This window comes from Oncorhynchus tshawytscha, linkage group LG16 (genome assembly GCF_018296145.1).
Source record: "Oncorhynchus tshawytscha isolate Ot180627B linkage group LG16, Otsh_v2.0, whole genome shotgun sequence".
NCBI lineage: Eukaryota > Metazoa > Chordata > Actinopteri > Salmoniformes > Salmonidae > Oncorhynchus > Oncorhynchus tshawytscha.
Window position 1 is genome coordinate 52,073,918 of NC_056444.1, and position 130,565 is coordinate 52,204,482.

General features: G+C 42.5%; 5 protein-coding genes across 11 annotated transcripts in view; 4 read left to right on the forward strand and 1 right to left on the reverse strand.

The window, feature by feature from the left end:
- Nucleotides 1-16,893: 16,893 nt before the first annotated feature.
- On the forward strand, nucleotides 16,894-22,666 carry LOC112216589 (putative beta-lactamase-like 1). The gene is made up of 7 exons (XM_024376573.2): nucleotides 16,894-17,254; nucleotides 17,633-17,775; nucleotides 19,678-19,784; nucleotides 20,012-20,169; nucleotides 20,361-20,590; nucleotides 20,895-21,000; nucleotides 21,300-22,666. Exons 2-7 carry the CDS (start codon nucleotides 17,670-17,672, stop codon nucleotides 22,282-22,284), a joined length of 1,692 nt encoding a protein of 563 aa, XP_024232341.1. The 5' UTR covers nucleotides 16,894-17,254; nucleotides 17,633-17,669; the 3' UTR covers nucleotides 22,285-22,666.
- A 6,539-nt stretch (nucleotides 22,667-29,205) lies between these two features.
- On the reverse strand, nucleotides 29,206-75,723 carry LOC112233068 (polyhomeotic-like protein 2). Of its 5 annotated transcripts, none has more exons than XM_042299338.1 (14): nucleotides 75,640-75,723; nucleotides 54,690-54,911; nucleotides 52,524-52,691; nucleotides 45,698-45,775; nucleotides 45,191-45,352; nucleotides 41,314-41,403; nucleotides 40,425-40,611; nucleotides 36,196-36,774; nucleotides 33,182-33,390; nucleotides 32,595-32,727; nucleotides 31,626-31,737; nucleotides 31,105-31,231; nucleotides 30,670-30,961; nucleotides 29,206-30,280 (listed from the first exon to the last, which is right to left on the reverse strand). In XM_042299338.1, exons 2-14 carry the CDS (start codon nucleotides 54,846-54,848, stop codon nucleotides 30,126-30,128), a joined length of 2,451 nt encoding a protein of 816 aa, XP_042155272.1. In that variant the 5' UTR covers nucleotides 54,849-54,911; nucleotides 75,640-75,723; the 3' UTR covers nucleotides 29,206-30,125. The 5 variants fall into 5 exon arrangements, with proteins under 5 accessions (XP_042155272.1, XP_024256223.1, XP_024256226.1 ...); XM_024400455.2 differs by having other exon boundaries at nucleotides 40,356-40,611; XM_024400458.2 differs by lacking the exons at nucleotides 36,196-36,774; nucleotides 40,425-40,611; nucleotides 41,314-41,403; ... (3 more) ...; nucleotides 54,690-54,911; nucleotides 75,640-75,723 and adding an exon at nucleotides 34,071-34,246 and having other exon boundaries at nucleotides 33,182-33,393.
- Nucleotides 75,724-86,916: 11,193 nt separating this feature from the next.
- LOC112233008 (solute carrier family 2, facilitated glucose transporter member 1-like) lies at nucleotides 86,917-113,844 on the forward strand. The gene is made up of 10 exons (XM_024400361.1): nucleotides 86,917-87,251; nucleotides 100,339-100,434; nucleotides 110,049-110,209; nucleotides 110,388-110,628; nucleotides 110,950-111,112; nucleotides 111,424-111,611; nucleotides 111,765-111,869; nucleotides 112,950-113,051; nucleotides 113,167-113,370; nucleotides 113,549-113,844. Exons 1-10 carry the CDS (start codon nucleotides 87,234-87,236, stop codon nucleotides 113,750-113,752), a joined length of 1,482 nt encoding a protein of 493 aa, XP_024256129.1. The 5' UTR covers nucleotides 86,917-87,233; the 3' UTR covers nucleotides 113,753-113,844.
- A 10,659-nt stretch (nucleotides 113,845-124,503) lies between these two features.
- trappc6b (trafficking protein particle complex subunit 6B) lies at nucleotides 124,504-128,661 on the forward strand. Of its 2 annotated transcripts, none has more exons than XM_042299340.1 (6): nucleotides 124,504-124,939; nucleotides 125,029-125,096; nucleotides 127,511-127,628; nucleotides 127,765-127,830; nucleotides 127,930-128,023; nucleotides 128,348-128,661. In XM_042299340.1, the coding sequence occupies exons 1-6, from the start codon at nucleotides 124,859-124,861 to the stop codon at nucleotides 128,377-128,379; spliced, it is 459 nt and encodes a 152-aa protein (XP_042155274.1). In that variant the 5' UTR covers nucleotides 124,504-124,858; the 3' UTR covers nucleotides 128,380-128,661. The 2 variants fall into 2 exon arrangements, with proteins under 2 accessions (XP_042155274.1, XP_024256222.1); XM_024400454.2 differs by having other exon boundaries at nucleotides 124,510-124,939; nucleotides 127,747-127,830.
- Nucleotides 128,662-129,315: 654 nt separating this feature from the next.
- The window catches only part of tpx2 (TPX2 microtubule nucleation factor), a 9,280-nt gene continuing 8,030 nt past the window's right edge, over nucleotides 129,316-130,565 (forward strand). The window contains exons 1-4 of one of the 2 annotated variants that reach the window (XM_024400452.2): nucleotides 129,316-129,467; nucleotides 129,833-129,973; nucleotides 130,239-130,379; nucleotides 130,506-130,565. The exon at nucleotides 130,506-130,565 is cut by the window's right edge and continues 94 nt beyond it. In XM_024400452.2, coding sequence (XP_024256220.1) covers nucleotides 129,859-129,973; nucleotides 130,239-130,379; nucleotides 130,506-130,565 — 316 coding nt within the window. In that variant the 5' untranslated portion in view covers nucleotides 129,316-129,467; nucleotides 129,833-129,858. The remainder of the gene's footprint in view (nucleotides 129,468-129,832; nucleotides 129,974-130,238; nucleotides 130,380-130,505) is intronic. The other variant, XM_024400453.2, reaches the window with a different exon arrangement.

Consider the following 130,565-nt stretch of genomic DNA (forward strand, 5'->3'; position numbering starts at 1 on the left):
TCAACAAGTGAAACACATGCGGTTGAGAGGAGATAGAAGTTGCGCGGAGCTTATTTCACTTTATGGTCAGTCAAGTCACTGGTTCTTTGAAGCAGCTGCGTGAACATGTATTATTTCACTTCGCTGCTGGGATATTATGGGTTTTCAAACGCATAAGCAGCAAATGTAATTTAGTGTATATATTTAGCTATACTAATGAAACTCTGCAGGCGAATAAATAAACAAAACAATCTCAGGCATGTCAACAACTTTCAAATGAAAAGATTAGGCATATTTGGTGCTTCTGCTGGACGTTCACTATGTCGTTCAAGAACAATGGCGCCACCCTGAGTAGGAAACAGAGACTACATGATATGAGTAGTGTTTTAGGCAAAGGGTCTCTGGAGAGGATTAGAGTCAGATTGTCTGCTGGAAACAGAAATTACAGATTGAAGCTTTAAAATCATAGAGAGGGTAGGCTATCAGGCAAAATCTGCCTAGTGTGATGGATCATCCCATTGTAATGCTAGGATGTTGTATGATCAGTAAGAAACAAGTGGCCCATTGTCAAATGTACACTTGATCTTTGGCCCTAACCTGAGAACATCAACAAAGCAATTTATCCTGGAATTAACCCCAATTTAGTAATGGATTAACACCCTCCATTACTCCAATCAACAGTACTTAAAGCAATGCTACCCCCCCCCCGCCCCTCCCCCCCCACCCCTTCCTACTCTTAGGACAGTAGGTTATTAATATCTCAACAACCCCTTAATTAAGGTCTGCCCATCAAAAAATTATGAGAAAATAAATGTTACTATATCTGTTTCTGCATTGCATTAAGACAGAATAACACACAATCAAGAAAAACCTATTAAAAATGTTAACAATTAATCCAACCACTGGCCACTGCATTGATATGTACATTATCCTACATGTGAATATATATTTGGGCCTTGAACACTGGCATTGGAAAACACTGAGTAAAGTTGTATTAGCATCATTTAGTGACTAGGTGGATCTAGCCCATCACATTTGTTGGAATGACACATTTGATGCACATCAAACACATTGGTGTGTTGTTCAAAACCATATGCATTTCTGGCGTCACATTACACTCGGAGCAGGGGCACAGCTTTCACTGGGGACAGGGGGGACATGTCCCCCCCCAATTTTATCATTGGAATGTGATGAGGGAACAGTGTGCTTTAGGACTATGTGGACGCCTTCGAGTGGTCGGGTATGCTGTTTGGAGTGTATCCGACTAGATAAACAAAAAAATATATATATATTATCTCCCACCGACTTCTAAAACCAAAGTTGCGCTCCTGAATCAGAGAGTATGCAGCAGGCTGGCCCTGCATCTGTGTGCCTGTGCTGCATGTCAAGACCCCTTAAAGGGAATGACAAAATGAGGACATAGCATCCCAGTCTAGTTGACGTGTGTTCAATATTTACATCTAGAATATTTATATAAATTAATCATACCATGTGTGTTGTGGAAAAATGTATATCAAAGATTATGCCATCAATTGTTTGTTTCAATTTATTTATTTTCTGATCCCATTGCAAATGAATGTGAAACATGCCACTTGGATTTCAGTGGGAAAACCAGGCCGATTCACTGTAAATGCTGGTAGTAGACAAACATGTAAGGAGGAAGAAAACAGAGCAGAGTGCTTGCCGACAGGAGAGGGAGAGAGGGAGGGAGTGAGAGGGAGGTGGGGGCACGGGGAGGCAAATAGGGAGTGGGTCTAGGGTGAGGAAATAGAGCAGAAGGATATGGGACTGACATAAAGGAATCCAACATAACTCAGCCTCAAGATGAGCGAGGGCTGCAAAATAGCAGATTAGAGGATCCAGGGGTCGTTCCCATGGAAACCTTTGCCCAGGGAGATCAGCGACCCTCTAGTCTGCAAATACGAGCTGAGCACATTGTAGGTCACACATGGCACCAACGACCCGATCAAGTCTAATCTGTCTTGACTTGTGGGTCATAAATTGAACAGGAAAGCTGGTTTGTTTCACTGACAACACTCATCTCTTTATTAATGTAGATTCAGTCACACAGGCAAATTTATCTACGCAACCAGGCTAGATAGGGAAGTAACTACGTCGGCCACACATTTTTTAATGAATGTTATGTAGATATACACAGTACCAGTCAAAAGTTTGGACACACATACTCATTCAAGGGTTTTTCTTTATTTTGACTATTTTCTACATTGTAGAATAGTAGTGAAGACATCAAAACTATGAAATAACACACGTGGAATGATGTAGTAACCCAAAAAGTGTTAAACAAATCAAAATAGTACAAATTAAGAAAAACCCTTGAATGAGTAGGTGTGTCAAAGTGGCGTCCGTCTGGCCATTCTACCATAAAGGCCTGATTGGTGGAGTGCTGCAGAGATAGTTGTCCTTCTGGAAGGTTCTCACATCTCTACAGAGGAACTTTGGAGCTCTGACCATCGCGTTCTTGGTCACCTTCCTGACCAAGGCCCTTCTCCCGGATTGCGCAGTTTGGCTGGGCGGTCAGCGCTAGGAAGAGTCTTGGTGGTTCCAAACTTCTTCCATTTAAGGATGATGGAGGCCTCTGTGTTCTTGGGGACCTTCAACACATTTTTTGGTACCCTATCTGTGCCTTGACACAATCCTTTCGCTGAGCTCTACAGACAATTCCTTCGACCTCATGGTTTGGTTTTTGCTCTGACATGCACTGTCAACTGTGGAACCTTATATGGATAGGTGTGTGCCTTTCCAAATCATGTCCAATCAATTGAATTTACCACGGGTGGACTCCAATCAATTTGTAGAAACATCTCAAGGATGATCAATGGAAACAGGATGCACCTGAGCTCAATTTTGAGTCTCATAGCAAAGTGTCTGAATACTTATGCAAATAAGGTATTTAAGTTTTTTATAAATGTGAAGGGAAAAAACTATTTTTGCTTTGTCATTTTGGTGTAGTGTGTGTAGACTGATGATTTTATTTTTTTAATGAATTTTCGAATAAGAGCTGTAACGTAAAAAAATTTTTTGAAAAAGTAAAGGGGTCTGAATTCTTTCCCGAATGCACTGTATATATATATATATATATATATATATATATATATATATATATATATATATATATATATATATATATATATATATATATATATATTGTAACGATCGTTGTCCTCCTATAGGAAGGATCAGACCAAAATGCAGCGTGGTTAGTGTCCATGTTAATTTTAATAAATAAACTGAACACTGCAATAACCAAAAAACAACAAAGAGAGAGCGTGAACGAAACAAAACAGTTCTGTAAGGTGAAGAACCACAAAACAGAAAACAAATACCCACAAACACAGGTGGGTACAGGCTACCTAAGTATGGTTCTCAATCAGAGACAACGATAGATTGGGAACCATACCAGGCCAAACACAGAAATACAAAACATAGAACAAAATCATAGAATGCCCACCCCAACTCACACCCTGACCAAACCAAAAATAGAGACATAAAAACGGAACTAAGGTCAGGACCTGATATATATATATCTATATATTCTATCTATATATATATTCTATATATATATGATGGGAAGATGGATGGAGCCAAATACAGGACCATTCTGGAAGAAAACCTGATGGAGTCTGCAAAAGACCTGAGACTGGGACGGAGATTTGTCTTCCAACAAGACAATGATCCAAAACATAAAGCAAAATCTACAATGGAATGGTTCAAAAATAAACATATCCAGGTGTTAGAATGGCCAAGTCAAAGTCCAGACCTGAATCCAATCGAGAATCTGTGGAAAGAACTGAAAACTGCTGTTCACAAATGCTCTCCATCCAACCTCACTGAGCTCGAGCTGTTTTGCAAGGAGGAATGGGAAAAATTTCAGTCTCTCGATGTGCAAAACTGATAGAGACATACCCCAAGCGACTTACAGCTGTAATCGCAGCAAAAGGTGGCGCTACAAAGTATTAACTTAAGGGGGCTGAATAATTTTGCACGCCCAATTTTTCAGTTTTTGATTTGTTAAAAAAGTTTGAAATATCCAATAAATGTCGTTCCACTTCATGATTGTGTCCCACTTGTTGTTGATTCTTCACAAAAAAAAACAGTTTTATATCTTTATGTTTGAAGCCTGAAATGTGGCAAAAGGTCGCAAAGTTCAAGGGGGCCGAATACTTTCGCAAGGCACTGTATATATATCATCTCATACTCTAAAATACAAAGGGATAAAGCACACACATACACACACACACACACACACACACACAGATAAGCACAGCCATGGAAACAATGTAAAACATTTTTACAGTGTACAAAAGAGCTATACAACTAACGTGGTCTTGGATAAAGGTATTCTTTATAGAAGTCCATATTCTATGGGCTTACATCATGCGTTAGGAAAAGACGCCCACCTACTCGCTTCCCTGATTTGGTCAATTCTGCAGACTCAGACTATGATCAAACAGAACCCCTGACAGTTTCCTGTCTGTAACAACACAACAAAACCATCAGGTGTTATTTTGAAAATTATGTTGAAAATGTGACCTCCAGGCAAATACCAGTGCTAGGGATATAAGACTTTACTAGAAAAGCGTTATTGAGGCCATAGAAATCTAATTCATTGCAAAGAATAGGGGAAAATGGTCAGTGTGGCCTAGGCGGGGGTGTCTCCTGAATAGTGCAAGGCTGAGGGAGATTACTCAGGGTGTGGTGTGAGGTGATGAGGTCCAAGGTGGATGTCTGAAGATGTCCTAATATGGATGCCGTACTATATAAAAAAAATATTTCACCACCACAAATCATAACTATTTCCTGAAATTACTATTCCCAGTCCCACGCTCCCAGTGAACTTGTCTTTGATAATGATGCTTACTGAAGTGCGGGTGCACAACATTTTTTTTGACATTGCTGGCGGAGGTTACACAAGCCTGCTCTGGAAGACATTTCTGGGGACACACTGAGTGAACAACAAAGACTGCCACGCATCTGCAGGTAAAAGCAAATAGTTAATGAGTCATTTAATATCTGGAGCATATGCCAGATATTGTTCTTCTGTGAATTCACCAGCTCTTTATTTTAGACTTTTCATAAATGCTTGGGATTGTATCTGTCTCTCAGGATTGTAATTAGCATCTCACTTTGACTCCTGTGTGATGCCAGTATGAAGAGAAGACCATTCATGCTGGATGGGGTTAATGTCTGTCTGTCTGTCTGTCTGTGAGTCCACTGCTCAGTGACCTCCCACTCTCTCCTGCCTGGCTGCAGTAATGAGGTCACAGATGGGAGGGGTCAGATATGGACAGCAAATAGAAGCTTCCTCTATTCACTTGTGTGAGCAAAGGTGGAAAGGTGTCTTGAAAAAGCTTTTGTTTTCACTCTCCCTCACTCTTGCATTTTGGTACAGTCCATAATCAGACACATAAGCACATCTAACACACATTTTGAATATAAGACAGGCTCTGAAACGTAGGAGCAACAAGGATTTCCTCCTCCACCCACATGCAGTAGTCCATTCTGAGGATGGTTTCCGCTTTCACTTTGTGTTTTGTCTGTACTGTATGGCCCGACTGCCTGGGATACAAACGGATACTAATGAAGTCAAGTCAGGAAGTTGGAGGACCTTTGCTCCGGTGAGCAGCACTTCCCGCGCAGGGTGACGTTTTTAAACAAAGACACTGGGTAAACATTGCTATGTGGTGTTGATTAAATCCCAGCCTGTAAAGCGGTTCTAGGATAGGACAGTAAATACCTGAACTGGGTACTGGTATGGAAGGCATGTAAAAGTCATCCCGAAAAACAGAGATTAAATATCAAAGGGTCTTAAAGACTAAAGTGCTTCATGCACATAAATAAGTCAATCCCTTAAATGTACTGATCAACACAATGTAAAAAAACACAAGAAATACATTCGCTGGCTGTTTCCATGTCCACAAGATACCAAACAAGTTGTAATTCAGAATACCTACAATTAACCTTACAAAAAACACACAGACAGAAATAGGATTGTCAACTGCAACCGGAATGTTCACAGACTATAGATGGAGTGGGGCCTTGGAGACAACAGGACGGTCCCTGGGTTTCCCTCTCCTGTGGAAAATGTCCTTGCGTTCTCTCTTCCGTCCCTTCCTCGCCTGCCTTTGAAAAAGGTCAAAGGTAATCAACGACATGTGACAAGGAGAGGAAACGTGGAAACAAATGCCCTTGTATTAAATGACACTCTCCTTCTCTACACGCACATCATCAGGCTAATGAGGATCATACAGAGGAGGAATCCCAATATATATGTTTAAGTGGTAAAAATAAATTGTATAGATAAAAGATAAGTAGCTTTGGTTTTTAAACGTGTCCATGCTTTTCTCCTCCAAGAAAACAAGAGCTGATTTCTATAACATATGAAGTGGTTAGCTGATACATATGAAGTGGTTAGCTGATACATATGAAATGGTTAGCTGATACATATGAAGTGGTTAGCTGATACATATGAAGTGGTTAGCTGATACATATGAAGTGGTTAGCTGATACATATGAAGTGGTTAGCTGGTACATATGAAGTGCTTAGCTGATACATATGAAGTGGTTAGCCTCCTCTAAAAGCTTAAATTTGTTTGGATTCTGTAAGAGCAGTCATGGTATATCTAGAACCTACTCTGTGTAAACTAATAGAGGAATTTTTTTTTTTTTTTTAAACAGAATCAATTAAAAATATATATATATCAGTGCATTCACAACTCCAAATTGTAATGCTAATACTGTTGCTGAGTTTACTCGGATCCTGGAGAAATCCAATCAATCCTTAGTGGTGCTTAGTTTTGCTATCATTGTTGCTATTATCAAATCGTGTATGATGTGATGAGTGTGTCACGGCTGGCTAAAGCAACAGCATCTACTGCCCCCTTGTGGTCTGATTGGAAAGCATCACGGTAAAAACCACATAACTCTTGAATGGCTTTTTTGGGTCATAGTCATAAGGTGAGACTTCATATAACAGAGGATAATGATGATATGGGCAGACATTTAGAATTTCTGATAAAGTGTATGAGGGCATATGGTGGACCTGACTTCCCACGTCCGTAACACAGTCACAGCTCATACTGTATGTCAGTACTGTTATATCAAGCATCATAACTGAAATAACTGTGCAGCTACTGTATCTGTCTCTCTTAGGTATTTTAGCTTCCTACCCATCAAAAGAAGACCATCGCACTCTCCCCAAGAAAATGTAGTGGGTAAAACCCTGGAATTCAGGTAAAGTAAAATATTTGAGATTGGTCCACACTAAAAAAAGACATCAAGCTTACTTCTTCATTTTTCTCCTGCATCAGGTTGTTAACATACACAGACGTTGCAGCTTTCGCCTTCTTCAGTGGGCAGCTTCCTACTCATCTGCTTGCTACAGATGTAGGATCTTAATTTGACCAGTTTCTCACATCAGGAAAATGATCCTGCAGCACATGTAATGAATTAACATTTTTGTAGGGGTTGATTTAAAAAATTGTTAGCGCAAAATAAAAAACTTAAGAAGCCTTTTTAAACCTTGAATACATTACAAGTTTGCATTTCGAGAGCTTGGGACTACAAGGTTCTATCTGCAAAAATATGATTCTGAGATAATTGCCTTTAAAGTCCCGAACCCTCATTGGTTTGAATGGAGTCAGCAATTTTTATCTTGTATTCTTTTGAACTTCACAACATGAATTGGGGTATTTAGAGTACTATATAGGTAGAGAACATTGAACAGAACAGGACTATGTCAATAACTTAATTTTGACAAAAATTCAGATAGATCCTTATAGTCCCAAGTTCTCGATTTCCTGCTGTGTAGGAAATTTCCTGCAAAAACAGGGTGATCAAATTAAGATTTGATATCTGTACTATCTGTTCTTATAAAACTCAAACTTTTCCTCATACATATGTACTTACCTTATGACATCTATAGCGTTCATAAACCTTCTGCAGACAGCATATGAAGTGCCATGGAATAAAAACTAAGTAAATTGTGTAAATCATCATCAATAAATCTCATCAGTAAATCTCATTCATTTCTGCTGCAGTGACTTGAACCAATTTAAGTTTGACGTGTGATGTGTTTGGTCTACAGTGTGTATAGTGTGTTTGAATCTGTAGTGTTTGATGGTGGAAGATTACTGAAAATTATAGTGGTGCATTACTAGGCTTTATACCTTCATCTTGAGGATAAATCATAATCAGTTCCTAATGAAAGTTACACTTGAGTTGGAGTGAAACTAGTATTTGCAGACACACACACATTATCCACTTCACTGTGAGAAGGTAAAGCAAGCTAAGATATATGTAACTGAGTGCATAAAACATATGTCATACCCATGTAATCCTTGTCTATTTGGCAGAAGCAGAATCCGAAGCAACATACAGGTTGTGGTAATCTCGGCACCTAGAACCAACTCTCAGCTACTCGGGCTGTCACAAGAGACTAAGGCAGTGGTGAACTATAATTTGGCCCTGACTCGTGTAATATTGCTGATCTTCAATGCCGTAAGCACATTTTTTTACATTTACATTTGAGTCATTTAGCAGACACTCTTACCCAGAGCAATTTACAGTTAGTGCATTCATCTTAAAATAGCTATGTGGGACAACCACATATCACAGTCATAGTAAGTATATCAGCAAAGTCAGAGCTAGTAAGGGTGAAAAGAGTCAAGTTGGGGGGGTTTAAGATACTCTTTGAGATAGTCTTTGAAGAGGTAGGGTTTCAGATGTTTTCAGTAGATGGGCAGGGACTCTGCTTTCCTAGCTTCAGGGGGAAGCTGGTTCCACCATTGAGCAGCCACGACAGAGAAGAGCTTGGACTGGGCTGAGCCGGGAGCTGCCCTCCCGTACAGGGCGCTTCCTGTGTGAGGAAGGGTCGTACTCTACGGATGTTGTAGAGCATGAACCTGCAGAAGTGAGTAACTGCTTTGATGTTTACAGAGAACGACAGGGTGTTGTCCAGTGTCACGCCAAGGTTCTTTGCACATTGGGAAGGGGACACCATGGAGTTGTCAACAGTGATGGAGAGGTCTTGGAGTGAGGAAGAGCAGCTCCGTCTTGTTGAGGTTGAACTTGAGGTGGTGGGCCGACATTCAAGATGAGTTATCTGCCAGACACGCAGAGATGCGTGTCTCCACCTGGGTGTCAGAAGGGGGGAAGGAGAAAAGTAGTTGAGTGTCATCCTCATAGCATTGATAGGAGAGACCATGTGAGGATATGATAGAGCCAAGGGATTTGATGTATAGAGAGAAGAGGAGAGGGCCTAGAACCTAGCCCTGGGGGACACCAGTAGTGAGAGTATATGGTGCAGACACAGATGCTCTCTATGTCACCTGGTAGGAGAGACCTGCCAGGTAGGATGCAACCAAAGAGTGTGCAAAGCCTGAGACACCCAGCCCTGAGAGGGTGGAGATGAGGATCTGATGGTTCACAGCGTCAAGGCAGCGGATAGATCTAGGAGGATGAGAACAGAGGAGAGAGAGTCAGCATTAGAAGAGCAGCGAGCCTCTGTGGCACAGAGAAGAGCAGTCTCGGTTGAGTGACCCGTCTTGAAGCCGGACTGATTAGGGTCAAGAAGATCCAGTCCAACTAGCAGCAAACCTAATGACTTGGTGGAGGTAGAAAGTGTTATAGATTAGTGTTACAGAGCCAGTATTACATGTCAAATGTGCATGGCCAGTTTTAGACCACATCTACAATCATCAAAAAATATTTTATCACAGATCTCTAATGGTCATGCCAGCCATGTCTCTATTCTTAAATCAAAAGTGTAATTAACAGAATGGTGTAAAGCTAGGATTATCAACTAGATTCAACCGAGGGCTGTTTTGTTTCTTAAGCAGATGGTCAGGGGGCTGGAACAAATTACAAATCATTTGTAGACTGCAAACTGACAGCAAGAAGCCCAACCAGATATAATATTTGACTTAAACATAATAATTCCAAACCTTGCTTGCATTATACGATCACATGTTTTTGTATATTATCCGTGGGAATACTTGATAACACTTTTCCAAAATTAAATTCACTTGGAGGTGTTTTTACAGTCTTTTCTGTCCAACAATGAATACATATATATGTGTATGTGTGTTTTCTGTTCAGAAAACTTGGGCCCAGAAATTCAAAATTGGACAAAGGCTATCCTCGAAGCAAGACAACTGTTCGCCTGTAACAAGGTGCAAAAAATGCAAAGGAAGATTATACAAAGGCTTCATAGGACTCTTATTATACAGTACCAGTCAAAAGTTTGGACACACCTACTCATTCCAGGATTTTTCTTTTTTTCCCCTATTTTCTACATTGTAGCAACCAAAAAAAACACATTTTTGGTTACTACATGATTCCATATGTTATTTCAGAGTTTTTGATATCTTCACTATTATTCTACAATGTAGAAAATTGTTTTAAAAAATTAAGAAAAACCCTTGACTGAGTAGATGTTGTGAGGACAGACACTGGGAGATAAGAAGCAAGTTATCAAGGCACAAGGCTGTAGATGTAGACACAGGAGGCAGAGGGTTGGTGTCTTACAATGTTTATTCATCCAAAGGGGTAGGCAAGAGAACGGTCGTGTACAGGCAAAAGGTCAAAACCAGTTCAGAGTCCAATAGGTACCAAAGGGCAGGCAGATTCAAGGTCAGGGCAGGCAGGATGATTAGGCAGGCGGGAAAGTAGTCCAGAGTCAGGCAGTGGTCAAAACCGGGAAGACGATCAAAAGAGAATAGAAAAGGAGTATGGGGAAAACCACACTGGTTGACTTGACCAAACATACAAGATGAACTGGCACAGAGAGACAGGAAACACAGGGATAAATACACTGGGGAAAATAAGGGACACCTGGAGGGGGTGGAGACAATCACAGGGACAGGTGAAACAGATCAGGGCGTGACACAAGTACAGGGAGTGAAGATTTGTACCTTGTCAGCTTGGGGATTTGAACTTGCAACCTTCCGGTTACTAGTCCAACGCTCTAACCACTAAGCTACCCTGCCGCCCAAAAGTTTGGACACACCTTCTCATTGTCAGATCTCCCCAAGGAGACGTGGGTGCAGAGTCAGGCGCAGAAGAAACAAGTTCCGAAGGAAAAGGGCGTATATTTAAACAAGTTCAAAATAACAGGACACCGGACGTACAACAGTAGCCACAAAACCCCACTCAGACACAGTCCAGGGAAAAACCACCTGTTAAAAATGAACAAAAGAAAACGCAACCCAAAACTCACTGACAGTGAAGCAAAAACAATCCCGCACAAAAACCCAAAGAAAATGGCGAGATTAAATACGCCCCCTAATTAACCAAAATGAAACCAGGTGAAACACAAAACAGACATAACCAAAAGAAAAGGAAAAGGGATCGTGGCAGCTAGTAGACCGGCGACAACTACCTCTGAGCACCGCCCGAACAGGGAGAGGAGCCACCTTCGGTGGAAGTCGTGACAGGACCCCCGCCTGATGCGCGGCTCCCACAGCGCGCCGATGCCGGCCTCGAGGACGTCCCGGAGGGCGAGGCGCAGGGCGATCAGGATGAGGCGGTGGAACTCACCCAGCAGAGATGGGTCCAAGATGTCCCCCACCGGCACCCAGCACCTCTCCTCCGGACTGTACCCCTCCCAATCCACGAGGTACTGCAGGCCCCCCACCCGAGTCCAGAATGGACCGTACAGTGTACGCCGAACCCCCCTCAATGTCCAGGGGGGGCGGAGGGATCTCCCGCACCTCAACGTCCTGTAGTGGACCAGCTACCACCGGCCTGAGGAGAGACACATGAAACGAGGGGTTAATATGATAGTAAGAGGGGAGCTGTAACCTACAACACACCTCGTTTATTCTCCTCAGGACTTTAAATGGCCCCACAAACCGCGGACCCAGCTTTCGGCAGGGCAGGCGGAGAGGCAGTTTTTGGGTCGAGGGACAGACCCTGTCCCCCGGTGTGAACACGGGGGCCTCACTACGGTGGTGGTCAGCGCTCACCTTCTGTCGCCCACCGTCCTGTTTCAGGGATTCCTGGACGGCTCTCCAGGTCTCCTTTGAGCGCTGCACCCAATCCTCCACTGCAGGAGCCTCGGTCTGACTCTGATGCCACGGTACCAGGACTGGCTGATACCACAACATGCACTGAAACGGCGACAGGTCCGTGGAGGAGTGGCGAAGTGAATTCTAGGCCATCTCGGCCCATGGGACGAACCTCGCCCACTCTCCAGGCTGGTCCTGGCAATACGATCACAGAAACCTGCCCACATCCTTGTTCACTCTCTCAACCCTGCCCATTACTCTTGGGGTGAAAACCAGAGGTCAGGCTGATCGAAACCCCCAGATGCTCCATGAACGCCTTCCAAACCCGGGAAGTGAACTGGGGACCCCGAACAGAAACTATATCCTCAGGCACCCCGTAGTGCCGGAAGACGTGTGTAAACAGGGCCTCCGCAGTCTGTAGGGCCATAGGGAGACCGGGCAAAGTGAGGAGACGGCAGGACTTAGAGAACTGATCCACAACAACCAGGACCGTAGTGTTCCCTTGTGACGGAGGAAGATCGGTAAGAAAGTCCACAGACAGGTGTGACCAAGGCCGCTGTGGAACGGGGAGGGGCTGTAACTTCCCTCTATGCAGGTGTCAAGGAGCCTTACACTGAGCGCACACCGAACAGGAGTAAACATAAAACCTCACATCCTTAGCCAAGGTGGGCCACCAGTACTTCCCCCTAAGAGCCCACACTGTCCTCTCGACAGAGGAGGGTAGCGTGTGGGCCCACCTGATCGATCTGTCACGAACACCAAGCAGGACGTACCTCCGACCCACTGGACACTGTGGTGGAGGAGGTTCTAACCGAGACGCCCGCTCGATGTCCGCGTCCAACTCCCATAACACCGGTGCCACCAGACAAGAAGCCGGAAGTATGGGGGTGGGATCGATGGGCCACTCCTCGGTATCGTAGAGACGGGACAGTGCGCCGGCCTTCGCGTTACGGGAACCTGGTCTGTAAGAGATAGTGAAGCGAAATCTGGTGAAAAACCTTGCCCACCTTGCCTGACGAGGATTCAGTCTCCTCGCCACACGGATATACTCCAGATTACGGTGTTCAGTCCAGATGAGAAAAGAGTGTTTCGCCCCCTCAAGCCAATGTCTCCACACTTTCAGAGCTTTTACCAAAGCCAGCAACTCTCAATCCCCCACATCATAGTTTTGCTCCACCGGACTGAGCTTCAGCAGGGGCGAAGCTTCAGGGGCGTGCCCAAGCGCTGCGATAGCACGGCTCCAACACCAGCCTCGGACGCGTCCACCTCCACTATGAATGCCAGAGAGGGGTCTGGGTGCGCCAATACGGGAGCATCGGTAAACAACGCCTTCAGAAGCCCCCCAGCAGTGAGGTGATGGGAGCAGCCACCTGCCCAAAACCCTGGATAACCCCCCGGTAGTAATGGACGAACCCTAAAAACCGCTGCACCTCCTTTACTGTGGTCGGAGTTTGCCAATTACGCACGGCCGCAATGCGGTCACACTCCATCACCACCCCAGATGTGGAAATGCGATACCCCAGGAAAGAGACGGCTTGTTTGGAGAACACACATTTCTCGGCCTTGACGTACAGGTCATGCTCCAACAGTCGCCCAAGTACCTTGCGCACCAGAGACACATGCGCCGTGCGTGTGGCGGAATAGACCAGTATGTCATCGATGTAAACCCCTCCACCCTGCCCGTGCAGGTCCCTGAGAATCTCGTCAACAAAAGATTGGAAAACGGCTGGAGCATTTTTCAACCCATAAGGCATGACGAGGTAATTATATTGGCCAGATGTGGTACTAAACATGGTTTTCCACTCATCTCCCTCCCGAATTCCCACCAAGTTATATGCGCTCCTAAGATCCAGTTTTGTGAAGAAGCATGCTCCGTGGAATGACTCCACCGCCGTGGCGATGAGAGGTAGCGGGTAACTGAACCCAACTGTGATGGAATTTAGACCTCTATAGTCAATGCACGGACACAGACCTCCCTCCTTCTTCTTCACAAAAAATAAGCTTGAGGAGGCAGGTGAGATGAAGGGCCGAATGTACCCCTGTCCCGGAGATTTGGTGACATATGTCTCCATAGCCACCGTCTCCTCCTGTGACAGGGGATACACGTCACTCCTGGGAAGTGTATATTTGAGATTCATCAAAGTAGCCACCCTTTGCCTTGATGACAGATGTGCACACGCTTGGCATTCTCTCAACCAGCTTCATGAGGTAGTCACCTGGAATGCATTTCAATTAACAGGTGTGCCTTGTTAAAAGCTATTTGTGGAATTTCTTTCCTTCTTTTGGAACTCTGGGGGCGGTATTTCATTTTTGGATAAAAAACGTTCCCGCTTTAAACGGGATATTTTGTCACGACAAGATACTCGACTATGCATATAATTGACAGCTTTGGATAGAAAACACTCTAACGTTTCCAAAACTGCAAAGATATTGTCTGTGAGTGCAACAGAACTGATGTTACAGGCGAAACCCAGATAAAAATCCAATCAGGAAGTGCCCCATATTTTGAAAGCGCTGCATGCCAATGACTCCTTATATGGCTGTGAATGGGCTACGAATGAGCTTACGCTTTCTACGTATTCCCCAAGGTGTCTACAGCATTGTGACGTCTTTTTACGCATTTATGTTGAAGAATAGCCGTAAGGGACCACATTGAGCAAGTGGTCACATGATGGCTCCCGCAGAAAATCTTGCGTAAAGTACAGAAGTAGCCATTATTCCAAGCCATTATTCCAATCGCTTCTAATGAGAAACCAATTGTCCCGGTGGATATATTATCGAATAGATATGTGAAAAACACCTTGAGGATTGATTCTAAACAACGTTTGCCATGTTTCTCTCGATATTATGGAGCTAATTTGGAAAAAAGTTTGGCGTTGTAGTGACCGCATTTTCCGGTCGATTTCTCAGCCGAACGTGAAGAACAAACGGAGCTATTTCGCCTACAAAAATCATATTTTTGGAAAAAAGGAACATTTGCTATCTAACTGCGAGTCTCCTGAGTGAAAACATCCGAAGTTCTTCAAAGGTAAATTATTTAATTTGATTGCTTTTCATATTTTCGTAAAAATGTTGCCTGCTGCTAGCAGGGCATAATGCTATGCTAGGCTATGATAAACTTACACAAATGCTTGTCTAGCATTGGCTGTAAAGCATATTTTGAAAATCTGAGATGACAGTGTGATTAACAAAAGGCTAAGCTGTGTCTCAATATATTTCATTTGTGATTTTCATGAATAGGAAGATTTTCTAGGGATATTTATGTCCGCTGCGTTATGCTAATTAGTTTGAGGCGATGATTACGCTCCCGGATCCGGGTTTGAGAGTTCCAAGAAACAATGCGTTTGAGTCAATCAGTTGTGTGTAACAAGGTAGGGTTGGTATACAGAAGATAGCCCTATTTGGTAAAAGACAAGTCCATATTATCGCAAGAACAGCTCAAATAAGCAAAGGGAAATGACAGTCCATCACTACTTTAATAAGATATGAAGGTCAGTAAATGCGGAAAATTTAAAAACCTTAAAAGTTTCTTCAAGTGCAGTCGCAAAAACCATCAAGCGCTATGATGAAACTGGCTCTTATGAGGACCGCCACAGGAAAGGAAGAACCAGAGTCACTTCTGCTGCAGAGGATACGTTCATTAGAGTTACCAGCCTCAGAAATTGCAGCCCAAATAAATACTTCATAGAGTTGAAGTTACAGACACATCTCAACATCAACTGTTCAGAGGAGACTGTGTGAATTAGGCCTTCATGGTCGGATTTCTGCAAAGAAACCACTACTAAAGGACACCAATAAGAAGAAGAGACTTGGTTGGGCCAAGAAACACGAGCAACGGACATTAGACCGATGGAAATCTGTCCTTTGGTCTGATTAGTCCAAATTTGAGATTTTTGGTTCCAACCACCGTGTCTTTGTGAGACACAGAGTAGGTGAACAGATGATCTCCGCATGTGTGGATCCCACAGTAAAGCATGGAGGAGGAGGTGTGATGGTGTGGGGTGCTTTTCTAGTGACACTGTCAGGGATGTATTTAGAATTCAAGGCACACTTAACCAGCATGGCTACCACAGCGTTCTGCAGTGATATGCCAGCTCTTAGTGGGACTATCATTTGTTTTTCAACAGGACAATGACCCAAAACACACCTCCAGGCTGTGTAAGGGCTACTTGACCAAGGAACATGATGGACTGCTGCATCAGATGACATGGCCTCCTCAATCATCTGTCCTCAACCCAATTGAGATGGTTTGAGATGAGTTGGATCTCAGAGTGAAGGAAAAGCAGCCAACATTTGCTCAGCATATGTCGGAACTCCTTCGAGACTGTTGGGAAACATTCCTCATGAAGCTGGTTGAGAGAATGCCAAGAGTGTGCAAAGCTGTCATCAAGGGAAAGGGTGGCTACTTTGAAGATCTAAAATATAAATATATGTTTAAAACTTTTTTGGGTTACTACATGATTCCATATGTGTTATTTCATAGTTTTGATGTCTTCACTATTATTTTACAATGTAGAAAATAGTAAAAATAAAGAAAAACCTTTGATTGAGTAGGTGTGTCCAAACGTTTGACTGGTACTGTATGTACAATTTGTTTATGATGTTGACCTGAAACAAGGAAAATTATATAATAATTCAAAATATATATATTTAAAAGAGAACTTGAGGCTGCAAATAAAACCACCAGCCAGCCAATTTGTTTATGATGCTGAGTTGAAACAAGGAAAATTATATTATAATAAAAAATATTTATTTCGAAAAGAAAACTTCAGGTTGCAAATAAAATCACCAGTGGGTTTTATTTGCTAGGGGAACCCTAGTATAGAGTGTGATTTGTGAAGTGAATCAATTCGCCCTCCCCCCGTTCAGCTTGAACTGATTTTATTGCTGAGGATGAGAGCTTAAGGGTTCCCTCCTCTCCTAGGCCTTCTCCAGCATGGCTTTACAGCAGAATCTCTGGAGATTATGACGTCGCGGCCCCTAGTTTGCGGACAGGGAATTGAATCACCCATTCAGGAATCACCGACTAGGATTAAGTGTGGGTAGGTAGTAGCAGGTAGCAAGTGAATGATTGGGAGCCATTGGTTACTGTACATGTACTTTATGTCTCTGTGAAAGAGTACTGAAGTAACTGGAGAGGTTGGATGGTGGGGTTTTGCTAGCATCCTACTGAAGATGAAACATCAGTGATATGAGAAGTTTGGGTTTTGTGGAACTTCTCTCAGCTGGAAAAGTGAGCATACTGAGTGGTAAGTCGGCTGCACTGTATTTATACAGTCAACAGGATTCTATCTATGAAAGTACATATTATTGCATTAGCACTTGGCATTGACAGTTTTCTGGCTTGTATTGCTATAGGCTACTGTAGACTTGTATTGCTATAGGCTACTATAGGCTTGTATTGCTATAGGCTTTATTGCTATGGGCTACTTCTGTTTTAATGTCATGTTTTCTTTTGGAAAGACATTAACTACTGTTGTGTTAATCAGACTTTTTTTAAATCCACTAACCAATGTATCCTCACATGCTAAAGAATACTTAATTCGGAAATCTATTTGATTGAGGACAATTAGGATTCCATTGATAAAGACTGTAAGAGGTGCAACTAACTTTCATGTCATTTCCAGCCTGTCCAACCTTGGGCAAGACCACCAGACCAGCAAGATGAAGGTGAAATGGACCAAGTTAGGCATGGTGGTCTTTTTGCTGATATCCTTGGTCATGACGGGATGCTTTATTTGGCAGTACAGGATGCCAAAATTAAAAATAGGTAAGAGTCAAAAGAGAATTTCCCATCCCATGTGTGGTTCCATACATCCACTGATTCAAGAGTCATTCTTGAATTGTGATTGTGTTCTAATGGGGGACCGTTGAGGTGTAGGCATTTCGCCCAAGCAGACAAAAATACTTAGATGTGGGTTTTAACATGGAAACACTTTTGTACATGTGGCTTCCTTATCCTCTTTGGCTTAATTGCTCGTTTGCAGGGGCTGCTGGGGATTACACAAAGCTGCTGGATTACCGGGCCCTTTAATGCAGGCTTTAACACCAGGGGCGGGAGGGAGGAAGAGTATGAAGTGGTACGAAAGTGGGTGTTCATGTACAGGACACATACTGTAGATCAGGCATGTGCACAGATAGGGGTCTACCTGTGCCCTGAGCACCTGCCCCTTTGTCCTTTCACTCACCAAGTGTACTTTTGGGTGGTTGTATAGTTATTATTTGTATTATAATTATACCACCACCCCCAGCACCCCTGCAGCATAGGATTTGAGGAACACTTGATTTATATAATTATCAATATTTGGTCTGGTTGGCTGACAGCCTATGCGCAGCAGAGCGAAGCAGAAAGACATAGAGAGGAGCAGCTGCATCTGCGACCCTCTGACATCCAAACCTTCTTCAGTCAGGGTTTGCACTGTGTCAGGGCAGCAGAGCAGAGCAGCAGCAACACAGGTATACACTCTAGCTACCCACCGTACAGTGCCTTCAGAAAGTATTCATACCCCTTGACTTATTCCACATTTTGTGGTGTCACACACAATACCCCATAATGACAAAGTGAAATCTTGTTTTTAGAAATGTATCTAATTCACATAAGTATTCCCACCCCTGAGTCAATACTTTGTAGAAGTCTCTAAAATATGAAGAGTGGTACTCAGTAATGTGTTGTGTCGGATTTGCCCCTAACATAACGCTTTGTCTTTAGGACAAAAAGTAAAACATTTGCCACAATTTATGCAGTATTTGTGTCTTGTTGCAAACAGGATGCATGCTTTGGAATATTTGTATTCTGTACAGGCTTCCTTCTTTTCAATCTGTCATTTAGGTTAGTATCTTGGAGTAACTACAATGTTGTTGATCCATCCTCAATTTTTTCCTATCACAGCCAGTAAACTCTGTAACTGATTTAAAATCACCATTGGTCTCATGGTGAAATCCCTAAGCAGTTTCCTTCCTCTCCGGCAACTGAGATAGGAAGGACATGTGTCTTTGTAGTGACTGGGTGTATTGATATACCATCCAAAGCCTAATTAACAACTTCCCATGCTCAAAGGTATATTCAGCGTCTGCTTTTTTTTTTTTTTTTTTTTTTTTTTTTTTTACACGTCTACCAATTGGTGCCCTTCTTTGTGAGGCATTGAAAAACCTCCCTGGTCTTTGTGGTTGAATCTGTGCTTAAATTTCACTACACTAGTTGCTATCTAGAACCTTAAGGGGTTCTTCGTCTGTCGCCATATGCTCAGGTGGGTGCCCTTTTTTCATTTTGAGCACCTGCCACGTGAAAGGTCTGAGCATGGCCCTGCTGTACATAGCCTGGTACAGAATGACAGAAACATAAACTGGCAACAGAATGAGCATTGTCTACCATTTGTAACACAGACAAATCCTCACATCAGATAGTAAATTACACAACTAATATGTGAGATAAGGTGACATAAAACAACCACAATGGTTAAATGTCACCACTTTAACATAATGGGACCATGTTGCCAAAGAGAATTAGATGAACCTCCCTCACTCAAACAGTCTTTTTAAGCAGTCTTTTTCTGTTGCAACTGAAAATGATTGGCGTTAGTAGACGTGAACTGGCTTAACGGCCCAGTTTGGTACCACGTGAAGTGTGATTCACCACCTGCACTTGTTACACCCCCTTTCTTTCTGTCCACAGGCAATGTTGTGAACATTGAGGTGAAGGAGGAAAAGATGTGCCCTCGTTTCCCTGAGCCAGTACTCCTGGAACATCCCATCCCTGCACTCAAGGAAGCATTAGAAAAGGTCAACAATAACATTTCAAATCGTGAGACCATGAATGGAATTTGTTTGATAACAAACGTGAATTAGACAAGCACTAGACTATATATACAGACATGTGTAGCTGCCTATTTGGCATTGACTTTACTTTACTTTGTCAAACATGACAGATTTGCCCTGTGTTGTTTTTGAGGCAGAAAGCACAACAAGCACATTTTTCTTCACAAGATGCCATTTTTTCCCCCATACAGATAGATGTTGTCCTAAGGTTAAGTATTCATGACACTACACTACCAGCTCTGTCTGCCATCGTTGTCTTCAACGACTCTGTGTTGTGGAACGGAAACTTTGGCAGAAGGAACGGGAGTGATCCCTCCTCGCCTCCACCCAACGAATACACAGTGTACAGGTGAGCTCTGCTCTCCTCTGTTGTTAAAACATTTGTTAGAAGCGTGTTAGATGAGATTTACATGATTTCTGTGACAGATTTGTGGCTATTTCCAGAGACTTGGTCAGGTTGACAATGAGAATATTCTGAGATTTGCCACAAAGGTGAATGGTTGCAGGAGTAATAACACTCAACAACTGTTTCCCCAACAGAATTGCAAGTCTCTCAAAGATCTTCCCGACACTGATGCTGTACAAGCTATGGGAGGAGGGGAAGGTGGCCTCCTTGGATGACCCTTTGGAGAAGTATGCAGCAAACTTCACCATCAAGAACCCGCTGGGAAAGCGGCGGGGAGTAGTGGATGTCAAGGCTGGTTCTGACAGAGACACCCAGCCACGCTCTCCCTCTGTCACCCTGCGCAGGATGGCTGGTCAGCTCTCTGGTGAAGGCACTCTTCCTCTTCATGACTGTACATTAACCTTAGCTTACCTTGGCCATTGCGTGAGTGGAGAGAGAGGCTATACTTAGATCGAGACTTGTCCCTAATGATGGCGGTAATAAGCTCCTGGCCTATTAGCCTTTTGTCCTGACCAGATCCCTCGGACTGTGCTGTAATGTAATGTACTGTACTCTCACGGGATTAAACCTGAGGAAAGCACTACGTGATAAAGGGAGTTCCCTTGTACATTCCTTTGACTCCAGAACGTTTGACATTCTTTTGACTCCAGAATTTGTTTCGTCTTCAGGGTTACCCAGACGGCTTCGGTCAACAAATCTACTCTGGGGTGGAGACACAGACGCTGCTATAGATCTATTACATGATGATGTCCTGGTGGCAGACCCAGGCACCAAGTAAGATGCACCTCATTCCCCTTCCTGTTAAGAGCTTATTCAGTCAATTTTGGTAAAGGGTGGTGGTGATTTAATGTGACTGTGACATGGGGTTGCAGGCTACCCTAGTGGTTAAGAGCGTTGGGCCAATAACCAAAAGGTTGCTGGTATGAATCCCGAAGCCGACTAGGGGAAAATTCTGTTGACGTGTCCTTGAGCAAGGCACTTAACCCTAATTGCTCCTGTTTCACTCTGGATAAACGTGTCTGCTAAAATGACTTAAATGTAAAAATCACCAATACTTCCTCTCGCTTCCTTAGATGTCACTACAGCAACGTGGCCTTCTCTTTATTGGCTAATGTCTTGGCCGAGAACTTTGCAAAATCCGACTACGAGAGCTGGGTGTCCGACAACATCCTGGAGCAGCTGGGGATGGAGGACACAGGCTTTGATATAACCCCAGCCATTCAGAGCCAGATGGCAATGGGCGTGTACAGCAGCGGCCAATCGGCACCCCTCTACGACCTGGGCTGGTATCGGCCCGCTGGCCAGATGTACTCCACGGCGGCCGACATGGCCAAACTAGCTATGGTGCTTTTGGGGGCTTACAGCCGGCCCCTCCTCCAACATGACACCCTGAAGACCCTGCTGACCCCTCTGTTTCGCTGCCACCAGGGCTACTTCGCCAACTACACCGGCACGCCCTGGGAGGTCAACGAGCAGCTGGGCTACGAGGTGGTTCGTAAGGACGGAGACCTGGACGGCTACGCCACCACCTTCTCCCTGGTTCCCCGACTGAAGCTGGGCCTGGTGGTGCTGATGGCCGGGGTGAGGCCGCCAATAATGGACGGGGATCTGGTCACTCAGGCCTACAGCCATCTCATCCCAGCCATGGAGAGTGCTTTCAGGAATGCACAGCGCAAGCTCTCGCCGCCGCCCGACCCCACGCCCTATGTGGGCCTCTTCACCTACCAGAACATGACCTTCTATGAGATAAAGGCGAGTTTGGGCGGGGTGCTGGTCATGCAGCAGTTTGGGCCCCAGGTGGACACCATGATGCTGGCCAAGTACAGGACTATCAGGCTGGACTTCCTGCAGGAGAGGGTGTTCAGGGTGGTGTTCGAGGGGGAGTACCCCTGCAAGCTGAAGGTCAACAGCATCTCAGTGTCTCTGGAGACCCAGGACAGGCAACTCTTTAACTTCTATTATTTCAACGAGAAGGGCGTGTCGCCTGGATTCGACTCTCCTGGGCTCAACACTTACAAAGTGCTCCGGATAGCTCAACGGCCAATCTTCAACAGTTAAACCCTGAACTGTTTTTATTGTATGGAATCACAGATGGAATTCTGGATTTTAAGTGGATCATTTCAGAGCCTGAACAGTGTGCAGAGACTTTGGAATTTACATTTTTCTACCCTTTCAAATGCTTATTGTTTTTAATGTGTATGACGTGAATGAGTGAATGAGTAAATTGTTGTTTTTCCTACAGTGAATGTCAGAGGGCCTTGTTATTGTGTTCTGTAAAGTAGTGCAATTGTAAGTCGTTTTATAATTATCTTATCTTCAATGTCAATTGTCTTCCATGCAAATATCATGCCGTCTCTTGCGTGAAGTTATTCTTATTGAATGATGCATCATTAAGGTTACATGAAGGTTAAATTAAATGGGTGCGTTATATTGTTTGTTATACTGTGGTGACACATTCTTTCTGTTACCTTGTTACTTCAATGAAAGAAGCTGTCGTCACTATGATAGTTATTTGTCTCACGACAAAATATGACTGTGGTGAAAATTCTGTAAGCTAATGTCCACTTTTCTCACTTTTAATTCATTTAAGTGCCTCAAATGACCTTGGGAAAGAAAATCCTGTTGTCTAAATGTTTTGTCTCCACATTTTAGATGGCAAGTGCAGAGCTCCCTGGCCTAAAGGAAAACTCCATCCAAAAACGATATTTGTGGATTTGTTTTGTTAGTCCATTGTTGATATAGTCCCAAAATGTTTTGCATGTCAGGAAAACAAGTTTCAAGATATGTAACTTTCAAAATACAATAATACTGCATTCATACAATGCAATTATACAAAATTGAGTAGAGTCCATATGCTGTCAACACAAATAAACTAAAAGAATAAAAGAAACGTCCTCTCACTGTCAACAGCGGTTATTTTCAGCAAACTTAACATACAAATATTTGTATGAACATAAGATTCAACAGCTGAGACATAAACTGAACAAGTTCCACAGACATGTGGAACAGAAATGGAATAATGTGTCCCTGAACAAAGGGGGGGGGGGGTTAAAATCAAAAGTAACAGTCGGTATCTGGTGTGGCCACCAGCTGCATTAAGCACTGCAGTGCATCTCCTCCTCATGGACTGCACCAGAATTTCCAGTTCTTGCTGTGAGATGTTACCCAAGGCACCTGCAAGTTCCCGGACATTTCTGGAGGGAATGGCCCTCGCTCTCACCCTCCGATCCAACAGGTCCCAGTCGTACTCAATGGGATTGAGATCCAGGCTCTTCGCTGGCCATGGCAGAACACTGACATTCCTGTCTTACAGGAAATCACGCACAGAACGAGCAGTATGGCTGGTGGCATTGTCATGCTGGAGGGTCACGTCAGGATGAGCCTGCAGGAAGGGTACCACATGAGGGAGGAGGATGTCTTCCTTGTAATGCACAGCATTGAGATTGCCTGCAATGACAACAAGCTCAGTCCAATGATCCTGTGACACACCGCCCCAGACCATGACGGACACTCCACCTCCAAATTGATTCCGCTCCAGAGTACAGGCCTCGGTGTAACGCTCATTCCTTTGACGATAAACGCGAATCCGACCATCACCCCTGGAGAGACAAAACCATAACACGTCAGTGAAGAGCACTTTTTGCCAGTCCTGTCTGGTCCAGCGACGGTGGATTTGTGCCCATAGGCGACGTTGTTGCCGGTGATGTCTGGTGGGACCTGCCTTACAACCGGCCTACAAGCCCTCAGTCCAACTTCTCTCAGCCTATTGTAGACAGTCTGAGCATTGATGGAGGGATTGTGCGTTCCTGGTGTAACTCGGGCAGTTATTGTTGCCATCCTGTACCTGTCCCGCAGGTGTGACGTTCGGATGTACCGATCCTGTGCAGGTGTTGTTACACGTGGTCTGCCACTGCGAAGACGATCAGCTGTCCGTCCTGTCTCCCTGTAGTGCTGTCTTAGGCGTCTCACAGCACGGGCATTGCAATTTATTGCCCTGGCCACATCTGCAGTCCTCATGCCTCCTTGCAGCATGCCTAAGGCACATTCACGCAGAGGTGCAGGGACCCTGGGCATCTTTCTTTTGGTGTTTTTTTGAGTCCGTAGAAAGGCCTCTTTAGTGTCCTAAGTTTTCATAACCGTGACCTTAATTGCCTACCGTCTGTAAGCTGTTAGTGTCTTAACGACCGTTCCACAAGTGCATGTTCATTAATTGTTTATGGGTCATTGAACAAGCATGGGAAACAGTGTTAAAACCCTTTACAATGAAGATCTGTGAAGGTATTTGGATTTTTACTAATTATTTTTGAAAGACAGGGTCCTGAAAAAGGGACGTTTCTTTTTTTGCTGAGTTTATGACTGAATCACTGTAAAAAGAACAAAACCCTATTGAGTTTGTGGTTTACTAATGGAACCGATTAAAAATGTCATAATAAAGTCAAAGTTTAAAACACGCTTTATTGTTTGTAAGAAATTGTGGAATAGTGTCCACCTAAGTCTCAATTTTTGATAGTGACTCTAAACAGGAACAGAAAGTTAAGGCTCTATTCAATCCGTATTGCGTAATTTCAGCATTACAGCGTGATTGAAATTTAAAGGCAATGTTCCCACGTTAGTGAAAACTGCATTCACGGTAAACACTGCATATGTCAGCTCAATGGAAAATGACCTTTCAATGTCTATCACGCAATATGTAATGCTTGAGCGATACAGATTGAACAGAGCCCCCCCATCTTTCTGAAATGGACACTATTTATCAACACAGCGTACAGTAAAGGATGTATCATATAGAGACAAGAAAAATATCAGAGGGTTTATTAACCCAATAAAACATATCTGATACCCCTCTTGGCTTCTCTTACTGTTTTCTGACCATATGAAGTGTCAGGTTATTTATGCCACCATATAGACCTAATAACCAGCTATTTTTTAACTAGAGATAACATGCTGTAATTATTACCAATCATATCCTTTTTGAGCCCGGATGGAGTGCAGTCAAAAAAATGGCTTTTTAAAATGTTTATATCAAGATAGAAACCCATAAACGGAACATACTGTATCACAGAGAAACAGAAAAGAGGAAGACTGCTCTCTATTGTCCTGCTCCTCAAGGCTTTTTGCCAGATGTCTAATGCTGTTCTTGTCAAGGTAAGTGTCAATCAGCACTTTGGGAAAAACTGAGCTTTTATGAATATGTACTTGAATGAGATTTGATGCATCCACCCCGATATGTTTATCTAACTTTGTAAATCAGTACGTTTGTTTTTTTTGTTTTGCTTTCGAACATCACTCTTAGAGAGTGAGCTGGACACTATTATACCCATTGTGCCTAGCTGCTGCAATGATCCATTTTTGTGTTCTATTCTCTCGCGAGGAAGGAGATGTCCTATTCTCTCTGGAATCAGTGAGGAAACGTTGCTGGACAGTGAAGGGACGTTTAAGCAAGACCACAGTGGCCACAGTGGCTGTGTGTGCATACCTGAAGAATTCATGCCTTTGTGCCAAAGCAAGGATGCCGGGGTATCCTTCGCAAGGTTAGGTGAGTTAAAGCTGCACTCCATAACATTTTCCAGTAGGGGGCACTCGTGAGTAAAACTGCATTCAGAGCCTAGGTGAGGACCGGTTTGGGAAAACAAACTCTAATTAGCAACTGAGCTTCCAAACTGTAATTTTGAAAAGGAAGGAGTGACCCGTTGATTGGTTGGGTGAAAAACATTGGCATTTTACCATTTATTTTCAAATATGGATAATAAAGTGTTGAAAGTCCATTGGCTAATTAGTGGATTCTTTCTGTAATATTGTGAAAAACTATAAATACCGTGTGTATGCATGCACACGCTTCTAAATGTACAGTATTTAGATGTGTCGGTATGCATTTGTATAAATACTTAAGGGAAGATTATCTGTGGTAATTGCAGTGGTTGTGAATAGCAGGTGTGGCTGACCATCCTCATGCCTGTGAGATCTGCACATTTGCTACATGTACTGGCTGTTAAAAGGGACACCTGCCAACCTTTCTAAAAGACGACATCCCATTTCATTTTTTTTGGTCAGTTTCAAGCAAAATATGTTTGGAGTAAGATTCATATTTGTCAATTGCTGTAGTTGCTGGTTTCTCACCATTTCAGATTCTAATAAGCTTTATACTCATACTGTTAGTGGTCATGGCATCTCAGTCTATGCACTAGAGAAGCAGATATGAAAGACATTTTTGTATCAGCCAGTCGAATAGTTCTAATTAATTATTTTTTCACTTCCCCTGTTATTGACTGATTAGGTGTATAGGAAACTCCACTCAAAATGTATTTCAATTAAATGAATTCACTAAGTAAAATATTCATAATAAATGATGGTACGGTATTATCACTGCAGAAAAGTGTACACAGATACCATTAAGGTTTTATTTTTGGAGTACAAAATGTGGTATACAAGAACTAGTTCCATAAATACAAATACTCAACAAGTTTAGAACTTGAAGAATGAAAAGTGAGTTTCTAATCCTAAACATCAGATACAAACATGATGCCGATGACACTTTGGTTTGAGGGTTACAGCAGGTTTCAAAGTCTATAAAAAAAAGGCCTGCAGGACATGATGCAGTGATGACCAAAAAAAAAACATTGAGTGATTATCTATTAAAATCTGCATTTCATTGTGCAAACGATCCCTTCAATATGATACCGAGCACAAAATGGAATTGGGAATGCTGCTTTTCCCAAAAATTTGTTAATTTAGATCATCACTAAAATCTATTCAAATGTCACAGGTTTTTCAACCAAAATAGGTGGGGGAACCTGACCGTCCCTCCGTGTTCCTGTCCAATTAAAACCCTAGTAGTATATCACACAAAATAATACAAACTTGGAATGACAGTTGATTTTTCTTAGTTTCGCACTAGAGTTTGTAAGAGTAATCATTTGCCATTTCCCCAGACTTCTGGAGGCCAGGGACCCTACCTGGTGGCTAGTTTGACAGACAACTACATATGGTTAAGGCTTGTCCCTTTGAAAATGTCATTGACACAGGACAATAAATTAAGAAAGCAAACTAAATTATTCAAATTTAGAATCCTTAAAAACACCCGTTTTCTAAAAACACAAGAAGCAAGAAATAAAAAGGATGCAATGATTTTAGGCTATTTTGTTGAATTTAAATACAAAAATACTTCAGAAAGTATCACAACCCACCTATTCAAGGCGTGAACTGTAACATTTTGTGTACTGTCCTGTGCAGTGGATGGTGTTTATAACCTAAACTCAAAATACAGTCCTAGGCAGGTTAACCACTTTCCCGCCAAGACTGAAATACCCAAAACGCCAACTTCTAGTCAAGAATCAAATATACACCAAGTGTACAAAACATTAAGAACACTTTCCTAATATCGAGTTGCACCCCCCTCCTTTTGCCCTCAGAACAGCCTCAATTTGTCGGGGCATAGCTTTCACCTGGATTCACCAGTCTATGTCATGGAAAGAGCAGGTGTGGTGTTTTGTAAACTCAGTGTATATTATCAATGGAGAAGTAATCCAGACGCAACTACCTCACAATTAAAATTTAAAAAAGACTTACAGAAAGCTCCACAACTTGTGACTTTTAAGTATATAAACTCAGCAAAAAAAAAGAAATGTCCCTTTTCAAGACCCTGTTTTTCAAAGATTATTTGGATTTTTACAAATTACTTCACAGATCTTCATTGTAAAGGGTTTAAACACTGTTTCCCATGCATGTTCAATGACCCAAACAATTAATGAACAAGCACCTGTGGAACGGTCTTTAAGACACTAACAGCTTACAGACGGTAGACAATTAAGGTCACAGTTATGAAAACTTAGGACACTAGGCCTTTCTATGGTCTCAGAAACACCAAAAGAAAGATGCCCAGGGTCCCTGATCATCTGCGTAAAAGTGCCATAGGCATGCTGCAAGGAGGCATGAGGACTGCAGATGTGGCCAGGGCAATAAATTGCAATGTCCGTACTGTGAGATGCCTAAGACAGCATTACAGGGAGACAGAACGGACAGCTGATCGTCTTTGCAGTGGCAGACCATGTGTAACACCTGCATAGGATCGGTACATCCGAACATCACACCTGCGGGACAGGTACAGGATGGCAACAACAACTGCCCGAGTTACACCAGGAACGCACAATCCCTCCATCAGTGCTCAGACTGTCCACAATAGGCTGAGAGAGGCTGGACTGAGGGCTTGTAGGCCTGTTGTAAAGGCAGGTCCTCACCAGACATCACCGGCAACAACGTCGCCTATGGGCACAAACCCATGTCGCTGGACCAGACAGGACTGGCAAAAAGTGCTCTTCACTGATGAGTCGCGGTTTTGTCTCACCAGGGGTGATGGTCGGATCCGCGTTTATTGTCAAAGGAATGAGCGTTACACCGAGGCCTGTACTCTGGAGCGGGATCGATTTGGAGGTGGACGGTCACAGCGTCATCGGACTGAGCTTGTTGTCATTGCAGGTAATCTCAATGCTGTGCGTTAAAGGGAAGACATCCTCCTCCCTCATGTGGTACCCTTCCTGCAGGCTCATCCTGACATTACCCTCCAGCATGACTATGCCACCAGCCATACTGCTCATTCTGTGCGTGATTTCCTGCAAGACAGGAATGTCAGTGTTCTGCCATGGCCAGCAAAGAGCCCGGATCTCAATCCCATTGAGTACGTCTGGGACCTTTTGGATCGGAGGGTGAGGGCCAGGGCCATTCCCCCCAGAAATGTCCAGATACTTGCAGGTGCCTTGGTGGAAGAGTGGGGTAACATCTCACAGCAAGAACTTGCAAATCTGGTGCAGTCCATGAGGAGGAGATGCACTGCAGTACTTAATGCAGCTGGTGGCCACACCAGATACTGACTGTTACGTTTGTTCAGGGACACATTATTCAATTCAATTTTTGTTTGTAACATGTCTGTGAAACTTGTTCAGTTTGTATCAGTTGTTGAATCTTATGTTCATACAAATATGTACATGTTAAGTTTGTTGAAAATAAAAGCAGTTGACAGTGAGAAGACATTTTTTTTATGCTGAGTTCATATATTTTTAAACCTCCCACTTCAGGCTGGATGTGCATTTCCTTTTAATTTAGCAAATATATGCCTCATATTTTAACTCTGCATTGTTGGAAATGGGCTCCTAAGTAAGAATTTCACTGTAAAGTCTACACCTGTTGTATTTGGTGCATGTGACATGTTTAGTTCATACATGCATAATCTATGAGCAGAATTACTTTATCTCAATTAGCCACAAAATCCTAGTTTGAAAGAGGCTGTTTACTGGAAGCTGTGCGGTGCCATTTTCCCTACATTTTCCCCCATGTGGGCCATCCCCCTAACAATTCGAGTTCCAACCAATGTGCTTCAGCCCCTCACTATTTGAGTGACAGCTAGCAAGACGCACACAGCAGAGCGAGAGAGCAATGACGTGATGCACATATCTGCACATATGTTACGTAGTACGCAATTTTCAGGGACCACTTTTGGCTCGTGAGCGCTACTTTCAGAATTACTGGCTAAAAAAGTATACAGATGTACCAGAGAATCTCTAACTACTAGTAACGGCATTTATGAACTTAAGTACCACCTTGTCCATTTGAGTCTAGCTGGATAAGTTCCTTGTGCACAGTACAACATCCACAGTACAACTCATTCAGTAGCTAACAGTTCCTGCATTGCATAGGAGAGTCCAAAGAGGCAAAGCTCTAAACTCAGATAGCGTTGTCAATATGCTATGGACCATCAGCTTCTATGAAACAGAGACGCCCTTCGTCCATCCTCCACCCCCGTGGGACCAACCTGCCACAGCGGTAGGCTTGAGCCTGGTCAGAGTGCCGTATAAATACGGTGTTCTGGACACTTTCCGGCAGTGTGGAGTGGCTCCAGAGAGGAGGGGTTACGAGTCTCTCAGCATACTGATCTCGGCAAAGAGCTTGAGCGCAGGCCCCAGTTTGATGTTCATGGTGCCCATGAGGTGGTCCTCTTTCAGCAGCAGCAAGGACTGGCCGTCGATCTCCTGCGAGCGGAACTCCTCGGCTATCGCCAGGCAACCTGGGAACATAAACAAACAGCCTGATGAGTTAGCTTTATAAGAAATATATATATTAAAAGAATAACATTACACATAACCACCAGGTTCCAGGCAAGTCTTTTCTAAAAATCACTCCGGCTTGATTTATGACAGGGGTCAGGTCAGCAATTTTGTTCATGGAACCGATATTTATGTTTTAGTGTTGAAACAAACTTTGATTTAATTTGTATTTCAACTAATCAAAAGACTAAGTTTGTTGACTGAAGTAGGTGTGTTAATACTGGGCTAAAACAAAAGCCTGCACACCCTGCATTTCTCCAAAAGCAAGGTTGGTGACCACTGTTGTATTGGGCTGCTACGCTGCCATTTAGAAACTGTTGGAGTAAATGGAAAATGTCGCAGTGCCCACCTGGCAGGGAGCAGATGAACTCGTAGACCTCCTCCACGTTCCACTTGGCCGGGTCTCTGGGCTGGAAGTGCTGGGAGAGGAGGGGCAGCTCTTGTCCACAGCCCTCCATGTGTTCTGCCCCTCTGCCCGCCTGGGACCTGGGAGCACTAGAGCTGGCAGCAGACAGTGGGGGTGAAGGGGGACCCTCGTAGCTGGACATGTCTAAACACTGGCTGAACTCCCTGTGACCAGGGTGAGAGGGGTGGCTGGACGTCACCGATCCACCCCCAGGTTGTTGCCCAGTAATGGGAGTCTGGAAACACAAAGGAAAGATTTAGCTTTGAAGTGATATGGGATTATTGCCATTCTAGCCAGAAAGAGGGTCTCAATGGAAATATGTTTATAAAGTCATATAGTGCTTTTATTCTTGATATTTTGTGAACAGTGCCATTTCACCTGTTTTTTGGTCTCGGAGCCGGAGTTCTGGTGGTTCCCATTGGATGTTCTCTGCTTCTTCAGTTTCTCCATCGTGGTTTGTCGATTTGGAAAGAGGCCCATTCGCTTTGTACAACCCACATTGTACCTGCACAAACATTTTATGGGGGCAATGTATCAACAAGTAGCTTGGGTAACTAAGTGTTTCAAAGGCTGAGCAAGCCATTTTTTTTAAATGGTCAATTAATTGAAAAAAAAATCTAACAAATTAAAAGCTCAAGTAACGAATAAGCCAATTAATGTATTTGTTATTCCTGCACTTGTGTACTACTGCTGTAATTACTGCAGCAACAACTGCTGGCGAAAATGTCATTCAGGATGCCTGTGGTATATTCATTAGACCACACCTTTGCTAAATGCTTTTCCAATGGCAAATAGAAGTTCAGATAGTCTCTCCCTGTTGCAGTCCGTTTCCTTCCGTTTGGTGCCTAATGAGTACAACCCAGATCTCAGTCCCAGCATCTTGTCTACCCAAGCCTTACCGTTTGGCACACACTGTGGAGCAGAACCTCTTGGATCTCTTGAAGTTGTAGGCAAAGTCCACTCTGCCACACAGCTCACACGTCAGGGTGGGCTCCTCTTGCTGCTTCAGCTCTGCACAGCAACATGGGAACCAGGGGTAAAAATACAGTGGGTATGAACACTGAATGCCGGTTGGCATGACAGACACTGAGTGTGGCATGGCTTCATGTCTACGGAGGCAAGTGGTTGGCTGACTTTCCGATGTTCAGAGAGTTGACATGAGACTGATAAAACCCTAAAGACAGTCCTACAGTACAGATCAAGAAGAGCAAATCCAAGTGCCAATAATGTACAAACATTTGTGCTGAGATTCAAGCAGAAGTGGGATGTGAAGCCAGGTAGCCAATGCCACAATGAGAAGCTTGTAGTTCTGGGTTAATAGGCCTTTTCTCGTTTGGGCAAAAGTCCATCCTACAGCCTCTCTCCTCTGCGACCTGGATACTGATAAGTGGTCAGGGAGTGTGTCAATTCGTTAGTAGTCAAAGGAAAGACGGTCCTCCACTCCTCGATAGCCTCCTTTTGGCGAGGAAGCACGTGTATCCTACAGCAGAATAGTTTTGATATCTACCACACCACCTTTGAATCAGCTGTTGTGCATGCTTTTCTCCTCCAACAATACACATTTAAAAACAATGTTACTTGTCCTTTTACCTATAAAATGTCTTGCACAACTAACCTAAATTTGTTTTTATCCCTTTACACATTTATTTTGGGATTTCCCACCCTGTAAATGTAATTTGCACGTGGAGGAGCTTCTCATTTCGTATAAGCGCATCTTCGTCCACGTTCACTCTCCTCGGTTACCTTTGACCTTTTTGTAAAGGGGGCAAGAGAAGACGGAGGAGAGAGGACGCAGGAGTTGAGCAAATCTAATTGAGAAAAGGCCATAGAAGTGGGCCAAGCAAGATGTCTTCTGGCTGGTCCTTTACCTTGCTGTGATAGGTCCTCCATCTCAGAGTCAGTGGTGCTGTTGGAGGAGGTCGTCGTCTTCTCTGAGTCAGAGTGCGTCTGCTGTTTGTGTTTCTTCAGGTTCTCGATCAGCAGCGACAACGGGCGTTCCACCTGAAAGGACAGAGACAATTCCCGTCACACATGCTGCTTACACAGGTGGTAAAATGCTGTATACTACACAATGATATGAATGGTTTAGTCTCATTTAGTCCACTAGAGGGAAGTGCACTACTGGTCATGTACATGGATAACAATGTGTCCTCATGGTTCAGTTGACTCCAAAACAGGCGTGCAGGGGCAGATAACACTGGTCAATTATTTGCCCAGTGGGCCTGTCTAACTTCTGTTTTTTTTTGCGCAAAATGATCCTTATTCGGCTAATAATGGGGGCCTAAAAAAAAGAAGAAGAAATGGGCCAGTGTGGGGACTAAGAGGAAGAGTGTGTTAGAAATGCCATGGCCGATTTCTGGTCCCAGTCCGGCTGTGTGTGTGTGTGTGTGTGTGTCTCTGCTTCTGAAGAGCCATGTGCCCAGTGGGTGGAAAGCTTCTTCAGAATCCTACTCACAGGGAAAGGCTCTGCTCCCTCCTGGATCACAAATCCCTCAATAAAGTGAGTGAGGATCTGGGGTTTCACTATGGCTTGAGGCAGTTTGCTCTCGCCATTCTGTGGGGTACTGCCTGTCACCATGGGCGCATTGTTCCCATTCCCTGAGGTCATGACTGGAAGTGAGCCTGCACCTGGTTGCGCATTCAGCCACTCAGCGTCTCCCTTACCTGCTGGCATAATGGCATATTTGTGAGTAAATAAAAAGGAAATATTTGTGTAAAATGTTAACTGGCGTGCAAGGAGTCAGTGCTGAGGTAATAATAATAATGAGAGAATGACCAATCATGTAACAATAATGATGAATATGGACATGTTTTACGCAGTGAAGAATTAATGATTCTAGAAGAAAATCTGGAACACTTTCGAAATTGTTTTGTTTCTTTTCCTCCCCGCATCATTCTACATCTACAAAAAAACTACTTTCGTCAATAAAACAATTAAGAATAGTAAGTGTATTTAATACAAAGAATATGTACTGTATCAACTAATCGCAATGATCATTGCGCAAGGTGCTTATTGTCCCACATGCGTATTGTTCCTAATAAATTACGGTACAAAAGTGCAAAGGTTTCGTCGACATCATTAAAACTACATTTGCCCTCTTTTGAAAATTAGATTAAATTGAGAAACGCACCACAATAAATGACAAATATAGACGCTCTGATTCTAACGCCCCGACAACGGTCAACACGGGAGCGAAAGCACACCCAAAGACAGTACTCCGTGGCACACCCCTTTGTTCCACTGCTCCGAGCAACCCTTCCTTTCATATCCCGTCCGCCAAGGCAACATGGAGCAAACAAATCATGTTCTCAAACAATTCACAAATATTCGTGGAAATACGCACCCGTTACATAAGTAGAAACTACACAAGCAATGCAATCACATCGACACTTTTTCGTATGCTTTCTTCAGTTTGTTCGGCACTACTTTCCCTGCAAAAGTACACAAGCAAGTAGCCTTTGTATGCCTGAACTGAATAGAAAATAAAGCGCCCCCACCATTGGACCACGCAACTTGGAATGTGATCCAATGGTGACGAGTAGCTCAAAATCACTCCCTCTCTGATTGGTTGGACTGGCTGACTATATTTTCTACTCCCACTGCGTTCCAGTACAATCTACCACATTGGTGGTTTGATTAAAATGAACCGCGGATCACTGGTATATGGCCCGTGACATGAACAAGCAAAAGTGGGAGGAGCGCCCTTCTCTATTCGAACAGTAACAGTAGTTGTCCATATAATAAAAGTTTTAATTTGTTTAACTATTTAACTACTTTTCATTGGGATGGCAGATAGTTGTTATCAAAATATCAATTTGAAATTTGAAAACACAAATGTCACTTTTGTTTTGAGCCGACTTGGCCGCTGGCCAGATGAGGGACCCTGGCTCACTGCCGGGAGGCAGCTCTGTTCCAAAGAGAATGCAATAAACTTTCACCCATTGCAAACTCTTCCCACCTGGGAAACCCGGTCCAGATAATCGAATCCCCTCAATATTTGAGAACTATATTGGCAAGACAGAATTGAAAGCCTGTATGTAACAATAGCATATTTTCATAGATTTAGTGACACATGTTTGGAATGGGGAAAATTGAGAGATGGATTTTCTCAACTTTTGAGCTATGGGCCTAAAGGTATAGGACCTCCAACTCTTCCATGACTTGTCATTATGTCGAAATATACCACGAATAGTAAAGACTGTGTTAAATTACATGTCATGACATATACATAATACTTGTGTCAGAAAAACGTGCTATTTAATTCAGCTGTCTGTCACAAGATGTCCACAAGCAGACATGCTGGCCTAGGCTTTAGGGTGGACCAAGGTTTTAGGCATCACTGGACATGCTAGATCAAGGTTGTAATTATGACCACCTAACAGTTACACTTAGAGGAGGATTGTGCCATGATCACATGGTGTACTGCTGTGATTCAGAGTAGCCAAGTAGCAGTGGTGGCCACTTCAGTATATGCAGAGTAATAGCATCCTGGCCTCTTGAAAGTATATTATTCATGTTTGAATGTCTGAGTGGATGTGTCTCACTCAGATACACCTGTCAGACATGACGAGCCTTTAGGAAATTAAGCACTCCCACAATTGGCCAGCGCAACTTGGAATGTGATTCAATGGCGACGAGTAGCTCAAAAGGAGTCCCTCTCTGATTGGTTGGACTTTATTTTCCCCTCACTGCTTTCCGGTGCACCGGTATATGGCCCGTGACGTGAACAGGCAAAAGTGGAAGGAGCGCCCTTCTCAAATCGAACAATTAGAGTAATTGTCCATGTAATATATGTTCGAATTTTCAAACAATGTTTCATTGGGATGGAAGATTTTAAAAAAATCAAAATATCACTTTTGCATTTGAAAACACAAATGTCACTTTTGTTTTGAGCCGACTTGTATACAAATTCCTTTCACCTGCTGCAAACTCTTCTCACCGGGATAACTTGGTCCCGATAATCGAATTCCCTCAATATTTGAGAAATATATTGGTAAGACGGAAGCGGAAGCCTGAAAACTTTCCCATGGCGGGAGTGACAAAGCCTGGCCCTTTCCCGTAATTATGGCTAAAGCTGTCATGTTCCCCCAAGTGGCAAGGTAGGACAATGGACTCTGGGCCATGACAGATTTAGTATTCTGCTTAAGGGGAGCGCTAGAGTGGGGATGGCCATTGTGCCTGAGCTGCCCAAGCATACAGTGAGTGAGTGAGTGAGTGAGTGAGTGAGTGAGTGAGTGAGTGAGTGAGTGAGTGAGTGAGTGAGTGAGTGAGTGAGTGAGTGAGTAGGTTGTTGGTGGGTCATGGGTTGGTGAGTGAGTGAGTGAGTGAGTGAGTGAGTGAGTGAGTGAATGGATGGGTGGGATGTCACATTACTGTAACAAATTGAACAGCCAGTCAGGGCTTCTGGTTATCTATAAGTCCAATGACTTAGGAGATGCAACCTGTGACATATAAAATATAATCTCTACCTCCAGTGGGTGTGGTGGGGTTGCTGGGATCCGATGGGCATTGCTCAATAGTGATGACCTCAAGAATAGGAGGGGCTGTTGGCTGCTGTATGAGGGGAGTGGAGCTGTTCTCCGTGACTACCTCAGATGTGGGCAGCTCCTTGCCAGCACTATCCTGAACCAGCTGAGAGGCTGGTGTAAGAGCAGTTGGCTGGATCTGGAGGTTGACTGCAGCCATCTGCACTAACTTGGTGTTGGGCAGCGGAGCAGTCTGGGTCTGGGTGACCACAGGGGATGGCCTGTTGTGGGTAAGAATCTGGGGACTGACGGTGGAGTGAAAGATGGTGGCCTGCTGGCTAGGAACATTCGCAGAGACAAATGGTTTGGGCAGTACAGGGACGGGGCCCTCCTTGGGCCGGGGCTGGATAGCCAGGGCCTGTAGCATCTGGGCCTGAGAGTGACTGTGGATGGAGGCTGTGTGTAGCACTGGGGCCTGGCCCCTCAGAGAAAGCTGCTGGGTCTGGTGTCGCTGCTGCTGGAACACAAACTGCTGCTGTTTTTGCTGCTGCAGAAACTGGTGCGTCTGGATTTGTGCGTACGCTGTAAAAAAACAAACACATAAATCAACATTAGTCTTTAAACTAAGAAATATCAGGTTTCTTTCACAAAACAAACAATAAAATGTAGCTACCCTCGTACGTAATTCTTAGTTGTGTACATTTCAAGTTAGGATTTGGCCCTAAATGAGTAAGCCTCAGACATATCTTACATTGGTTACCACAGCAATAACTTCCCAAACAAACAAACACCCCAGGGCATGTTCATCTTTGGCTTCAGTCAGTCAAGCCTGGATTAATCCTCACTCTCATAAAATGTGTTTATACGCAGAACAATAGGTTCCCTGAGGCCAAACACATGACCATGGTCTGTGGAACTAGAGAAGATAAACATCTGGGGAAAAGAGCCATTGATGTAGTCGTAGGCGTACGAGTAACAGGACACTTAAAGACAGGTTCCCGTTTTCAAAAACATTGCCGCCTTCCACATCAGAGTCTTGCTAGCGCTGCAGTTTGTAAAGGTCTGTGGTTACTACGGACGTTCACTTATAGGAGAGCGAAACCCAAATCAAAACACCATCGAAGCCATGTTATGGCTAGTGACTTTGAATGTCTTTGAGTATCATGAAAAGTGCTATACAAATAAATATTGTATTAGTGAAATTAGGATTTCATGTGTAGTCTCTTAAAGGTCCAATGCAGGCGTTTTTATCCCAATATCAAATCATTTCTGGGTAACAATTAAGTACCTAACTGTGATAGTTTTCAATACAAATTGTCAGAAATAAACAAAAATAGCTTCTTATCAAACAACAATTTCTCAAGCAAGAATTTAGCTAGGACTGTCTGAGAGTGGTCTGAATGGGGAGGGAAAAACTGAAAATGTGCTGTTATTGGCAGAGAGGTTTGGAACTCTGTTTCTTAGTGGTCTACTAACTAATTTACCACATGGTGATGCCACCACGGAAGGCCAGAACTCCCACCAAAACAGCTATTACACTAAAAGGGCATTAGTCATTTTCACAATTTCACAGTATTATTGCAACATCATAGCGTGGAAATATAAAACACTGGCAATCACGTTTTGACTGCACTGGGCCTTTAACAGAAAACCATGGTAAACTAAAACGGACCTGTAAATAAATAGTCCTGAGTTTCTTTAATGGATTTGTCCCCTAAATCATGTACTGTATGCCAACCATCACTGTAAAGCTAATACCTTTGACATCCCCTTCAGTCCGTTTGTATCACGCCACCACAGAGTCTGTCTTCAGGTGAATGTATCCAGTCAACTGTGTCTCATTCTACACACATGATACGCTCAACTCAATGGGACCTATCGGTGAAACAGCTGTTGTCCTCCATGCATGAAGCCTAATCACTTTTGATTGAATGTGTGCAGTAGATGCCTCTACTGCATGTGAAGAGCAGCAATTTCTGGAGGGGCAGCACGTCTCGTGATCATTAGCCTTCTTGGTTTCCTCTGCTGTGGTCCACTCATAGAATGCCTGCCTCACCATTTATAAGTACCTCAGTCAGGCCCCAAACTGGTGGAAACAAAGGCCTTTTTGACAACTCACTCTGCTGTGGTTTGGGGATTATTCTGTGGAAACTCTTCTACAGCCACTAGTTATGTGACAACTCCTTTAAAGCGGTGTGCCAGCCTTCCCTCCAATATTCACACACCACTTACATGTGTTACACTGCCAAGTCGAAAAGCTTCAAACTGGCTAGCTGCGGGGAGACTGCTTTGTGTCCAATTCAATATTGCGACTTTGGGTCCAGACCGCAGTCTACTTTTGGTTTTACACATATCAATAAATAATTGAATCTAGCACACAATGTTCCGTACATGAACCAATTGAGCCGGTCAAAATAACCCAACAGACGCAACCCTTACAGGAAAATCACATGATTTGTGGAAAAGTGGAAAATGTGAAATCATATGAAAACATGTGTTTTTGGGACACTTCACATGCATTCACATGTGAAATTCATTTGGTTTTTCCATAAGGAAATAAATACCACCAACAATATTTTTATAAAACAGTAGCGCAAGCCCCTTGTGGCATGCATTTTAATCGGAAACAGAAGTTTCTGCCTCTGATCTATTGATTTTGGACGCTGAGATGAGGGGGGGGGGGTTTCCTGTGCGCACATGGTGACAGAGGGGAAGATGTGCAGCGCTGAGAGGCGTCCCCCCAGCCAGCCCCCATCTGGAAGTAGCTCATTAGGAGTAGCTCAGACCCATGGGTCAAGCTTTCAGCCGTATCCTCCACTGCAGCCTTGCCCTCCTCACCTTTAGCAACACTAGGGAAACCGTCTGGTTTGGCTTAGGGCCGCTTAAAGCTCTAGTGCTGCAGGAAGGAGGTGACTGTATAAGATGGTGTTTGGGATATCCCTTTTATCCCAACTACTAATGAGATCCTCATGGGGAAAAAAGGTCTCTCCTCCTCGTGCAACAGTTCAGCTTATAGTGTTCGAACATCAACTTTTACTTTACTACATTCCTAAATAAAATAATGTACTTTTTACTCCATACATTCTCCCTGACAGCCAAAAGTACTCTTTACATTTTAAATGCTTAGCAGGACATAAAATGGTCCAATTCACACACTTATCAAGAGAACATCCCTGGTCATCCCTAATGCCTCTGATCTGGTGGACTCACAAAACACAAATGCTTTGTTTGTAAAGGATTTCTGAGTGTTTGAGTGTGCCCCTGGCTATCCATAAATAAAACATTTAATTGTGCCGTCTACTTGGCTTAATGTAAGGAATTTTTTATTGTTAGTACTTTTACTTTTGATACTTAAGTATATTTTAGCGAATACATTTACTTTTGATAGTTAAATATATTTAAAACAAAATACTTTTAGACTTTTACTCAAGTAGTATTTTACTGGGTGACTTTCACTTTCACTTGAGTCATTTTCTATTAAGGTATCTTTACTTTTACTCAAGTATGACAATTTGGTACTTTTATCCACCACTGGTCAAGGAACTCTGCTAAGCTGAGTGTACTGCTGCTGTGTTTTGAAGCTGTCAGTCGTCTTGCCATTAAGACTACTTTTAGAACCCTTCTCTGCCATATTTGCTCCGTTTTGGAGCTGTAACTGGGGTCTGGCTGAGGCTTGCCGTCTGATCCTAGGCCATTTCCCCTTTACGTCCTGTAATAATAATACATTTCCTCTGTAAGTGGGTCCACGTGAATAGGGCTGGCAGTCTAATGAAGGATTGGCCTGCATTTACAGTAAAGCCTTCTCTTGGATAGGTCTGACAGATAGCCCTGTGCCGGCCTGGTGATGTGGTAAGGAAGTAGAACTCAAAAGGACCTATAGCAGAGACAAGGTTATGGAAGTGTCTTTTGACAAAATTGTGTGGTAAAAACACCTCTTTAGACTTGCTCTAACTGTGTGTGAAATTTGATTTATCTATAGCAAAAGTAGAAAATCAACAGCGCCCCGCCCTGGCTGCGGCTACATGCCCTACTGTTATCATGTTTATGAAACAGTGTTGGTATCATCATACACCACCTACATTCAGGCTAATATAACAATTACTATTAAACCTATGCTTCTTTGTTATGCTAACCTTGAACAGGGCGCTTTGAGTGTGGTCTACCTGGGCTGATGAGGGGGTGACTGCTGACGGCCATCACACTGCGGCTCATGGTCACCAAGTGGCCCTCACCTTTCTGCCCCCCCTCTGATGGGGCCGCCAGGGACCCCAGTTGTGCTCCCTGCGGCCCCTGGGTTGGACCCCTGAGCTGACCAGCCAGGGAGACTTGGGCCCCTCCAGACATCTGTTTGAGATGAAGGCCCTGGAGCTGAGAGGAGGAGTGGGCCCCCTGCTGACTACAGATGGCAAGGTTCTGCACCTATGGGAAAAGGAGATTTAAAACATCATCATGGGAAAAATTCCAATTGGACAAAAGTATGTTCTCTCCTCGACTCCTCCGTGACCCGGAAACCAATGGGTGATCGAGGAGAGTGCCAATTCGTTAGCAGGCAAACAAAGGAGCAGGGAGTAGTGCTGCCGTAGCGTGGGGGAGCGGCACTCCCTCACTTTTTTCAATTTGCGAATAGTCAGAGCTGGTCAAAAATACTTACGGAAAATTAATTCTGATAAATTCTAAATAAATTATATTTAATCACCACTAAAATGCCATGAAAACGATAGAATGACAAACAAAATAAATCTGTAGGCTGTAGCAGCCTATAGATACAGATGTAGGATCTTAATTTCAGCCAGTTTGCTACAGCAAGAAAATAAACCTGCAGCAACAGGAATTGTGAATTACTATATGTATTATAATTAATTACATTTTTGTAGGGTTTTTTTTTCGTTAGGGCAATCAAGTCTGAAATTTCTAAGTGGAAATGACAAACTTTAGATGCTTTTTTAAAACTCAAATACACTACAAGTTTGCATTTCTGAGGCTGGTAACTCTAATGAACTTATCCTTGATATAAAGCCAGTGCTCGATATCATATCGCTTGATGGTTTTTGCAACTGTGGTTGAAGAAACGTTGTGTGTGGTGAATGTAGTGTCTGTAATGTTGTGTGTGGTGAATATTACCTGTGCACTAGCAGATTGTTGGTTGGTGGCAGACTGTGATGAGGCTGCTGATTGGACAGTGGCAACAGCTGCAGTTGGGGTGAAGATGAGCTGGGAGAACAAAACAATATTGGCACTAAGACAGCTCCAAATCAGGACCAGCTAAACCCTCAGCTAAAGTTGGTGTTATCCCACTGAGCTATTGAGGCCAAAAAACAACAGTAACAAAGCTCTTTCAACTGAATCTCGCCATCCATGAATTACATGGCTAAGGCATTTTCTTCCCTGGCAGCAATTTGATTTTGAACAAGGCCAGCCATGTGCAGCCTTGCACTGTGTTATTCTGATCTAAGATGGATAGCAACTCAAGGATGCTTGATGGTTTCAGAGAGGAAAGAGTTGTCAACAACAAAAAACATGACTCTCCACTATGGTTCCTGTCCAAAAAAAAATCATACGAGGAACCTCAGTATATCTGCCAGTAAAAACATAACTGACACACAAGTTTTGAGTCTTGTTTTCCTTCTAAATTACCCTCTGCTGTTGCCACATATCTATACCCTGGCCACATGAAGGAAATCATAATATTAAATCATATGAAAAACATAGAGTACTCTATTCTAGTCAAGTCCATCCTATTCAACTATTGCTGTACATATTCTATTCTTTCCTACGTATTCTTCAGATCAACTATACAGTTGAAGTCGGAAGTTTACATACAGCCAGACGACCATACACTTAGGTTGGAGTCATTAAAACTAGTTTTTCAACCACTCCACACATTTCTTGTTAACAAACTATAGTTTTGGCAAGTCAGTTAGGACATCTACTTTGCGCATGACACCAGTCATTTTTCCAAAAATGGTTTACAGACAGATTTTTTCACTTATAACTCACTGTATCACAACTCCAGTGGGTCAGAAGTTTACATGCACTAAGTTGACTGTGCCTTTAAACAGCGTGAACATTTCCAGAAAATTATGCAATGACTTTAGAAGCTTCCGATAGGCTAATTAACGTCATTTCAGTCAATTGGAGGTGTACCTGTGGATGTATTTCAAGGCCTACCTTCAAACTCAGTGCATCTTTGCTTGACATCATGGAAAAATCAAAAGAAATCAGCCAAGACCTCAGAAAAAATGTTTGTAGACCTCCACAAGTCTGGTTCATCCGCAAGTATAAACACCATGGGACCACGCAGCCGTCATACCACTTAGGAAGGAGACACATTCTGTCTCCTAGAGATGAATGCACTTTGGTCCGAAAAGTGCAAATCAATCACAGAACAACAGCAAAGGACCTTGTGAAGATGCTAGAGGAAACAGGTACAAAAATATCTATATCCACAGTAAAAAGAGTCCTATATTGACATAACCTGAAAGGCCGGACAGCAGGAAGAAGCCACTACTCCAAAACCGCCATAAAAAAGCCAGACTACGGTTTGCAACTGCACATGGGGACAAATATAGTTTTTGGAGAAATGTCCTCTGGTCTGATGAAACAAAAATAGAACTGTTTGGCCATAATGACCATCGTTATGTTTGGAGGAAAAGGTGGGAGGCTTGCAAGCCGATTAACACCATCCCAACAGTGAAGCACAGGGGTTGGAGCGTCATGTTGTGGGGGTGCTTTGCTGCAGGAGAGACTGGGGGACTTCACAAAATAGATGGCATCTTGAGGAAGGCAAATGATTTGGATATATTGAAGCAACATCTCAAGACATCAGTTAAAGCTTGGTCGCAAATGGGTCTTCCAAATGGGCAATGACCCCAAGCATACTTCCAAAGTTGTGGCAAAATGGCTTTAAGACAACAAAGTCAAGGTATTGGAATTGCCAGCACAAAGCCGTGAGCTCAATCCCTTAGAAAAATTGGGGGCAGAACTGAAAAAGCTTGTGTGAGCAAGGAGGCTTACAAACCTAACTGAGTTACACCAGCTCTGTCAGGAGGAATGGGCCAAAATTCACCCAACTTATTGTGGGAAGGTTGTGGAAGGCTCCTCAAAACATTTGACCCAAGTTAAACAATTTAAAAGGAATGCTACCAAATACTAATTGAGTGTATGTAAACTTCTGACCCACTGGGAATGTGATGAAAGAAATAAAAGCTGAAATAAATCATTCCCTCCACATTCTTTAAAAAAAGTGATGATCCTAACTGTCCTGTGACAGGGAATTTTTACTAGGATTAATTGTCAGGAATTGTGAAAAACTGAGTTTAAATGTATTTGGCTAAGGTGTATGTAAACTTCAGACTTCAACTGTATATTCTATCCACGTACTGTCCATAATGTCTATACGGTACATTCGGAAAGTATTCATACCCTTTGACTTTTTCCACATTTTGTTACGTTACAGCCATCGGAGGAGAAGGGCCTTGGTCAGGGAGACTGTCCTTGGAGTTTGCCAAAAGGCACCTAAAGGACTCACAGACCATGAGAAACAAGATTCTCTGGTCTGATAAAACCAAGTTGCTCTTTGGCCTAAATGCTAAGCCTCACGTCTGGAGGAAACCTGCACAATCCCTCATGCTGTGGGGATGTTTTTCAGATGTTTTTCAGTGTCAGGGAGACTTGTCAGGAGTGAGGGGAAGATGAACGGAGCAAAGTACATATAAATTCTTGATGAAAACCTGCTCCAGAGTGCTCAAGACCTCAGACTAGGGCGAAGGTTCACCTTCCAACAGACAACGACCCTAAGCACACAGCCAAGACAACACAGGAGTGGCTTCGGGACAAGTCTCTGAATGTCCTTGAGCGGCCCAGCTGGAGCCCGGACTTGAGCCCGATCGAACATCTTCTGGAAAGACCTAAAAATCGCTGTGCAGTGACGCTCACCATCCAATCTGACAGATCTTGAGAGCATCTGCAGAGAAGAATGGGAGCAACTCCCCAAATACAAGTGTGACAAGCTTATAGCATCATACCCAAGAAGACTCTAGGTTGTAATCGCTGCCAAACGTGCTTCAACAAAGTACTGAGTAAAGGGTCTGAATACTTATGTAAACGTCATATCTCGTTTTTTTATTTGTAAAACATTTGCAAATTTTTTTTTAAACAACTGTTTTTGCTTTGTCATTATGGGGTATTGTTTGTAAATTGATTAGGAAATGATTTAATCCATTTTAGAATAAGGCTGTATTTAATCATTAATAAATACAAATAATATATATATTTATACTCCGGACTCCGACATTGCTCGTCCTAATATTTCTATATTTCTCAATTCCATTATTTTACTTTTATATTTGTGTGTTGTGGTATCCTGGCAAGTCTACCCTCGGGGTTGGTGATTGAGGGGCGGTACGTGCTGGGACATTGGCACCCTCTGTTGGGAGTACCCAGGCTGGGCACCCCAACGCTGATGGCTTCAATTCGGTGTAATTAAGGGAAAGTGCCAACCAACCGTAAAGGCCACATAAATTGAGCACCGTGGCACACCATGGGAGAGAAAAAGTGAGAGGCAAGGAGTGAGCCTACAGAGGGGAATGAAGCTCCCGGAGGCACGGAGCCTAAATGAGAAGGATCGAGTCAACCTTAAGTTATTTTGTTGTTTCGTTTATTTTGTTTCCTAGTAAAGTTGTGTTTTCTGGGTTTAACCTCCCTGTCTCTGCGTCCATCTCTGTGCGCTCAACCCAACACCCCACGGTTTACCAAAGTGTATTGTTGTGTATTGTTAGATATTACTGCTAGGAACAAAAGTATTTCGCTACACCCGCAATAACATCTGCTAAACGTGTATGCAATCAATAAAATCAGATTTGAGTAGATTGAGCAAAACGTTCCTTTACTATTCAGATGAAGAGGCCGATCTAGTTGTGTGGAGAGGAGATGACTATAGACCATTCAATCAGCGGAGAAATAGGTATGACAAATGTGTGCGTGCGTGCCATTCTCTTACCATCTGAGCCCGCAGATACATCTGAGCTTGGCTAGCGGTGAGGACGAGGCTGGAGGCGTTGCCTAGGAGCACAGCTTGCTGGGGGATACAGGTGGGAGTGGAGCTAACACTCTGGACTCTGCTGATTATCTGGGCCGCTGCTGGAGGCGTGGCCGGGTTTACCTAGGAGAGGGGTGGACTGTAATGACTATAACTTGTAGAAGAACTAACACAATTTCAATCATATCTGTTCATGTGTTTATTTTATGAACGTTCTGTAAGGTTGCCTACTCATGAACATGCCCTCATGCCATAGATATTATCAAGTGATAAAGAAGCAAACGATACAAAGATGCAGGAACAGACATGCTGACATGGACATGTAGCACACACAAAAATAATCTAGTTCACAAGGACACAAGCAGACAGAAAGAGGGATAGTCATTAAAATCAGTGGACTAGCTACAGACAGACAGGCAGACAGACAGACAGACAGACAGACATCTTTATTTAAACAGTTCCACTCACAGTGGTCTGTGTGGAACATGTCTGGTGAGAGGAGGTCCAAATCTGGTTGGAGCTCTGTCTTCCTGCCACTATGGTAGCCTGTGAAATGAAGGAAATGAAGAAAGGTACCAATATCAAAACTAACAATCAATCATTTGTGCCATCCTGCAGGTAGCCTAGTGGTTGGGGCAGCATGTAGCCTAGTGGTTAGAGTGTTGAGCCAGTAACTGAAAGGTTGCTGGTTTGAATCCTTGAGCTGACAAGATAAAAAAAAAATATGTTGTTCTGCCCCTGAACAAGGCAGTTAGCCCACTGTTCTCTGGTAGGCCATCATTGTATATAAGAATTTGATCTTAACTGACTTGCCTAATGAAATAAAGGATAAATATAGTGAACAATTATTTATGGTGTCCCTTATAAGTAGGCCCTGAGATAGACTAGCATCCTGTCCAGAGAGCGTACTTGTACATCAAGCCGCCTAAGATTACAGAAACAGGAAATAGACTCCTGCTCTATAGGCCATTCTGGCTCGGACAAGGCTACTTACCTACTTTTCTTCTTCTAAGTATTTGCTATTTGCCACTACGTAGGGGAAACCCAATACAGACCAAAGAGTAACAGACAAGGACTTAGCCCCCAAGTGTAGCCTCCTCTTCTCCAATAGAGTGTAAATACCCTCGTAGTGTAAGATGACTGTGCCCCCAGGGAGGGACTAGTCATGCATCAGGAGCCCATGTTAACCAGCCAGGCCTCATACTGATGGAGGGCAATTTGTAATTTTTAAAAATTGTTTAATTTATTTCACCTTTATTTAACTAGGCAAGTCAGTTAAGAACAAATTCTTATTTACAATGACTGCCTACCAAAAGGCCTCCTGCGGGGACGAGGGCTGGGATTGATCAACCACTAGTGCTCTTTAGCTATAGCTGTAACGATTTTCTTCCTCTTCTGACGAGGAGTATGAAGGATCGGACCAAGGTGCAGCGTGGTACATGTTCGGCATTTTATTAAATATAACTGAACACTAGGTAACAAAAGGCACAACCTAAACAGCTCCGTCAGGTGCAACACACACTAAACAGAAAATAACTACCCACAAATCATAATGGGAAAACAGGCTAACTAAGTATAGTTCTCAATCAGAGACAATGATCGACAGCTGCCTCTGATTGGGAACCATACCAGGCCAAACACAGAAATACAAAACCTAGAACAAAAACATAGAATGCCCACCCCAACTCACGCCCTGAGCAAACTAAAACAGAGACATGAAAAAGGAACTAAGGTCAGGACGTGACAATAGCTGTAATTTGTATTTCTATTTATTAGGGATCCCCATTAGCTGTTGCCAAGGCAGCAGCTACTCTTCCTGGGGTCCAAACACATTAAAGACACTTAGATTACATATAAAACAAAAGATAAATCAGTACATCATATAACATTATTACACCACTACATAGCTACAATACAAAATGAATAATACCACCATACAACAATATTACAATGTAAGTGTGTGTAGAGTGCGTGTGCTAGTGCGTGTGTAATGGGGCTCATACATACAGGCTGTAAAGTGTTACTGCTGTAATGACCTCTGTCAAGTTGTGCTGTTCATTGTTTTGGTAAATGTTGTCAGGAGGAGAGATACGGATTCATTGACCACTGACCATAGAGGTTAAAGGCTCAGTGCAGTCAAAAACATGATTTTACTGTATTTTATATACACTACCGGTCAAAAGTTTTAGAACACCTACTCATTCAAGGATTTTTCTTTATTTTTGCTATTTTATACATTGTAGAATAATAGTGAAGACATCAAAACCATGAAATAACACATATGGAATCATGTAGTAACCACAAAAGTGTTAAACAAATCAAAATAGATTTTATATTTGAGATTCTTCAAATAGCCACTCTTTGCCTTGATGACAGCTTTGCACACTCTTGGCATTCTCACAACCAACTTCATGAGGTAGTCACCTGGAATGCATTTCAATTAACCTCTCTAGGGTATGTGGGACGCCACCTGGCCAACATCCAGTGAGATTGCAGAGCGCCAAAATCAAATACAGAAATACTCATTATAAAAATTCAGAAAAGAAAACATATTTTACATAGGTTTAAAAATTAACTTCTTGTGAATCCAACCACGGTGTCAGATTTAAAAAATGCTTTACGGCGAAAGCATACCTTACGATTATTTGAGAACATAGCCCAGCAGACAAATCATTACAAACAGTAACCAGCCAAGTAGAAGAGTTACACAAGTCAGATAAAGAGATAAAATTAATCCCTTACCTTTGATGATCTTCATATGGTTGCACTCAGAAGACATTAATTTACTCAATAAATGTTCCTTTTGTTCATTAAAGTCTCTTTATATCCAAAAACCTCAGTTTTGTTCGCACGTTTTCTTCAGTAATCCACAGGCTCAAACACAGTCAAAACAGGCAGACAAAAAATCCAAATTGTATCCGTAAAGTTCATAGAAACATGCCAAACGATGTTTATATTCAATCCTCAGGTTGTTTTTAGCCTAAATGATATATAATATTTAAACCGGACAATAACGTTGTCAATATAAAAGGTAAACAAGAAATGCACTTTCTCAGATTTGCGCATGAAAAAGCTCTGTGACATGGCAGGGTCCACTCATTCAGACTGGTCTTACTCCCTCATTTATCAGAATACAAGCCTGAAACAATTTCTAAAGACTGGTGACATCTAGTGGAAGGCATATGAACTGCAATTTGAGTCCTAAGTCAATGGATACTGTAATGGCATTGAATAGAAAACTACAAAAACAAAAACAAAAACGACTTCCTGAATTGATTTTTTCTCAGGTCTTCGCCTACCAAATCAGTTCTGTTATACTCACAGACACTATTTTTAACAGTTTTGGAAACTTTAAAGTGTTTTCTATCCAAATCTACCAGTTATATGCATATCATAACTTCTGGGCCCGAGTAGCAGGCCGTTTAATTTGGGCATGCTTTTCATCCAAAATTCCAAATGCGGCCCCCTACCCTAGAGAAGTTTTTAACAGGTGTGCCTTCTTAAAAGTTAATTCGTGGAATTTCTTTCCTTAATGCATTTGAGCCAATCAGTTGTGTTGCGACAAGTTAGGGGGGTATACAGAAGATAGCCCTATTTGGTAAAATACCAAGTCCATATTATGGCAAGAACAGCTCAAATAAGCAAACGGAAATGACAGTCCATCATTACCTTAAGACACGAAGGTCAGTCAATACAAAACATTTCAAGTGCAGTCGCAAAAACCATCAAGCACTATGATGAAACTAGCTCTCATGAGGACCGCCACAGGAATGGAAGACCCAGAGTTAACTCTGCTGCAAAGGATAAGTTCATTAGAGTTACCAGCCTCAGATTGCAGGCCAAATAAATGCTTAGTAACAGACACATCTCAACATCAACTGTTCAGAGGAGGCTGTGTGAATTAGGCCTTCATGGTTGAATTGCTGCAAAGAAATCACTACTAAACGACACCAATAATAAGAAGAGACTTGCTTGGGCCAAGAAACACGAGCAATGGACATTAGACCGGTGGAAATTTGTCCTTTGGTCTGGAATCCAAATTGGAAATGTTTTGTTCCAACCTCTGTGTCTTTGCGTGGTGTGGGTGAACCGATGATCTCCGGATGTGTATTTCCCACCGTAAAGCATGGAGGAGGAGGTGTTATAGTGTGAGGGTGCTTTGCTGGTGACACTGTCAGGGATTTATTTAGAATTCAAGGCACACTTAACCAGCATGGCTACCACAGCATTCTGCAGAGATACGCCATTCCGTCTGGTTTGGGCTTAGTGGGACTATCATTTCTTTTTCAACAGGACAATGACCCAAAACACACCTCCAGGCTGTGTAATGGCTATTTTACCAAGAAGGAGAGTGATGGAGTGCTGCATCATATGACCTGGCCTCCACAATCCCCTGGCCTCAACCAAATTGAGATGTTTTGGGATGAGTCGGACCGCAGATTGAAGGAAAAGCAACCAACAAGTGCTCAGCATATGTGGGAACTCCTTCAAGACTGTTGGAAAAGCAGGGTGGCTGTTTGAAGAATCTCAAATATAAAATATATTTTGATTTGTTAAACACTTTTTTGGTTACATGATTCCATGTATGTTATTTCATAGTTTTGATGTCTTCATTATTATTCTACAATGTATAAAATAGTAAAAATAAAGAAAAATCCTTGAATGAGTAGGTGTTCTAAAACCTTTGACCGGTAGTATATATTTCCACACTATGAGGTTGAAATAATAACGTAAAATTGTGAAAATGAGGTTAACGGTAGTATATATTTCCACACTATGAGGTTGAAATAATAACGTAAAATTGTGAAAATGAGGATAATGCCCTTTTAGTGGAAGAGCTGTTTGAATAGTTTTGGTGGGATGGAGTTTTAGCCTGCCTGGTGACATAGTTAACAGACCAATAAGAAAGATAGTGTTCAGTTGAAAATTGAAAATAATAATAAAAAATAATCACAGTGAGGTACATTGTTAACCAGAAATGATTTGATTCTGTTTTTTTTACATTGACCTTTAACTATAAACCATTCCTACTGAGATACACACTCAATTCAACATCCCACTATTGAGGTCCATGTCTATGGCACTGTAACTTCTCACAGACATCTAAACAAAAGTGATTACCCTGAACCCCAGGATAGAGAGACTGAGAAGTCAGGTCATGGACTCCATTCACCCGTAAATCATGGTAGCATCCACATTAATGTAGAAGTGTTCAGAAACATATATTCTTATTTACAATAATCTAAAACAACCAAAACAAACTGCAAATGCATCCAACAAGCTTGTAGACACAAGCTTGATATAACCACTGCAATTTCAAAACGATTCACCCGAAATGGATGAATATGTACAAATATATGATAGTCTGCAGTTTAACCTCATAGTCATTGTCTCATTTCAAATCCAAAGTGCTGGAGCACAGAGCCAAAACAACAACACAAAACGTCACTGTCCAAATACTTTTGGACCTCACTGTATACAAGGTATGTCATGTGCTGTGGTTCCCTTGGCACTGGTATTTGCCTTGCAGTCTCCGGGGTACAAAGACATTCATCACTGTCAGAGCTCAGGAAGCCTGGGGGCATTATCAGAGAGAAAGAGAGAGACAGGCACAGAGGGCTCTCCATCAATCCACACATCAGCCCACAGGAAGCAGCTCCCATCGCAGGTAAACATGGAGGGAAGGAAGGCAGAGTGTGGAAGTCTTTCCGGCAGTCTATCAGCTAGCTAGTCAATAGAACCCGTGCCTTGTTTTGAAATGTTGATTAAAACAATAAATGCTGAAACAAAAGCGACATGTAACTGTACCACTATCTGTTTTTGAATGGGTTTGTTCGGTTCAATGGCCTATTGTTAAGGTCATTTATATGCATTTTTAATAATACTGTTGCTTTTGAACCAACTCGCAATGAACACATCCATCCAGAATGTGTGGCCCATGCGAGAATCATCACTTTTACTACTAAAGAGAGCAAATCAGATTAGGAATGTGTAATCCATGGCTGTCTCGGAGGATTTGAAAGATGGACATAAAGAAACCAGTTGAGTTGAGATCAATACTTATCGACCTGTGTCCTGTGTGTCCAGGGATCATATGGTCCAGGTCAGGGGTTCCCAACCTTTTTTTCACATTTGAAAAATGTCAAAAAATTGTATTATTGTTTATTGAGATAGCCTACATTAAATACAACACCAGCTTGAGTTTGTTTAGTTTGAGGGACCTATGATTTTTTTTGTTGAAGTTCATTTCCTGGATTTTCTACATAGTTTAACAAGATGCATGACATATTTTAGGTAGGCTATTTAATAATAATAATAATAATAATAATAATGGATAAGGAAAACAGTCTAGACCCGATTTCCTCAAATGTTATTCTGTTACCAAATATGTTTTATTATGATAATTTATATGAACCCTCAATTGAACTATACATATTCTCTTTTACCGAATGTGATTCTATCAATTGTTAGCGACAGAGTCACACATTGTATAAGATTACTTCCCAAGAAAAGTCCAATTTATTTGACTCCTCTACTTTAGAAGGTCGTACCTCAGCATCTGAATGTCATAGAGACAAACCAAAGATATTCCCATGTGCATCAGAGTCGGTTCTTCCTCTGACATTATACAGCCTAAAGCACACATTTATGTGTTGTTTAGATCGGTATAAAGAATCGCAAATTGTAAAAATGAAGAAACAGTTTCTTTCACCACTCAAATCAAGGCTGGGTCGAGACGGTCAATATCTGTTTCGGTGAGATTGACCACATCTCAGTTCCCCCACCTAGGTTGTGAACCCCTGGTCCAGGTCAAAGGTCGATGAACACACTGACACACACAGCATCCTATAGAAGAGAAATCACCCGTGTGCATGACTTTGGAGACATGGTTAATGTATGTCTGTGATACAGAGGCAGTCCTTGGGCACCAGGACAGCAGTGTGTATTACAAGGCCAACCTTAGCAGAAAGCTGGGTCGAGACGGTCAATATCTGTTTCGGTGAGATTGACCACATCTCAGTTGCACAATATATCAGTCAATATTCTGTATTTCATTTAATTTATCCAGGATAGTTCTATCAGTAACACTTTTGAATTGTCTTCTTCATCATATGGTTGATATGGCTCAGTTACCATGCTGTTTGCAACATCCAAGTTTAGGCTTTTATTGCTGCATGGAACAAATGTATTGGTGTCTATAAAAAAGTGCAATCTGGAATTTCCTTGTCCCCTGTGGCCACAAACAATCAATGCTCCAATATACACACAAACACATCACTCACACACCACTCACATGGACCTGTTGCACACCGGCTAGCCTCTGGAGCTGAGTGTTGCTCAGTTGCTGCTGCTGTTGGAGGGCTGCTGTCTGAAGCATGAGGTGCTGCTGCTGGGCTGCATACATCTGCTGCAGGTACTGGGCTGCCGTGCTGGGTTGTCTGTGGAGCGCCTGTTGGATCACCTTCACAGAGAGAGGGCGAGAGATGAAAGATGCAAAGGTGAGAGAGTGAGCGAGTGAGCGAGTGAGCGAGTGAGCGAGTGAGAGATAGATAGATAGATAGATAGATAGATAGATAGATAGATAGATAGATAGATAGATAGATAGATAGATAGATAGATAGATAGATAGATAGATAGATAGATAGATAGATAGATAGATAGATAGATAGATAGATAGATAGATAGATATGTGTGAGAGAGAGAGAGAGAGAGAGAGAGACACACACAGATAGATATTAGAGATAAGGGATCACCAGCACCTGTTGGATCACCTGCACAGAGAGAGGGAGAGATAAAAGATGGAGAGGAGAGAGAGAGGGATATATATACACCTCAGAAAGCATATTGCCCAAATTCCCCACCTAAAGACACCCATCCATTTCTGTGGTTCCATGGTGGGCCCCAGGAAGTCTGGAGGACAGAGGGCCAGTGTCTGACAGCAGTGCTCAGTGCCCCCCGTCACCCAGGCCTCATCTGTCAGAGAGGCCTGACAGCCAAGCCACATTCCCCAGCAGACCCCCTCCTAGGCCCCCCTGACCTCCAGAGGACCAGCCCTACTCCATCACTGCCTGCCTCCACAATCCTCACTGACCGGGCCCCTGTTCACACCAGACCAAGACCATACAACTGAAAAAACATGCAAACTTGCCACCTTCATGGTAGCACTTTATACTACGATACAGACTAGGCATTTACTAAGTTTGTACACAGTAGAATGGTAATTACATTGTAATTAACTATCAATTACTTGTTTCTTTATGATTAATAAAAACAAGCATCAATGAGATACGCTGTAATCAGATGAAACTCATTACGTACCACACTTTGGAGATCTTAAAAAAAAAATACTTCAGTGAACTCTGAAACAAACCTTGATTAAATAGCAGGGGATTGCCCCTTTCTCTTCATAGAGTTAAATAAGATGAGACCCTCTCTTTTTCTTTAGAACCGACTTGGCATCACTTGCAATAGAAGTTCCACCTATCGGGCTGAATCCTCCCCAACCTGAATCCTCCCCAACCTGAAATCACCAGCCAAGCACCCGGCCAGCCACACAAGAGAAAAGTTCTACCTTTGGGAGCCAATAGCTGCTCTCCCTTAGCCTAACTGGCCCCTCCCACATATCATGGGGAGCCCTCATTAACCAGTGACATCAGTGCATCTCAGGTTGACTGAGAGTCTATGTGGAGTCGTATGGCAAATGGAAGAGAGACAGAGAGACAGAGAGGGGGGGGGGGTTGACCAATGACCTGTGACCTAGATTCTCAGTGCTCAATATGATAGTCAGGATCACAGAGTCTTCATTCAGGTAGGCCCTTTTGTCTCTGTGGGTGGTATTTGAAGCATCATTAATCTGATACCTTTATTCACTTTCAAATAAAATCAAATGTTATCGGTCACATACACATATTATATATACTTTGAATGCCGGTACATCACCACTTGCATTGACGTGTCCGATGAGCAGTGACAAGTATCTGTTTCTGGAGGAAAAACACATACCATATCCTGGTATGAAAATAATTCAATGTAAGTATCATCAGTGAGACGATCTCTGAACACTCATCCTGGACTCACAACCGATAGCTTTAGTCTTAAACTGGCCACTAGATGGCGGTAAAGACCTGGCAAATGCTGCTTGTTCTGCACTACCAAGCAGAGTTGGAGATCAAATCCATTTCAAATCCATTTCATAACACCTCACAAACTCAAACTCCTATTACAACAGTATTGCTTTCTGAAGACATATGCTGCTTTACATGTGTGAAAAGTCACTTTATTGCACTATATTCTTTATTGCACAAATTCATAAGTGCATTATGTTGCAATGGTGAAAACAACAGCATTAGCAACACCAACATCATTAGCAACAGCAACAACCCAAGGGTTCAACTAACTCCATGCCACCACACTGGACACACTTCTGAGATACTGTATACAAACATTGCTACTACTGTACCTGAGCAGTCTGTCTACCTGGGATCCCAGCGTAGACAGAGATGTGGGGCAGGGTTGGCCTCCCAGTGCTGCTAGTAGTGACCAGGCTAGTGGTGACACTGGGAGTCGTACTGATGCTGCTGGCACTAGCGGCTGCCGGGCCCGGGGCCTCATTCTGCATGTCGCACTCCGCCTCCACTTCCCACAATCCACAGTGACTGCTTAGTCGGATACTCCTCTGATACTGATAGAGAGAGAGAGAGCGAGAGAAAGAGTGTGTGTGAGAGAGAGAGAGAGAGAGAGAGAGAGAGAGAGGTGGGGGAGTGGAGAGATTTATCTTTAATTTAAAAATAAGTTGCAAGGCTGGTGTAATATTGCACTCAGAGCTAGTGGACATGTGTCTCATAAAACACATAAAACACAGGCAGAGTGTTGATAACATGGTCACTCTCTCCTCCCTCAGCCATGACTCCTTAGCCCCAATCTGGCAGGCCACTCGGAGAGGTGATAGGGAAACGACTAGAGTTACAGACAAATTTGCTCATTATTGAGTCACTTGGAGAAACCCAATCAAAATTAATCACAGGCCTTAAACCACATTGCTCTCTGAAATAATGAAAATAAATGCCACATTTAGCAGTTATCTAGTGGGCCATTTTTGAATTTTGTTGCTTAGTAAGCCAAAAATGACATCCCTCCCAACTAGTCTAGTTTATACTGGCAGCCCAATTCTAATATATTTTCCACTAATTAGTCTTTTGTCCAATCACATAAGATCTTTTCACATTACATCTTATTCAGAGCTTATCTGATTGGTCAAAATACCAATGAATGAAAAAAGATCAGAATTGGTCTGCCTGTGTAAACGCAGCCTTGTATGTTAAGTCTGGCTCAATAGTTATAAGAGAATCACAACCCAACATTTATAATTATCTCTCCATTTTGCGACTCCTCCCTGGCAAGTGGAAGTGAATGGGGAATGCTGTAACACCTGCCGGAAATGTCCCCAGGGCAACTCTTCTCCAAAGCCTTGTCTTTCCTTCTACAGGTTTACAGTAAGATTTCTGTCTGTCCCATCTTTGTCAGCTCAACTCTCCTCTTTGATCGGGTAGCATCAAGTAATATCAGCTAAATCAGCAGACCTGGAAATCCTCCCACCCAGAAAAATCATGTTTGCAACAAAGCACTAAAGTAAAACTGCAAATAATGTGGCCTGAATACAAAGCATTATGTTTGAGGTAAATCCAACACAACACGTCACTGAGTACCACTCTTCATGTTTTCAAGCATGGCGGTGACTGCAACATGTTATGGGTATGCTTGTCATCAGCAAGGACTAGGGAGTTTTTTAGGGGGATAAAAATAAACGGAATAGAGCTAAGCACAGGCAAAATCCTAGAGGAAAACCTGATTCAGTATGCTTTCCAACAGACACTGGGAGAGGAATTCACCGAAAACACAAGGTCAAATACACACTGGAGTTGCTTACCAAGAGTAAATGGAATGTTCCTGAGTGGCATAGTTACAGTTTTGACTTATATCAAGACTTGAAATTGGCTGTCCAGCAATGATCAACAACCAACTTGACAGATCTTGAAGAATTTAGCAAATATTGTAAAATCCAGGTGTGGAGAACCCTTTGAGACTTACCCAGAGAGACTCACAGCTGTAATCGCTGCCAAAGGTGATTCTAACATGTATTGACTCAGGGGTGTGAATACTTATGTAAATTAAATATGTCATTATTTCATTTTGAATAAAAACACGTTATCATTTTGTCATTATGGGGTAATGTGTGTACGTTAGATGGGTGGGGGAAAAAATCAGTTAATCCATTTTGAATTCAGGCTGTAGCACAACAAAATGTGGAATGAGTCAAGGGGTATGAATACTTTCTGAAGGCATATCCCCTGTCTGATTCCCAGTTTGTCCACTAGAGAGCAGTTGGAGATAACATGAGGTCTCTTGGCCACTTGAAAACAGTCGAGTCTGGTTTAGGTAGTGAGTCACTGTGCCAAAATGGCTGAATGGATTTTCAAGCCTGACATCTTAAAATAACTATTGGGAATCAGGCCGTTCAAGTTATCAAGTAAAAAAAATGATCTAGATGAGCTAGATCACGGCACATGTGGAGGATGAATACAAGGTCATGTGGATGGAGAAGGAAATGCATTGCTTCACAATGACCATCAGGGTATTATACCCTCTGACTTACATGACTTACATTGCATACTCTATGAATATGACCACAGCACATGATTTATGGCCTTTATGGGGTGGGTTGTGACATTTCCAGCAGTAAGATTTGAGTTCAATATTCAAAAGACAAGCGCTGTAGCTTTCAAATTATATGTCACTTTCTTTTTTTTTGTTTTGGTGGGTAACCCAAAGATCACTGTTAGATCTTCTAGACCAGTGATACTCAACTTGGGGGTCATGACCCGGGAGAATTTTAAGGGGTTGCAGGACTCACTCACTGACCAATAAAATAAAGTTCTTGCCCCCCCCCCCACACACACACACACACACACACACACACACACACACACACACACACACACACACACACACACACACACACACACACACTGATCCAATGAAACTACAGATTACATTGTTTTGTTTTGTTTTAAATGTGACATGTCCAATCATATAATACAGATCTTCTTCTGACAGCTAGCTTGATTGACAGCTAACTATGCAGATGTGTTCTGCAGGCATTGCACATGAGGATAGTTAGCTGTCATTTAACTCATGTAGGCTTAGCTGTCAGAGTAAAACCATGGACGCGTTTGTTCTTCATCTACTGCTGCTTCCAATGTCAACAACAAGCCAGACAACCCGGGAATACCCCCCTGACTTCATCAAATATGGTTTTACATATACAGAAGACAGTCAGGGTGAGTGTACACCGCAGTGTGTCCTATGCAACGAGCCGTTAGCTAATGAGAGCATGAAACCCTCCAAAATGAAAAGTAATCTGGGCACCAAGCATTTAAGCCACAAAAATAAGACAGCTGACTTTTTTTGAAAGGAAATGTCAATATCTGGAGGCCTCACAAGGTTCATTGAACAACGTATGCACGATACAAGAAAAGGCACTTTGCGCATCATACCTTGTGGCCCAAAGCAAGTGCAAAAAAGCCCACACTAGCGCAGAGGATCTCATACTCCCTGCTGCGATTAATATGTGCACTGGAATCTTGGGAGATTCAGCCGCCAACAAACTAAAAAACCATACACCTATCCAATGACACCATGAGGAGGAGAATCCAGGACATGTCTGAGGACATAACGAGGCAGACATCAGAGAGCATCAGTGCAAATGGCCATTAAGCACTGCAGCTTGACGAATCCACAGATGTGGCTAACCGTGCAATTCTAATGGTCTATGTCAGACACGTCTGGGATCATAACTTCGAGGAGCAGTTCCTTTTTAGTGCTGATTTGCCCACCACCACCACTGCAGAAGCTGTCTTTAACACAATGGATATGTCTCTGGGCTCCGTGGGACTGGCTTGGGATTGGTGTGTTGGTGTGACAACTGATGGGGCAGCAGCCATGACAGGTAAGCACTCCGGAGTAGTAAGGAACCATTGCTTCCTACACAGGGAGGCATTGGCAGCGAAGGGCATGGTGCCTGAGCTCCTCTCCACTCTCCAGGATGTGATCAAGTGTGTCAACTATATCAAAAAGAGTTCCACAAAAAAGCAGGTGTTTCCAGACCTTCTGCAGGGATATGGGGAGCGAGTACCAGCAGGTGCTTTATCGTGCAGAAGTCCGCTGGCTTTCCAGGGGTAAAGTGTTGGGTCGCTTTTATGAGCTTCGAGCGGAGATTGCTAAGTTTCTTTCGGAAAACAAGTCATCTCTGGCCGAACATTTCGATTGTGAGGAATGGCTCGCACAAGTTGCCTACCTGGTGGATATTTTTGATCATCTGAATTCGCTCAATGTGTCAATGCAAGAGAGGGGGCACAATCGATTTGAACAGAGTGACAAAGTGGATGCCTTCATGATTAAGCATACTGTTTGGGCAAATCATGTTTCTAAAGGGAGGATGCAGGGAAAGTTTTGCGACTACTTCCCGGAGGAGAACAAGAGACAAGACGACTGGATACGGGACCCCTTTCGAGTGGAGATGGGAAGTGTCACGTTGCCAAGCAATGAAGAGGATCTGCTGGTGGAGCTGTCATTTGATTACAGACTGAGCATGCGCTTCCCGAAAATGACACAGATCTGCTGCAGCGTATCCTCCTCTCGTTGTCAAGAATCATGCTACCGTTCAGCATTACCTATCTGTGTGAAAATGGCATCTCTGCTATGGCCGTTCTGAAAACCAAAAGCAGAAACAAACTAGCCAGCATGAGCTCCAAGTTGCACTGTCAACCGGACTTCAATAAACGTATCAAATTATTGTTCAAAGCTGTTGTGCAGCAACTCACTGCCTTCCTGAAGACAAACAATGTATATGAAACGCATCAGTCTGGTTTTAGACCCCATCATAGCACTGAGACTGCACTTGTGAAGGTGGTAAATTACCTTTTAATGGGGTCAGACTGAGGCTCTGCATCTGTCCTCGTGCTCCTAGACCTTAGTGCTGCTTTTGATACCATCGATCACCACATTCTTTTGGTGAGATTGGAAACCCAAATTGGTCTACACGGACAAGTTCTGGCCTGGCCTGCTCAGAAAGATATCAGTTTGTCTCTGTGGATGGTTTGTCCTCTGACAAATCAACTGTAAATGTCAGTGTTCCTCAAGGCTCCGTTTTAGGACCACTATTGTTTTCACTATATATTTTACCTCTTGGCAATGTCATTCGGAAACATAATGTTAACTTTCACTGCTATGTGGAAGACACACAGCTGTACATTTCGATGAAGCATGGTGAAGCCCCAAAATTGCCCTCCCTGGAAGCCTGTGTTTCAGACATAAGGAAGTGGATGGTTGCAAATGTTCTACTTTTAAACTCGGACAAAACAGAGATGCTTGTTCTAGGTCCCAAGAAACAAAGAGATCTTCTGTTGAATCTGACAATTAATCTTGATGGTTGTACTGTCGTCTCAAATAAAACTGTGAAGAACCTCGGCGTTACTCTGGACCCTGATCTCTCTTTAGACGAACATATCAAGACTGCTTCAAGGACAGCTATTTTCCATCTACGTAACATTGCAAAAATCTGAAACTTTCTGTCGAAAAATGATGCAGAAAAATGAATCCATGCTTTTGTCACTTCTAGGTTAGACTACTGCAATGCTCTACTTTCTGGCTACCCGGATAAAGCACTAAATCATCTTCAGTTAGTGCTAAACACAGCTGCTAGAATCTTGACTAGAACCAACTAATTTGATCATATTACTCCAGTGCTAGCCTCTCTACACTGGCTTCCTGTTAAGGCAAGGGTTGATTTCAAGGTTTTACTGCTAACCAACAAAGCATTACATGGGCTTGCTCCTACCTATCTTTCTGATTTGGTCCTGCCGTATATACCTACACGTATGCTATGGTCACAAGACGCAGGCCTCCTTACTGTCCCTAGAATTTCTAAGCAAACAGCTGGAGGCTGGGCTTTCTCCCATAGAGCTCCATTTCTATGGAATGGTCTGCCTACCCATGTGAGAGACACAGACTCGGTCTCAACCTTTAAGTCTATTGAAGACTCATCTCTTCAGTTGGTCCTATGATTGAGTGTAGTCTGGCCCAGGAGTGTGAAGGTGAACGGAAAGGCACTGGAGCAACGAACCGCCCTTGCTGTCTCTGCTTGGCCGTTTCCCCTTTCTCCACTGAGATTCTCTGCCTCTAACCCTATTACAGGGGCTGTCACTGGCTTACTGGTGCTCTTCCATGCCATCCCTAGGAGTTGCCCCCCCCCTTGGGTTGTGCCGTGGCAGAGACTTTTGTGGGCTATACTCGGCCTTGTCTCAGGATGGTAAGTTGGTGGTTGAAGATATCCCTCTAGTGGTGTGGGGGCTGTGCTTTAGCAAAGTGGGTGGGGTTATATCCTGCCTGTTTGGCCCTGTCCGGGGGTATCGTAAGAAGGGGCCAGGGTCAGTCTGTTTTAGCTGGAGTATTTCTTCTGTCTTATCCGGTGTCCTGTGTGAATTTAATTCTCTTTAATTCTTTCTTTTTCTCTTTTTCTCTCTCTCCTAGGACCATGCCTCAGGACTACCTGGCATGATGACTCCTTGCTGTCCCCAGTAAACCTGGCCATGCTGCTGCTCCAGTTTCAATTGTTCTGCATGCGGCTATGGAACCCTGACCTGTTCACCGGACATGCTACCTGTCCCAGACCTGCTGTTTTCAACTCTCTAGAGACAGCAGGAGCGGTAGAGAGTCTTTGAATGATCGGCTATGAAAAGCCAACTGACATTTACTCCTGAGGTGCTGACCTGTTGCACCCTTGACAACCACTGTGATTGTTATTAATTGACCCTGCTGGTCATCTATGAACATTTGAACATCTTGGCCATGTTCTGTTATAATCTCCACCCAGCACAGCCAGAAGAGGACTGGCCACCCCTCATAGCCTGGTTCCTCTCTAGGTTTCTTCCTAGGTTCTGGCCTTTCTAGGGAGTTTTGCCTAGCCACCGTGCTCCTACACCTGCCTAGCTTGCTGTTTGGGGTTTTAGGCTGGGTTTCTGTAGGTGATAGAGGGAGCCACCAACATCCACCAGGTAAGAACGTGGTTCTTTGGCCAATGATGCAGAGCTCAAGTAGCTTGTTAGCTACGGGGATGGTAGTCTTCAGACGTCTGGACAGAAGGCGTTGCGCTGGCCTGCTGTCCATGTTTTGGTGGGTGTGTTCCTCCCCTGCAAGATGGCTTTCCAGGGGTCGTTGCTGTCACACAAGGCCCTGCGTAACAGGTTTTTTGCAATCTTGACAGCTGACTCTGCCTTGCCATTTGCCTTTGGGTCTTGGAGAGGAGGTCACGTGGTCAAACTCCCATTTTTTCGGCAAAACGCTTGAACTGTGCATTGAATTGTGGGCCATTGTCCGTGATGACCTTGTCAGGCTGGCCTTGCATTGCAACCTGCGCCCTGCAGCCTACGATCAGGACATCATCAGCAATGGTTTCAATGTCCTTGAGGCCAGCCAGTAACTCTGCTTGCGTTGGTATACCCCAGGCACCACTGAGACACCAAAACGGGAGCTTGAGCCAGCTATTCCGACCCCAGAGAGTCCAGAAGGTAGTCATGAAGCTGCTTTCTTCGTCCAGCTTGCATTGAAGGAATGCATCTCGTGGTGAAAATCATGGCCTTGGGAAGCTTGTAGAGGACATCCTCCAGTGTCGGCATGATGTATTGGGAGCATTTCAGTGCTTGGTTCAGATGCTTTGGGTCGATGCAGACCCTCAGCTTCTCTGGCTTTTTCACCATATTGTCAGTTGGTTCAGTCACAGATGTCATTGACTTCATACTTGTCCAGCTGGGCCGAAACAGCCACTTTCATTGCAATTTGCACATTGCGAGGAGCACACTGGACTGGAGTGATGCTCTCATCCAATTCAAAGTGTACCTCCCCAGGCACTGATTCAACGGGCATGTTGAATACATCGTCATATCTGCTGATATCAGGGGTCCATGCTGGACATGCTCCACGATGTGCAGGTCATTTGATACGGTGAATTGCATCAGTACCAGGCATTCGCATGTAGAGCCTGAGAGGAGAGGATGTTGACTGGTTTTCACGATCTCAAACTCCAGCTTGTGTTTGTGTCCCCAAAAAACACATTCGGACTCAAAGATGCTCATTAGCTCTCATTAGCTCTCCTGAGTACAGCTGGGCAAGAGATGTGTGTCAGGTGCCAGATTGATTTTGTCTTTGTAGCTCATTATGTTGCACATAGCACCGGAATCCAGTTGACATTGTTGCAGTTTGTTGTGTAATCGTAGTGTCACAAACCATTTCTTCTTCTTGGGTGTACAGCACCAATGGATTCATGCATGGAAATGTCACTTTCACTGTTCTGAACACTGAGTGACATCAACAACACAGTGAATTTTGCCCTCACTCACCCTTCTTTTGCTTTTGAGACACACTTTTGCAAAGGGATTATTAGTTCCACAAGCTCTGCATGGTTTTCCGTAGGCAGGGCAGTGCTCTATGCCTTGTGCGTGTGCATTTCCACAGTATTTGCATACTATGGGGCTGCCTGTGTTCACCATTTGTGGTGAATTATTCTGCCTAGTTTGGTTTTGTCTGAATATCTGCCTGGCAACAGCGTGAACAGTATCAGCGTCAGTGCGTGGGGTTTCGATTTCCATTGCTCTCATTCTCATGTCAGTTACTTCGGCAGTGCGGCACATTTCAATGGCAGTTACTAATGTTAAGCCTCTCTCTCAGTAGACGCTGGCGCGTGTCCTCATTTGCAATTCCCAGTACTATTCTGTCACAAATCAGTTCATCTTTCAATCCCCCGTATTCACAAGTAGCGGATCTTTCCCTCAAACGGGTTACAAAGTTGTTTACTGAGTCCCCCTCTTCCTGTTTGCAGCTTCCAAAAAACGAACCGCTCGTAAATGGCGTTCCTGGCAGGTTTGAAATCATTCTCCAATGCATCCAGTATGGCCTTTGCATCACTCTGTTGTCGTGCTGTGAGGGTGAGATTGTGCCGTTAGATATGCCTGCATTCGCTGCCCATTAAACTCCTCAGAGTTGCCGCGTGGACCTCGTTGGGTTTCTCACGTACACCGGTCGCAAGCGCATAGTCCTCAAATTAGTCCCTGAAGTTGTCCCAATTAGTATTCCAGTCCACTGTGAGAACCATGGAATTTGGTGGTGGAATGTTCACTGCCATAGCGATGGAATAGGAGATCTCTTTGCCTTCAGCCATCAAGGTAGGCAGTGATGCTAGCTAGCCAGCAAACAACGAGTTGATCAGTGGTGTGACTAAAGTTAGCAGTAGGAAATGGCGGCTGTTCGCATATGGAACGTAACTGCACCTACTGTGCCTTGCAAAATGATTAATTCCCTTGGAGTTTTTCCTATTTTGTTGCATTACAACCTGTAATTTAAATAGATATTTATTTGGATTTCATGTCATGGACATACACAAAATAGTCCAAATTGGTGAAGTGAAATGAAAGAAATAACTTGTTTAAAAAAAATGGAATAAAATGTTTATATGTGTTGCATGCATATGTATTCACCCCCTTTGCTATGAAGCCCCTAAATAAGATATGGTGCAACCAATTACCTTCAGAAGTCGCATAATTAGTTAAATAAAGTCCACCTGTGTGCAATCTAAGTGTCACATAATCTCAGTATATATAAACCTGTTCTGAAAGGCCCCCCGAGTCTGCAACACCACTAAGCAAGGGGCACCACCAAGCAAGCGACAATATGAATACCGAGGAGCTCTCCAAAACAGGTCAGGGACAACGTTGTGGAGAAGTACAGATCAGGGTTGGGTTCTAAAAAAATATCAGAAACTTTGAACATCCCACGGAAAATTGGAAAGAATATGGCACCACAACAAACCTGCCAAGAGAGGGTCACCCACCAAAACTCACAGACCAGGCAAGGAGGCCATTAATCAGAGAGGCAACCAAAGATAACCCTGAAGGAGCTGCAAAGCTCCACAGCGGAGATTGGAGTATCTGTGTCACGCCCTGACCTTAGAGAGCCTTTTTATGTCTCTATTTGTTTGGTCAGGGTGTGATTTGGGTGGGCATTCTATGTGTTGTATTTCTTTGTGTTTGGCCGAGTGTGATTCCCAATCAGAGGCAGCTGTCTATCGTTGTCTCTGATTGGGAATCATACTTAGGTAGCCTTTTTTCCCACCTATGTTGTGGGATCTTGTCCTTGCATTGTTGCTGTTGCGCCCTAATAGGCTGTATGTTTCATTGGTTCTCTCTTTCTTGTGTTTGTGGTTATCATTAAAGAATATGATTAACCTACCCCACGCGGCATCTTGGTCTAATTCCACCAACGACGATCGTCACAATCTGTCCATAGGAATACTTTAAGCCGTACACTCCACAGAGCTGGGCTTTATGGAAGAGTGGCCAGAAAAAATGCCACTGCTTAAAGAAAAAAATAAGCAAACACGCTTGGTGTTCGCCAAAAGGCATGTGGGAGACTCCCCAAATATAGGGAAGAAGGTACTCTGGTCAGATGAGACAAACATTGAGCTTTTTGGCCATCAAGGAAAATGCTATGTCTGGCGCAAACCCAATACCTCACATCACTCCGAGAACACCATCCCCACAGTGAAGCATGATGGTGGAGATGTTTTTCATCGGCAGGGACTGGGAAACTGGTCAGAATTGAAAGAATGATGGATGGCACTAAATACAGGACAATTCTTGAGGGAAATCAGTTTCAGTCTTCCAGAGATTTGAGACATGTTGGAGGTTCACCTTCCAGCAGGACAATGACCCTAAGCATACTACTAAAGCAACACTTGAGTAGTTTAAGGGGAAACATTTAAATGTCTTGGAATGGCATAGTCAAAGCCCAGATCTCAATCCAATTGAGAATCTGTGGTATGACTTAAATACTGCTGTACACCAGCAGAACCCATCCAACTTGAAGCAGCTGGAGCAGTTTGCCTTGAAGAATGGGCAAGAATCCCAGTGGCTAGATGTGCCAAGCTTATAGAGACACCCCAAGAGACTTGCAGCTGTAATTTTTGCAAAAGTTGGCTCTACAAAGTATTGACTTTGGGGGGGTGAATAGTTATGCACAATCAAGTTTTCTGTGTTTTGTTTCACAATAAAAAATCTTCAAAGTGGTAGGCATGTTGTGTAAATCAAATGGTACAAACCCCTCAAAAATCCATTTTAATTCCAGGTTGTAAGGCAACAAAATAGGAAAAATGCCAAGGGGGGTAAATACTTTCGCATGCCCATGTATACTGTACTTAGCTACCAAAAATAACAAACATGGTTTTCGAGACACTTCTGATACCATGTTTCAGTATGATATATTGGATAAAAGAATAAAGACAGACACAAATGTCAAGTTCAATAGCCTTGTTGAAGCATTGTACAAGAACCCTACATACAGGGTCTGAGGAACAGCCCAGCTAGTCGATTACCTTTCAACTAGACATAATCTGTAATTATTTAATTATTTGTAATTACTGTGCTGAAAATATTAATGAATCTGCACAGCCCCTGCTGAAGCCAACGGAAAAGATGGTGGCGCTGAGGAAGGAGCCTGTCTTGCCGGTTCCTGCTTGATTTAGTTTTTTTATGACAATTATTTGCGAAACTTGAAACAATTATGATGTTTCAGTATGATAGGCCTATTCAAGAAAATATCATAGGCCCAGTTTTATTATATTGATAATTATATTCTATGGAGCAAATTGAAAGAAAATGTATTATTACAAGGTTGAAGTAACTTTTCTTTATATGTGCACGTTTTAATTAATGAATTAATGTGTTAGTAGGCTTATGGATGACATTTTTCAAGTTATTCGCACAACCCTATTTTATTTATTAAATTAAGGCAATGAAAGCAGCTCATTTAAAAATATATAAGAACGAATTTATAAACAATCATCTGCCTATATGAAAAATGTATTTTGGGGCATACAGTAAGTGAACCAATAGATAGGAGAGCCTCCACGAGTTTCCCCATGGAGCCACTAGCCAGCCGTCTTTCCAGATGCAAGAGCTTCTGCTACAGCCCTCACTGTAAAATATAACACGTTGCGATGGTGCTTCGGCCTACTGGAACTTAACCCTGGGACTCCTGGTGCTCCCTTTATGGAAACACACTTCAAAGAACACCACCCTCCTCCTTCTCTCTCACTGGAGCTTCCAGGGGGGAGTTTGGCAGGGAGGGGGCTGGCAGAGGGTTAATTGAAGCTAGAGGGTGAGGGGAGTTAGGGAGTAAGCCTCATAAAATTCCAGTTCAATTCTGAACTTCTGGTGAGAGAACAGCTACACCAACATCTCTACACCAACTGCAGTTTCTACACCATGCGGCTGACAAACGGGAGTGTGACAAAGACATCCACCTGCCATGGTGTGTCACACACACACACACGCGCACACACACACACACACACACACACACACACACACACACACACACACACACACTCAGACAAAGCAACCCTATTCCATCCAATTTTGTGCATGACGTACGGCACCTACAAACACACTGGTCCACCCATTGAATCCATGGACATGAATTAGTGAAATAAACGTACAGTATGTCTAATGGACCCTCCGTTAATGCAGAGGTCTACCAATGACAATGCAACATGGCTTTCTGTTTCCCCTCACACCAGAAAGAGAGAGAGAATAGAGTGAGCAGGTGAAGGGTGCCATTGCTGACGCCAGTGGTGTAAATAACTTAGGGAAAAATATTATACATTAAAGTACTACTTAAATCATTTTTTGGGAGGGTATCTGTACTTTACTTGATTATTTATATTTTTGACAACATTTACTTCACTACATTCCTTAAGAAAACAAATGACTTTTTCCTGCATACATTTCCCCTGGCATCCAAAAGTACTCTTTACATTTTGAATGCTTAGCAGGACAGGAAAATGGTCCAATTCACACAATTATCAAGAAAACATCCCTGGTCATGCCTACTGCCTCTGATCTGGCGGACTCACTAAACACGCAGTCTTCCTTTGTAAATTATGTTTGAGTGTTGGAGTGTGCCCATGGCTTTCTGTAAATAAAATAAATAAAAATAAATGGTGCCATCTGGTTTTCTTAACATAAGGAATTTGAAATTATTTATACTTTTTCTTTTGATAATTAAGTATATTTTAGCAGTTTTATTTACTTTTGATACTTAGTATATTTAGTACATTTAAAACTCAACTAGTATTTTACTGGGTAACTTTCACTTTTATTTGAGTCATTTCCTATTTAAGGTATCTTCATTTTACTCAAGCATGACAATTAGGTACATTTCCACCACTGGCTGACACCTCAGCTCCTGTCTCTATCTCAGCATGGTAGAGTGTCAAAAGGTGTGGTCTGCTCCTCCCAGAAATAACAGACACACAGCACAGGCAAAAGTAATTCATACACCCTACATTTCAAATATCTTATCACACACAAACACAATTCTAGGGGGCTGGCCCTCACTTGATGGGCCAAGAATGGATCCCTGTGGTACCCCACGTGTAATAAAGTAAAGTACATCTTGATGAACTGTAATACGTATATTGTTAAAAAGGTAACCATGAATCATAACGCCCATGTGGTTTGGTGTGTGGTGTGGGCTGAGGGGGAGGGCTTGGTGTGGGCTGAGGGGGAGGACGAAGCTAACTCTTACCTCACTGCTCCCAGCAAGAGCTTTGACTGACTTTATGATGTGCCCTCCCCACGATAGCTTATACCATACAGTGGCTGCCTTTTGTCTGGCTACAGTGGAAATACCCAAACTACGCTGTACTCTGCAGTCAGTCAATGTACATCCCAAGCGCTTGGCCCACTACCGACACCAGCACTTCTCTCATTTATATACTGCAAGTGGTGAAAATTATGAAAATTATGACATCAGAAGAAATTGATTTACATTTCAACCTCCAAAATGGTGTGCGGGGGACAACTCATTTTTAGGGGGAACCAGAGTATTTCCAATTTATATACCTGTGACTTCAATCTGAACTGACCACTACTGCTGGTATATGTATGTTTGGGGGGGGGTACTCTTACAACCCTTTTTTAGGGTAGTCCTTCTAAAGAGATTCTGAATTCTATCAGTGGGTGTGTCGTGTGAGGGGAAAAACCTCTCTCTTAGTGGTCAGGGCCGCTGGGCAGGCAGGCAGGGGGAGATTATTGGCCCTTATTTCCTTAAGACCCCCCCAATAAACCTGCCTGCTTTGTCTGCCAGAGGAGGGCCTTTTGTGTGAGACAAGGCAGAGTGATATACAGCCTGTGTTGTCATGGTTTCATTGATTGTAGAGCAATGCAGAGAGAGAGAGCGGCTTAGTGATGGTGTTGAGGATGCGAATGCAGCACCTCGTGCTGTGGCTAATGTGAAGGAGGAAGACCGTGAGTGATGGTGATAGGCATTCTCATCTGAAGTGCTCCTCCCTCCCCTTTCTGAGGGTCATAACTCCTAAACATTCAGTCACCACACATGTACTAATATAAAGGATAAATTTAGACAAAGGTATTCAACTGTTGTGATCAGGAAGCAAAATAAATTAAGGAAAAAAGTTGGAACTACTGCACCTGGATGTAGCAAATGTACAAGAGCAAAATTTAAATGTGAAAAATAAAATTGATGGCATCGATTTTCCTAGGCTAATTTGCATATAAATTTGGTGCTACTCAAGGTAAGGAAGAGGTGGTGTGTGTGCGCTGTTGAGGGGAAAAGGAGAGGAATTCAGATGGATGCAATCAAATCCACATTGCTGCTCATTTGCTATGATCACGCCTTGAATCGATAATGGACCTGGCACATGCTATAACATAAACTCAGCAAAAAAAGAAACGTTCCTTTTTCAGGACCCTGCCTTTCAAAGATCATTCGTAAAAATCCAAATAATTTCACAGATCTTCATTGTAAAGGGTTTAAACACTGTTTCCCATGCTGTTCAATGAACCAGAAACAATTAATGAACATGCACCTGTGGAACGGTCGTTAAGACACTAACGGCTTACAGACAGTAGGCAATTAAGGTCACAGTTATGAAAACTTAGGACACTAAAGAAGCCTTTCTACTGGCTCTGAAAAACACCAAAAGAAAGATGCCCAGGGTCCCTATTCATCTGCGTGAATGTGCCTTAGGCATGAGGACTACAGATGTGGCCACAGCGCTACAGGGAGACAGGACGGACAGCTGTTCATCCTCGCAGTGGCAGACCATGTGTAACAACACCTGCACAGGACCGGTACATCCGAACATCACATCTGCGGGACAGGTACAGGATGGCAACAACAACTGCCCGAGTTACACCAGGAACGCACAATCCCTCCATCAATGCTCAGACTGTCCGCAATAGGTTGAGAGAGGTTGGGCTGAGGGCTTGTAGGCCTGTTGTAAGGCAGGTCCTCACCAGACATCACCGGCAACAACGTCACTCGCCTATGGGCACAAACCCACCGTTGCTGGACCAGACAGGACTGGCAAAAAGTGCTCTTTAATGACGAGTCGAGGTTTTGTCTCACCAGGGGTGAATTTGCGTTTATCATTGAAGGAATGAGCGTTACACGGAGGCCTGTACTCTGGAGCGGGATCGATTTGGAGGTGGAGGGTCCGTCATGGTCTGGGGCGGTGTGTCACAGCATCATCGGACTGAGCTTGTTGTCATTGCAGGCAATCTCAATGCTGTGTGTTACAGGGAAGACATCCTCCTCCCTCATGTGGTACCCTTCCTGTTGGCTCATCCTGACATGACCCTCCAGCATGAAAATGCCACCAGCCATACTGCTCGTTCTGTGCGTGATTTCCTGCAAGGCAGGAATGTCAGTGTTCTTCCATGGTCAGTGAAGAGCCCGGATCTCAACCCCATTGAGCACTTCTGGGACCTGTTGGATCGGAGGGTGAGGGCTAGTGCTATTCCCCCAAAAATGTCTGGGAACTTGGTGGAAGAGTGGGGTAACATCTCACAGCAAGAACTGGCTAATCTGGTGCAGTCCACGAGGAGGAGATGCACTGCAGTACTTAATGCAGCTGGTGGCCACACCAGATACTGACTATTACTTTTGATTTTGACCCCCCCCACCCGCCTTTGTTCAGGGACACATTATTACATTTCTGTTGGTCACATGTCTGTGGAACTTGTTCAGCTTATGTCTCAGTTGTTGAATCTTGTTATGTTCATACAAATATTTACACGTAAATATGCTGAAAATAAACGCAGTTTATGTGCACCATGCCTCATGCAGGTGTGTGTGTTTCTGCGTGTGTGTTTCTGAGTGCCTACAGTCCAAAGAGATGCAGGACAGATGAGAGACTAACTTCAATCAGATGTGCGTGTGCCTGCTCCCAAGTTACTGGGAACACATGGAGGGAGGGAGTGAAAGAGGGAGAAAGAAAGAAAGAAAACATAGAGACCTGAGGAAGCTGGTGAGAGGAGTTACAGTGGGGCAAAAAAGTATTTAGTCAGCCACCAATTGTGCAAGTTCTCCCACTTAAAAAGATGAGAGATTCCTGTAATTTGCACAATAGGTACACTTAAACTCTGACAGACAAAATGAGGAAAAAAAATCCAGAAAACCTCATTGTAGGATTTTTAATGAATTTATTTGCAAATTATGGTGGAAAATAAGTATTTGGTCACCCACAAACAAGCAAGATTTCTGGCTCTCACAGACCTGTAACTTCTTCTTTAAGAGGCTCCTCCTCCACTCGATACCTGTATTAATGGCACCTGTTTTAACTTGTTATCAGTATAAAAGACACCTGTCCACAACCTCAAACAGTCACACTCCAAACTCCACTATGGCCAAGACCAAAGAGCTGTCAAAGGACACCAGAAACAAAATTGTAGACCTGCACCAGGCTGGGAAGACTGAATCTGCAATAGGTAAGCAGCTTGGTTTGAAGAAATCAACTGTGGGAGCAATTATTAGGAAATGGAAGACATACAAGACCACTGATAATCTCCCTTGGTCTGGGGCTCCATGCAAGATCTCACCCCGTAGGGTCAAAATGATCACAAGAAAAAAACTCCCAGAACCACACGGGGGGAGCTAGTGAATGACCTGCAGAGAGCTGGGACCAAAGTAACAAAGCCTACCATCAGTAACACACTACGCCGCCAGGGACTCAAATCCTGCAGTGCCAGACGTGTCCCCCTGCTTAAGCCAGTACATGTCCAGGCCCGTCTGAAGTTTGCTAGAGAGCATTTGGATGATCCAGAAGAAGATTGGGAGAATGTCATATGGTCAGATCAAACCAAAATATAACTTTTTGGTAAAAACTCAACTCGTCGTGTTTGGAGAACAGCAAATGCTGAGTTGCATCCAAAGATCACCATACCTACTGTGAAGCATCGGGGTGGAAACATCATGCTTTGGGGCTGTTTTTCTGCAAAGGGACCAGGACGACTGATCCGTGTAAAGGAAAGAATGAATGGGGCCATGTATCGTGAGATTTTGAGTGAAAACCTCTTTCCATCAGTGAGGACATTGAAGATGAAACGTGGCTGGGTCTTTCAGCATGACAATGATCCCAAACACACCGCCCGGGCAACGAAGGAGTGGCTTCGTTAGAAGCATTTCAAGGTCCTGGAGTGGCCTAGCCAGTCTCCAGATCTCAACCCCATAGAAAATATTTGGAGGGAGTTGAAAGTCCGTGTTGCCCAGCAACAGCCCCAAAACATCACTGCTCTAGAGGAGATCTGCATGGAGGAATGGGCCAAAATACTAGCAACAGTGTATGAAAACCTTGTGAAGACTTACAGAAAACGTTTGACCTCTGTCATTGCCAACAAAGTATTGAGATCAACTTTTGTTATTGACCAAATACTTATTTTCCACCATAATTTGCAAATAAATTCATTCAAAATCCTACAATGTGATTTTCTGGATTTTCTTTTCTGATTTTGTCTGTCATAGTTGAAGTGTACCTATGATGAAAATTACAGGCCTCTCTCATCTTTTTAAGTTGGAGAGCTTGCACAATTGGTGGCTCACTAAATACTTTTTTGCCCCACTGTATAGGAGATGGGCTCATTTTGGTTCCATATGTTTGATGTGTTTGATACCGTTCCATTTATTCCATTCCAGCCATCACAATGAGTCTGTCATCTTATAGCTCTTCCCACCAGCCTCCTCTGATAATGAACCTTACAAAAAAGCAAGCCAAATTTGCAGTTTCATAAGTGAATTAGCTGTTCTCACATGTTGAGCTTAAATTTGACATAACAAAAAAACACATTTTCACAAGTATATATGTTGAATTCACATGTTAACACCACCTTTTCACATGTGAGAATAACATGTTTTCACCTCACATGTGAATTGCAGTTTCACATATGAAATTTGAAAATCGAATATGCGGTTTCACATGAGATTTTCACATGAATGTTTTTCACATATGAAACTGCAAATTAGATTTTTACATGTGATTGTTTTCACATGTGAACTTGCACTTTTAAATGTGAAGGTGAAAATCTAATTTGCAGTAAACTCCACATGTGAAAATTTCACATTCAGTTATGGTATTTTAAAGTTAAAGCAAATTCACATGTAGGGTTGAAATAATGTTATTCTCCTCACATATGAAACGATGGTGATAACATGTTGCAGTAGCAATGTTTCCACTGGTGGAATTAGGGTGACCACATCTAAAAAGCCGAAATACGGGACATTCTCGGAACAGTGGACAGAATACATTTTTGGGGCCAGGTTAATAGATCACATTCAAATGGAAACATCGTTGTGCTGTATGAAGGTCACTGCCTGTTAAAGGGCCAATCCTTACTTGCTACATCCATTTTTGGACGTATAAAAGAATGATATGTACCCATTGATTCTTAAAGAATATAACATATAAATGCCTCATGAGCTAAGTTCAGCTGTCCTACCCCATCAGAACCAAAAATATAAGCTTTTTTTTATAAGCAAAGTAAACGTAAATAACCACTGTACAGCCTAAAAACATGGTTAAAACTATCATTTGGATATCATGGATGGTCAGTCCTTGCATCCATAGTGTAGTCTATGGATTTGAGAAAGGTTGCATTTCTCCAGCCCCATCCCTCAGCTTTTACTGTACTTGTGGCAGGGAGTACACTTTGTTAACGGATTGCTGCTTTAAAACACCGTTAATTGAGTCATAGTATTATTATATGGTGCAATCCTCTAGTGAGTGAGTTACTTTTTTGCTGTTAATATCAAGCAAAACTCGAGAAAAAAGTTGAGAAAAAAAATATTACTATTGCAAACAAAAGATATGATATTGAAAGCAAAACATAAAGCCTAAAGTATTGGAAGCAAAACAAAATATTGTAAGGTAACAATTTAAATGAAATAGAACGCCTCCCTCTTTCCTGCAATCTGCAATCTTTGGTTATATTACCCTGGCCTTTGCTGCCTTTTTTTTACAGTTGCAAGTTTTGGCATTCATTCCAGCAACATAGCACCCTGCATCCCACTGCCGATTTGCCTCTGAAGCTCAGAATTAACATGTGAATCTTCACACGTGTCTCAAAATCACGTGTGTTTTTTGTTGTTGTAAGGGGAGATATAGAGAGAAAACACAAACAGACCCCACAGAGCCCCAGGACAACAACACAATTAGACCCAACCAAATCATGAGAAAACAAACATAGAATTACTTGACACGTTGAAAATAATTAACAAAAAAGAGTGCTATTTGGCCCTAAACAGTGAGTACACAGTGGCAGAATACCTGACCACTGTGACTGACCCAAAATTAAGGATAGCTTTGACTATGTACAGACTCAGTGAGCATAGCCCTGATATTGAGAAAGGTCGCCGTAGGCAGACCTGGCTCTCAAGAGAAGACAGGCTATGTGCACACTGCCCAAAACGAGCTGCACATCCTAACCTCCTGCCAAATGTATGACCATATTATTTCCCTCAGATTACACAGACCCACAAATCATTCGAAAACGAATGCAATTTTGATAAACTCCCATATTGATTGGATGAAATACCACAGTGTGCAATCACAGCAGCAAGATGTGTGACCTGTTGCCACAAGAAAACGGCAACCAGTGAAGACCAAACACCATTATAAATACAACCCATATTTACGTTTATTTATTTTCCCTTGTCTACATCGTTACAACACTGTATATAGCCATAATATGACATGTGAAATGTCTCTATTCCTTTGGAACTTTTGTGAGTGTAATGTTACCTGTTCATTTTTTATTGTTTATTTCACTATTGTTTATTATTTATTTCACTTGCTTTGGCAATGTGAACATATGTTTCCCATGCTAATAAAGCCCTTTGAATTGAGAGAGAGAGAAAGAGAGAGAGAGAGCGAGAGAGAGAAAGGGGGTGAGAGAGTGAAAGAAAGGGAGGGAGAGAGAGAGGGAGTGAGAGAGAGAGAGAGAGCGCAAGCATAGGGACCAGCAGGACCAGGGGGACCAGGAGGAATAACACCTGGACGTGAGAAGGAGTCACTTTCATCTGCTCCCAGACCTCCAGACCCTCCAGACCAACTGCCTTGCCAAAGGGGGAGAGGGGACAGGGCCATACCTCATCAGAGCCGAGGCACTCCAACCTGTCGACACTCACTTCCTAACGACACACTGAGTTACACTGAGTTCTGCTGCCTCGGCTGTCAGAAGCTCTCCCACAGATCTTTTATGATCAGTGTTCATACAGGTTATAGGTCTACAATTTCAATCTGGGTAAATGCAGTCTGTCTGTACTCAACGTCTACAGGCCTTCACTCACTGATCTTTCAATGCAAACATCAAATGGTTCCAGAAAGCATGCCATTTATTTTTTTACATTACCCCGTGTGCATGTGTTGGGAGAGTGGCATGTGAGTTCGACATGATAGTAAAAGGAGATGCTTTAAGCTGTCATAAGACAGTCCTAACAGAAATGGCATGTTTTGATCCTCAACCAACTAGACAGTCTGTCTCCTTTGGATCCATGGATAGAGAGCCCATTTGACAAGAATGCCATGATTTGAATCAAGTCAGTCCCTGATACACTTGACAAATGTAAATAAAATGGTAAAATCTTTACAGAACTGTTCCAATACTGTCCAGGTCAGACTTAAGTGTCTGAATAGTGTGCTGAAGAGACTGCAGAAGGCATGTTAGTTGAGAGGCACACAAACACATGGATGCACACACACACACACACACACACACACACACACACACACACACACACATACAAGCACGCACACTTACACCAGCAACACTTGCAGAGAATCCACATGTACCAGTTCACACACATGCACACATACACGTATGCAAACAGTAAATCATGCACACATACTCCAACAACAAGCACACAACAGAGCCAGAGTTATAGTTACAGCATCAGCAAGGCATGAAAAATGACTTTCAAAAAGACACAAAGCCATGCTTCCATACCTTCAACACAGGCCTCCCTCCATGCTGTATAGGTTTCTTGTTTCTTTCCTGTTATACTACACCATATCTGGGTCTTGCTCTGCCAGCCTCAGAATAGACCAAGGGTAGAGGAGGAGCTGGAGGTGGGAAAAAATCCTGCATGAATTAGAATTCCAAAAGCAGTCATGTGATTCAAATGAGCCAATGGTTAGCATCTATTAGCCTGTGGCCTTCCCCCTTCCCCCTGGCCCTCCTCCCTTGTTGTCTTGTAGAATGCCGATGACACGGCTGTAGTACAGAATGCCTGTCATTGTCTCCATGGTAGCACAGAGAGATTTAACCCTTACTTGTGATGTTACTGCATCTCCCACAAAATTGGAGTTTGGTCAGGGTGTGTGAGTGGGTCTGCCAAAGCTGTGCATTGATAGAGTAACATGCAAGTGCATTACAATGTGTGTGTGTGTCTTGTGCGTGTGTGTGAGAGAGAGAGAGAGAGAGAGAGAGAGGGAGAGAGAGAGAGAGAGAGAGAGAGAGAGAGAGAGAGAGAGAGAGAGAGAGAGAGAGAGAGAGAGAGAGTCATTATAGGGGACTATATAGAACTTCTGAAGCTTGACGGCCTTGAGTTTATGGTCCATTTATGGTGCAATGGAAAGTCATCTATGATTGAAAACAGAGTGCTAATCACCCGAGTGCTCATTTTGAAACAACTAAAATATGAATGATTTGTTCTCGGTCTTGGGTAATAAAAGGTTCCGAAATGTAATTCAATCGGGGGACATCGAAGGCTACTAAGTGATTGTACACGTAATTGTGCTAGACACACAGGTGCAGACAGCAATAGGGAATTTAGGCAGGTCAGGAAACGGCTAGGGCAGGAAATGGCTCGGGAACTGAGGGAAGTGAGACTGCTGTATTCTACCTTTTATTTGATGGCAGGATAGTTTTTTTATCAGCTCATCACATGTGGAAGGAAAAAGGAACCCTAAAGTGAATAATTACTATGATCAGATTGAAGCAGTTGTGCACAATGATACTAGCTGCCTGACTTTTCACGCAAAAATATTTTGTGGAACCAATATATAATGACTAATAACAAAACAATAGCACACTTTAAAGAGAAGTGAGATGGCTATTAACAAATGGCATTTAACTGTTTATTATGCTCCTAAAAAAGCTGGTACATTCCATGTAATTTGTCCAATGGGCTGTTTGTAGGTGACGACAGAGGCCGATTGGGATGAATGGGAGCACACACACACACATAAACACACACACACACTGTGGGATCCAGCCAGGATTAGATAGCCGCCTCTGACTCTATTTCTCCCTACTGCTGTACCACCACCACAGCTCCTCAGCTTCCGCCCTCAGCTCCCCTCCACAACCAAGACCATAGGACCAGAAGACCATGTCCACCACCGAGGGGGTCAAGATCCCTATCCCTGGCCCCACAGAGGCCACCAGTCTGGTAAGGGGTCCAAGCCAAGAACAGGTAAGGGCCAGGCCCGGGGCTTCATTTAACCTCTTACAGCTTTTTCATATCATAGCTTTCTGGTAGAAAGTGTTTTTTATTTTTGAGTATTCTTATATGGAATGATATTACATCATGTTGATGAGCTAGACTTTGATTGATGGGGTAGTTTTACATTGTTCAGACATATCTTGGAGGAGTGATATTGTATTGTGTAAATGTGTTCACTATGTGTATGTCATTTTGAGCAATACGAAGAAGATGGGGCAAAATATACATGGCTACATAGACACAGCTGTCTCGGTTGATATCATCCGCCATAGTGCGGTAGATGGCGTGATTGTGGTGTAATCTGATTACAGTATGGTACTGCACGTACATGGAGTTGATGACTGAAATTAAGCATGTGCATACTGCGTGGTCCAATTATAGCAGGCTAGTTCTGACCTGTCTTTGACCTAGCTGTACAGAGGATTATATTCTCCATCTCTACACAAACTTTATATCCTACTACTGCATAAAAGACATGGCTGATAGCCTGGGACAACGCTGAGCGATATGTAATCTAATCGCAAGTACAGTCCATCAGTACCACTGAGATGTACTTGACTGGGGGTTATATTGTCCTTAACCGAATCTGCTAAATACAGAATATCATCCATGTTTGTGTAGCCTCTGATGTTTTGAAGTCAATGCCATTACAGTGTTTTGAGCGAGATACATTCCTTTTGTATTTTGACTATTTACTTTGCAAGCTTCTCCCATGTTTATTCGACCATTTGGACGTTTCTTCTGCAATTCCATTTCACCACCTCTTAATATTTAGGAACATTGAACACGTAGTGTGTTAACTATGGCCTTGTGTTGATCTCGCATCATGTGATAAAGCTTGGAGCAGTAGATGGAAATATTTGACGTGGCGTCACAGTAATGGGGAGATGCTGATTGACTGGTTGGAGGCTTTTTGCTCGATAATCTCGAAAAAAACAACAGAAGAAGAAGAAGAAGAAGGGAGAGTCTCTGTGTGAACAGTGACCTACGGTCAACTCTGGAATTATACACCACTACATGCTGTGTACCACTCACTGGCCATGTTGTTCTTGATGTTGCTCTAAATACATTAAGGCCCTTATCCTAACCTGATACAGCCAAACCTAATTATTGTTGTATAAAATAATTGACTACTTTCTCTGTATGTCGCTTATTTAAGCACAACATGTTTTGGAGTTTCTGATCATCTGAAATTATACTGAACAGAATATATAAGGAAAGTGAATGTTCAATTATTTAGGTACATCACTGACATACAGCCTCATTTAATTGCTGTCATTTCACCATAGTGGGTTGCTGTCATTTTCCAACAGTGTTTGAACAGCTGAATGTTTACAAATGTATATTTTGTGTATTAAATTGACAGTGCTCTTTTTATGTATGTGCAAGACAACTTCCCTACACGGGCAATTAAGTTTATGTTTTATTGTATGGTGTTGTGTTGGGTCAGTATTAGGTCCTGCTTTTCTGTGCTCAAAGTTATGGGTGTTATTCTCCACAAGATGGCAGCAGCATACAGTACTGCCAACAGGGCCCTGCTACCAGGTTGCCCGAACAGCTCTGTAAATCTATGGAAGGTTGCTGGAGCATTGCATAATGTGTTCAAACACAAACAGGCCAAACGGTGTGGGCTACAGAGCACGGCTTTCTCACATTGGAACGAAAGTATAACTTTCTGTGTAAAGACCATGCTTTTTTTAAACATATATTTTCACCTACATTCCTCAAACACACTGACTTCTAAGAGATATGGAAACATCTTCCCATGGCCACAAGTGAGAGTGGATCTCTGGAAGCAATGGCTGATATGGTAAACTCTCCACCTTTCTTTTCACCTCCTCCTTTGACCAACATCCTGTTGTTGTTTTTTAGGGGCTTGGACTAACTTTTTGGGATCTTTTCATCTACTGCAGGAATCCTTTGAAGAACATTTATAAGCCTTGTTCAGAACTTGAACTCTCCTGGATGGGATTTTGGTTCCCAGAAAATGGTCAACAACTGTTGAGAGATACCTCAAAGCTAGAACATGTTATGTTACTGTCTCTGTCACATTTGGAATTCCAGTTACTCGTGTCCTTCATTTAAATTCCCATGCTCATTAAGTTAATTCATCCATTCATTCGATTAGTCAGCACATTTACCAGCTTGACCCAGGGACTCTAGCTATGACAAGGGGTGAAAGTAGATTACATTTCTTACTGGTACGAGGCCTACTACTAAAAATGTCATGGGTCTAACCATTGAATTGCATATAGAATCCCTATTCATTTTAGTGATCTCCGTGGGCATAGCAGGCAATAATAAAGGTTTGTCATATAACTTTTATCATCTGTTACATTTTAATGTGGCATAAACACAACCAGTCATGTTTTCATCTGATTGTCAAACAATCCCTTCAAAAAGCACTCCGGTTGGCCACAACACGATTTGGAGAGTAGGCCTATGTGCCCGTTTTCAAGTCAGATCGCTCAGTTCCATACAGTGGACATGCAGTACTGTTAAATATGGGTGTAATTGCCTATCGTTTTCTTTGGCATTTTGTTTGAATTATTGTGAGCGGCTCACATTTGACCAGAATGGCATACACCCACTATTTATTTTTGCCTGGATGCCATACCGGACCATACCGCCTTACTTTCACCCCTGGCTATGACTCATCATTGAACTGAATGACTCATCAATTTTTTTGGGGGGGAGCCTGTTCTCCTATTTCCCCTAGTCACAAGAAAAAAAGAGGCAAAAGGGAATGCATATTTCGCAACAGAACAGTGGCATGAAACTGCATGCGCTGTGCACTGATGTGATACCACCACCTTTGTCGGCGTGATGGTTTCAATTTGACACTCCGCTTTCATGCTGTGCCATGAGCCATTGGACAGTGTCAATCTCAATTGCAAAATGGCCCTTGATGACTGGGACAAGAGCGGTGAGGAAGTGAATGTGGGCGTACTTGCTTTGGGTACACTGGTCATACTCTTTTGCCCCCCCCCCCGTCCACCACCGGATCAGGCCTTGATCCTTCTGTTGGAACTCAGCAAACTGGCAGACCCCATTCAACTATACAGTACAACAGGGACATGACAGAGAGAGGAGGTTGGGGCGGAATGACGGCATGCTAGGCTACACAGTAAAACGTCTACATTTCTACTACAACACGTTTGCTTTGGCACTGGCTTAACAGAGTGAACTAGTTGTTTTGAGGAGAAATATCCTTGCACCAGTCTGTCTACCTCAATATTTGTTCTATGTCATGCCACTTATACCACATTCGTGGCTGTTCTACCGATGGCCTTGCATGTATTTGTCTACTTTCATGATTTATTCATTGTGCATAGTGTCTCTCAAAGCACTTATACCTTGTGTCTTTCCTCTGTTCTCTGGATTGGCCAGTTTGGATGTCCGTCTCCTGGGTTTGGCTGGGATTGGAGGTTGGAGGCAGGATGGAGGCAGGATTCTGGATTAGGCAGCAAGAACAGGTACGGCCTCAGTCAGAGCAAGCAGGTGTTGAGGGGATCAGGTTCCCGTCATGTGAGGGTGAGTCACCCTGGAGACAGGGAGTATTCCCATGAGACAGCAGCACTGGGGGAGGTCACGTGACCACCTGGATTAGGTGTCATGTTTTTACCTGAGCTCATCCTCTCTCAAGGGAAGTCAAGGTGGCCATCGGCCAGTTCACCCCCAGCCCTCAGCCACAGCCCTCAGCCCTCAGCCCTCAGCCCTCAGCCCTCAGCCCTCATCACCAATACACCTGCAAGACAAAGGTGTACATCTCAAACTTCTATTTGGTCTTACAGGCAAGATGTAAGACCAAAAAGACCAAAAATATTTCCATGGTGAAAAGTTTGCAGTTGTTGTATTTCAGAGGGAATAAAAGGAAACAAAGGTTATTTTAGGTTAGGATTGAGTTGAAATGTAACCAATAGTATGTTTAGCTTTAGAAATGATTCCATTCTGAAATGTATAGGTTGTAACTTTGTGTGCAAACGCTTAGTAAATCTGGTCCTAAGACCTGAATGTTACATTCAGCCACAGCATCATCCAGGTGTCAGAAGTGCTATTATCAAACCATTGAGAAGCGCTTCCTTAAAATAGAAACTGTACTCAAGGGGATTACAGTAAGTGCTAGGAACTGTCCAGATAAGCACTCACTCACCTGTACTCGCATGAGAGAAACAATGCAACACTTCCATGACAGGTGAGAGGGACAGACATACAGAGAGACAGAACAAATGATCGAATAATCCTGTAACACGTAAATAATGTCATAACTAAGATGGTGCAGACCTGGTTCTTTCTTGTAAACATCAGTTGGCTGGCCTGTCTTATTCTGCTGTTTGCAGGTTGTTTGGCTAGCACACAACTTAGTAGAAACATATGGACTCACCAAATTATTGAAGCCTCTGTGAGGTGGAAGTCCTTTCAGTGGTAGATGACACCATGTAAGTATTGGATTGCAAATACCCAATGTGCTTTCCACTATCCTGTTTCCGTTCTAGCATTTCGGCCTGTAGTGACTGACATGACCTGACATTAAATGACTCAATACTTGTCATAATGTAATCAAACGTTCTTTGGGTGAATTTGTTTACAGGACAAAAGGACTCATCTTGTCATTGCTTAGCTTATCCTCTATCTAGGATTGTTTTATCATGTATCATTTATCATGTTGCACGGCCTTTGTCACAAGGTGTTCACAATGGCTTGTAATTCAAGTATTCTCTTTTTATGTATTTAACAATAGTGACCCCACCAAAACTCCACCCATTCTTTCTTTTAACGTTATTGTTTATGTTCCCTTTCAAAGAGTGTTGATTAAATCCCAGTTTAGAGCAGAAGTCTTTGCACGTGGTCTTTTCTTGCATCTCATTAAAGTTTTTTTTGTTAATTTACGCATTCCGATTACCGGACAGCTCCCTATAATGAACAAAGGTTGGCTAAAATGCATCCAATGATATCAGCAACACATTTACCCTTAGCAATTCACACAACATGGAAAAGTACTGCACTTCAGACCCATTTCTTATTAGACCAAACATATTGGCATTTTTGTCCTGTAGGTGGTTTTGAGCTGTAAACTAGATCTGCTAAGCATCCCTTCCCTCCACTTGCAAAGCTTCCCTCCAGCTGAGTATTATTACGTGTCTCTCATAACCATTTATGGAACTGGCCACTATTCTTCTACTATGAGCAATGGCCATTGTCCTAAATTTTCAGGCATTCACATGACGTAATGTTTTAAAAGTGGACATAACGTCTTCCTTGTCATTACCAGGCCAGTGAGGCCACTAATAGTAGCATGATACCAGAGCCTACTCAGCCAGAATGTGAGTTTATTGTTCATTTGACGTCCAATTGCTCCTCCTGATTTTCAACAGGTTCAATACTAAATCTATTTCCAATGCAAATATTTTATTAGTGGGGCAGCTACACTGACGTTCCCATAATGATTATACATTTTGTGATAAAAGCACCAACTTTTGCAGATTTATGTGTCCTGAAAAGATTTATATATCAAGCCATCACAGATCTGGCACCTGGAGGCTGTGGCACCCATCTTACAAAGCAAAGGTTGAATTTAAAAAAAGAGCAGCTTGGGATTACCACGATGCCGTAGTTAACAACTCAGGACTGACAAGAACTTGGTCAAGTCATTGGCTAAGGATTTGTTTCCTGTCAGTCGTGTGCTGTTTATTCCTGCACCAAGGTTCATGCCAAACTTCTCTTTCCGGGTTATGTTTATTTATTTATTTATTTCAACCTTTATAATGCTGGCCCAAAACAAGGCGGAGGATGTTCTGATCAAAATCAAACAGTACCAGTCAAAGTTTGGACACACCTACTCATTCAAGTGTTTTTCTTAATGTTTTACTATTTTCTACAAGGGTGGCTACTTTGAAGAATCCCAAATATAAAATATATTTTGATTTGTTTAACACTTTTTTGGTTACGACATGATTTCTCATGACCAGCCTTTCAAAGTATTTCATGGCTACAGATGTGAGTGCTACGGGGTGATAGTCATTTAAACAGTTTACCTTGGCGTTCTTGGGAACAGGGGCTACGGTGATCTGTTGAAAAATATACAGTTCAGTTGAAGTCGGAAGTTTATGTACACCTTGGCCAAATACATTTAAACTCAGTTTTTCACAATTCCTGACATTTAATCCGAGTAAAAATTTGCTGTTTTAAGTCAGTTAGGATCACCACTTTATTTCAAGAATGTGAAATGTCAGAATAATAGTAGAGAGAATGATTTATTTCAGCTTTTTTTTCACATTCCCAGTGGGTCAGAAGTTTACAAACACTCAATTAGTATTTGGTAGCATTGCCTTTACATTTTTTTTAACTTGGGTCAAACGTTTTGGGTAGCCTTCCACAAGCTTCCCACAATAAGTTGGGTGAATTTTGGCCCATTCCTCCTGACAGAGCTGGTGTAACTGAGTCAGGTTTGTAGGCCTCCTTGCTTGCACAAGCTTTTTCAGTTCTGCCCACAAATTTTCTATAGAATTGAGGTCAGGGCTTTGTGATGGCCACTCCAATACCTTGACTTTGTTGTCCTTAAGCCATTTTTCCACAACTTTGGAAGTATGCTTGGGGTCATTGTCCATTTGCGACCAAGCTTTAACTTGCTGACTGATGTCTTGAGATGTTGCTTCAACATATCCACATAATTTTCCCTCCTCATGACGCCATCTATTTTGTGAAGTGCACCAGTCCCTCCTGCAGCAAAGCACCCCCACAACATGATGCTGCCACCCCCGTGCTTCATTGAGCGGTATGACGGCTGTGTGGTCCCATGGTGTTTATACTTGCGTACTATTGTTTGTACAGATGAACATGGTATCTTCAGGTGTTTGGAAATTACTCACAAGGATGAACCAGACTTGTGGGTGTCTACAATTGTTTCTGAGGTCTTGGCTGATTTCTTTTGATTTTCCCATGATGTCAAGCAAAGGTACACTGAGTTTGAAGGTAGGAATACATGAAATACATCCACAGGTACACGTCCAATTGATGCAGATTATGTCAATTAGACTGTCAGAAGCTTCTAAAGCCATGACATCATTTTCTGGAATTTTCCAAGCTGTTTAAAGGCACAGTCAACTTAGTGTATGTACACTTCTGACCCACTGGAATTGTGATACAGTGAATTTTAAGTGAAATAATCTGTCTGTAAACAATTGTTGGAAAAATTACTTGTGCCATGCGCTAAGTAGATGTCCTAACCGACTTGCCAAAACTATAGTTTGTTAACAAGAAATTTGTGGAGTGGCTGAAAACTAGTTTTAATGACTCCAACCTAAGTGTATGTAAACTTCCGACCAACTGTAGCTATTACAGACTGGGTGTCACGATCGTCGTTGGAATGAGGTGAGGACCAAAGCGCAGCGTGGTAAATGTTCATCATATATTTTTTAAACCGAGAACACTAAACAAAATAACAAAGGAGAAAGGAAATGAAACAGTTCTGAGAGGTGATATACACATAACAGAAAATAATCACCCACAAAACACAAGTGGGAAAAGGCTACCTAAGTATGATTCTCAATCAGAGACAACTAACGACACCTGCCTCTGATTGAGAACCATACCAGGCCAAACGCAAAACACAACATAGAAAAAGGAACATAGACAACCCACCCAACTCACGCCCTGACCATACTAAAACAAAGACATAACAAAAGAACTAAGGTCAGAACGTGACACTGGGTCAGGGAGAGGTTGGAAATGTCAGTGAAGACACTTGCCAGCTGGTCAGTGCATGCTCTGAGTACGCATCCTGGTAATCCATCTGGCCCTGCGGCATTCTGAATGTTAACCTGTTTAAAGGTCTTACTCACATTGGCTACGGAGAGTGTGATCACACAGTCATCCAGAAGAGCTAGTGCTCTCATGCATGGTTCATTATTACTTGACTTGAAGCGAGCATCAAAAGCATTTAGCTCGTCTGGTAGGCTTGCGTCACTGGGCAGCTCACAGCTGAGTTTCCCTTCGTAACTGGTGATAGTTTGCATTCCCTGACACATCCGACGAGTGTCAGAACCAGTGTAGTAAGATTTGATCGTCCTGTATTAACACTTTGCTTGTTTGATGGTTTGTCATAGGGCATAGCGAGATTTCTTATAAGTGTCCGGATTAGTGTCTCGCCCCTTTAAAAAGTCAGCTCTAGCCTTTAGCTCGATGCGGATGTTGCCTGTAATCCATGGCTTCTGTTTGGGATATGTATGTACGGTCACTGTAAGAATGAAGTCCTCGATGCACTTATTCATTTTTATTGAACTTTTATTTATTTAGGGGAACCCATTGAGACCAGGGTCTCATTTACATTTGTGCCCTGCGGACAGCAATACAACAAATGTAAAAAACTCTATACAAATAAAATAAACTACAAATTACAGAATCAACACTATAGCTTCAAACACCACAAATACAATTATTTACATTAAATCCAAACAGTCACAATTCTCATTAAATTAACTGAACATGTATTTACCATAATGTAGAAAATACACCAGAGTTCAGGGGCCTTTCTTTAACCAAGTGAACCATTTTCACTGTAGTGTCCAAAATGTTAATTATTTGACTAGGCTACCTGTTTTTACATTGTGGTGTTATTTCGCTGAACACCAGATGGTTTAATTTTATTTTTGACAGTGAAACGAGGCTACTCAGGCGAGAAAAAAAACTCACCCAAATGTATAGCCCCGTTGTAAAATCTAATTGTGCTGTTTGAAAATGTGAAGATTTAAAAAAAATATACATATATATTTTTTTAATGTGAATCACATTTTTACTTGGCGTTCCCTCGACAGCATTGCGCGTACCCAGAACTTCAAGAGTTCCTTAATATTAAAGATTGGGCACCAGCTATTGTTAACACACCTCCTCCATTGAGCTTACTCAACGCTGACATTCTTTCCTGCCGATGCATAGAAAAACATATTGTTTAAACATAGATGCACTTCACCTAACAGATGCTGCAAAAATCTGTGCCACCCCTACTGCTTTCCCATGTAAACATGGTTCTCCAGGATTTAGAAAATACCTAAACAATTACTGTAGGAGTATGTAGAATATTGAATTTATATTATTAATACAAATAAGAGTGCCAGTGGCCATTTTGGAAGGTGTCTGCCACAGGGCCATACCTGCGTTGGACCATTATCTACATCTTTTGAGTTTTGATATAATCTGTACCAAATTTGGTGCTTTTATCACCAAATGAAGGATTACTATGAAGATCACTCACCCCACAATATGGTCTCATTTATAAATAACCTCAGTGCTTGAACTTTTAATTAATCTAATCCACAAGGAACTCAACCTTGGCCATCTTCCTACATCAACACTACTATGCACTTCCACCTAAGCACATGCCACTCTGTCCCTTTCAGAGAGAGCCTACATTTTATCATCTTGTCTTTGTGTTTGTTATCATTTAATAGCGTGTCTGCACATAGTGAATGCTATATCATTAAAATAGCCTAACAATAAAAAAAATTTCAGTGATAAGCTAGTCTTTAATTGATTATTGAAATGCTAATCTATTAACAAGTTATATTGCCTTAGATACTTTGATTACTTTTTCAAAGTAACACATAAATATGGACTGAAGTGGAAAAATGTCTCTCTCCATCACATAAAACTTTCCTGTAGTACTGTAGTTTGTTATGGGCTACGTCATCTGCCGAGCTATTCACAACCAATCAGAGCCATATGTTACAAACAGGATCTCTCCCACACTTCATAAACAGACATTGATCCCTCACGTCCGAAGCGCTCGCTTGGAAGCTGGCGACAGCCAATCACAATGCAACCTGCTTGAATTATATTAACCGGCTTATGTCCATTAGCAGCAAGTCATGGGAGTCTATAACGGTCTACAAACGCAACATACAAGAAATAAGGAAAGACGGCATAATGAAACTGTATTAAGGAATTGTGTATTTTAAATGTTTTTTTAAAACTTTGATATCAATATTGAAAAAGGCTTACGACGGTGTAGTAAGTAAGCCCTGTGGATTTTAGTTGCCTCTAAAGAGTTGTCCCGAAAGACCTGCTTTCAACCATCGATCTACTTCACTGATCAAATATGGAAGGTGGAGGCAAGGTAATGACAAAGTTAGATCTAAAATCTAGTTAAATTAGCCAAGGTATGCTATTAGCCAAGGTATGCTGATGGCCAACGGATAGTCTTGGTAACCTGTGCTGTTGGTTTTGTCTACATGAGTTTGACAGTTCAGCTGAATTTAAATGGCCATATTAATAATAGGTCATGCAATATCAGATGCTTTGTTGCAACTTTTTTGCACAGTAGGCCTATATGGAATACTGCCCTGAAACTACCTGACACAAAGGATGTTTGCGATGTTAAACTTTGGCAATACCTAGTGTTGTTGAGTATGGGTAGAATAGGATGGTTCAATTTGTCTGAGGGAACAAAGCCTCAAACTTGCATATCAGTCTAGACTGGGTTCTGATACCTGGAGCAGAACATGTCTGTGATGGGTTGTTTATTTTGTGAAACATACAGTACTTTATTTGAGTTAAAACCAAGTGTCAAAACATGGTCGTTTTATGTGTGTGTGTCGGTGTTTGCGTTGACATCCTAAGTCAATGGTTCATGTAGATGTACACAAGTACATGTCTCCCCCGCCTGACAACATTTAAAACCATGTTTTTGGTTTTTTATTGCTCACTCTGAGAAATGATCATCCTAGTTAGTTGTATGCCTTATATGGTATAAACATCAGATTAATGAATTACTTGTGGAACCCTGCCCCCCATATGGCAATAACATTATTATTCTAACACACATTGAGGCACTTTTCAGTATCCTTATAATTACAGTATGTGCCGTGAAGGAGGCTACCAGGAGGCACACATTCATGGTCTCTGAATTGTGTGTTTTAAACAGAGGTTGCCTTGGTCTATATTGTTGTGTGTCTGTGTGTGTGTGTGTGTGTGTGTGTGTGTGTGTGTGTGTGTGTGTGTGTGTGTGTGTGTGTGTGTGTGTGTGCGCCCTTGCTCATGGGTTAACTTTCTGATGAATCTAACTTATGGGGTACAAAAGGAAAATACATTTAGTAGCAGCATCTTCAAAGTGTTATCAAAGCCATCAAACTATTCAATACACACCCACAAACTCACCTCACCCCCACACACACTTTCATCTCCCCTTCAGATTCCCTGGTGAAAATAAGGCTTGGTTATGAAATTTGAAGGACTAATAATAGATAAGAATAAAAATGTAGGTGCTGGATTTTTGGCCAGTAGCAACCACCACAGGGTGTCCTTCCAGAGGAAGCCGTATTTCCAGCTCAATGGTTTTAATGAAGATCCACACACACACACATACAACACCACTCTCTCTGATACTAATTGTGGTTATTTAGCTGCACGCACAATCAACATCAGAAACTAAAACTTATTTTTCCTCAGGAGATAGAATGAGCTGGAGGGGAAAACGATTGGTCATCAGGATAGAAAACTACTGACTGACTGACGGCCCTGCCTGGTGGGGTCCTACGCTAAATCCTGGGAATAAAGGCTACTGAATGGCTAGTAAATAAGTATGATTGGTGTGACCTTATTCCAATAAGAAAACTAAAGAAAGTTGGGGTCTTGAATAGGAGATAAGATGGCCATTTTTACAGCCGCCCCCAGATTTGCTTAAGCTGACAGGCCAGCTAAGGGTCGGTAGCTTCTTGAGGAAGGGCAGCTGGATGAGCCGAGCAACAGGCCTGACGTAAATTCTATCCTTGACTTGGATCTTTGCTATCCTCACTTTCCCGTCTGCTCCAAGGATAACTGACTTATAACAGCTACAACTTGCCAGAGTGCTCTAGGAGACTGATCTTTCATCACAACGGTCCCAACTGCAAGGTCCTCCTTATCCTTGTGCCACTTTTGGCGGGCTTGTGAATCAATGCTAGAAATGGTCATCTAGAACCTGGCTGAGTCTCTGGCTTTTGCGACTGAGCATTTCAGACTCTAGGTAGACCACCTGTGGTACTAATGAGTCTGGCCGCCACCATGAGAACAGAGTTAGGGCTTGCAGTTCAAGATCCCTTCTATATCACTTAGGATAGTCCTCAGCACCTCTTTGGAGACGGTCTGTGTGCCAAGAGTGGATTGCAGAACAGTCTTGATGGATCTGATCTGCCTTTCCAAGCATCCTCCAAAGTGCGTCGCACTAGGCAGGTTGAAAGCAAAGCAAATCTTTTGATTGGCCAACTGTTCCTGGAGCTGTGGGTGGAGAGCCGTGAAGGCCTCCTGTAGCTCTCACTCTCATACCTTGAAATTCGTTCCTCAGTCAGACAAGATCCGAAAGGACTTTTGCCTGTGAGCGATGAAGCATCTCAACCTCATCAGGAACAAATCATAGCCATGTTTGTCAGCAGATCCACTTGTACAACCCGGGTGGTCATGCACTTAAAGGTGATTCCCCATATCTTTATATTTATTTGGCCAATCTTGATAAGATACGTCCCTAAAAGGTCCACACCTGTAAAATAGAATGAGGGCTGATGGAACCACAGTCGGGCTGGGGGTAAGTCAGCCATCTTAGGCACATCTGGCTGGAGTCGGTGCAACCAAGCAGGAAGCGGCGGATAGCTGTCCTCCCCATCAGAATCCAGATCTCGCCAAACACCCTCTCTATGCCCGGGTGCCACAGCTGCTCGTCATATTTATTGATGGCCTTGTTAATGGATGAGCTGGGTCCAGGACCACTGGGTGAAGGATGTCAGGAACCAGCTGATCAGACATCCGAAGGTGACCTCCATCACTGATCAGTCCAGTGTCTTTGTCATACTCAGTGGCCAGTGTCACCAGACGGTTGCTTGCGGGACTGGCTTACCTGCCTCTAGTAGGGAGAGCTCTCAGACTGGGCAGGATTAGGACTTGAGCCGCTTCCTGTGTGAGGTAGGGTCGTACTCTACGGATGCTGTAGAGAATGAACCTGCAGGAGTGGATCACTCTTTTGATGTTTGCAGAGAACGACAGGGTGTTGTCCAGGGTCACGCCAAGGTTCTTTGCACTCTGGGAAGGCGACACTGTGGAGTTGTCAACCGTTATGGAGAGGTTTTTCTGTGGGCAGGCCTTCCCCGGAAGGAAGAGCAGTTTTGTCTTGTCGAGATTGAGGTTGAGCTTGAGGTAGTGGGCCAACATCCAAGTATAGATAATCAGCCAGGCACGCAGAGATGAGTGTCGCCACCTGGGTGTCAGAAGGGGGGAAGGAGAAAAGTAGTTGAGTGTTATCCACTTAGCAATGATAGGAGAGACCATGTGAGGATACGACGGAGCCAAGTGGCTTGGTGTATAGAGATAAGAGGGCCTAGAACCAAGCCTTGGGGGACACCAGTTATGAGAGTACGTGGTGCAGACAAAGATCCTCTCAACGTCACCTGGTAGGAGCTGCTGGCCAGGTAGGATGCAATCTAAGAGTGTGCGTAGGCTGAGACGCCTTGCCCTGAGAGGTTGGAGAGGAGGATCTGATAGTTCACTGTGTCAAAGGCAGCGGATAGATCTAGGAGGATGAGAACAGAGGAGAAAGAGTCAGCTTTGGCAGTGCGTAGAGCCTCTGTGATACAGAGAAGAGCAGTCTCTGTTGAGTGACCCTTCTTGAAGCCTAACTGGTCAAGAAGGTCAAGAAGATCATTCTGAGAGAGATAACGAGAAAGTTGATCACAGACAGCACGTGTTTTGGAAAGAAAGAAGGGATACAGGTCTATAGATATTTTTGTATCTTTTTTTGTGATCATAATTTTTTTATTATTTAACAACATACAACGCACAAGGCAGGATCACGTTACAAATACTACCCGACCTAACGACACTAACATACAATATAACTGTTTACATACTGTCAGGAGTAAATTATTTGAGTGCACAATGACATTTACAGAAAGGAAGTAGAGTTTACAATACAAAATATTCTATATTATTCTCAGATAATAAAATGTCGTCCCCCATTTGTAGTTTCGTTGCTTGCTCAAGAGTTGTTGATTTCTGATAGAGTTTTGCATAATACATCACATGCATTAACTGCATTTGCCCAAGCTTTGTTTATCACTGCCACTGATCGCTCTATACGAACAATATCTTGAAAATAAAATAACCATGTTTGAGGTGAGAGGGTTGTAGGGGTAATCCAAGCACTAAGGATAGCCTTTTTTGCTGCTGTTAACCCTGCATAAATGATTATTTTCTGAGCCAGTTGCAATACAAAGTCATCATTCAACAAAAATAAAGGTGAATCTTTGTTCACAGGGAAACCCATCATTTTTGTAATGAAATCTGAAACATGTGACCAGAACTGGGACACCACAGGACATTCCCAAAACATGTGCAATAGTGTTCCAACAGCATTCATACGGAATCTATCACATATTGGAGTAGGAATCAGCTTCATCTTAAAACGTCTACATGGGGTTGCATATGTCCCTTTTGCTCTGTACATTTTTGTTTCTGCTCATTTTCAACTAGAGCGATCTGTTTTTCCAGGTATACTACTTTTTTTCTTTGAGTTGAATTAAGATGTGAGGCAAACAAGGTACAGTTTCCCCTCAAAAAACATTTTGTCACCTCCCAAAGTGACTGTATTAAACAATAACAATAATTTCAACTTTTCTGAAAGTTGTGTCAAAAAAAGCCTTATTCTGCAGCAATGTTGTGGTAAAGCGTGATCTTCAGGCGCCTTTCTGTTTGTAGCTATCAAGCAAGATACTATACAGGACAGCTCCATGGTCAAAAATGATCAGTTTGAGAGTGCGATGAATCATGAGACCTATCTAACTGAGAATTACATACATGATTAAAATCTCCTCCCACAACAAGTTGGTATTCTGAAGGACCTAATAGTCTTTTCTATTAGGCGAAACACATCTTAGTGTGATTTATAACCGTAGTTACAAATCCAAAAAGTCCTGCATCATCATTATCAGAACCATCAACCTGAACACGTAGTTTTCTATCAAATAGTATTAAAACAGCTTTCTTTTGTTAGTGGCTGAGAAGTGAACAACACATGTATAGTATCTGTTTTGGAATCTATAGACATCTTATGTTTTAGGTGGGTTTCTTGTATTAGGGTGATATCAACCTTTTTGCGTCTTATGTATTCTAATCATTTGGTATGCTTGATAGCGGAATTCAAACCATGGGAATTTAACAACATTAAGATGAGCTCACGTTTCATTTAAAACCTTTGTCATATAGATTGTATGGATAAGTGTATGACAAAATATACAATAAATTAAATAAAAAACACCTACTTCAATATAAACAGGAAAAAAAAATTGTGCACCATTATACATATTTGTGAACCAACTCTGACAGCTGGGTTTTAACAATAATAATAACAAAAACAGTAACCACCCGCAAAAAGAGGAAGTCTATAGCTTGAACCGCTCTCTTTGGCTGGTAGGAACTCAGGTTCGCTAACATCAGAAGGCTCCCAAACAGCGACACACGTCCCATGTACAGTCCCATTATGTCAGCCTCTTGTTTTTATCCAACATGACATGAATAGGTGGCAACGTTACTTTTCACAGAACACGTTCATACCAAGATGAGCGCTCTGTATGTTAATCCCCATAATGTTTTCCCTACCCCAGCACTGCTTTACTGATGGCTAAATATTATAGCCAGTTAACGTTTTCAGCCTGACCCAAATACTTATCCAGCCAGCTAACCTAACCAGCCAGCCAACTCAACTAGCTAGCCACGTGCCAGCCAGCTGCCTATTAATAATTTAACTAGCTGCTAACCACCAAGTTAACAAATCCACCATGCCCCTCATACCAAATTAACTACATTATGTCGCTGAATAAAAAAATAACATGGGTGACGTTAGCTAGTTAGCTTAGCATTAGTTGTGTCCATCTTACTAGTTAGATGGGCCTTCATGCGATGGGTTATTCAAGGAAGGATGGGGGCTGTAGTTGTTTGTTTCTTCCGTCTGCAATGGGGAGAATCTGGAGGAATGGGGGGCTATGACTGGGCTCCTCTGGTAGGATTTTGGACTTTTGAGACGGTACTTAGAACTACACGTGCATTTCTGCCAAAAGGCCACCGGAAGTTCCCAGGTCTATAGTTCTTGACGTCAGATGAGTCAAGTGTTGGTTTCTTGAGTAGGGGAGCAACTCACAAGGCAAGTGCTCTCTGCTGGCACCTTTGTGCTCGTGGTCTTTGTAGCATTCTTGATAGCAGTTGTGCTATTGTTGACCTTGTGGAGAATCTCAATATGCTTCTTATTGTACTTCTTGCACTTAGCTTTGAGAGTACACTGCGCTGCTTGGTGTTCGAGTCCACACTTCCAACATATCTGATTTATCTTGATTCTGGATTCTTTCTGTTCTTTGAAAAGGAGCTGGAAGTTGGTGTACTGTTTCATGTAGTGCTGTATGGTGTTGCAGAACGGCCAGTACTCCTTTGGCTTCTACCGTGACCTTTCCTCTGATGACTGGTTCAGTAAAGAGGTTTTGGCTTTGCCTTTTCTCTGCTCACCTCCGTGGAGGATGGTTGTGGTCTTGGGGAAGGACTTGTCTACATGCTGATCTCGGCGTGTGATGAACTGCGTGCCATCTTCGTGCACTCTCAGCTCATACTCAAGCTACTCTGTCAGGTAAAGGAGGGTTAGAATGGGTGTCTTAATGGGGTCCACATGTCTCTTGAAGCTGGCTCTTAAGTCGTGTGGCAACTTAGCTAAGAGTGTGAGCTCCCTAGCTTATCCAACAGGTCAACCAAGTTGATGTTGGGGCCGTCCAATAACCCTGCGATGCGTTGTAGGGCAAGCTGGTGGGGCTGGCCTTACAGTTCTGTGAGGGACTCCATAATGTTGTTGTATGGGTACCTGCTGTTGCTGTAGGAGTCTGAAATTAGCGAAGTCTCTTCCAACCTCGGCGACGATCAGGTGAGTAATCACGGCGGCGCCTACAGGATGAGGGCTGAAGCCGACGGTCAGGCGTAGGCTGACAGTGGCAGTCAGGTGTAGGCTGACGGCGGTGGTCAGGTCTAGGCCGACAGAGGCGGTCAGGTGTAGGCTGATGGCGGCGATCAGTTGAGGGCTGACGGGAGTTGATCATCTGGTGATCAGATGAGGTTGGCCCTCTAGGTGGGTCTGTATGGCTACGAGTCCTGAAATGAGAAGGCAACCTGTCTCTGTGGTGTGATGGCTCACGACGGCGAGGGTTTAACTGAGTAGGTGATGACGATGATGATGGCTGGTCTGTGTTGGTGAACTCTCTGAGCCTGAGTTCTTCAATGAGCTGCTGTATCTTGCATTTGTGACTGCAGTGTGTCCTCTTTGGTTGTCACTAATTCCTCCCACAGCGGCCTTTGCTTGCTCTCCCTCATTGGAATGGTGTGTTTTTGTGTGTTGTGTGTGACTTGACTCGAAGCTTACCTCATAGTCGATTAGATGATGTGGGGGGGTGAGTTTGATGGCAGGGACGGACCACAACTTGTGGAGGATCTTCTCTGGTGACTGGCATCCTTGGGCTGTAGCAGTTACTGGATCCTGTTCAAAGGACCATTGAAAAAGAGCGCAACCAACTGGTGGTGGATTGCGATACAAGTGCCAGTTTCGAGTATAGGGGCAACTGTCCCAAAGTCCTGGTAAGAGGACTGATAAAGACCAGCAAGAGACTCACACTTTATTCAAACAGACAGGCACACACACACACAGCAAACGAGAAGAGGAGGAAACTAGCGGTAGTGATAGTGTTGTGGTTTCTGTAGAACAGAAGAAACAAGGAATATATATTACATCAGAGTAATAGCGATGTAAGGAAATACAAAGGGAATGGCAATGATGTAACATATAGAGCATTAATAGCAATGTAGTGTATATGATAATAACTATACATTGATAGGCTACAAAGCTACTACAGTGTAAGCAGTAACAGGGCACAAATAGCATTAAATGGAAACAGTTTACAGCAAAATTGTGGACTCGAGTCACATGACTTGGATTTGAGTCTGACTCAAGTCACAAATTTGATGATTTGAGACTGGACAATAAAATAACTTGAGACTTGACTTGGACTTGGAGCCTCAAGTCTCGGGACTCGACTTTAGACTGATGACTTGAAATGATCTGGCCAGGTTTGGTAATGTTTTGTCACTTGCAGCCAGAGACAGTAGCTGCAACATCGCCCTTGCAAAAAATAACTGCAACAGATTGGCTAGTGATACACACACTCGGCACTCTGATTAGACCAGTAAACTGTCAAACAACACAGGTCAGGCGAGCTAGCGAAAATATTGCTGATTTGCTGTACAGCTATATGGTTGGGTGCAGCGCAAACTTCAAAATTGTAGGAAGAGAGGATTAGCATTAATAAATAAATATGCAGCTCCAAAATGGTTTGGTGATCAAGAATATTAATTGTTTACTTCGCAAGCTCACCAGCAATGGGTCAACAATTATTAGCATAGGCCTACTGGTCTTGTAGTATGTAGCAATTGCTTGAAATGTATAATTTACTTAAGAAGCTTGTATTTTGAATTTGTTGTAAAATGAATTATTACTGTGGCGAAGACGCACCATAGGCTCGGGTCTTCACTTGCACTCTCCAAACTCCCGCCAGTGGAGGGGGAGTGCTTTTTATATTGTTGAAATGTTTGCTGTTAAATGCATAGGCCTTATGTGGTTAATCTATATTCCATCTAATACTACAATAATTTCTAGCGTTTCATCATTCCATCCCTGTACCGTTTATTGCAACACATATATAAATTTCTGTTCCATGATTGATAGGCCTATGTAGACATTTATGTTTCATGTTTGATAGGTCCTACGATACATTTCCATTTAGCCAACCATTTGTTTCAGTGCTCTGGGTGGGCGCGATGTTTATAGTGCACATGGACGTTCGCAAGACTCATGAGGTAGAAGTTCTGTTTATTTAATTCAATGTATGGTTTCCTTTGTTAATATTTTCCGGGTTATGTCGGAGTTCTGTGCGCCTATGTCCTATGTCTGTCATTTGTGTTGTGCGTAAGAGGAGCGTGCGTACCCGTAACTCGTTTTTCAACCACACAAATTTCTTGTTAACAAACTATAGTTTTGGCAAGTCGGTTAGGACATCTACTTTGTGCATGACACAAATAATTTTCCCAACAATTGTTTACAGACAGATTATTTCCCTTATAATTCACTGTATCACAATTCCAGTGGGTCAGAAGTGTACATACACTAAGTTGACTGTGCCTTTAAACAGCTTTGAAAATTCCAGAAAAGGATGTCATGGCTTTAGAAGCTTCTGATGGGCTAATTGACCTGCCTTCAAACTCAGTGCCTCTTTGCTTGACATCATGGGAAAATCAAAACAAATCAACCAAGCAGATGTCATACCGCTCAGGAAGGAGATGTGTTCTGTCTCCTAGAGATTAACGTACTTTGGTGCAAAAAGTGCAAATCAATCCCAGAACAACAGCAAAGGACCTTGTGAATATGCTGGAGGAAACGGGTACAAAAGTTTCCATAGCCACAGTAAAAACGAGTCCTATATCGACATAACCTTAAAGGCCGCTCAGCAAGGAAGAAGCCACTGCTCCAAAACCAACATAAAAAAGTCAGACTACGGTTTGCAACTGCACATGGGAACAAAAATCATACTTCTTGGAGAAATGTCCTCTGGTCTGATGAAACAAAAATATAACTTTTTGCCCATAATGACCATCGTTATATTTGGAGGAAAAGGGGGAGGCTTGCAAGCCGAAGAACACCATCCCAACCGTGAAGCACGGGGTGGCAGCATCATGTTGTGGGGGTGCTTTGCTGCAGGAGGGACTGGTGCACTTCACAAAATAGATGGCATCATGAGGGAGGAAAATTATAATGGATATATTGAAGCAAAATCTCAAGACATCAGTCAGGAAGTTAAAACTTGGTCGCAAATGGGTCTTCCAAATGGACAATGACCCCAAGCATACTTCCACATTTGGACAACAAAGTCAAGGTATTGGAGTGGCCATCACAAAGCCCTGACCTCAAACCTATAGAAAATGTGTGTGTTAGAACTGAAAAAGCGTGTGCGAGCAAGGAGGCCTACCAACCTGACTCAGTTACACCAGCTCTATCAGGAGGAATGGGCCAAAATTCACCCAACTTATTGTGGGAAGCTTGTGGAAGACTACCTGAAACGTTTGACCCAAGTTAAACACTTTAAAGGCAATGCTACCAAATACTAATTGAGTGTTTGTAAACTTCTGACCCACTGGGAATGTGATGAAAGAAATAAAAGCTGAAAAATCATTCTCTCTACTATTATTCTGACATTTCACATTCTTGAAATAAAGTGGTGCTCCTAACTGACCTAAGACAGTGAATATTTACTCTGATTAAATGTCAGGAATTGTGAAAAACTGAGTTTAAGTGTATTTGGCTAAGGTGTATGTGAACTTCCACTTCAACTGTATATACAATACCTAATGCAATTGCTATATGTTGGCAGTGGGCTAGCACACTAGGATAGTTAGCAGATTAGCAGCTAGTAGTTAGCAGGATATGGAGCTGGGATGCTAACATGTGAACGGCGGCCATGTTGGTTGTGGTTAGGACTACAGCAGGAGGTGATCGGACATGATGACGTCAGCAGTCGGCCATACTGGTTGTGTAACAAGAAGGGCTAGGTGGTAGCCATCTTTGGTCACACAACTCCTAATGGCCTGGGTACTGTACCCAGAACAATGCCAATGGGGACAGATTAACAGGGTATGCAGTTGGCTAGTACTCAGGCATGTAGAAACAGCAAACTAGCATGAAATAAATAATGTATAAGCAGTTGGTTACAAAGTAGTAGTCCTATTACAAGTATACAGATGAAATTAACATACACTGATCCCTAACTGTTTGCAAGTACACTTACGTGGTCAAAGATGCACTAAACACAGAGTCCAGAGGCAGGATTGTCCATGATGGTAGCCTCTGCTGGGCCCGAAAGTTTATCTCTAAAGTTTGTGCCTCTGTATCAGAGAGAGAGGGTTCAGAGGGTTTTTCACAACCATGAAAAATGTGCCTTGGTTACATGTTTTATCAGGATGGAAAACTAGTGACTGACTGATGGCCCTGCATGGTGGGGTCCTACGCTATGTCCCGGGAATAAAGGTTGCCGATTGGCTAATAAATAATGATGATTGCAATAAGAAAACTAAAAAGAGAGTTGGGGTCTTGAATAAGAGATGAGCTGGCCATTTTTACACCCGGCCTGTCCTTCACAGGGGACAGTCTTCCCTCGCAGGGCGGGCGAGAAGGTAAAGGGCATCCGATAGGTGTCCATGACAACGGTGTAGAAGGAGGCGTGAGCATGCCACAGCAGCAGCTGATCCCTGCAAAGCTGCACTGCTGGCCGACTCCGCTTCCCTGGATATAACCTCCACACAGGAGCACTGTCATTCACAAGATAGGAGCCAGATTACTAAACTATTAAAAGGCCACTGACGCAAAAAGCTCAAGCCTGAACAGCTAAAATGGAGAGTGTGTTATTGCTTGAGCAGGACATATGTTGTTGTTGATACCCAATTTTAAAATAAGTGATTTATGATGTAGTACATGCTGTATAAGGTCTAAAAGGAATTTCACTAAGACGATTTGAAGGAGTAGGAATAAAGCTACTCTCAGTGCATCTCTCTTTTGACTTAACAGATAGAAGATGCAGATTCTAGAAGGTGAAATGACTGAGAGATTCCTGTCGATGTGAGTAAAGAGGGTAACTTTTATGGACGTCAGTGTGGCTGCAACTTATTTTTTATTTTTTTAAACAATAATAATACAACAATAATACATTTCAAAACAGAGACATGGCTTAGAATACTGACAGGTGATTGCGAACGAATGAATGCGAACATAACAAAGGCCTACTAAAGGCTTATAAACAAAATATCAGATCGATAATGGCAAGGGGCAATCTATATTTAGGCTAGTTACATTAACAGTAAACAAACTAGGCTATCTATTTCTATGATGAAACATAAAGAATGTAGATATACCCAGGGGCGTAATTTGAGTTCTTGCATTGGAATTATATTAAATTCTGCCTATATCACGCTATACCACAATGAACATAAAAGTTCAAATGTTGAGACCATTGAGTGCTTTTGACCAAGAAGTGAAAGGTTGGTGCAAAAACTCTGTTGTGCTTTATCAGCACCATGGACTGCACCATGGACTGCACCATGGACTGCGCCCTGGGCTGGCTCCTCTGTACCAAGATCGTCAGGAACAGACGGAGGTGGAGGGGGCTTTGGAGCCATTACCTTGGTAGCACTTGTGAAAGGGGGGAAGGGGGGCTCTTCACGCGTAGCTAGCAGGAGCTCGGCAGCATCTTCGCTGCTGGGCTTGGCGGCGGCCTCGATGGTTTAATTTCTGATATCCATCTTGGCAGTGGCAGATTAGCTGGTTAGAGCTAAATAGGCTAATAACACTAACGCCTTTGCAGCTAGCTAAGAAGCTAACTAAACTCTATAGTGGTGGGGTGTGAGGCAGAGTTCAGTGAAGCAGCTTCAACTGTAACTTGACCCTGTCCTTATAAATCTAAATAAAAAATGACAGGTGGAGGAGTATCACATTATTCACATAGTCTACCACAAATGAGCATGTGTTTTCCTCCAGTGGCTTTCCATAGCACCCCTACACATAGCACACCTACATATAGATACAGATACAGATTTTGTGCCAACCTGTCACTCAACTTTTTGAGTGACAGGTTGGGACATAAAACGAAAACTGAGGTGGCACAAGTTTCAACTGAAGGGACTAAGCATCATTTTTGCCCTCTCGTGGAGCCATGCCCAGGTTCTGATGTTCCTCATTCCTTAAGGAGATTTTACTGAATGGACCACCAGTGTCAGTAACACCGGGCCCAGTTTCTGATGTTCCTCATTCCTTAAGGGGATTATACTGAATGGACCACCAGTGTCAGTAACACTGAAGAGTCCACGTGAGTTCTCAATATCTCATGCACATTTATTAAGTCTTAGTCCCAATTCACCTGTCTTTTATCCAAGTCCAAGACTTCTCATATAAAATCAGATTAGTCTGAATATACCTTCCCTCAAAGATATATATGTTAAAATAAAAAATAAAAATGCTCGTAGGATAATACAATAACGCAGGTGATTGAGCACTTTGAGCATTTCTTTGTAAAACTGAAGAGACTTTAATTTAAATTCTATTTTTGTGCCCACAGGGGGTGACGTTCCAGCTGATGATGGCAGTGGGAACAGCTGTGATTGGCTCGCTGCAGTTTGGCTACAACACAGGGGTCATCAACGCTCCCCAAAAGGTGAGTGAGAAAGGGACAGTTTCAAATGTCACCCTAATCCCTAAATAGTGCACTACTTTTGCCCAGTGCCACAGAGGCCCTGTATAGAGAATAAGGTGCCATTTTGGACACATACTCTGTTAGTTTCTATGTTTGTGCCCCTTAAAGCCTGTCCAAATCCAGTGAATGTAAAGACAGTATTCTTCCTATTCATTCTTGACACCCCTTACTAGCTCTGCAGGTTAAGATGTTCTTAAGAGATGCATGGCGCTCATAGATGTCCTACCCAAAGGTGTCGTACGCCCATGTCCAAAGTCCATTTTCCAAGCCATTAATAGTCTAGCAACAATACGTACCTCTGTCTGTGATATGAGTTAGATGGCAAACGTGACTATGTATAAAGTGCCTCTTAACATTCGTTACGTGTCAGTTAATGGCCCATGTTACATGCAGTATTGGCTTTAAGATGATCAGGGTCGTTGATTTGATGTTTCCGGATCGTTTATGTTGTGCCTATGACCCTACGATTCAGTCCCAGACTCTTTTGCTACATATCTGCTTTTACTATATTTCTCGCTGCTCAGCCAAGTCACTTTATTACATGTAAATAACCTTCACAGTATATTCTTGCATTACCGACATAGGACATTTCTGTATTTTTCAGTATATCTTTCTTACTTTCTTACTTTCTTTGTATGTGTATTTGTGCTCTTTTTGACTTGGTTAAGGTGTTATTGTTACTATTATTGTATCCTGTGCATATGTCAAATAAACTCAGATTTGATTTGTTTGTCAAGGTTTGCATCTCATCTCTCCATCAAGAGCCCCACCAGGTCAATCAACCGTGATACATAAAAAACATGTAGGATCTTTGACTGATGTGGTGAGACTCCCTGGTGAGATAAGAGGAGACGCAATCCTTCTACTGGTGTCGGATGTTGGATTTTTAGTTTGACCTGTTTGGTAGCAGGGGGGAAATAATCCTGTAGGAGGAGGATTTCAATGTCTGAATAAATATTTAGAATCGTCACCAGGGGGAAGCTGTGATTGTATACAATGCAATACCGTACCTACTCTCTTATAAAAAATTACCTAAAACGGTTCTTTGGCTGTCCCTATAGGAGAACCCTTTGAAGAACCTTTTTTGGTTCCAGGTAGAACCCTTTTGGGTTCCATGTAAAAACCATTTCCAAGAAGGGTTCTACATGAACCCTGTAAGAGTTCTACCTGGAACCAAAAAATAGTTCTACCTGGAAGCAAAAGGGGTTCTCCTATGGGGACAGCTGAAGAACCCTGTTGGATCCCTTAGACTGCAGCTCCAGTTCAAGTAGCCAATGTAGGCTACATGCAGGCTACAGAGCGTCTCGTGTGAATTCTTATTCAGATTATAATAAATCCACATATTTCTAGGGAGTAAATGTATTTTTCGGTAGGGAAAATCCTTTTTTAAAATGGTTTTATTATACTGTATGTTCAAGACAAGCAATGGGCAGAATAACTAATTGGTGGCCTTAGTGCCTACAACGCGATTACAAACGCTGATCCAGTCATACATGTGCCAGAGTCTGCAGGGTTCGACTCCGGTCCACTGCCCTTTGACTCACCCTTCTCCATGTTTCCAACATTGTTCTATCTCTTCAATAAAAGCCCCCAAAAAATAGCAAAGGAGTGGCACTGCCCCAGTCCTTAAAATATATATTTAAGGAATAATAAATAATTGGACAAATAACAATTAGATTGGTAAGCGCACGTCCAACCTAAAACATGAATATAAATCGTACAAGGTAGGCTAAATTGATTCATAAAACATGTACAGACCAAGCAAGCAACAATATATGCTATGCTAACTGATTCCACCGTTGAAAGAGAAAACAAACAAAGAAATAGAAAATAAACCGATATGAAGAGATTCAGGCTGGAGATTTTGAGGTGGGAAATAAAAACTTCAGAGGACTTTTAAACCTTGAATGCATGCTAGTTTGATTCACGCACTTAATGAGTGGAGTTCCACCAAAATATTGCAGTCAGGGTGCAAAATACCACAGCAGTTACTCCACTTTTACTGCAGTTTCAAAACTGCAATATTTTTTGGGGAAGGGTTGAAATGAAGTAAAATTAACTGTCTGATAATTTACACGTCAAAGAAAAGTGTCTCAGCTCAACAGAATTGTCTTTGGATAGGCTCAAATCCATAAACATCTTGACAGCTTTACAAAATGAGATATTAAAGCCCACAATATAGGCTATCAGTCCACAACAAGGATGACTTCAAATGCCGACTTCAAACTGAAAGTATTGTAAGCCTATGCTACTGTAGTCGGCACATAATAGCTTAGCAATGGAAATCTCACCTGCTGTAAGGGCATCCACACCAAAGACCATAACTATATTGACAAATTATACAACGCCTAACTATAAAACGTGGGTAAGCATCCACACTGGAGGAAAGTTTATTGTTCTACAGTAGGCCTACATCTGTCAATCAACTGATGACCAAATCGGCTCACCAACTCAGCCAGGGAAACACAAACAAATACAATAAAATTGCAGTGATGCAACCGGTCAGGATGCTCTCGATGGTGCTGGGGACCCATGCCAAAAGGTGTTGTTTGGACCATAATAGTTTGTTGATGCTGTGGACACCAAGGAACTTGAAACTCTCGACCCGCTCCACTTCAGCCCTGTCGATGTTAATGGGGGCCTGTTCAGCCCTCCTTTTCCTATAGTCCATGACCAGCTAATTTGTCTTGCTCACATTGAGGGAGAGGTTGTTGTGCTGGCACCACACTGCCAGGTCTCTGACCTCCTCCCTATAGGCTGTCTCATCATTGTCAGTGATCACTGTCACTGTTGTGTCATCAGCAAACTTAATGATGGTGTTGGAGTCGTGCTTGGCCACGCAGTCTTGGGTGAACAGGGAGTACAGGAGGGGACTATGAACGCACCGCTGAGGGTTCCCAGTGTTGAGGATCAGCGTGGCAGATGTGTTTTGCCTACCCTTACCACCTGGGGGCTGCCCGTCAGGAAGTCCAGGATCCAGTTGCAGAGGGAGGTGTTTAGTCCCAGGTTCCTTAGCTTAGTGATGAGCTTGGTGGGTACTATGATGTTGAACGCTGAGCTGTAGTCAATGAACGGCATTCTCACATAGGTATTCCTTTTGTCCAGATGGGAAAGGGCCGTGTGGAGTGCGATTGAGATTACGTCATCTGTGTATCTGTTGGGGTGGTATGCAAATTGGAGTGGGTCTAGGGTTTCTGGCATGATGGTGTTTATGTGAGCCATGACCAGCCATTCAAAGCACTTCATGACTCCCGACGTGAGTGCAACTGGTCGGTAATCATTTAGACAGGTTACCTTCACTTTCTTGGGCACAGGGACTATGGTGGTCTGTTTGAAACATGTAGGTATTACAGACTCGGTCAGGGAGAGGTTGAAAATGTCAGTGAAGACACTTGCCAGTTGGTCCGCGCGTGCTGTAAGTGCATGCAGCTTTGTGAATGTTGATCTGTTTAAAGGTCTTACTTGCATCGGCTATGGAGATCGTTATCACACAGTCATCCAGAACAGCTGGTGCTCTCATGCATGCTTCAGTGTTGCTTGCCCTGAAGCGAGCATAAAAGACATTTAGCTCCTCTGGGTAGGCTCTTGTCACTGGGCAGCTCACGACTGGGTTTCCCTTTGTGGTCCGTAACAGTTTTCAAGCCCTGCCACATCCGATGAGCGTCAGAGCCAGTGTAGTAGGATTCAATCTTAGTCCTGTATTGACACTTTGTCTGTTTGATGGTTCGTCTGAGGGCATAGCGGGATTTCTTGCAAGCGTCCGGATTAGTGGCTTGAAAGCGGCAGCTCTAGCCTTTAGCTCGGTGCGGATGTTGCCTGTAATCCATGGCTTCTGTTTGGGATATGTACGTATGGTCACTGTGTGGACCACGCTGTCGATGCACTTATTGATGAAGCCGGTGACTGAGGTGGTATACTCCTCAATGCCATTGGATGAATCTCAGAACATATTCCAGTCTGTGCTAGCAAACAGTCCTGTTGCGTAGCATCCGCATCATCTGACCACTTCCATATTAAGCGAGTCACTGGTACTTCCTGCTTTAGTCTTTGCTTGTAAGCAGGAATCAGAAGGATAGAATTATGGTCAGATTTGCCAAATGGAGGGGGAGGAAGAGCTTTGTATGCGTCTCTGTGTGTGGAGTAAAGGTGGTCTCGAGTTTGTTTTCCTCTGGTTACACATGTGACGTGCTGGTAGAAATGAGGTAAAACGGATTTAAGTTTGCCTGCATTAAAGTCCCTGGCCACTAGGAGCGCCGCTACTGGATGAGCATTTTCTTGTTTGTTTATGGCCTTATACAGCTCGTTAAATGCGGTCTTAGTGGCATCATCGGTTGGTTGTGGTAAATAGACTATTACGAATAATATAGATGAGAACTCTCTTGGTAAATAGTGTGGTCTACAGCTTATCATGAGGTATTCTACCTCAGGTGAGCAATACCTCGAGACTTCTTTAATATTAGACATCGCGCACCAACAGTTATTGACAAATAGACACACACACACACACCCACCCCTCGTCTTACCAGACGTAGCTGCTCTGTCCTGCCGATGCACGGAGAAGCCAGCCAGCTCTATATTATCTGTGTCGTCGTTTAGCCAAGTCTTGGTGAAACATAAAATGTTACAGATTTTAATGTCCCTTTGGTAGGATACTCTTAATCGTAGATTGTCCAGTTTATTTTCCAATGATTTCAGATTGGCCAATAATACGGAGGGTGGTGGTGGTTTACCTACTTGTCAGCGAATTTTTACAAGGCACACTTACAAGGCACACCCTCCTCACCCTTTTCTCCGTCTTTTCTTCACGTGAAGGATTTGGGCCTTCTCACAACAAAGCAGTATATCCTTCACATCAGACTCATAAAAAATAAATCTTTGTCCATTTCAGGGTGAGTAATCGCTGTTCTGATGTCCAGAAACTCCTTTCGGTCACAAGAGCTTGTAGCAGCAACATTATGTACAAAATGAGTTACAAACCATGCGGACAAAAACAGTAGTGTAAAGTACTTAAGTAAAAATACTTGAAAGTACTACTTAAGTAATTGTTTTTGATATCTGTACTTTAGTATTTATATTTTTGACAACTTTTACTTTACTTCTTTACTTCTTAAAGTACTTTTTACTCCATACATTTTCCCTGACACCCAAAAGTACTCGTTACATTTTGAATGCTTAGCAGGACAGAAAATGGTTAAATTCACACACTTATCAAGAGAACAGCCCTGGTCATCCCTACTGCCTCTGATCTGGTGGACTCACGAAACACAAATGTTTTGTTTGTAAATTATGTCTGAGTGTTGGAGTGTGCCACTGTAAATTAAAAAAACAAGAACATTGTGCAGTCTGGTTTGCTTAATATAAGGATTTTTTTTAAATTATGTGTACTTTTACTTTTGATACTTAAGTATATTTAAGTATATTTACTTTTAGACTTTTACTCAAGTGTTACGGTTTTCTAGTGGTGATGAAGGAGAGTCGGACCAAACTGCAGCGTGCCGATTGCGATCCATGTTTAATACAACAAAGAAACACGAACTTACAAAAAACAATAAACGAAACCGAAACAGCCTATCTGGTGCAAACTAACAGAGAGTACACATAGGACACTAAGGACAATCACCCACGACAAACTCAAAGAATATGGCTGCCTAAATATGGTTCCCAATCAGAGACAACGATAAGCACCTGCCTCTGATTGAGAACCACTCCAGACAGCCATAGACTTTGCTAGACAACCCACTAAGCTACAATCCCAATACCACCACCAAAACCCCAAGACAAACACACCACAATTACAAAAACCCCATGCCACACCCTGGCCTGACCAAATACATAAAGATAAACACAAAATACTTTGACCAGGGCGTGACATCAAGTATAATTTGACTGGGTGACTTTCACTTTTACTTGAGTCATTTTCTATGAAGGTATCTTTACTTTTACTCAAGTATGACAATTGATGACCTTTTCCACCACTGGAAAAAAACAAACAGAATAGCACAGTTGGTTAGGAGCCTGTAAAACGTCAGCCAACCCCTCGAGAGCCATTATCTTAGCCTATTATCATTTTTCACACCTTTCATTTTGTGACAATGGATAGGCTAGCCTGCAGAATGTATTGGAATATAATCACATAACAAGGGGCCTATTGCCACCATCGATGGCACTAGATTGTCGCCAACTTAACCATCAATACTCGCTAAATTCACCCGCACATCTAATCTCAATTGCAACCATTATTGGTCACCACATTACCGCTACCTAAAGGTATTTGACAGTGTTACCTTAGTCCTGCTTGGAATCAAAGTCTTAAGGCCGCTGCCTTCAGCACACACACACATGTAAGCCATAGCGTATCGTTATGGGTTTGATTCCAGCCCACTCTCTTCTGGCACAATAACTCAAAAGTCTGAACTTAGTCCTTTATAAAAAAATCTATTTGACAAGCATTCTGTACAATTGAAATAAAGTATTTCCTCGTTTACCATGGCAAATCTACTGTGGCAATTGATATATTTTTCTATAATATATACACTAGATCAAAAAAATCATGGGCTGCGTTTTTTTTGTTTTTAAAATCTGAGTCACTTTCTTTCATGTGCCATTGTGCTCCATTCCGTAGGCTACCTCACGATTCTCAATTTCATCTTGTCTTTACATCTGATATTATAGGCCTATGTGTGCAATTAGTTTTGATAGGCTTCAGTAGGCTATAGTTTAGGTGTAGCCTACTATACAGCTGCATTTCGGATACACTTTACACTTGTATGTCGTAGTGGAGACCAATATCTATCTTGAGTTATTAAGCTTTATGAAACAACAGTTGTTGATGTGTATGGATGCATTTCTGATACATTTTTGTACATTTTAATGTTGCAGTAATAGGACCTATAGACCAACAGTAGCAGTAGTATTAATATTCTGTCTGGTGCTTTACTGTTTGAGGTGGCAAGAGAAGAAGGATGATTTTGATAGCTGGCACTGGTCCGAATGACTCAACTGCCCCTACATGGAGAGAAAGAGAACTGCAGGTTTTCAGTGAACGTATCTAAATCACAAGGCTTCTTCGAATTTCTAGCTGGCAGGAACAAATTTTGCTACGAAAGAGTGATCAAATTAACATCTGACATCTGTAAGTGACAGTCTGGCCGATATACTGGAGATACTCTGGTACTGTATGTACTTTACTCCAGCAGTTTCTTGAGAAAGTTACTTGAGGTATTACTGAAGCCTGCTCTGTAAATAAAAATGTGTATTACTGTGTGTGTGTGTACTTATATTTGTGTGTATGTGTGTGTGTGTGTGTGTGTGTCTGTGATTTGGGAGGTTTAAGGCCAATCCTGGAGCCTCTATGGGATACCTGAGCACATGAGCACTATAAATAGCTTTGTAGATTAAGATTACATCAGTCTAAATGTGTGCAGGACAGTAAGGTAGCTGCTAGTGGATCCAGTATCTTTGATAATTTGTTAGGGCTTGTAGTCACCACGGTCTGCGGTGGAAAGTCACCATCTATTGTAGTGAATTACAGTTTCAAAATTCCATTAACTTTCCCAAATTTACCAGGTTTTCCTGAGATCCCTGTTGGAGGATTCCCATATTTCAATCTTATTCCAGGAAGTCACCAACTGGGAATTTTGGGAAAGGTTTACCATTGCAATCATTCCACTTCCGGTGTGTCCATTACACGTGGCAGAGGTAACGAGGATCATTGTCACGTTTGCAGGATTAAGGTGGCTACAGGAGTTGTGCAACTAATAATAACAAAGAGATCATTCACTCTGACTACTCTCTTCTTCACGTATTCTTTATGGCAAATTTACTTCACACCTCCTTCAAAGTACACTAGTACACTAGAAAATGTGTATCACCAGATAAAAATGTTGTGGGGTATAAGTCAAAGTCAGGTAAAAAAAAACAATGATGTGCTCACATCCAACAAACCACTGCAGGGGGGAAAGGTGATGCCATAGGGAAAAATATGCTTTCCATAGTCAGAGACCCAGGGCATATTCTTTGGGCAATAAACTCTGCCTTTCTCACACCTGTATCCATGACACTCTGAGTTATGTTTGTCAACATGAAGTCCTGTAATGAACAATCTTGCATCGTGTATCTCTGCCCCCCTCTGCTGGTCAAAAGCTGGCTTCTGTAAGAATGTTTTTATTTACCTGTTCTTTAGAATACTGGCCGAATACTGAGTGGCTGCGGATCCGACTTTTATGGACCCCTCTTCCCGACACTAAACCAAATCAAATCAAATCAAATTTATTTATATAGCCCTTCGTACATCAGCTGAAATCTCAAAGTGCTGTACAGAAACCCAGCCTAAAACCCCAAACAGCAAGCAATGCAGGTGTAGAAGCACGGTGGCTAGGAAAAACTCCCTAGAAAGGCCAAAACCTTGGAAGAAACCTAGAGAGGAACCAGGCTATGTGGGGTGGCCAGTCCTCTTCTGGCTGTGCCGGGTGGAGATTATAACAGAACATGGCCAAGATGTTCAAATGTTCATAAATGACCAGCATGGTCGAATAATAATAAGGCAGAACAGTTGAAACTGGAGCAGCAGCACGGTCAGGTGGACTGGGGACAGCAAGGAGTCATCATGTGGACTAAAGGTCCTGAAAGGTCTGCGCATGTGCATATTCTCTACTTTACACACAGTCTCTGCTCTACTTGTAGAGAAGAGGCTACTCTGGCGAATGTTGCTCATTTAATAAAGTTAGATTAAAGCTGAATCCATTTACGCAAGATCACAATGATCGTATTCTTCATAACAAAATAGAATATAACAACATAATAAACTCAGCAAAAAAAGAAACGTCCCTTTTTCAGGACCCTGTCTTTCAAAGATAATTAGTAAAAATCCAAATAACTTCACAGATATTCATTGTAGCTTGTTTTATGCCAGTGGTTTTTAACAAAGTAAATGTAAACAAACATTAGCTACATGGTTGAAACTACAATTTTGATATCCTGGATGGTCAGTCCTTGCATCCATAACTCTGTCTATGAATTTGAGGGTGATTACATTTCTCCAGCCCCATCCCTCAGCTTTTAAAATGTTTTATTTTAGTTTTACCCCTTTTTCGGGATATCCAATTGATAGTTACAGTCTTGTCCCATCGATGTAACTCCCGTACTGACTCGGGAGAAGCGAATGTCGAGAGCCACGCATCCTCCGAAACAGGACCCTGCCAAGCCATACTGCTTCTTGACACACTGCTCGCTTAACCCTGAAACCAGCCGCACCAATGTGTCGCAGGAAACACCGTACAACTGGCGACCGCATTCAGCTTGCAGGTGCCCAGCTCACCACAAGGAGTTGCTAGAGCGCAATGGGACAAGGACATCCGGCCGACCAAGCCCTACCCTAACCCGGACGACGCTGGGACAATTGTGTGACGCCTCATGGGTCAAACCCACTTGGGAAGCCCATCACTCAGCTTTTTACCGGGGAGGATGCTTTGTTATTGTTTGCTGCTGATTGCAGCTTTAATGTCTCCAGCAACCTTCAATGATGAATATAGTTAATGTATGTTCTTCATGTTGTGATATGTTGTATTGTACCTTAGATCATTGAAGGCTTTTTGAATGACACGTGGAACAACAGGTACTCTGAGCCCATCCCTGCCACATCCCTGACCACCCTGTGGTCCATCTCCGTGGCCATCTTCTCTGTCGGGGGCATCTTCGGCTCCTTCTCCGTGGGCCTCTTTGTCAACCGCCTGGGCAGGTAAATCTGCTCTGTTAGTGTTATATTTTAGACTGGTCTTTACGTTAAAAGGGTGTGGTAATCATGGGTCATTTTGTTTTTTTGTGCTGTCCTTTGCACCTTAACAGCAGTATAGCATTTTAGGAAGTGAAGAAGCCAGCCATATTTTTCAATTGACCTCTCTGTGAATGATTTGCAGGAGGAACTCGATGCTCATCGCCAATGTGTTAGCGTTCATCGCCGCCGGGTTCATGGGCTTCTCCAAGCTGGCTGTGTCGTGGGAGATGCTGATCATTGGCCGCTTCATCGTGGGACTTTACTCCGGCCTGTCCACTGGCTTCGTGCCCATGTACGTGGGGGAGATCGCGCCCACTTCGCTCCGTGGGGCGCTGGGCACTCTGCACCAGCTGGGAATCGTCATTGGAATCCTCATGGCACAGGTAGGCACTGTCCGTTGGGTGACATTCAGTTTCACCTGATCCAATATCAGCGATTACTAGAGATGACAATCCAAATGTGGCACAGAACAACTGGACAAATATAGCAATGACGAGAAGACAAATGTTCAAGTAATATTTGCTGCCCTCAGGTGTGATCTTTTTGTTATCTTTTTCACCGCTAGTGATACAGCACAATCATCTGGACAAATATATTCTTTCCACCAACATACCGTTCCCAAGTAACTTCACCACAGTGCATTTCCATGGTAGTTTAACTTTCATTAACAGTGTTACAGTGTACGAACATATTGTTACTTACAGGTGTTTGGGATGGAGTCGATCATGGGGAACTCCACTATGTGGCCCTTCCTGCTGGGCCTCACTTTCATCCCGGCCGTGTTGCAGTGTATCCTGCTGCCCTTCTGCCCCGAGAGCCCTCGCTTCCTCCTCATTAACTGCAATGAGGAGCTCAAGGCCAGGGAAGGTAAGCCTCTGACCATCTACTGCTACACCTTCACTCCCTCAAACATGGAACCCTCCCGGCTGAGGACCTATTCCCATGGAGAGCAGGAGAGCTCCTGGGTGTGTAGGCTTTTGTTCCAGCCCTGCTCTAACACACCATTCAACTAATCAAGGTCCTGACAAGCAGCTTATTAGTAGAATCTGGGGTATTAAAGTAGGGCTGGAACAAACGCCTGCACATCCAGTAGCTCTCCAGGAGGAGGGTCGGCCACCAGTCATGTATCTTGGTACCAGCTGAATGGAGTCCTGAGTGTGGTGTGGATTTGCATGCAGTGCTGGAGAAGCTGCGAGGCACTGAGGAGGTGGGCGCCGACATGCAGGAGATGAAGGAGGAGGCCAGGCAGATGATGAGGGAGAAGAAAGTGACCATCCTGGAGCTATTCCGCTCGCCACTCTACCGCCAGCCCATCTTCATCGCCATCATGCTCCAGCTCTCCCAGCAGCTGTCTGGCATCAACGCTGTGAGTGTAGGACACTCTGGAAGACACATACTGACTTGTGAATACACATGCATGCATGCATGCACATACATGCTAACTCATGCACACACATGTGCACACACACAAACACACACTTCAAACTACGATCCACTAAATTATGACAATTTTGTGCAGGTTTTCTACTACTCCACCAGGATCTTTGAGAAGGCGGGGGTTTCTCAGCCAGTCTATGCTACCATTGGGGCTGGAGTAGTCAATACAGCCTTCACTGTTGTGTCTGTAAGTCAGAAAAAAATACATTTAATTATATTTAATTTCACAAAATATATTTCAAATACATGTACATACATTTCCATCTTTGTTCAAATGCATGTAATGGCTGACAATTCCAGAAATGCATAGCTAAGATATCTAGTCTACAGGGAGGCCCAAGCAGTTCCTAATTCAGCATATGACATAGTTTGGCCCTTCAGAGGATTCTTTAATTACTCTTTTTACACAAAATGTTTGCATTGATATCATTTTAACATTGTCATAAAGAGTGCATGTTCAACTTCATAAAAAGTAAATTTCCCATTTACTAAATATATCACTAAATACATGTGGAAACATTATTTCTGTATTTCAGAATGTATTTTAGAATACATTAAATACATTTTCCAATGCATGAGTGTACAAAACATTAAGGACACCTTCCTAATATTGAGTTGTGGAATGCAGGTGAAAGCTATGGTCCCTTATTGATGTCACTTGTTAAATCTACTTCAATCAGTGTAGATGAAGGGTAGGAAACAGCCTTGAGACAATTGAGACATGGATTGTGTATGTGTGCCATTCAGAGGGTGAATGGACAAGACATAATATTTAAGGGCTTTTGAATGGGGTATGGTAGTAGGTGCCAGGCGATGCTGCTGGATTTTTCATGCTCAACAGTTTCCTGTGTGTTTCAAGAATGGTCCACCACCCAAAGGACATCCAGCCAACTTTACACAACTGTGGGAAGCATTGGAGTCAACATGGGCCAGTATACCTGTGGAATCCTTTTGACACCTTGTAGAGTCCATGGCCTGACGAATTGAGGCAGTTCTGTGGGAAAAAGGGAGTGCAACTGGACTCAATATTAGGAAGGTGTCCTTAATGTTTTGTTCACTCAGTGTATATAGTGATATACATTTTACATATGTTTATATATCAATTTTAAATACATTATCCCCAAAAAATGTATAAAAAATATATTTTAAATGTTTTTTCTAGTATGGGTGGAAAATAAAACAGACTAATGTGTCTTTGAAATGTAGCCACTCCCCAACCCCCACTAACACCACCTTTCTTCTCCTCTTCCTCGCTCTCTTTATATAGCTATTCATTGTGGAGCGTGCTGGGCGAAGATCCCTTCACCTCACTGGGTTACTGGGGATGGCCTTCTCAGCGGTCCTGATGACAGTTGCCATGGCACTGCTGGTATGTATAATGGTGCACTAAAGGAACATAAAAAAACATCATGGATATGCTTATATTATATTTAATGTACACGGCTACTTCAACCAGACTCGTCTACTGATGTGTCTTGCCTCAGGACCAGCTGCCATGGATGTCGTACGTTAGCATCGTGGCCATATTCAGCTTCGTGGCCTTCTTTGAGATTGGCCCAGGCCCCATCCCATGGTTCATTGTGGCTGAGCTCTTCAGCCAAGGTCCTCGGCCCTCTGCCTTTGCCGTGGCTGGATTCTCCAACTGGTCAGCTAACTTTATTGTGGGCATGACCTTCCAATACGTTGAGGTAAGGAGACAGTAACCATTACTATTGCATTAATGGCTCATTTTCATATTATATGAATTAATATACATTGATAGTATATATTATTATATATATTATATAGTTCTATAATAGCACTTATGACTTCCACTTTCAATTTAGAAATTGTGAAAATAATGTAACTTTTCTATATTCTCTGTAGCAACTGTGTGGCCCCTACGTCTTCATCATCTTCACCGTGCTGTTGCTGGGCTTCTTCATCTTCACCTACTTCATGGTGCCCGAAACCAAGGGACGATCGTTTGACGAGATCGCCGCTGGCTTCCGCCATGATGCCGGAGAGGCAGGGGAGAAGTATGCGCCTGACGAGATGAACAACCTGGGGGGAGCCGACTCCCAGCTCTAAGCCCTCCGACAACACCGATACATACATACATACAGTTGAAGTCGGAAGTTTACATACACTTAGGTTGGAGTCATTAAAACTAGTTTTTCAACCACTCCACAAATTTCTTGTTAACTACAGTTTTGGCAAGTTGGTTAGGACATCTATTTTTAAGTCATTTTTCCAACAATTGTTTATAGACAGATTATTTCACTTATAATTCACTGTATCACAATTCCAGTGGGTCAGAAGTTTACATACACTAAGTTGACTGTGCCTTTAAACAGCTTGGAAAATTCCAGGAAATGATGTCATGGCTTTAGAAGCTTCTGATAGGCTAATTGACATCATTTGAGTCAATTGGAGCTGTACCTGTGGATGTATTTCAAGGCCTACCTTCAAATTCAGTGCCTCTTTGCCTGACATCATGGGAAAATCTAAAGAAATCAGCCAAGACCTCAGGAAAAAAGTATGGTTCATCCTTGGGAGCAATTTCCAAACGCCTGAAGCTACCACATTCATCTGTACAAACAATAGTACGCAGCTGTCATACCGCTCAGGAAGGAGACGCGTTTTGTCTCCGAGAGATGAACGTATTTTGGTGCGAAAAGTGCAAATCAATCCCAGAACAAGAGCAAAGGACCTTGTGAAGATGCTGGAGGAAACAGGTACAAAAGTATCTATATTCACAGTAAAACGAGTCCTATAACGACATAACCTGAAAGGCCGCTCAGCAAGGAAGAAGCCACTGCTCCAAAACCGACATAAAAAATCCAGACTACGATTCGCAACTGCAGATAGGGACAACGATCATACTTTTTGTAGAAATGTCCTCTGGTCTGATGAAACCAAAATTGAACTGTTTGGCTATAATGACCATTGTTATGTTTGGAGGAAAAAGGGGGAGGCTTGCAAGCCATTAACACCATCCCAACTGTGAAGCACGGGGGTGGCAGCATCATGTTGTGGGGGTGCTTTGCTGCAGGAGGGGCTTCACAAAATAGATGGCATCATGAGGGAGGAATATTATGTGGAAATATTGAAGCAACATCTAAAGGCATCAGTCAGGAAGTTAAAGCTTGGTCGCAAATGGGTCTTCCAAATGGACAATGACCCCAAGCATATTTCCAAAGTTGTGGCAAAATGACTTAAGGACAACAAAGTCAAGGTATTGGAGTGGTCATCACAAAGCCCTGACCTCAATCCTATAGAAAATTTGTGAGCAGAACTGAAAAAGTGTGTGCGAGCAGGGAGGCCTATAAACCTGACTCAGTTACACCAGCTCTGTCAGGAAGAATGGGCCAAAATTCACCCAACTTCTTGTGGGAAGCTTGTGGAAGGCTACCTGAAACGTTAAACAATTGAAAGGCAATGCTACCAAATACTAATTGAGTGTATGAAAACTTCTGACCCATTGGGAATGTGATGAAAGAAATCAAAGCTGAAAAAAATCATTCTCTCTACTATTATTCTGACATTTCAAATTCTTAAAATAAAGTGGTGATCCTAACTGACCTAAAACAGGGAATTCTTACTAGGATTAGATGTCAGGAATTGTGAAAAAACTGAGTTTAAAAGTATTTGGCTAAAGTGTATGTAAACTTCTGACTTCAACTGTACATAGATAGATAGATTTTATTTGACCATGTAAAACAAGATACAACCACAAATGTGGATAATGCATTTAAAATCATCAAGCATGACACAAGACATGTTTTACGATCTATTTCCATTATAGTCCTCTTAAATAAATGGTTCAAAAATGTACAAACATACTAGGCATACTTGGCTTACACATATAACACATGACATAACAGGCATAGTTGGCTTACACATATAGCTAACGCATAACAAATCAAAGGATAGGAGACATTGTCATAGCCATAGAGCAGGACTCCCTCAACAGATCAGCGTTCTCAGGCTCCTAAAATGAGATGATGGTTTGATGATGGTGACGCAGTTGATGCCAGATGATGGTGATGAAGTTGGCTTGCCGGCTCTGATATATTATACAAGGGGGTGTTCACAGGGTATCCTTTTCAAATGAATTATTGGGTATTAAAGCATCTTGTTACTACAGTATTATCTGTCATATACACCGAAGACTAAGCTTCACAGTTACTAAGTACACTCTTAGAAAAAAAAGTCGCTATCTAGAACCTAAAAGTGTTCTTCAGCTGTCCCCATAGGAGAACCCTTTGAAGATAAATCTTTTTGGTTCCAGGTATAACCTTTTTGGTTCCATGTAAAACCATTTCCACAGAGGGTCCTGTACTCCCAAAAGGGTTCTACCTGGAACCAAAAAGGGTTATACCTGAAACCAAAAACATTTATCTTATGGGGAAAGCCGAAGAATCCCTTCAGAATCCTTTTTTTCGAAGAGTGTAGGACAATGATGTCAGCAAATTTGAATATATACCTTTATATTAGCAAATTTCGCATACAACTCCACTTGAACCTATGGATTTTAGAGGGCGACTCTACAGAAGGGGATTCGTAGTCTGTCAATCAGTTAAGGCAAGACATTTTGGAATTTACAGATTTTTATCCTTATCTTGTTTGAACAATACAATGTAATGTAATGGTGTGTGTTTGTGTGTGTGTGTGTGTGTGTGTGTGTGTGTGTGTGTGTGTGTGTGTGTGTGTGTGTGTGTGTGTGTGTGTGTGTGTGTGTGTGTGTGTGTGTGTGTGTGTGTGTGCGTGCGTGTGTGCGTTTGTACACACCACAAGTCACTGCTTTAATGCATAGTGACTTTTTCTTTAGTATTGGACACATGCTGTAAATAATATACAAAATAGATCATTGTAGTTGTATAACCAGAATAAGAGTAAAATACCATGTAAGCTCTAACTTGTCAGTTGCAGAGTTCTGTATCATTTTACAAAACAAATTATTTATTAGTGAGCTGTACAATTCTATTGTGTAGCCTACCAAAAAGAAAACGCTAATCTGTGTGTAGTGCCTAGGGTGATGGGGAAGTAGGCAGCAGAAGGAGATCTTTTGTGTTTTCTTTATCTTTTATGTTAAAACAAAGTGCCACGACTGCTCTACTGACAGCTCTTCCCCTTTTTTTATGAGGTATTGTATGGTAGCTGGATATTTTGCTCAATAAAAACAAGCTGCACGCAGAGAACCACTTTCATGGGTGTGTCTTTTCTGTTCTTTGTTCAACATATTCAAACAGAGAGTTGAAAGTTACCCAAATTATTCAAATATAGTTACTTATGAAATGATCATTTTGTAGTATCATTTTGACATATATACAAAAGTATGTGGACACCCCTTCAAATGAGTGGATTCGGCTAATTCAGCCACACCCGTTGCTGACAGGTGTATAAAATTGAGCACACAGCCATGATATATCCATAGACAAATATTTGCAGGAGTATGCCCTAAATGAAGAGCTCAGTGACATTCAGCATAGGATGCCACCTTTCCAACAAGTCAGTTCATCAAATTTCTGCCCTGCTAGAGCTGCCCCCGTCAACTGTATGTGCTGTTACAGTGAAGTGGAAACATCTAGGAGCAACAATGGCTCAGCCGCGAAGTGGTAGGCCACACAAGCCCACAGCACGGAACCTCCAAGCGCTGAAGCACATAGTGCGTAAAAATTGTCCTCGACTCACTACAGAGTTCCAAACTGCCTCTGGAAGCAATGTCAGCACAATAACTTTTCGTCTGGAGCTTCATGAAATGGGTTTCCATGGGCAAGCAGCTGCACACAAGCCTAAGAGCACCATGTGCAATACCAAGCGATGGCTGGAGTGGTGTAAAGCTCACCGCCATTGGACTCTGGAGCAGTGGAAACGTGTTCTCTGGAGTGATGAATCATGCTTCACCATCTGGCAGTCCGATGGACTAAACTGGGTTTGGCGGATGCCAAGAGAACGCTACCTGTCCAAAAGTGTAGTGCTAACTGTAAAGTTTGGTGGTGGAGGAGGAATAATGGTCTGAGGCTGTTTTTCATGGTTTGGGTAGGCACCTTAGTTCCAGTGGAGGGAAATCTTAACGCCACAGCATACAATGACATTCTAGACGATTCTGTGCTTCCAACTTTTTTGAGAAAAAATAAAGTTTGGGGAAGGCTCTTTCCTGTTTCAGCATGACAATTCCCCCGTGCACAAAGGTCCATACAGAAATGGTTTGTTGAGATTGGTGTGGAAGAACTTGACTTGCCTGCACAGAACCCTGACCTCAACCCCATCGAACACCTTTGGGATGAATTGGAACACCAAATGTTTTTGTGGCTGAATGCTTTTGTGGCTGAATGGAAGCAAGTTACTGCAGCAATGTTCCATCATCTAGTGGAAAGCCTTCCCAGAAGAGTGGAGACTGTTATAGCAGCAAAGGGGGGACCAACTCCATATTAATGCCCATGATTTTGAAATGAGGTGTTCGACAAGCAGTTGTCCACATACTTTTGGTCATGTAGTGTATCTTTACCACACCTTGCATTATAGCCCTTTTGCCGTCAGATAGCTCTATTATTCCTTATGCCGTTTGCTTCCTTCTCAACTTCTCTGCTTCGCCTTGCCTGCGCTAGTCTGGGTGCCCGTCTCTATTTAGGGGTTAACCGTCTCTGCTAAAAAGACTGGCACACAGACTATGCCTGTGCCTATAATTACATTGTTATTATTATTAGACATAAGTTGCCATATTATTCTTGTTACTAATTATTGTTTGTTTGCTTCGTTTTTTTTATTTGGACACTTGAAAACGACATGGTGCATATCAAGAGATTTCATCCTGTAAAATTTAAATAAATTCTGGTGTCCACATGCTTCCCATCCGAAACAGTTTGTTCATATATTATGACAACATTTTGTGAGGTTGTTTATTGGGTCTTTTGAAAGGCTTTTGTTTGCTGTATGGGCACACAAACATTTTTCCTGAGGCAAGCCGAAGTCTACGCCCCTTCATCGGTGATTGGTCAACAGTAGAGATTCTTCAATTAAGTGTTTCTTCGTTTGCTACTGTGGCCACGAGGTTGGGGTAAAATGGAGGAAAGGAAAAAAAGGTCAATATGGAGTAGTGGATCACACAGAACTTTTGGAAGAGCTACAGGAGGAAATTGAACATGACGAGAGTGTGGATGAATTAACTGTGGTGGCAGATGCAGTGAAGACCGCTGAGTTTGAGCCTCATCCTGATGATGACAAAGATGATTCTGGCCCTGTGGGAGTGAGATTTTTGGAGAGAATGGATCCTTGCCTTCTGGCAGATCCATATCACAGGAGGCTGCAGAGGAGAGAACGGCTCGTAATAAGGGCCTGAACGGAGCACATGGAATGGCATCAAACATCTGGAAACCATGTGTTTGATGAACAGTGCATTCGGAATGTATTCCGGCTCCTTCACTTTTCCACATTTGTTACATTACAGCCTTATTCGAAAATTGACAATGTTAAACATTTTCCTAATCAATCTACACACAATACCCCATAATGACATAGTGAAAACAGGTTTTTAGAAATGTTTGCAAATTTATGAAAAAAACAAAAACAGAAATAACTTATTTGCTTAAGTATTCAGACCCTTTGCTATGAGACTCGAAATTGAGCTCAGGTGCATCCTGTTTCCATTGATCCTCCTTGAGATGTTTCTACAACTTGATTGGAGTCCAGCTGTGGAAGATTCAATGATTTGGAAAGGCACACACCAGTCAGAGCAACAACCAAGACACAAGGTAATAGGAATAGTCCGTAGAGCCCTGAGGCAGGATTGTGTCAAGGCACAGATCTGGGGAAGGGTACCAAAAAATGTCTGCAGCATTGAAGGTCCCCAAGAACACCGTGGCCTCCATCATTCTTAAATCGAAGACGTTTGGCACCACCAAGACTATTCCTAGAGCTGTACACCCGGCCAAACTGAGCAATCAGGGAAGAACAGCCTTGGTCAGGGAGGTGACCAAGAACCCAATGGTCACTCTGACAGAGCTCCAGAGTTCCTTTGTGGAGATGGAAGACCACCATCTCTGCAGTTCTCCACCAATAAGACAGAAGCCACTCCTCAGCAAAAGGCACATGACGGCCCGCTTGGAGTTTGCCAAAAGGCACCTAAAGGACTCTCAGACCATGAGAAACAAGATTCCCTGATTCTCTGATGAAACCAAGATTAAACTCTTTGGCCTGAATGCCAAGCGTCACGTCTGGAGGAAACCAAGCACCGCTCATCACCTGGCCAATACCATCCCTACGGTGAAGCATGGAGGTGGCAGCATCATGCTGTGGAGATGTTTTTAAGCAGAAGGGACTGGGAGACTAGTCAGGTTCAAGGGAAAGATGAACGGAGCAAAGTTCAAAGAGATTCTTGATGAAAACCTGCTCCGGAGCACTAAGGACATCAGACTGGGAAAAAGGTCTGTGTGTTTGGCGCCAACAGATATGGCAGCTCTGCTTCTAGCTCCTAAGCAACTTTGCAGCATTTTGGTTTAAGAGCTCATAAAATGTTTGGTGTTATTACATACATAAAGAACTTTTGGATGTTAGAGCGGCAGTAACTCCCCAGCATTATGACCAGGAATACGACTTTTGTTCGTACCCCCAAAGGCAATTTAACTTATTCCAGTGGCTGCTCCGAAACACCGCCGGCGGAGAAGAGGTATTCGGAGTGGACTTCTAGTCCGACTTAGGAGGCGTGCACACCATCGACCGCTTCGATGGCAATGTTCGATGGTACTCGCTAATGTTCAGTCTTTGAAAAATAAAGTAGACAAGCTCAGGGCGAGGATCTCATTCCAGAGAAACATCAGGGATTTTAACATACTCTCTTTCACAGAAACATGGCTCTCTTGGGATATACTGTCCCTGTCCATAAACCATCTGGGTTCTCAGTACATCGCACAGACAGGAATAAAGAACTCTCCGGGAAGAAGAAAGGTGGAGATGTAGGTTTCATGATTAACTACTTCTGGCGTGATTGTGATAACATACAGAAACTCAAGTCCTTTGTTCACCTGACCTAGAAAACCTCGCAATCAAATGCCGACCGTATTACCTCCCAAGAGAATTCTCTTCGGTTATAGTCACAGCCGTGTATATTCCCCCTCAAGCCGATACAATGATGTCCCTCAAAGAACTACACCGGACTTTATGAACTGGAAATGACATATCCTGAGGCCGCATTTATTGTAGCTGGGGATTTTAACAAAGAAAATTTGAGGAAAATGCTACCAAAGATCTACCAACACATTGACTGTAGTTCTCGTGTTGGTAAAACATTGGACCACTGCTACTCAACTTTTCAAAATACCTACAAGCCCCCCCCCCCTGCCCTCCCTCACAACTCCATTTTGCTCCTACCTTGCTAAGGTCCATTCAATGCTGGTCTGACCAAATTGGAAAACATGCTTCAAGATTGTTTTGATCACATGGACTGGGATTTGTTCCGGGTAGCCTCTGAGAATAACATTGACGTATACACTGACACAGTGGTGGAGTTCATCAGGAAGTGTATAGGGGATGTTGTTCCCACTGTGACTATTAAAACCTAATCAAACCAGAAACCGTGAATAGATGGCAGCATTTGTGCAAAACTGAAAGTGTGAACCACTGCATTTAACCATGGCAAGCTGACTGGGAATATTGCAGAATACAAACAGTATAGTTATTCCCTCCATAAGGAAATCAAACAGGCAAAACCTCAGTACAGAGACAAAGTGGAGTCGCAATTCAACAGCTCAGACACGAGACATATGTGGCAGGGTCTACAGACAATCACGGACTACAAAGAGAAAACCAGCCACGTCGCGGACATCAACGTCTTTTTTCCCAGACAAGCTAAACACTTTCTTTGCCCGCTTTGAGGATAACACAGTGCCACCGACACGGCACGCTACCAAGGACTGTGGGCTCTCCTTCTCCGTGGCCGACGTGAGTAAGACATATAAACGTGTTAACCCTCACAAGTCTGCCGCCCAGATGGCATCCCTAGCCACGTCCTCAGAGCAAGCGCAAACCAGCTGGCTGGAGTGTTTACGGACATATTCAATCTCTCCCTATCCCAGTCTGCTGTCCCCACTTGCTTCAAATTGTCCACCATTGTTCCTGTACCCAAGAAAGCAAAGGTAATTCAACTAAATGACTATCTCCCCGTAGCACTCACTTCTGTCATCATGAAGTGCTTTGAGAGGCTAGTTAAGGATCATATCACCTCTACCTTACCTGACACCCTAGACCCACTTCAATTTGCTTTACCGTCCAAATAGATCCACAGATCGCCATCACACTGCATACTGCCCTATCCCATCTGGACAAGAGGAATCCCTATGTAAGAATGCTGTTAATTGACTATAGCTCAGCATTCAACACCATAGTACCCTCCAAGCTCATCTTAAGCTCATGGCCATGGGTCTGAACCCCACCCTGTGCAACTGGGTCCTGGACTTCCTGGCGAAAACATAAAAATGTATTACAGATTTCTAGACTTATCTTAGATTAATTTAGACTATTTTGAGGAAGTATACTGGCTACAGCGTCTAAAGAGGGACAAACAGTACTATTTTCAATCAAAGGTCAAGAGCATGTGAGGTACAGACATTCACTTCGCCTAGCCCAACTTCGACTAGGAGCAAACCAAACCTAGTATGCAGAGAACCATGTTAAAACTATTTGGACATAGCTATAGAGAATGATAGAGGCCTCTCGTGGCCAAAAGGCTGTATTAGCATGGGCAGCGACATTGAGGGCTTCCACCCATAGGCTGTAAAAAAATATGTGATTCCAGGCTGTATCACAACCAGCCGTGATTGGGACTCCCATAGGACGGTGCAGAATTGTCCCATCGGGTCTGGTTTGGCCAGTATAGGCCGTCATTGTAAATAAGAATTTGTTCTTAACTGGCTTGCCTAGTTAAATAAAGGTTAAATCATTATATATATATATGTTTAAATTAGATAGTCACCTGGAATGCCTTTCAATTAACAAGTGTGCCTTGTTAAAAGTTAATTTGTGGAATTTATTTTCTTCTTAATGTGTTTGAGCCAGTCAATTGTGTTTCTTCAAGTGCAGTCGCAAAAACCATCAAGTGCTATGATGAAACTGGCTCATACGAGAACCCCAACAAGGAAGGAAGACTCAGAGTTACCTCTGCTGCAGAGGATAAGTTCATTAGAGTTAACTGCACGTCTGATTGCAGCCCAAATAAATGCTTCACAGAGTTCAAGTAACAGACACATCTCAACATCAACTGTTCAGCGGAGACTGCGTGAATCAGGCCTTTGTGGTCTAATTGCTGCAAAGAAACCACTACTAAAGGACACCAATAAGAAGAAGAGACTTGCTTGGGCAAAGAAACATGAGCAATGGACATTAGACCGTTGGAAATCTGTCCTTTGGTCTGATGAGTCCAAATTTGAGATTTTTGGTTCCAACCACTGTGTCTTTGTGAGACGCAGAGTAGGTGAATGGATGATCTCCGCATGTATGGTTTCCACTGTGAAGCATGGAGGAGGAGCTTTGCTGCTGATACTGTCAGTGATTTATTTAGAATTCAATTTATTTAGAATTCCCTTCTGGTTTGCGCTTAGTGGGACTATCATTTGTTTTTCAACAGGACAATGACCCAACACACCTCCAGGCTGTGTAAGGGCTATTTGACCAAGAAGGAGAGTGATGGAGTGCTTAATCAGACGACTTGACCTCCACAATCACACGAGCTCAACCCAATTGAGATGGTTTGGGATGGGTTGGACTGCAGAGTGAAGGAAAAGCAGCCAACAACTGCTCAGTATATGTGGGAACTCCTTCAAGACTGTTGGAAAAACATTCCATGTGAAGCTGGTTGAGAGAATGCCAAGATTGTGCAAAGCTGTCATCAAGGCAAAGGGTGGCTACTTTGAATAATCTCAAATGTAAAATTTGATTTGTTTAACACTTTTTTTGGTTACTACATGATTCCATATGTTTTATTTCATTGTTCTGATGGCTTCACTATTATTCTACAACGTAGAAAATAGTAAAAATAAAGAAAAACCCTAGAATAAGTAAGTGAGTCCAAACTTTTGGCTGGTACTATACATATTGTGAAATAGAAGCAATTATTGGTACCATGCTTGTGTTCAAAAATAGGGATCCGCCTGATGAACATCACTTCAAATGGCTACCCGGACTATTTACATTGACCCCCTTTATTATTTATTATGATTTTTGCACTGACTCTCTGCACACTCACTCACTAGACTCTAGTCACACACTTATACATACTACACCAACACACACACACACACACCGACACACACACACACACTACACACGCTCACACACACAAAACACATACATATTGACTACACACACACACTAACACATAGACAGACTTTCATACTTGTTACATACGCTGCTGCTACTCTGTTTATTATCTATCCTGATTGTCTAGTCACTTTTTGTACATACTGTAGCATTTATTGTTCTTACTTTTTAACTCTGCATTGTTGGGAATGGGCTCGTAAGTAAGCATTTCGTGGTAAAGTCTACACCTGTTGTATTCGGCACATGTGACCAATACAATTTGATTTGATTTGATGCTATCACAGACGCTACAATGGCACAGATACAAAGATGAGTCCTCTATCTATCTCTATGGAAGTAGTCCATATATGCCTTTGTAACGTTGTTGCCCACATTGCCACAATGTTTCTTGTGTCTAATTAGCTAAATAACACATACATCCACCGGCATTTTTTTAACCGTATGAACTGTTAAATAATAAGGGATGTAATAATCATATGTTCATCCTTTTTTATTTGTGTTTTTCGCTTCCTAATTCAGGCATTCTTTTGGCCGACTGTTTGCTAGTGTGAAAGAAGGACCTCTGTCAGATGTTTATTTTCATGTCTCATCGTTAAATCTTTGCGTCTCTCGACTCAAGTTGAGATATTTAATCGTAGTAATTTATTGACGGCTAGTTAGAAATATATGTTGGCTTAAATACTCGTGGGTTCATAGAAATTTCGATTAGGTTGTGTTCTTTGCTCTACATTATTAAGTGACTGTAGAAACACACATCACTAAATTCAAAGACGAATATATAACGTTATATATATAAATATCTATATATGAATACTGATAGCATTTAGGGTGGCGTCATCCTTACTAGCCAGAGGTGTTTGATAGGTTTGGGAATAACCAAGGATGGCAGACGAAGCCCTTTTTCAGTTTTTACACAATGAGGTGATACAGTATATATACAAATCATCTGAACATGGGGAAATGGTGAGGCCATATTTTTTTAATGGTGTTGGAACATATGGAACGTGTGTGCATAATAACTAATTATATTGTTTTATCCTCAAATCCTTTAGGAAAATGGGAGATGTATTACCAAACTGGAAAATATGGGATTCCGGGTGGGTCAGGGACTAATAGAAAGGTTTGTTGAAGCACTATGTTTGTTTTGTTTATTTATTGATACTAATATGATAATTAATGTTGTTGTTTACCACTGTGACCACCTCCAATTATTATAATAATCACTGACATCACCAAACACAAATGATTTCCAAGGGTGATATTTTCCAACCTGATCTGTCAATGGTAATGGAACAATCAGGGCCGGCTCTACCCTTTTTGGGCCCCAAGTTAGATTTGATTGGGGTCCCCTCCCCACCTCACGAAAAAAAAAATGTGTGATTGCCACCCCCGATAGCGGAAATACATTTACATTTTAAGGTGAATTTCTTGCAATTCTACATATTTTGCCATAAGGTGCAGAGAAATGTTAGCAATTGTATAACACATTTCATGCAATTCTACTCATTTTACCATAGGGCAGAGAAAAACCTTTGCAGTTTTACAGCCAATTTCCTGCAATTCTACCCATTTAGCCATGGGGTGGATGCATAGTTTTTCAGTTTAAGCAAATTTCCTGCACTACTACACGTGTTTCCATGACTTATACCATGTCAATGATATCTGAGTGAGAGTGATTAACAAAAATCAGTGGGGATCCCCTGAAGGCCAGGGCTCCTGGGCACGTACCCTGTGTGACCGGTTGTTATTTGGTCATGATTGCTACAAGTTTAGATAGCTGGCTAGAGTAATTTTCGAATAAAAAATGTCATGACAGGCCTTATGGAAACAGAAAAGTTTTCGGTAAACTTTCCAAATGTCAACAAAATAAAATATGCTAGACAAGGAGGGATCTTTTTTTGTCTGTAAAATTTAATGGAAACACTTATGTGCAAATATTAATATAATAACGATCATATCGAAGTAAACTTGGAGTCACGTGATGACATGTTGTGTGGTCCTCCCACTATGACTCTTCATGCAGTTTATTAGGCTAGAGATTAAATAAGTTATGGGTGGTGGAAGTGCAAGGTGATGAGCTTAATGCTGCTTTCCAATAAATATTGAGGGTATTTTTCTGGTTACATGATAATCAATGCTTTGCTGCCATTTGAAAACTGAAAATAATCTTGCCCTTTTGTCTATAATAATCTCATCATGTAGGCTATAAAGTGGGGCAAAAAAGTATTTAGTCAGCCACCAATTGTGCAAGTTCTCCCACTTAAAAAGATGAGAGAGGCCTGTAATGTTCATCATAGGTACACTTAACCATGACAGACAAAATGAGAAAAAAAAATCTGAAAATCACATAGGATGTAGGATTTTTAATTATTCGCCTACCTTCTCATGCCTTTTGCACACAATGTATATAGACTCCCCTTTTTTTCTACTGTGTTATTGACTTGTTAATTGTTTACTCCATGTGTAACTCTGTGTTGTCTGTTCACACTGCTATGCTTTATCTTGGCCAGGTCGCAGTTGCAAATGAGAACTTGTTCTCAACTAGCCTACCTGGTTAAATAAAGGTGAAATAAATAAAAATATTTTTTTTTTAAATGAATTTATTTGCAAATTATGGTGGAAAATAAGTATTTGGTCAATAACAAAAGTTTATCTCAATACTTTGTTATATACCCTTTGTTGGTAATGACAGAGGTCAAACGTTTTATGTAAGTCTTCACAAGATTTTCACACACTGTTGCTGGTATTTTGGCCCATTCCGCTACCTGCACGCTGTTGGCTAGAGAGCACGTGCCAGTACCAAAGTGGGCACACGCTATATAAAACACATTTTTTTGTGAGAAAACCACCAGTAAAGTTAAAAATGTGATTGAAAACAATTGAACTTGAATTTTTATTCTGTACATGGGAATTTAACTGCACAGCCTTTTATCTTCAACAAGTCAATTCGATGGGAACACATCTCTGGTGGGAAAATGCACATATTGTTTTTATGCAGATTTTAGAATATTTGCATGAAAATCTGTATCCAATTGGATGGAAACCTAGCTAGTGACTGACATAACAAGAGAAAAATGTCTGATGCACAGCCACATTTTGAACTTGCACCTTGTGTATTCTAACTCTCAACAGTAAGTTGAGACCCTGACTGAGTAAAAATAAATACAATTTGAAAGTTGCAGGTTTGAGTCAAGTTTTAAGCAGTTCTACACATTTTGCCATTGGCCGGAGAGACATTTCAGTTTTAAGGCTAATTTCCTGCAATTATACACATTTTGCCATGACTCATGCCATGTTAATGATATCTGAGTGAGCGTAACTAACAAAATCAATAGGGGCCCCCTGGAGGTCAGGACCCCTGGGTACGTGCCCTGCATGACCGGTTGGTATTCGATTATGATTACTTCAAGTTTAGATAGCTGGGCTGGGGCCCTGGGTTGGGTGCCCCCTAGCGGCCTGGGCCCCTAAGTACCTGTTTCTGTCTGGAGTCGGCCCTGGGAACAACATCATGGTGAACATACTCTTTTTCTTTAGGTTCACCAAAGACACAGCACGGTTTAAAGATGAGCTTGATGTCATGAAATTCATCTGCAAAGACTTCTGGACCTGTGTCTTCAAAAAGCAAATTGACAACCTAAGAACAAACCACCAAGTAAGATTCACTTGCACTTCAATCACCACCTCTCATGGAAATATTATGCGGTCAAATACTTTCACTGAATATATTGTAATTTTTCATGTATTGTTGATTTCTGTGGATTATTTTTCAGGGTATTTATGTCCTGCAGGATAACAAGTTCCGGTTACTCACTCAGCTCTCTGCCGGTAAACAGTATTTGGAGCATGCCCCAAAGGTGAGGAAGCATAATGGGGGAAAACTCACTTGTCAAGCACTATTTATACCTGGACAACTTTCACCACATGAATGGTTCTCCCTGCCCCTGTCATTGCAGTATTTGGCGTTCACATGTGGCCTGGTTAGAGGAGGGCTTTCCAACCTGGGAGTGAAGAGTATTGTCACAGCAGAGGTGTCCGTTATGCCTGCCTGTAAGGAAGACTTTTCTCTTTGGTAGAGCTTGTGAATTGAGAAACCTATTAAACATAACCACACATTCCTCCATAAACAAGATATCCAGGGTTGTAAACAGTTTAATGAAAGTTAGACTTATTACAGGTATCCAGAGCTATAATGATTCTCAACATAACCATGCCCCAACCATTACTCAACACAGTCTAATACAACCAACCAAAAACATCAGCCAGCCCAGACTGATACAGTATGTTGTGTGTGATCTTGGTATGAGAAGAGCAAAATGATCTTGGGATATACAGTACTTGTATCCTTTTGACATATTGTTTATTTCTTCACAGGTAAATTTCAGGTCATGATCCAGAAAATGTAGCACCCTCCGAAGGAAGGCGTATTCACTCCAACGCCACCCATCCCAGTTGTATTGACTTTCTTTATTGAACAAAAGCTTGAAATGTCCTGCATGCAGACATCAGTGTTGTGCCTACATATCATTATGTTTTTATCAAATGTATTTGTACTATTGTTACTTATTATTGTTGATTACGATTAATGAATGCATTATTGTAACATGCACATGAATCATGTTTTTTCTTTACATCTGAAAAATATTATTTGCACTGAGTGTTGATTAAAAGACCCAAGTCTATTTCAACCATTGTATCCATATCATTTGTTGACGTTAGACCATAGCATAGGCCTAAATAAGTAGGCCTAACATGCTAAATGTTTTACTTTATTTAACAATTGATAAAGATTAGGCCTACAGAGCATGATGCTGTGCAAATGCACATTTATTATTTGCAGTTGATTGCCCATCGAGTTGAATTTGTTACATTGTTGATAAATTAATGATGAAAATGATGCTCTTCAAAGAACATGGTCAAAGATGTCCCCTTTCATCTGTTGTTGAACCCCCTCCCCCCTTGATAATGGAAGTGTTAGTTTTGCATGGTCCGTTGTCCGAGTTGGGTGGAGTTTTATTTTGAGGTCCAGTGGAATGGTTTAAAATGTGTAAACCCCGTTTAAATCCCGGGCCATCCAAAACGAACTCGTGCACTGTTGTAGGTTTTTGCTGACAGCTGTTTTTTGGGGAAATTTAAAATTATAATTACTTATGTGGGTTTCTTATCTAGATACATTAGTTGACTCTGGGTAAGAGTGTCTGCTAAATTAGTAAAATGTAGCTAAATGAAAATGTAAGAATGTGGGCATTCAGGATTGTTACAGAAAGTCCTCACGTGGCAGGAAATATAATTTGAGAATGCCGTAATCCAGGCACGTTGAGCCAATGGAAAACCAATTGCTCTGGAAGAGGCTGTTGATTGGCTGGTTCAAATGGGGAGGAAATTTAAACGGTAACGCCAAACCTTATTTTGTTATTTCAGCACTGAAGCTAACTCACGGCTCAAGGGATTGCCACTACGGCTTGGTTGTGTTTGTAAGATACGCGTTTAAAAGGTATGTTATAATGTAGTGTGTTTTTATGAACATGTTAACTTTAAAAAAAATCTCATATCTCAGATAATTTGGATCCACAGTACAGTATCTAGCTAGTACCCCGACGTTAGCTACTGTAGCTAGCTTCAATACACTAACGATACCATTTCTGGTATTTTGTTTTTATATGGCTTTCGTGTGATTGTTATGTTAACGTACTGTATATAATGTATATATATATATATATCTTGTCGCTAAGCAGTTAAATGTGTTCATGGGGGAAAAGCGTAACGTTTTTCTCGCTAATTTAGCCACGGCTACGTTTTCAAAACTAACTCCCATCTTAATAATTGGCCTCATGTCATGCATCAACATCTACTTGTTAGGAGAGCAGCTACAGACAGCTGCTGAAATGGATGGTGAGATGGCGCAGAGTGAATCGGCAAGTCACTACGAATTTGATGCACCGTCACATGTAATTGATTTTAAAGCATTGGATACGGAGGACAACGCAGACATTTGGTTTGGTAAGATATGTTCGCAAGCTTGTGCAAAATATTATAAAGTATTTTGGAGGAAATCCGATTTTAGAAGTCATGGGATTGTTAGTAAGGCAACGGTTATACAATTCCCATGGGCTGTGTAAGGATAGATCTTCCCAAGATTAATGCATGTTTTTTTTTTAATATTGGAGCATGCTGACATATGGGTGATCTTGGTGTTAAATGCTGTATCACCTATTGTAACTTGCAAAGTTGTTGCATTTACACTTTATTCTTGAATTGTGTGCAGACCAATGTGCTGGCCAGGATGGTGGAATGTTTGGCCACCTTGCCACCCCAAACAGAAACAATATGCCATTTGGAATGACCCCTAAAACACACTTGCCCAGGGTGATTGTATCTCCCAGGGTGAAGGACAACTCTAACTCAGGTTGGTACTTTAGACAGTTTTGTGATTATCCAGGGTGTTTTCACACTTACATTCACAAGTTGCACTGACCTGTGTGTAATGTGATATATATATATATTTTTTTTTCTTTCTTTCTTGTTTCCACAGTAGAGGCCCCAAGCACTTCCTCGGGACCCACCACAGCAGATTCCCAGAGCATGTCCTCAG

Bases quoted from the DNA above. Each gene is read 5' to 3' on its own strand.
- LOC112216589 (XM_024376573.2), top strand. From the start codon at position 17,670: ATGAAGGTGAAATGGACCAAGTTAGGCATGGTGGTCTTTTTGCTGATA. The intron at 17,776-19,677 runs GTAAGAGTCAAA...TTCTGTCCACAG, and splicing joins GATGCCAAAATTAAAAATAG to GCAATGTTGTGAACATTGAG. The intron at 20,591-20,894 runs GTGAAGGCACTC...TTTCGTCTTCAG, and splicing joins GATGGCTGGTCAGCTCTCTG to GGTTACCCAGACGGCTTCGG.
- LOC112233068 (XM_024400455.2), bottom strand. From the start codon at position 54,848: ATGCAGAATGAGGCCCCGGGCCCGGCAGCCGCTAGTGCCAGCAGCATC. The intron at 45,776-52,523 runs GTGAGTGGTGTG...TTCATTTCACAG, and splicing joins CCGGTGTGCAACAGGTCCAT to GCTACCATAGTGGCAGGAAG. The intron at 33,391-36,195 runs GTAGAGATTATA...TTATGCCAGCAG, and splicing joins CCCCACCACACCCACTGGAG to GTAAGGGAGACGCTGAGTGG.
- LOC112233008 (XM_024400361.1), top strand. The intron at 110,629-110,949 runs GTAGGCACTGTC...TGTTACTTACAG, and splicing joins TTGGAATCCTCATGGCACAG to GTGTTTGGGATGGAGTCGAT. The intron at 111,870-112,949 runs GTAAGTCAGAAA...CTCTTTATATAG, and splicing joins CAGCCTTCACTGTTGTGTCT to CTATTCATTGTGGAGCGTGC.
- trappc6b (XM_024400454.2), top strand. From the start codon at position 124,859: ATGGCAGACGAAGCCCTTTTTCAGTTTTTACACAATGAGGTGATACAG. The intron at 125,097-127,510 runs GTTTGTTGAAGC...CTTTTTCTTTAG, and splicing joins GGTCAGGGACTAATAGAAAG to GTTCACCAAAGACACAGCAC. The intron at 128,024-128,347 runs GTAAGGAAGACT...ATTTCTTCACAG, and splicing joins GGTGTCCGTTATGCCTGCCT to GTAAATTTCAGGTCATGATC.